Genomic DNA, 141,543 nt, shown 5'->3' on the forward strand with positions numbered 1-141,543 from the left:
TCCCAGCTGGAGGAAGGAGGGGCTGAGGAGCTCCGAGCAGAGTCCCTGTTTGTAAACATCATTAATCAGGGATTAGCAGATGGGCATGCTAATTACACCTGTGGAAGTGAGAGACCTCAAGGTTGATTACATTTACAAACTGGGGATCCCTGGTGCCTGGCCCTGCAGGAGCAAGAAGAGGGATCTAGTTTAGGGCCCCAGGCATGGGGAAGGCTTGACAATGTACTCTCTCTCTCTCTCTCTCTCTCTCTCTATATATATATATATATATATATATATATGAATCCCACTCTTTTACACATCTCAACTTTTCTCTCCCCTGGCCATCCGGACTGGAAAACATAAATACATACATACATACATACATACATATTTGGGGTTCAGCTATTGGGAAAATTCCAAATTAGTTCCCAACCCTCCTGAGACGTTCACATCTTAGCCAGGATGGAGGGAGGGTTCTGGCCAAATGGGAATTCTGTAAATGTTCTTTCAACTATAGCCTTCCGGCAACTCCTCCCAGTATCCCCGGGAAAATCATTGTGTTGCAGCTGAATTGGGGGGGGGGGTCTAGAACCTCTGGGGAAACTAAGGCCAGTATGAAAGATAAGCACATCCCAGTGGTCTGACCTCCAGGCCGATCTTCAGATGCACTAGGGAGCAAACAATAAGTGACCTCCAGATGTGGGGGTGGCCTTTCCTTGTATACTCTTGCATCTGCATCTTACAGACGATAAAAACTAAGGCCTGGAATTTTTCAAGATTTACTTTTATTTTTATTTGTGCAAGTGTTTTGCCTACATGTGTGTCTATGCACCATGTGGGTGCCTGGTGCCAGATCCCCTAAGACTGTAGTTACAGATGGTTGTGAACTGCCAGTGTGCTTAGCTGATGAACTATTTCTCCAGCCCAGTTTGTTTTCGTATACACCCTAGGACCACCTACCTGCCCAGGGGAGGCACTACCCACAAATGGGCTGGGCCCTCCCACATCAATTATTCATCAAGCAAATGCCCACTGACTGGCCTACAGGCAAATCTGATGGAGGCATTTTTTCTCAATTGAGATTTCTCTTTCCAGATCACTCCAGCTAGTGTCAAGCTGACAAAAAAAAGTAAACAGCAGTTTTAGACAATCTTTTAAGGACATTAGTTCTCACAGCGGGAATCCCTGAAGTCTGCCTGGGAACACAGGAGATCTTGGTGCTTTCCCAACCTTCTTAGTGTAAACAGGCCTATTGTGCAGGACAGCTTAATTTCCTTAGAGGTTAGACTGAAGGTAAGCCTATAATGGTATGTCATCATCCTAAGAGCCACTAAGCACCACCCAGGACGAAGGGATAAATGATTTTTTTTTTTTTTAAACAAGGTATTGCTACATAGCCCTGGCTAGTCCGATACCTGCTATGCAAAACAGGCTAGTCTCAAACTCATTAACACTCTGGTGCCTCAGCCTCCTGAGTGCTGGGATTACATGTATGCACCATCATACCTAGCAAACCAGGGATTCTTGAACCAGCCGCATGACACCAATTGGGGACCTTTAAGAAATACTGACCCATTGCACATGGCACACAGAGAGAAACACGAAAACATACACACACAAAAATTAGGGGGCTGGAGAGATGGCTCAGAGGTTAAGAGCACTGACTGCTCTTCTAGAGGCAGTGAGTTCAGTTCCCAGCAACCACATGGTGGCTCACAGCCATCTGTAATGAGATCTGGTGCCCTCTTCTGGCCTGCAGGCATGCATGCAGGCAGAATATTGTATACCTAATAAATAAATAAATCTTTTTTAAAAAATTAAAAAAAAAATTGGGGGTTGTTTGTTTGATATAGTTTCTCTATGTAACGGCCCTCTCTGGAACTTTAGACCAGGCTGGCTTCAAACTCACAGATCTGCCTGCCTCTGCCTTCTAAATGCAAGTGCCACACCACCCAACATTATGACTTTTAAAAAAGAAAGAAGGGCTGGGCGTTGGTGGCGCACGCCTTTAATCCCAGCACTTGAGAGGCAGAGGCAAGTGGATCTCTGTGCCAGCCTGGTCTCCAGAGCGAGTGCCAGGACAGCCTCCAAAACCACAGAGAAAACCTGTCTCGAAAAACCCAAAATAAATAAATAAATATTAAAAAAATAAAAAAGAAAGGAAACAGAGGAGCTGAAAAGATGCTTCAGTATACTGTGCTTGTAGAGCACCTGAGTTAGGTTCCTAGCACCCATGTCCAGCAGCTTACAACCACCTGTAACTGGACTGCCTTCTTCTGGACTCTGAAGTCATATGTACTCTCGTCCACATAACACACACATACAAACACAAGCCAATAAATAAAACACACACAATTAAAAAATAATCTTCAGCCGGGAGTTGGTGGTGCACACCTTTAATCCCAGCACTCGGGAGGCAGAGGCAGGCGGATCTCTGTGAGTTCAAGACCAGCCTGGTCTACAAGAGCTAGTTCCAGGACAGCCTCCAAAGCCACAAAGAAACCCTGTCTCGAAAAACCAAAAATAAAAATAAAAATAAAAATAAATAAATAAAAAATAAAAAATAATCTTCAAAAAAAACAAGCAAGACAGGAATGAATTGGGCCTGGTAACTTAAGCTCGTAATCCTAGATGCTCAGGAGCCTAAGAGGGATTGCAAGTTCAAGGACTACCTGAGCTAGAGGATGAATTCAAGACCAGCCCGGGACCTATTTCAAAAGTAAAAAAATAAAAGAGGGTTGGCAATATAGTTCAGTGGTAGTGTTCACCTAGTAAGAGCGAGGCACTGGCTTCAATCCCCAGAACCACCAGAAGAGAAAGGAAGTGGGCCAGGTCAGGTGGCTCAGTGGGTAAAGGCACTTGCCCTCAGGCCTGATGATGTGAGTTCCATCCCCTGAATCCACGTGGTAGAAGGAAAGAACTGACTCCTTCCAGCAAGTTACCCTCTGATCTTCACGTGTGTGCTGTCATGCACACACACGCCCAACACACATAGACACACCCAACACACACACACCCAACACACACATATGCACATGCAACCCAACACACACACACACCCAACACACACATATACATATGCAACCCAACACACACACACACACATATACACATGCACACCCAACACATACACACACACATGCACACCCAACACACACACATATACACATGCAACCCAATGCACACACATACACATGTACACCCAACACTCACACACATGTGCACATGCACGCCTAACACACACACTCAACACACACACACATACACATGCACACCTAACACACACACACACACACCCAACACACACACACCCAACACACACATATGCACATGCAACCCAACACACACACACACCCAACACACACATATACATATGCAACCCAACACACACACACACATACACATGCACACCTAACACACACACACACACACCCAACACACACACACCCAACACACACATATGCACATGCAACCCAACACACACACACACCCAACACACACATATACATATGCAACCCAACACACACACACATATACACATGCACACCCAACACATACACACACACATGCACACCCAACACACACATACACATGCACACCCAACACTCACACACATGTGCACATGCACGCCTAACACACACACACTCAACACACACACACACACACACATACACATGCACACCTAACACACACACACATGCACATCCAACATACACACACATATACACACACACATATACACATGCACACACACACACACAAGGGAAAGGAAGAAGCAAAGGAAAGCGAGGGGAACACCTGGCTCCTTCCTGGAGGCTGCCTGGGATCCCATGACAGGCCTGCTCTGTCTTAACCCATCCTGACCTGTTCTTTTTCTTTCTTTTCTTTCTTTTTTTTTTTTTTTTTTTTTTTTGGTTTTTCAAGACAGGGTTTCTCTGTGTAGCTTTGGAGCCTATCCTGGCACTCGCTCTGGAGACCAAGCTGGCCTCGAACTCACAGAGATCCGCATGCCTCTGCCTCCCGTGTGCTGGGATTAAAGGCGTGCGCCACCAACGCCCAGCAAAATGTGTAGCCAGGCTGGCCTCTAACTCATGATCCTCATGATCCTCCCGGCGTGCCCCACCACAACCGGCAGAGAATGTTATTTAACTGACCTGGTATTTCTGGGCATTAACAGACAAACCCTACCCCACTGCTCCAAGGCACAAGCAATGTTAAAAATCTATATTTGAATTCATAAAAATGACAAAAGACAAGAACTGAATCCCTGTAGTAGGCTCTTTGGTGAGACAGCACAGCGTCTGTTGGGCCCAAGCTCAGTGGTCTTTGTCAGAGCTCATGTGACAGTTGGGGACACACAGCTCAAGATGGGGATGCTGGTGGGAATGGTGTTGATGAAGGGTTCTCAGTCTTTCTTAGGAAAGCAACTTTACAGTGACTGAGTTCCCTGTGACACTTCATCTTCACTGACCATTTGCCTGAGTTTGGAGTCACCTAGGAGACACACCTCTGGGCATGTCTAAGGGGGTGTTCTCAGAGAGGACTGAGGAAGGACGGCTCTCTCTCTATGGATGTGGTTAACACCACCCCACAGCTGTGTCCTGGACTAAATGAAAAGCAAGCAGAAGGGGAGAGGGAGCTGGGCATGGGCGTCCATTGTCCCACTTCCTGCCTCACCCCTCCTGCTGCTGTCTTCCCTGCTATGATCAAAGTATTTCCTCAAACTTGAGCCAAAAGCACCCTTCCTTTAGGTGCTTTTGTCAGATATTTTCCAACGGCAACAAAAAAAGTAACTACTACGGGCCTTTTGTAAGCAAATTCAAATCTTGCACTAAGTGTGCACTGCTGTTAGGATCCTACTCCAGGGAGATTACAGAGAAAAGGGGACTATTTATTAAGCACCTACTATACACGAGGTACCAAGTTCCCGTTGCTTCTTCATATTCTCTGAGGATATAAAGAAAGTGTGGTTTTCACAAGTCTCACAGCAACCAGAACAGTTCAGGAGTTGTCGCCCTCCCGTCCCACACTCAGAGCTGTCAGTCAGCGATGTCTGGCCATGTGTGGAGACAGTCTGGTTGGAGATGGGGTATAGACCTCCTGGCATCTAGTGGGTACATCTCATCACGCTCAGCACAGTTCCTACAACAAAGGGTTATCCAGCTTAGGGTTCAGATGGAGCTGAGGAGGTAGAGTGCTTGCCTAGCTTCACAAAGCCTTGGGTCTATCCCAGCAACATATAAATTGGGCATAGTGGGCGATGTCTTGAATTCTTGCACTTGGGATGTGCGAGCAGGAGGATCAAAAGTTCAAGGTAATCTTCAGCTAAATTGCAAGCTTTAGAACACTCTAGGTAGACAGTACATGAAACCCCGACTCAAAAAGGGAAAAAGAAAAAAAAAAAAAATCCTACTGCCCAGGGTGCACCCACCCCTTGCAATACCACGTGGTGGTTGCTGTCTTGGGCTTGTTTCTTTAATGTTTATTAGGGGTTCCAATGTGCCACCCAGAGTGAGACCACTGTTTGGCAATATCACTCCTGCTCCATTGTGGAACCCTGGAGGAAGGGACCAAGCCTATTAGGTTTGCATAACAGTGACCCTGACCTTACAACCTCTCAGACTCAAAGGCAAGGGCTCTGGGTCATAGGTTCCTTCCACTAGGCTGGACTGGCCAGTGTGTGTGTGCGCGCCAGAGCTGTTTGCTATTTTCCTGGTCTCTAATTGGCCTGCAGAGAGGGGTCTCCCTGCAAGTAGCTGCAAAACTATGGTGCAAAGAGCAAGACTGCCACCTAATGGATAGATACGGCAGGACAGCTCAGCTGTAAGGCTCTTATTTATTTGATCCTCATCACCCGGAGGGGTGGGCCTGTCCACTCAGCTTCCCTCTGCATCCCCATTCTCACTCCACACACCCTGCACTGGACTGCCTGGTTCTTTCTCGTGCCAAGACAGCCGCTTGACTCCTAGGCAGGATCCAGGACAGAGACCGTCTGTCTTAATCCATCCTGGAAATGAGCAAACTACCCTTTTCCAAAAGGAAATGACCCCACCTCCCAGTCTCCACTACAAACATCTCCTGAATGCAGCCAGCAAACAGGCCCTCACAGGCAGAGAGCCCAGCAACATTCAAGCCTGAGGGTCGATGTACAACTCATTCCGATTCCTACATACAAGCAACTCAAGTCTGTGCCAGCCCACATTTGGCCTGTTTTTCCAACCACAATGACAGTCCTGGGTACTGGGCCTCTCTGAGTCCTTCCGCATAGCTAAAGGTTCTCAAGTGTCTTGGAGAAGTTGTCCTTTCTCCGTCTGTACAGGGAAACTCTTCTTCTGGCTGCAAATGGAGTGTAGAAGAATTCCTAAAGGCAAGGGGGAGACGGAGAGGATCAGGATGCATGCAGGGCACACTCTTGTTTTGCACATACAGCAAGCGGGGCAAAGGGGGAGCAGCCTGTTCAGGATAAATCTGTCAGAAAACAAGGAAGCAGAAGCCACCCCCATGACTCACCTGTGGCCACAGACACATTCAAGGACTCAAGACCAGGAGGCAGGTGACGCCTGGGCAGAATAGTAAGGAGCAGCTGGCAGGAGGCAAGAACCTCCTGGGATAGACCAGAGCCCTCATTGCCTGCAGAACATGGGATAGTGTTAGAGGGCCCCAACCTGATGTCCACATGCTTAGAAAGCAGACATATGAAAACATAAAAGCATCTATAGCCTACCTACCCAGCACAAGGAGAGTAGGCCGGTCCCAGATGAACTCTAGGCAGCTAGTGATGGGGACCTTGGTGGAATGGGAGATTTCAGGACCTGGGCAGCCTACTGTGCCCACCACGAGCCAGCCCTGCTGGGCCTTGGCCTGAAAGAAGGAAGAAAACACCATGTCCCGGCTTACTAAATCATCATCAGAGCCACAGCCAATGAGCCCAGCCTTGCACACACATTCACTGAGAGGTGCCTTCCACTTAGGGTCAGTCAGGTCCTTTAGCTGGCCACCATCTGCTCTGGGCACTGAGGATAGAGCTAAGAACACAACAGACTAAAATCCCAGCTGTGCAGCAGGGTGGCTGTGGAAGTTGTCCTTGTAGTGACGGCAGAGAGCAGATCTGAAGATAACTAATGAATGAATATCTCACAGGCAGTCAGGAAAGGTTCCGGGCAGGGAGACCTGCAAGTGTGGAAACACAAAAAGACCCTGCTCACTCCTCACAGCTGAGGAATGGTAATCTGGCCAGAGGGAAAGTTGTCAAAGAGGCAAAACAATGGCCACACAGAGTAAGGTGTCAAGGGTCACTGGAAACATAGGGCTTTTATTCTGATATCAAAGCTTTGAAAGATTTTATTTTGGTTTGGTTTTTAAGACATGAGCTCACTAAGAACCGAAGGCTGGCCTTGAACCCATGGTGATCTTCCAGTCTTAGTTTCTCAAGTACTGAGACTAGAAGTATGTGCCACTGGACCTGGTGCTATGAACAAAGACATGACTCCGTGGGTCATGTGAGTGTTGGCAGAATCACTGTGCACGCCACACTGAAACCACAGATTGGGGAGATGGGAACTCAGATTAGGGCAGCATTAGAAAGGGTGAGAAATGGGGATGGTATAGCAATAACGCTAAGAAAAAGGCAAAAAGGCCGGGCAGTGGTGGTGCATACCTTTAACCCCAGCACTTGGGAGGCAGAGGCAGGCGGATCTCTGTGAGTTCATTCCAGCCTTGTCTACAAGAGCTAGTTCCAGAACAGCCTCCAAAGTCACAAAGAAACCTACCTCGGAAGCCCCACCCCCCCAAAAAAAAAACACAGTAAAAGGCAAAAAGATTTGGGGACGTGTGATGTAGCTATGAGGACAAGAAGTCAAAGGTGATCTCTGGGCTTTACAACTGTGGGGGTAGACCCTAGGAGAACAGATGGTGAGCCCTGGAGATGGGGAGTTTGAAATGCCCATTGTGGGAGGGAGGGAGGGGAAAAGTGGAGGAGGTAATAAGTCTGGAGCTGGGGTAGGGAGATTAGAGCATCCATTTGGGAGGCAGTCAAATAAAGTGACAGTTTAAGCCCAGTGGTGGTGACACACGCCTTTAAACCCAGCACTGAGGAGGCAGAAGCAGACAGAGCTCTGAGTTTGAGGCCAACCTGGTCTACAGAGTGAGTTCCAGGGCGGCCAGTGCTACACAGAGAAACCCTGTCTCAGGGAAAAACAACAAACCAACAAAGGGTGAATCCCATTTCCCACCAGGCTGCCTTTGAGATGAAGGCAGAAAACGCTTCTAGACTTGTTCTGTTCAATATGAAAACCACTGGGCACACCTGACTACTTCCTAAAGATTCTGACGTTTTCTTCTGTGTACGAGGGTTTATCTGCATGCATGTGTGTGCACCACATGTACCTGATATCTGTAGCGGCCATAAGAGGGGGGGTATAAGATGTCCTGGAACTGGAGTTACCATGTGGGTGTTCGAATCAAACCTGGGTCCTCTGGGAGTGCAGCCAGTACTCTTAACTGTTAAGCCATCTCTCCAGCCCTAGTGACTATTAAGGACATGTGACTATGAAGGACTGAAATATGGCTAGTCCGAATTGAGATGTATTATGTATACATTTTAAAATGGGATTTAATCTGGACATGGTGGCATACACCTATAAGGAGGCTGAGGCAGGAAGATTTCTGTGGATCTGAGGCCAGCCTGGGCTACACAAGCCTCTCTTTTTTTTTCATTAATAATATTTAAAGTGCACGTTTTAACGATATTTTGGGCATATTGAATAAAATTATCTTTCTTTTTACTTTTTTGTTTTTTGGATGTTGTTACTGTTTTGTTTTTTGAGATTGGGTCTCATGTAGCCCAGGATGGCCTTCCCGTCTCCACCTCCTAAGAGCTCAAATTACAGACACCTGGCTCTTTTTCACTCTTCGGCGTAGTTACTAGAAAATCTAAAGTTAGTCACATGGCTTGAATATAAATTTATTAGGCGGCTTTCTTCCCCCTTTTTTCAAGGTTATAGTCTTACCGCGGGGTGGGAGGGGCCGGGACGGACGGAAGTCAGAGGGGCTGCCAAATGAGAGATAATGCTGCCCCCTGGTGCTTATCCAGGAAAATATAGCAGGACGCTAGAGCTTGCCCCTAGCAAAGCCTTGTTCTTGCTCTCAAGTTGAGCTTCTATTCCAGGTACCCACAGCTCCTGTCCACCAGCTCCCGGAACATCGCTGAAGGCCCAAAGGTGTCAGACATTGACTTGGTGATAAAGGTGGCCAAGGCGTGCAGTAAAGGAAATGAGGCGAGAAAATCCCTAACTTCAGACGATTTGTGATTTTAAAGACTCCAGGATCCTTCTCAGTAGGACTTAGGAGGCCGTTAGGAATCAGTGCCCCCGCGTCCCACCCCCCACCCGCCGGCCCCCGCCCATTCACTGCTAGCTGAAAGCGGCTTTAAGAGGCTGAACTAGACTCATCACCTCTCTTCCCCCTCTCGTCCCGCGTTACCTTCAAAAATCCGGCTAAGTCAGACGTGGCGAACACGTCCATCACCTCCACAGCCCCAGCGCTGGCCTTGCTGACCACTGGAGTAAGCGGGCAGCTGCAAAGGTTCCCCACGATCCGCGTTAAACCCCGGCAATCTCAAGGCCCGCGCCCTACACACCCCCGGGCTCCCAAGGGTTTAGGGGTGAGAACTCCCTTCAACCGGGAGACCTGGACGAGGGATTGCCCGGAGGCGCTTAGGAACTCGGCTCCGCCTCCAGACTGGGCGCAAAGGGAACTAAGGGACATCCGTGCCTGTTTCTCCGGCTGGTGATGACTCTGTCTACTCCGAGGAAGTGAGCGGAGCGCAGCACAGCCCCTAGATTCCGGGGATCCTGGAGCCCCTCGAGGACGAGCCACAGCTGCTGAGGGTCGTCGCCCGGGCTCGCCTCTGCCGCCTCATCATCGCAAAGCCGAGGCCGCAGCGGGCTCACCTCCATGCAGACGCCCTGGTGCACCTGGTGGCCGCACAAGGCATCTAGTTTCTGCCGCCTGGGCCTCAGGACAGGGATGCCCCGCGCCTCGGCCACCCGGAGCAGCTCGGCCCGCTCCCCCTGCAGCCCAGCCTTACCGGCCTGGAGCAGGAGCCGGGCCACGCGCCGGCGGGCGGCCCGCAGGGCCAGGAGGCACGGGGACAGGCCGAACAGACGTTCCAGCCGCTGGGTCGGCGGCAGGTCATCCAGAAGCAGGCGGCTCAGCTCCTCCCCGCCAGGGCGCGCCACCGGGGAGAAATGACGGGCAGTCAGGATACCGAAGCACCCGACCGTCCAGAGCAGTCGCATAGCTCCAACTGCGCCCGGGACTCCACTAACAGACGGATGCAGAGGACTCGTTGGTCTCCCACTCCTCGTTCCCCTCGCCTAGGACAAACAGTCCCGAGTTCCCCGCTCAAAGAGTGTCCACAACCTGACACCCAGGCCGAGACAGTCGCCTCCCAGACTCCCACGTGAGTCCCCAGCTTCCGGGTTCCGGAGGCCCGGCCCCCGGCCCGATGACGCACACGCGTGCTTGGCCACAACTATGTCTCCACCGCACCCCCTACAGGAACGGCTCGCACTACCAGCACAGCCACGGGCGAGCTTAGAGGCTATGCTGATGCCTACCGGACCCTACCTCGGTTTGCTCCCAGTGAGGGGAGCTGTCAGGAGGCTGGGCTAGCTGCATTCACTTACTCACCTGCAAAAACCAATTTAAGACGATGGTTTGGCCATCCTGTTCAATCACGTCAGCAGATAAAACAGTCATGACCATGCCTTCTCTCATCACATCTGGGAATTTTCGCCAGAAGCTTATCCTGTCAGACTCTTAGCACCAGCCTGCAGAACCCCAACGATATTTCCCGTCTTGGGACCACTGCAGCGGGTCTCTGTTGACAAGCAACTGATGCTCTTGGCTTATGGTAATGTTGAGATTCCTTTGCTCACTGCCCCTACTAATTCTTTTCAGCCTATCGATTTGCTTTTTTTCTTTTTAAACTTTTTTTTAAAAAGCAACATCTCACTAAGTTGTCCCCATGCATGGCCTAAAACTTGTTATCTAGACCAGGCTGACCACAAACTCAGAGCGATCCCCCTGCTTCAGCTTCTTAAGTGTTGGTATGAAAGGTATGCACCACTATGCCAGGCTCCATTTTATTTTTCAAGTCTTTCATTGTTTATGTGTGTAGGTGTACTGTATGTGTGTATCGCTGTGCACCACATGTGTGCCTGCTGCCCCAGAAGACCAGAAGAGGATGCAGAGTCACCATTTGGGTTCTGGGAATCAAACTTAGTTCCTCCAGAAGAGCAGCCAACATTCTTAACTGCTGAGTCCTCTCCTAGCCCTTATTTACTTACTTACTTACTTACTAACTTATGGGTTTGGTTTTTATTTTTCATTTTTTTTTTTGGAGACATATGTATCCTTGGCTGGCCCTGGCACCAACCATCTCCTGCTCCCAATCCAGAAGTGATGCTCCAAATACAACCACCTCCTTCCCACTTAACCCAGAAGAAATTCTGAGACACAACCACATTGATCACCAAGAAGGAGAAAAAAAATGGAAGACACTTCTGAAACCAGAGTAGGTTGCGATCTTTCTCTTTAATTGTTACAGTGAAATGTAAGCTGGGACAGGCCCTGGTATTCTGTAGCCATGGTCAGAGTGCAGTGGTGACCCCAGGATAAGAGCCAAAATTGGACTGGAGAGGTGGGGGACTGGGAAGGGAGCCTGGAGCCCTGGGTAGAACTATACAGGTAAAAGATGAGGTTCTGTCTCTACCCCAACCCCAAGGGGCAGAGAAAAGGATAGGGTGCAAGAAGATAAACCCCTTTTGGCCACATCCCCTTGCCTAGGTCAAAAGGAAGAGGTTGAGGAGAATAAAGGCTAAGGAGCCCCAAGAGGGGCACTCAGAACAAACACGTCAGCAGATAAAACAGTCATGACCATGCCTTCTCTCCCCAGCCCATTTCTTTTCACATGTATAATGGAAATAATTTGGCAAATTTTCTATCCCTAGTGGAGTGGATAAGGAAAGTAAGATCCAGGGTCCAAAAAATCAACACCTAAAATCCAGAGGCGGGAGGCCAGCCATGAAGGGTGGGAAGGCAGGAGCTCCCCACAGAACACTAGGTCACCTGCTCTGTGGGCCTCATCTGGATGTCTCCAACCTGTGGAAGGCAGAAGGTTTGAGGCAGCCACCCACTAAATGACTCCCTGCTGCCCACTTGTGGGCACCCCTACACTTGCTTCTCCCAGCCAGTGAACAGCTAAGGCCAGACTCACCTGAACATGTGGGGGGGTGCTGAGAACATAGATGACAGCCTCAGCCACATCCTCCGGTTTGAGACACTGAGAGCATCAGGGGGAAAGGGTTGAGACAAGGGCAGAAGTGACCCAAGTTCCTTCCCCCCCTCAGAGGGACTCTAACACCCATATTCCCTCCAGGAGTGACAAGCCAGGCAGATCAGTCTGTGGGGACTTCAGGACTGACTGGCTTTACAAAGCCCAGGAGAAGGCCCCCACCTTTATGTCTTCATAGGTGGCAGCGGCTCTCTCAGGGTCCTTGTCATGGAGTTTGAAGGCAAACCGTGTCTCCACCAAGCCTGGAGAGATACACTGGGCCAACAGAGAGGGCCTGCTCAGCCTGAGCTTTACCAGGCCTTGAGGAGGTTGAGAAAGGATAGAGGCCACAGGGCTCTTGATTCACAATGGCAGCTGCCTCATGCCCTCAACTGTCTTCCTCCTTCCGAAGTCACCACTGACACCTGCAACTGGCACCTCTCACAACACCTCTATACTACATATAGAACCGTTCCTACATGTTTGGTTAATGCTTCACAAGGCGGTGCTGCTTGGTGCTGCTTAAAGCCTCACACCGGGTAAGCATCATACCATTTCACAGATGTGAAGACTGAGGCTTAGGGAGGCTCAGTGATTGACCCCAAGTCATGTATGTGGTCTTCCAGCGAAGAGCCCAGAGTGCTGGTTTCCAGTCATTGTATGTGATTTCCCTTCGTCTCACTCCATGTTCCCTTCAAATCGGCCCCCTCCCACTCAGAGTGTAAGTCTGACCACTGGCTCTGGAGTGAATGAAGTGAGGTGACTGTCCTTGTAAGGAGCAGCAGTGCCCAGGAGCCCAGGATATGTGCACTTGGTTGACCCTTCCTGGGCATGTATGTGCAGGTGGGAGGGCTGGGCCCACGCCATTCCCACCAGGGCTAGACCACAGCCTCACCGTGGCCCGGATATGGGACTGGGCCTCCAGAAGCTCTTGCCTTAGTCCCTCTGTCAGTGCAGTGACGGCATACTTGGTCGCACTATAGAAATGGATGATAGACTGGGGTGGGACTCGGTGGCCACACATGCTGGGTGGAAGAAGGGAAGGGGAGAGATGAGAGAGTGAGAGAGTAAAGTTCCACCGACACTGGCAGTGCTCCTATCATCCTGTCAGCCTGGATACCCAGAGGCTGACAGGGAAGCCTTGCGGGGGAGCGGGGGAGCGGGGGCACACCTCTGATGGCTATCCCTACAGTCCACTGGATGAATCTAGTTTCTTGTCTACACAGCTACCAAAACCTGTTTTGCCTTGAAGCTGTCCTGCTGACTGCATACTCACTTCTGCAGCCAGACAGGTTGACAGGAGCCTCACCATGTTGTCTGTGTGCCCACTTGACAGGGTTCTATTGGGAGATTTCTGAGGTTGTCCAGACCATGCCCCCCCCCCCGCCCCCAACAGACAATGGGCTCATCTATGCTAAAGCCTGCGCAGTCTCATTGGACCACAAGAAAGGTTTATCCCTGGGTCTGAGGAAATGGTACTCAGTCCCTGGAGAGTTCCAGGCATTGGCTATGGAGGGCCAGGGCTAAGTTGTCCACTCTAGATGACCAGAAGCAGGCACTTCCCTTCATCAGGATCATACCACTTGGATATTAAATACCTATCTCACTACCAAAGAAACTGCTGTCTAGAGGTTAAGTGAGCTGCTTCTGGAGGTTAAGCGAGCTGCGGCAGATTGGCCGCCTGGCCTCACCTGTTGATGTTAATGATATGTCCGTCATCCACATTCCGCTCCTTCATGGACTGATAAGCTTCCCGAGTGCAGATGCTGAGGGCCAGTACGTTCACCTGTGGGCCAGGGAAGGCAATGGAGTGTCTCCAGCTTGGGCCCAACTGAACAGGTGATGGAACTGCAGAGCACCAGGGGAAGGGAGTGGTATGCCTTCTCTGTGGAGGGTCCCACTCCTCACAGCTGCCACCCCCACATGACAGCAGAGGCAGCTCTTCCTGGCTGAGTCCCTGTAGGAATAAACTTCCCACCCAAGCCCAGGACACTGCCAGCCATCTCAGCCTCTGTCTCAAGAAACCAGTCACCCTTCTCAGGGACAGTGTCTGGACCTGCTCCCACCTAAACAGATTGAAAACCATCCTGAAATGGCCTAAATCTTTTTCCTCACACATAGAACCCATCTCCTCTCTCTCTGCCCTCCTCAGTCACCCTGCTCCCTGGTAATCCCTATCAATCATGTGTGGAGGGGACTCATTTAACCTATCCCCCAGCACCAAGCCCATGAGTGGGAGAGGTGACCTCTATGAAGTCCCCACCCTTCATAGAGCAGAGGTCTGAGGAGCTATCTGCTATGGATCGTCTGTCTGCTGTCCACTCCACCCATTAGCCTTGCCAGAGAGGCCAGCAGCGATAAAGCTGTCATCGGGCCCTCTTGTCTCTCTCTTATCCAGAGAGGGACAGCTGGCAATTAGCTGATTTGCTTTATCAAGTGTCACCCAGGCATCAGGACAGAATGCCCTCAGTGAAAACCTGCCTCAGTGCTTGTGGTAGCAGTAACACTTGGGTATTAGGATGCAGAAAGGGTGCAGCCTATTTCTGGTCCTCTTAACAGGGTGGGATTTGGGGGCATATGGAAGATAAATGAACAGCTTAGGAGCATGGTGGAAGAAGCCTCCTGGGTCTAGGACCTACTAGGATGGGCCTAATGGATTTAGGTAATATTCAAGACAAGTGGGCCTTGGGGACTTAGGAGCCCCTCATTTTACAGATGGGCAAGCTGAGGTCCAGGTTTAGACATGCGCCTCTGCACAGGAGGGCTGATTCTGATGCAGAAAACTAAGGACAAGTCTGCAATCTCATTGTTCATTGTTTCACTTCCAAATACCTATTAGTACTAAGCTACGGATACCAGATGTAGACAGGGCTGTGACATTGCTTTCAGCCTCTCAAATATTTTCACACCCTAATGTCACCCCATAATGCTGCTCAGAAGTTGGAAACACAGGTCCTCAGCTGTGTTTGGCCTGTACAGTCTCTTATTACATCATTTAGTGTGTGTGTGTGTGTGTGTGTGTGTGTGTGTGTGTGTGTGTGTGTGTGTGTGTGTCGTGCCGCAGTGCTAATGTGGAGGTCAAAGGATGATTTATAGGAGTTGACTCTCTGCTCTGCTCTCACCATATGGATCCTGGATCTTGACAGTAAGCATCTTTGCCCACTGAGCCATCTCACCACCCCTGGCCTGTACATTCTCTAAAGTGTAATTCAGAGTCTCCATTTCTCGAAAAGAAATCAAAGATCTGCCCATGATGCAGTGAATTTGAGCAAGGGCCACCCCTTTACAAGACCATGTGTTCTGTAGACCATACTTGGGGACAGTGGAGGTTGTAATACTGATGATGTAGGTATGTTCATCCCAACTAAATGTGACAGTACTGAAATTCCGAGGCTGTCATCAACTTGCCGGAGTCACACAGGTCCAGGTGTAAACATAACCTCTTATCTCTGTCACTTTTCTTCCCCTAAGACCATGGCCCCAGGTACCCAGAACAGGCAGGGACATTCAACAAACTATAGTTCTCTCTCCCATAATCTTTCTCCCATCACAACCAGTCTAGAGTTTAGAATTACCAGGGACTAAAAAGATGTTTATCCACTCACTATCCTTGTGCTACAGTAGTGAGTGGAAAATCAAAATGCCCCAGTAGGAAACTGATGCTCCCTCTTACTTGAGTCCTGTCCCCAGGAGCCCTCTGCCTTTTCAGCCCTGGTGCCCACTCTCCTCTTATCACCCAGCCTCCTGCCCCAGTTCTGGAACCCTTACATTGAACATGTCCTTCCAACCGCTGGTGCTGCCTGAGAGCAGGGTGTCAGGCCGGGCCATGCCGGCATTGTTGATGCAGATATCCACGCCACTGTGCTGAGAGCGGACAGCCGAGAACATGGAGAGGATGTCCTCCTCATTTGACAGGTCACATCTGTAGGGGATCAAAGTCCCGGGGTAGCCTGCACTCTTACATTCAGCAGCCAGCTCCTATGAAACCCAACAGGGGTCTAACTGGGGTGAGCTGCTCACTCCCACACCTCCTCACCCAGGGTCAGCCTTCCCTCCCATGTCACTACTCAGAACTCTCTAGCGGCCGCAGCCTTTTGGCCGTATGAGAGAGGCTGGGTCTGCCCATCCCCAAAGCTTGATCTGTTTGGTCAAAGTCTAAGGGGTTGGGGACACTCCCTCAGAGGAAAGGAACGGCAGAACAGATCAAGGAGGAATGTCACATACACACTAAAGTCTTCAGCGCTAAAGAGAGAGAAGGGGACAGGGGTCCTGGGAATGGAGGGAGATATCTCTTCTACTCTTTCCCCAATACTGGAAATATATCTATATATACCTTTGGCCCAATATCATTCTTCCATTAGGGCCAAGAGGCCCTGAGCTGGTTACTCTAGAGCCCCAGTTATGTTGTCTTTAGTGTCAGCCAGTCCTCCCAGAAGGGCTCAGCTTTGAACTGCCACCTTCCCTTCACAAAAGGCTCACAGAATTTAAAGGTGAGTCCTATACACACCTTTCGGGGGAACTCAATCAAGTCCCTCTCCTCCCTACAAGCTCTCTAACTCCTGGCTCCCCCTCTACCCCAAGTTTTCCCCACTGCTTAGCTGGTCACCTGCCACTAGATTCTTCCTGTGCATATCCAAGTTCATCAGCATACTGTAGAGCCCTGAAAAAGCAGAGCCACTGAGTGTGGCAGGAGCTGACATTTAGAAGTTGGAAGAAAGCAGGCTGTGGGAGGCCAGTGAAAGACTGGGCACTTGAGCCTTGTGAAGGTGACTGTGTAAGTGTGTGTGGGGGGGGGGATGGGGCGTGCAGGCTGCCCTAGAGGAAGGCCAATTTGGCCAACTGCCCTGGCCTGGAGCCCCTTCCTCCTTCCAAGTGAAGCTAGGAATAAAAGTCTTGATCAGGTGACCAAATAAATTCTTTCCTTCCTTTTTGTTTGTTTGGTTTTGGTTTTGTTTGTTTGAGACAGGGTTTCTCTGTGTAGCCCTGGCCATCCTGGAACTTGTTCTGTAGACCAGGCTGGCCTCGAACTCACAGAGATCCCCCTGCCTCTGCCTCCCTGGTACGCTTTAACTTTATGTGAGTTCAAAAGTCATATCCCTCTGGGACTCAGAAGCCCCCTTCCACCTGATTTTACTGTTCATAACCACCTCAGGGAATAGGATTTCTCCCAGTAGAATGCCAATGCCCAAACTTAGTTTTAATATCATCAAATTAATCAATAAATAAAACAGATAGTGAGTAAGAAACCCAGGAATCCCCCTTCTAGACTCAAAGTCCCCAACAGAAAAGCTGTGTGCGTGTGCGTGTGCATGTGCGTGTGCGTGTGCGGTGTGCGGTGTGTGGTGTGTGTGTGTGTGGTGTGCAGTGTGCGGTGTGTGTGTGTGTGTGTGCGGTGTGTGGTGTGTGTGTGTGGTGTGTGTGTGTGTGTGTGTGTGTGTGTGAGTGTATGTGTGAGTGTGGTGTGCGTGTGGTGTGTGTGGTGTGTGTGTGTGTGTGTGTGTGTATGTGTGAGTGTGGTGTGCGTGTGGTGTGTGTGTGTGTGTGTGTGTGTGTGTGTATGTGTGTAATGTTCTCCGCATCACTGCCTCTCCATGCTTCATCTTTGCCATCTCCATCTACTCTCCAAAATGACCTGAAATCAGGACAGTCCCACACAATAAAGATGTTCTCCCTTAATGACATGGAGCCATCCCCAGGCTAAATAATCTGCCTGGAGATTTCCTTGGGAGTCAGGGCCTCCCTTTCCTGGCTAGTTTAGGGTAGAGAAGTGGAAGAGGAGGCAAGAGTGGCTTCAGAATTAGGGGATCAAAACTAAAAACAGAGGTTTGGAGAGATGGCTCAGTAGTTAAAAGCATTGGCTGCTCTTCCAGAGGACCAGGGTTCAATTCCCATCACCCACATAGCAGCTCACTGCAACTCCAGTTCTAGAGGGTCTGACACCCTCACACAGACATATATTCAGGCAAAACACCAATGCACATAAATTTTTTAAAAAGCCTAGGGGGCTCCAGTTGTCCAATCCCTGGCTGTAATCCCCTAGGCTTCAAAGAGGGGGTTGGGCGTCTCCAGGAAAAGGGAGGGGCAAAGTGGGGCTATAGTGGAGCCAGGTGACCTTGGGATTATCTGGGAGGCCATAAAGTGTACCTTTAGTCAGTAGCTGGGGAGCGGACAGTTCTTCCTGCACACCTTCTCCCTTTGCCTCCACCCAAAGCCTCCTTACCCCTTTTCTACCAGTGGACTTTGAGCCAAGGTGAGGACAGAGCCCAGCAGGGAAGGGCTAGCCCACACACCTGAGGTGGTCCTACCAGGGCAAATAATGGGACACTCTCTCATCTTCCCCCAAATGGCTATCTCCTCCTCATCTTTTCAGAGTTGATGTTACTCATAAGTCTGGGAGCCCCCAAAAGCATGTTAAGAGAAAAACTAGGGAGTTCTGGATCCATCAAGATTTACATATCCAATGCCCTATTTCACCTATTCAGTCCCACCTAGAAAAGTGAATCAGAAAAAAAAAAAAAAGAATCTATAAGTAAATATTCCAGTTACCACTTAGGCTCATGGCATATGAGTGAAGCTTCAGACATGACTGAAAGGAGAGCTCCTCGACACCCCCCTCACTCGCGGGTCAAAACACTCAAGAACTCTAGCCTCTTGCTCATTGGTTGGCTAGCACTTTACCTGGTGTGGCTGGGTGAGGTCTGGGGACAAGAGGAAACTAACCTAGCCACTAAGGCTAGCCAACTTTCTTTCCTTCTCCCTGGCAGCCTAGCTAGTAGGCCCTGACCTCTGGCTTCCCCTTTCCACCTGCTGGTGTAGGAGCAGATGACGGCAGGGATAAGGGAAGAGAATGCCAGGGGTCAGGGATTTGGTACTCTGCAGCACAGGCTACCAGGAGCAAACGGCTCTTTAAAAAAACAGGACTAAGGGAGAAAGTAGGTACTCCCGCTCCTAGACACCCATCACCCCTGCCCTCGAGGCCGTTGCAAATGGCCCTGGGGTAGCAGGTTGGTGAGAGCAGGGTCACAGCCTGGCTACGGCTACTCCCCCTCCCCCACTCGGAGCCCTACCCCGTGAAACGACGTCCCCCAGAGCGTCCCCGCTGCTCAGCGGGGCCTTACCTCGATGTTGCCAACGGTGCGGGCACAACCCACCACCTTCAGTCCCTGCTGGACTAATGCCCGGGTCACGGCCGCGCCTATGCCCCCCGAGGCTCCGGTCACCAGTGCCAGGCGGTCGCGCCACCGCTCCATGCCGGCTCTGGCCATGGTCCCGAGCCGCCCGCCCACCTCGTTCGGCGAGCCAGCCACTGAGATCTGGGAGCTTCGTAAGGGGTCACCGAGGTTCGGCCGCTCCCTGGACACTGATAGGGCGGGCGTGGGCAACCTGCAAACCTCGGAGCTGGGTTTAGACCCACCCCCTTGCGGGCCGGCCTCAGGCCGGGGCTCCGCCCTCGGGACCTCGGCGCTGGGCCACATCCAGCCCGAGGACCGCCGGGGCCTGGCCGCCCTGTCCCCTGAGCGGCCGCGGGGCCGCCCCTTCCGGCCACGCCCCCGCGCGAGCCCGTCCCTCCGGCGGCTGACGGAAACCGCAGGCTTGCGGATGGGGGCCCACCGGCGCGAGAGGGGGCCTGACACCCTGTGGTCTTGCTTTCTTGGTGAGCACCTCCTTTTGTGGTGGAAGAGGAAGAGGATGCACGCACTCAAGGCCTCCTGTGCTCAGTCAGCCCCACTTCCAGAGGCCTGAGGCCAGGACGAGGGACCTGAAGGTTACTCCAGTGCTCTCCCAAACAACAGGTGACTGATAACAAGGATTCAGTCCAGAAAAGCTCAAGTTCTCTGCCGTTAAGACCAGGTGACCTGAGGAAGGGCTTTTATGCACAGTACCTGATCCTTTGGCCTTACTAGCCAAGAAGAACTAAGTAGTAAATACCCAAATATTGTTGGGTTCTATTCCTAAATGGCCCCATGGTCTCCAACTGCCCTTGACGGCATCCCTCTCAGTCCCATATGGGCGCAAATATTATACGATGGACTTTAATGATCGCTGGCAAGAGGTGACAATTTGGACACTATGTAGCAGGCATATTTACACACTTTAAACAACACGCACAATATACCTTATGAGATAGGGATTTTTTGGAGTTTTTGTTTTGTTTTGCTTTCTCGTGCAGGCGACTCAACACGGCCTCACACACACGGAGCTCCGGCTCTACCACAAGGCCTGGTGGCACAAGCCAGTAATAGCACTATGGGAGGTGGAGGCAGATGAATCGGTTCAAGGAAATCCTTTACTACACAGTGAGTTCCAGGCCAGCTTCAACAGGAGACCTTTTCACAAAAAGTAAAGCAATTGTACTGGCACATAGAGGTGTCATGGTGTGACTTGCAGCGTAATCCTAGGACAGCTATCTTTACATCATTCTCCACTATTGGGTTGTCAGTTTTGTTCAGAGTAGAGTTCACTTTATTCTCTGGCCATTCCGGGTTTAAAACTGCCTGTTGTGGTGGTGGTGCTCACCGTTCTGACTTTAATCCCTGCACCAGGAGGCAGAAGCAGGTAGACCTCTTGAGTTAAAGGCCAGCCCGATCTACAGAGGGAGTTCCAGGACAGCCAGGACAACACAGAGAAACCCTGTCTTGAAAAACACACACACAAAAACTGTCTGATGGCTGCGTTCTTCACATACCCATACCTTATGGTTGCTGGAGTTAGACACATAGTTCAAAGGTAAAGCACCTGCCTACCCATTACTCAAGCCATGCCTTTGCACTCCTGTAATCCCAGCACCAGGAGGTTAAGGCGTGTTTGTAAATCTCATTCTGGGCTAATGAGAACCTGATTTAAAAAAAGAAAACAAATTCAGTAGGGGCTGGAGATCTCAGAAAAGGACTGGTTCAACTCCCAGCATCCACCTGGCAGCTCACAACTCTAACTCCAGTTCCAAGGGATCTGGCATCTTCACACAAACATACTTGGAAGTGAAAACACCAATGCACATAAAAGATTTTTTTAAAGACTTTATTATGTATACAACATTCTGCTTGCATGTGTATCTGCACACCAGAAGAGGGCACCAGATCTCATTACGGATGGTTGTGAGCCACCATGTGGTTGCTGGGAATTGAACTCAGGACCTCTGGAAGGGCAGTCAGTGCTCTTAACCTCTGAGCCATCTCTCCAGCCCAAGATTTTTTAAAAATTAAAAAAAGATTACTAGGCGGTAGTGGCATATGCCTTTAAAACAAGTACTCAGGAGGCAGTGAGGCGGGCGGATCTCTGTGAGTTCAAGGCCAACCTGGTCAGGACAGGCAAAGCTGTTACACAGAGAAACCCTCCCTGTCTCAAAAAACAAAAACAATGTTTTAAAAATTTCATTCAACAATCACCTATGTGGCTATTCTTCATATGACCACAGGGGCAATAACTAGAATTATTGCTTTTGGGAATTTCATGTTGTCAGGGGTGTAGCTCAGTTGGCAGAGTGAATATCTAGTAAAGAAAAATTGCTAGCTAACAGTATCTTCCCAGACTTGTTTGGTTATGTTGCTCAGTGACAATTTTAAAGACAACTCAGGTTGACCAAAGTAACACCATTAACTCCTTGGGATACACCATGAAGGAGGCTGAGGTAAGAGAATCATCTCCTGTTCAAGGCCAGTCTGAGCTGCATAGTGAGGCCCCAACAAAGGCTGCCAATGATCAAAACTGGAGCTAAGTATCACTGTTACACACTTGAACTCTAAAGGTAGGAAGCCACTACTATTCAGTCCAGCCCCACTACTCAGACATGATGTCCTACTACTTTCGTCTAGGCGTCACCAAGTATTATCAAAGCTCTATGCATTTTATGGTGCTATTCAACCTAATGTTGTGTGCCAAGTGCATTTGTATGCAAATGAAAGGCGTGCTTGTGTATAGACCAGACAAAATCGGTATGGTTCCTCAGTTAAAACTGTCCACCTTTCTTCATTTATGATAGGTGTGGTGGCACACACTTTTAATCCCAGAACCTGGGAGACACAGGCAGGCAGATCTGAGTTCAAGACCCACCTGGTCTACATGTCAAGTCTCAAAACAAAACCAGTACAGTTACATATTTATTGGTGGGGGCCATGCATACCTCATGTGGTCAGAGGTGACAACTTGTAGGGGTCAGTTCTCTCCACATAGGTCCCACGAATCAGACTCGAGTTGTGAGGCCTGGTGGCAAGCACCTTCTTTGAGACAGGGTCTCTCTTTGCCTGGAGCACAAGTCCAGTAGGTCAGCAAACTATTAAGTCTCAGGGATCTGTCTCTAATGCCCAGCACTGGGCTTTTTCAACTTTTTTTTTTTAATCCAATTTACCAACCCCTCCCCCCGTTTACTTTTTATTCTTTGAGTTTCATAACAGTATATAATGAACTTAGTCCTTTTCTTTTTACCCATTACCCAGTCTCATCCTTTTACCCAGCCTCTCCTCTCTGTGCATGCTATGGGGATAGAACTCGGGCTTTTGTGGGATTTTCTTTTCCCTCATTTTTCAAGACAGGGTTCCTCTGTATAGTCCTGCCTGTCTGGAACTTGGCTCTGTAAACTAGGCTGGCCTCAAACCCAGAGATCTGCCTACCTCTTCCTCCCAAATGCTGGGATTAAAAGCATGCACTACCACCTCCCCACTGGAACTTAGGGTCTTACTGTTATCTCCCCATCACTAATTTGAGCAGCAAAATGCTATTCTTGGGAATCTTTCCCCCCTTCAGTACTCAGCTTATGACAGCAGTAAACTGTAAAGCCATACTGAGTTCATGGTGGAAGACAAATAAGGCTGAGTACGCACTTACACAAACCACATGCATACTTCCATGGTCCCAGTCTTTTTTTTTTTAATTATCATTAAATTTATTTTTATTTTATGTGCATTGGTGTTGTTTTGCCATAGATGTCAGGTCCCCTGGAACTGGAATTACAGTTTGTGAGCTGCCATATTGGTACTAGGAATTGAACCCAGGTCCTCTGGAAGAGCCATCAGTGCTCTTAACCACTGAGCCATCTCTCCAGCCCCCATGGTCTCAGTCTTACAGGCTGAGTAATTATCAAACATTTTGTTTTCATTCTTTTCGGTCAACATGAACCTCTGAATTTAAGGTGTTTCTGTTACCTTTTTGGGAACTGCTAGTACGGCAATTCAAGTCTCATGAGAAAGAAAGATGCTAGCCATTATTTAAAGCCATTTATTCTTTACGAAAAAGACTAGAAACTGCTTCTTGCAGTTGTCAAGTCTCATCAAAGGAAGAATTCTGTCTTGATCAGTCTGCATCTCTATCTTCATATGCTCTTCATGCTCTCTCCATCAATGATGGCCAAGTAAGAAGTTCATGAGTGGCAAACACTGAAGTACCACCACATTGAGTAGAAACATGTACACCACATTCTACTATGCGTATTAATAAATACTCTTTATTTTAAATTTTGCACATTGCCTTTAACATTGCGTCCAGACACTTTGCAAGTGGATGTCTACTGTAAACCATATATCCAGCTCACTGTCATTTCTGTACAGAGGTGTAAGTACAACATTACTTTTGCCACTAAGTTGCTTTAGTAAGTCTCACAGGAAGAGAAACGTTTAATGAAGAGATGGCTTAAATCATAAGCAGGCCTGTGTAGCCACGCAACTAAAGACACAAGCCTGAAGAAAGAACAAACGAATGAGGTTACCTCCACCGTCTCCCAAAACAAGGAATCACATTGATTTAAGATAAAATTTTGCCAGAAGTCACTAAATTAAGAGTTTTTAAAAGAGAAGGCGCAGTAGTCATCTTGAGTGTTTCATTGAAAGACAGAGCTATTTTATTTATTTAATTTGCTCCAGCCGTTGTCAACCAGCCACTACAAATGGGCCTCTTGTGGTCATTTAAGCGGCAGTATTTATTAAATTTCTCCTTCAGATGCTGTCGGTATTGTTCTCTATTGCTGTAGAAAGACTGGTTATTAGCCATAAATGACTGTATTTCATCTTGTGAGATAAAGATTTCCTCATCTGAAGTACATTCAGACTCATCCTGCAAATTAAAGCAGCAGTTAAGATCATGACAAAGAATGCAAAATGCTATGCTTTGTGGGGCAACTACAAATTAAAGCAGGCTAGCTTTTAGTTTCAACCCAGTCACATGATCTCTAATTGGAATGCTTACAGAAAATAAGCACCATGGCATCCCATCTTAGAAACTACTTAGGATAAAATCTAACTCAGCTTGATTTGAACACTCTACCCACAATTACTCCTTATATACCTATGAGCCTACCTATCACCATATCTTCTGCCTTAAAAAAAAACAAAAACAAAAACAAAAAAACAGATGGATGCAACTAATTTAACAAGTATTTAAATGACCAGACATCTCTATAGCTGGTCCTATGTTAAAACTTTTATTTTTTATTTTTTATTTTTTTGAGACAGGGTTTCTCTGTGTAGCTTTGGAGCCTATCCTGGCACTCGCTCTGGAAACCAGGCTGGTCTGGAACTCACAGAGATCCGCCTGTCTCTGCCTCCAAAGTGCTGGGATTAAAGGCATGCGCCACCAACGCCCAGCCTATGTTGAAACTTTTATCTCAACAAATCTGTAGAGATAAAAATCTCTACAAATTAAGTAAAAGATAACTTATTTTACTTAAAAAGTATGTTATATAGAATCAACACTAAACTTTACAACATACACAAAAATGAAACAAGCAACAATAATATCTTTAATATTCCATATGACAGTTCCCCCAGGACTTAAATAATGGAAGGGATAACAATCTTCTCTTACTGTTCTTTCCAAGCACCAACAGACACTATACATTGAAGACTTTTTGTTTGTTTTTGTTTTTTGTTTTTGAGACAGGGTTTCTCTGTGGCTTTGGAGGCTGTCCTGGAACTAGCTCTTATAAACCAGGCTGGTCTCGAACTCACAGAGATCCACCTGCCTCTGCTGTCTAAGTGCTGGGGTTAAAGATGTGCACCACCAACGCCCAGCTCAACTGAAGTCTTAAGAGGTGATACCAATTTTACAGTTCCCCTAAGGCCAATCATATTTTTTTCCTATATGCCACCTGAGGAATTAACTTGGAATGCAAGCTTGCAAGCTTTAGTTCAGGTTCTTTTTCATTATTCTAAGAGGATTTTTTTTTGGGGGGGTGGGGGGTGGGGGGAGATAATGGAGGATTTAAAACAGGATCTCATCCTAGGATGGCTTTCAAACTCCCTCTGTGGCTGACCATGAGTCAAACTCCTGATCCTTCTGCCTCTTCCTCTGAGGTACTCATTCAATATTCTTTACAGGTCTAGAATGGTGGGTACTATACTGCCACTTGGGTAAAAATTGCTTATAGTAAATCAAAGAGGCTGACTCCTAGACATGATGCCACTTCTTACTCTCCCAACTGATCTAACTTTGAGAAAAACAAGAACAAGACAATGTGCTCCAGAACAGTTACAAAAGCCATGAGTAGAAGAACAGAAATGAAGTCACCAAAGAATAATGGAAGGAATACCTTTCATTACTTAGCCTGTCTCTGGTTCCCTACCTGACACCTTCAAATAACTCCCCAAATTCACAGTAAGATATCGTGAACTACTTACAAGAAGTTCAACTAAGCTCTTGGCACCTTTTCCAGAGTCAGGACCAAATGGCATTTCTGTAGGTTCTGTGAACTGTGGTACGTTTTTCCTATGCTCAAACCAAGGCAATGGCTGCCCACCCTTCTCAGTGCTGCAACAACTCTCAGGATGTGCATCTTTGGTCTTGTCACGGTGAAACACTGTGTGCATGGTGTTTCCTGAGGTCTCTCGATTACCTGGATCTGTAATACAGCTTCCAAGTTTTTGGATCTGAAACCAGGGCAAGAGATTTCCCAAGGGGGAAAAAGGGGTGGGGGGCAAAAACAATAGCAATTATTATTCAAAGAAAAACAAAAATTTCCAGATGGCTAGTGAGTTCCAGGTTAGCCTACACTATCCAGAAAAGGCAGGCAACAACAAAACAAAAGAATCTGCAGTTAAGTTTTATGTCTTGAGAAGTAATACTAACAGCAGCAGCTGATTTACAAGACACTAATCCCATTCCAGATGATATGCTAACCTGTTGTATAATCTTACATAGAACCTAAAACAGTCTATTATCCTCATTTTCGCAAACAGAAAAACTAATAAATTTAGTTTTTTAAGATCGTATAACTGGGGCTGGAGAGATGGCTCAGAGGTTAAAGAGCACCAGCTGCTCTTCCAGAGGTCCTGAGTTCAATTCCCAGCAACCACATGGTGGCTCACAACCATCCGTTATGAGATCTGGTGCCCTCTTCTGGTGTGCAGATATACATGGAAGCAGAATGTTGTATACATAATAAATAAATAAAATCTTTAGAAAAAAAAAGATTGTATAACTAATCAAAATGACAGATTCTAGAGAGATGGGTCAGCAGCTTAGAGTACCTACAGAGGATCCAATTCCCACCACCCACATGGTGACACAGAGTCATCCTAACTCTAATTCCCAAGGAACCCTTCATCCTCTTCGATCCTCTGCAGGCATGTGGTGCACAGACACACATGAAGCTAAAACATTCACACATGTAAAGTAAATAAATCTAAAGTAAATTTTATAAATTACAAAGTAAAGTAAAAAGCATTAGACAGATTTATGACTCACTTGGACTTCTGGACAAATAAACACTTCTCCCCCATATCCACACCAACAACATGAATGAACAAGCAATGAAATTACGTAAAATACTTTTTTTTTTTCCTCCTTGAGACAGGGTTTCTCTGGGTAGCCCTGGCTGTCCTGGAATTCACTCTGTGGACCAGACTGGCCTCAAAACTCAAGACATCTGCCTGCCTCTGCCTCCCAAGTACTGGGATTAAATAAGGTCTGCGCCACCACCACCAATTCAAGGAAGATAGGTTGTTTTCAACTATAAGAATTATTAATTGCAAATCACCACACTTACATGTTCATCGCATTTCAACATCTTGCTTTTCTTTTTCTTCTTTTTATTTTTTCCTTTTGTATTATTTTCTTCAGAATTTGCCCAACATTCAACACAACTATCACCATCATCTTCTTTATCTTCACAGTGATGAACACAGGAATCTTCACCTGCAAAAATTAACAACCCTTCCTATTTATGGTGTTTTATCAGCCATATAGTAGATAGTAACTAGGAAGCTTAATCAGAACATACCATGTTCATCATGGTTACAAATCCCCTCAGTGCAGGCAACATCTGAACCTTCTCGAGAACCTGTTTCACTTCCTTCCATGCTAGATGAATATCCACAATCACTACCGTTACAATGTGGAGATACGCCTGAAGATACAACAGACGAAAGTAAAATTCAATTCACGGTCCAGAGAAAAAAATATCAAATTTTATTGCTTATAGAAAGTAATGAAAATATGATTAATATTTACACATTTTGTTTCTTGTAAGAAAAAAACATTTAAGTAATGACTAAATTGTGTAATATTTTTGAGCTGATAAAGCAACTTTAAAATTCTAATTCCACCAAGGTGATGGCAGTGCATACATTTAATCCCAGCACTGGGGAGGCAGAGGCAGGTGGATCTCTGAGTTCCAAGGCCAGACTGGTCTACAGAGTGAGTTCCAGGACAGCCAAGACTACTAAGAAACCTGTCTCCAAAACCAAAACCAAATTCTAATCCCAGAGTTGTCTTAACAGCACTTATATTTAAGAGAAAAATAGACAGCAATGGCTGTCCTTCCAGAGGAGCTAGGTTCTATTTCCAGGATCCACACAACAGCTTACAACTATAACTCCAGTTCCAGAGGATCTAACACCCTCACAGACATATATGCAGGCAAAACATCAATGCACATAATATAAAAATAAATCATTAAAAAAATGGGGGGGGGAATTGACATGTGAAGCAAGCTTGTTCCCAATTTGAACAAAAAAAAAAAAAAATTTTTTCTTGAGATATGGGCTCCTGAGTGCTGTGATTAAAAGCATGCGTCTCTATGCTCAGCAGAAGTTTTTTTTTCCCTTTTGAATTATTTTCTTTTTAATTTTTATTATTTACATATATTACATCCTGAGCACAGTTTCCCCTAACTCCACTCCTCCCAGTCCCAGCTCCACCCCATCCACTCCTCCTCTGCTTCCTCCCTCTCCCCAAAAAAGCAGGTTTCCCAGGGATATCACGGGAACATGGCATAACAAATTACAGTAAGACTAGGAACATACCGTCCTTTCAAGGCTGAACGAGGCTACCCAGTAGATGGAAAAGTGGCCCAAACAAAGGCATAAGAGTCAGAGACACCCTCTACTCCTACTGTTAGGGGTTCCACAAGAACACCAAGCTACTAAACTACACAACCATAATGTCGGTATATGTGAGGACCCAGCTCAGACCCATACAAGGTCCAGCAAGAGTTAGTTTTGAAAAAGATTTACTCACCTTTCTTTATTTTAGGGGACCCCAAAAGATTGCCACCGCTAGGACAGGTACACGATGTGTTTTCGTTGGTAACAATGACTTCTACACAACTATTACCATCTTCAGTGCTGCCACAGGCTTTGCAGCTATTTTCAATGAAGTCTGTTTCCTTTGAGGATGGACATTAAAGGTAATAAAAAGATGTGCTTCCATAATGGCTACACTTTAACTTCTAATTAAGCAAATAGCAGTTATAAGGTTAAAAACTGAAGAGTATTCATATGAAAATAAAAATCACTACAAATAGCAAGAGGCTCATATCTGTAATCCCAGCATTTGAGACAGGAGAACTACTCAAAAGTTTTTGAGAAACAGTTTCTCTTTGTAGCCCTAGCTGCTCTAGAACTGGCTATATAGAAGAGGATGGCCTGGAACTCACAGAGTTCCTTCTGCCTCTGCCTCTCAAGTGCTGAGATTAAAAGCATATACCACCATGCAGCAAGTTTGAGGCTAATCTGAGCTGCAGAGTAGTTCTAGGCTAGCCTAGGCTACAGAGTGAGATTCTATCTCAAAATAAATACATTATTAAAATAAAAAGCAGGGCAGTGGTAACACACACATTCAGGTACAATAGAGCAAGTTCCAGGACAGCTAGGGCTATACAAAGTAACCCTGTCTCTCAGAAAGAAAAAAAGAGAAAATGAAAAGAAAGAAGTACTAAGCTATTTCACTATAAATCATAAGAAAGCCACAGTATCAAAGGGGGAGACAACAAAGCAAATAAATAAATAAATCTTAAAAGAAAAAGTTAACCTAAAGCAAATTAGGTTATCAATGCTCTGTGTTGCTTACCCCAAAGGAGGCACTATAATGCTACTTTTCACTGCTAGTGAGAGACAATGCTAATCTAACAGCAATGGTGCCTTAGAAGCCAAAAGCAGCACAACTGAAATGTACTGTCCTTCACTTGTTAAACATGAAGCAAAAACCCAAGGCACAAGAACTCTCTCAAGTTACCTTTGGCAACTATTTGAGCTACAAGCTGAATTAAGAACTAATTTCACTTCAAAAAATGACTGAAACAAACTATGCATATTCAAACTTGTGTATTTAGCAGGTACTTCCTCAAAAATGAGTAAAGTTGATTTGTCACTTTAAAAAAAAGAAAAAGACTATTTATCATCCATAAATGAAAGGAAAAGAATCCCTTACATTTTAAAACAATAGCCCGAATGTTGAAAACTTACTTTTTTCTGAGATGAGGTCTCACTTATGTTGACATGGTATTTTTTAAATCTTACTTGATTAATATAAAGAGGGATTATGATTTGAATGGTCTATGATTTCTCCAGTTTAATATTTATTACAGTAAATATAGATGAGGTATAACCCACAAAAAATCTACATACTAAAAAGTTGAGAACTGGTGTAGATCATTCACAAAGATAATATTCCACATTTTGACCTTGCTACAGAAAGATAACTACCCAACACACTGCCTTTATAAAACAAATGCATGCATTAAATATTGTAGCTTACACATAATTATAGGTGGGAAAGCCAATACACAATTTACAGGAACTAGTATCTACAAAAGCAGAGTAAAACGCCCAAATCTACAGTCACACACACCTTCTCTTGGCTTACTGCCTTTTCATCTGTTGTGTGTAAGGAAGTAGGAATATCACACACACATTTATTTTTTCGTCTGTTCTTCCGTTTTTGGCGTTTCTTTTCTTGCTTGAGTTCTCTAACTCGCTCTTCCTCTGAAAATTCCTCACAAAGTTGCTCCAAGCGGCTAATACCCTGTACTTTTTCCACAGTCATCTATTGCAAAAACAAAGTTGAATGTGAACATTGGTCATAATTTCCTTTATTTTTCCAAGGGAATTCTCACTTTAAATATCACACACACAACTAGTATCTTATGCAACAATTTCATCAGACAGTCTCCATAAAAATCTTAAATGTTTTGCTTGTTTTCTGAGGCAATATCACTCTACAGCTCAAGTTGGCCTTGAACATGCAGCACTTCTGCAACAATCGTTAAGTGCTGGGATTTTCCATATGAGCCACCATGTCCAGCAAAAATGATTTTTTTTTTTTTTTTGCAGTGCTGACTTCCACATTTTTCAGTATTTTAAATAATGCCTTAAAAATGGACTCAAGAAGTTAATGTATAACTAGTATGTATAAGAAAAAAAAAAAAACCACATTGCTATTCAAGTCAGCAACACCCTAGTTTTACTTATTCATATTGCATACACATACTGAGGACTGAACCCAGGAACACTAAGACACAACCCTAGTTTGTTTTTGTTTTTTGTTGTTGTTTTTTTTTTTTTTTTAAAGTTTATTATCTGGGGCTTACATAACCCCCACAAGCCAGAAGAAAGAATCAGATTTCTGGAATTCGAGTTACAGATGGCTGTAAGTCAACAACATGGGTACTAACACCGAACATGGGTCCTCCGAAATAATAAGCTCTTTTAACCATCTTACCATCTCTCTAGCCCCATGCATGCATTTTCTTTTTAAACTTTATGAATATGGGTGTTTTGTCTGCATGTATGTCTATGTTCCATGCATGCCTGGTCCCATAATCAGATCCCCTGGGACACTGGAGTTACAGAAGGTTGTGAGCCTTCATCTGTGAGCCTAGTATCCATGTGGATACTAGGAATTGAATCAGGTCCTTTGGAAGAGCAGCAAGTGCTCTTAACTACTGATCCATCTTTCCAACACCCCATTTATTATATACCTATTTATTTTTATTATCATCATTATTTGGAAACAGTTTACATAATACTTAAAATCAAGGAACTTGCTATGTAGACCAGGCTATTTGGGAATGCACAGTGTTGAGATTCAAGGTGTGCACCACCATATCCAGCTTTCCATCTCACAAAGATCCACCTGCCTCTCCCTCCCAAGTGCTGGTATTAAAGGGGTGCGCCACCACCTCCTGGCTCCTATTTATTCTAAATTAAAAGACTATATAACTAGATTATCTGATCTCAATGATATAAACATTAAAAACATCTGTTTACCAAGTCAGTATATATTTTCTCAGACTCTTCAGAGTCTAGATGGACAGTTTCATCCTATTTTTAAAAGGACAAGTAACCCAGTTAAAGGGTTACAATCATGGCTTTACATATCTAATAAAACTGTAATTAACCAAATACACACATTCTAGAATATAACTGAAAAAAGATGACCAAATCATAGGGAGTACAAATACAAGTCTCCAATGTTCTTTTTAAAGCAGCCCCCTTTTGTTTTGTGATGGGAATTGAACCCAGGTCCTCATGAACACTAGGCAAACATTCTAGCACTGAGCCATGTCATCAGCCCATAAAACAGCAGTTCTCAACTTGGGGTTCAAACATCTCTTTCACAGGGGTCACCCAAGACCATTGGAAAACACAGATATTTGCATTACAATTCGTAACAGTAGCAAAACTAAAGTTATGAAGTTCAACTAAAATAATTTTATGGTTGGGGGGTCACCACAACATAACGAACTCTACTGAAGGGTTGCAGCATTAGGTAGTTTAGGCAGTGGTTCTCATGTCATGTATGTTATATTTGCTTGATATTTATTCATCATCAGACAAACTGAGACTTGTGCAGGTTTTCTAACAGTAGTTCTACTTCAGAGCAGCAGTATTTTTGGCTTTTTTTCCCTAGGCAGAGTCTCACTATAGAACTGAGACCAACCTTGAACTTTTAATTTTCAATTTGTGGGAAGTGATTCCCTCCTTCTACCATATAATCTCCAGGTTATCAAACTCAGGATGTTGTCAGTCCTGCCAGCAATTGTCTTTACCTGCTGAGCCAGCTCCCCAGCTCCTTAGCAACATCTTTTTTGTTGTTGTTGTTTTTTTTTTTTTTTTTAGAAACATCTTTTTAACCTCGGTTTTCCACTGAAAACCAACACTGCAAGAATAACAGACTAAAAAGGGAAGAAAACCCCACTAACTTCTAAATCCCCCTTCCCTCGGACAAAGTCATGTGTATCAGTGAGCTGCAGCTTTCTGAGGCACCGTGGCTCCAATCCAACCTTTTAACCAGGCATGGCAGTTCATGCCTAGAATTCTAGCACTCAAAGAACAGAGACAGGAGCATCACTGCAGGTTTGAGGTCAGGGCAAGACCATACAGAAAAGACCCTCTTAAAAAAAAAAAAGAAAAAAGGCTGGAGAGATGGCTCAGTGGCTAAGAGCACTGACTGTTCTTCCAAAGGTCCTGAGTTCAATTCCCAGCAACCACATGGTGGCTCACAAGCACCTTGAATGAGATCTAGTGCCCTTTGCTGGCATGCAGGCAGAAGACTGTATAGACTGTATACATAATAAATAAATAAGTCCTTAAAAAAAAAAAAAAAAAGCCAGGTATTGGTGGTGCATACCTTTAATCCCCACACTCGGGAGATAGAAGCAGGTGGATCTCTGAGTTCAAGGCCAGCCTGGTCTACAGAGATAGTTCCAGCGCAGCCAGATCTACACAGAGAAACCCTGACACGAAAAACAAAACAAGAACCCTAAAAGATTAAGCCCATGACTAATAACTCTCAGTCAGAGGTGGTCCACTGCTCTTACCTCAAAGCTTTTACGTAAAGCATCAACACCAAGATAGAAGAGCATCTGCCACGTTTGCTCTTCGGCCCGCAGTTTTTGCCAGATCCGATGCAATCGTTCATAAAGATGAATCCCCAAGCAGGTCAGAACTTCTTCTTGAGCTATATCTATTGTCTTAGCATGCCGTTCTCTTCGCCTATTCAGGAAAATTCAACATTAATTCTTAATGCCTTAACTGAAACAGTAAAACTTGAAAAATCAGATTTTAAACACAGCCAGTCTATCTGACAATTACATCATTCATTCATTCATTCATACATTCTCTCCCTTCTCCAGGATTTTAACCAATGAGAAATATACATGCAAGTAAAATTGTATTCTAATATTGGTAAAAGTAAGATAATTCAGGAACTGGCTCTAAGGAAATGGGTCTTAGGGCCTAGAGAAGTCATAGAAGGGTGTACCGCATAGAAGACATGGTAGGCACCTTTCAACTTCCAGTTATAGCAAAATGACAACTAAATTTTGGGTGATAGTTAAGTTGATATGAGAAAGAATGGGGGAAAAAAAGCAATTCCAAAGTGATTCAATCATAGGTAAGGCCTTCGAGTGCCAGTCTACCGGAAGTATTCACAGCACTATAATGAGTTTCTGCATTTAAAAATTCCTAGCTGAAACTAGCACTCAAAAGAGAGTTGACAAGCTGGAGAGATGGCTCAGCGGTTAAGAGCACTGGCTGCTCTTGTAGAGGACCTGAATTCAATTTCCAGCAACCACATGGTTGAGTGGTTGAGATCTGGTGCCCTCTCCTGGTCTGCAGGGATGCATGAGGAGGAATGATGTATACATAAAAAATAAAAATCTTAAAAAAAAAAAAAAAAAAAAGAGTTGACATAGACCCAAAGGGAAAATGGGTTTGATATAGTCTATGAATAACTTAATTCTAATTTCATTCTCATTACAAACCCAGATATATTAATTTAGGCTCGTCTATCATTGATAATAATTATATAACATATACTGTCCATGAATTACATTCAATAAAGCATTTCTTAGCCCCCGATGTAAAGCCTAACTTCTATGCAAAAACCATCACTGTGAATAAAATCTAAACACGATAAAGCAGGATGCATGAAAAAATATTCATTTCAATCAATTCAAGTAAAAATGATAAACTATAATGAAAGCCTATCTCTTCTCCAGAAATAAGGAGCAGAGGATTAAACCAAACACCAGAACACTTTTCCTATAGTTCCATTCAATTAAGAAAGCATACATAATCTGTACAGCACACCTTAATTTATATATATCTTATGTAGTGAGGCAGAGGTGATAGAAATAAACTTTGAGTAATAAAAAATGAAGCAAAGCGCTAGATAGCCCATTCTAGCAAACTACATACTCATACCCTCCTGCGAACTCTGGCTCAGCACGGCCCAGGAGATGCGCAATGAAGTCTGTTTCACAGCAAACATGTATGTGTCGCTCGTGTGGACAGCACCGCAGCCCCTCATAAAGTGCAGCGCAGTAGCCCTTCTCTTTGCTGCAGTCAAGTTCACCAATGAGGATATTGTACGCTCGGAGAACTTTATTTTTGCAATCAGTGCAAAACCTGTTTAAAAAAAAAACAAAAAACAAAAACACAACAACTTTAAAATTAAGAATGGGGAATGACTCCAGAGGCGGAGGTAGATGGGTCTTTTGTGTTCAAGGCCAGCTGGAACTATAAAGTCTCAAAAATAATAAAAATAAAACAAAAGCATACGTGTTAAATGCAAATTTAAGGATTAAATGGAATGCAGCTTTGTCAACAGGGAATGGTTTTAAATTAGAAAAGGACATGGGCTATGAGTAAGACGGATATATGCTTGTTTCCTAAAATACATGTATTTCTCCTGCCTCAAGACTCCTGAGTGCTCAAAGAATATATATACACCATTATGACCCACAGAACCTGGTTTCTCTAGTTTTGAATCCCAAAACAAGAAAGAACCAGGATAGGCTCTCAAAAGAGAGCTACTGTGATGGAACAAGACAATTTTGACTCTCTGGCTTAAATTTATTTCTCAAATGAATTCTGTAATCACCTGTACCCATGTGCACACATCCATGGCTTTTCATGGCCAAGATCTCTGTTCAAGATTCTATTCTTCTTGCCTGAGGGCTACACCCATAATGTAAAGTAGTGAGACATTGGAGACTCCTACAAGCAATTCCCTAAACTGTGTTCCAAGGAAACGCCATTCTCTTCCTATGTCCTCTATGATCTCAGTTAAGAACATCATCATTCACAGACACTTAGGCTCAACCTCAGTTAATTCCAACTTCTTCCTAGTTCCCTCTATTAAATATGGAGCCAACTAGTATAGCTGACTTTCACTGTCTTTTGTAGACACTTTAATTTCAGTGTCCTCTCCACTGGTTTAAGTTGCCTCAATTATTATTATCATTATTATTGTTTCAAGTATAGTATAGAAGAGAGAGAAAACATTTTAACAACATAAAAGATGGTTCTAGGATACAGAGTGCTTCCTAATCTTTCAGAAGACCTGAATTCAGATCCAGCACCCACACTGGGTAGCTTACAAATGCCTGTAGCTCCAGCTCTAGGAGACCCAATGTTCTCTTCTGGCCTCTGTAAGCATCTGCATTCATGTACATACACCCACACACATACACATAACTAAAAACAAAATAAACCTTAAAAAGAGAGCAAGGGAGATCTAGGAAATGAATCAGTGAGTAAAGTGCTTGCTATGTAACTATGAGGACCCAAGTCTGGATCCCTAGTACCCACATAAAATGATGGGTGTGGGGTCTGGAGAGATGGCTCAGAGGTTAAGAGTGCTGACTGCTTTTCCAGAGGTCCTGAGTTCAATTCCCAGCAACCACATGGTGGCTCACAACCATCTGTAATGAGACCTGGTGCCCTCGGCATGCAGGCATAAATGCAGGCAGAATACTGTATGCATAATAAATAAATAAATCTTAAAAAAAAACAAAAACAAAAACAAAACTCTGCCAGGTGGTGGTGGCGGTGCACACCTTTAATTGCACTCAGGAGGCAGAGGCAAGGAGATCTGAGTTTGAGGCCAGCCCACTCTAAAGAGCAAGTTCCAGGACAGCTCCAAAGCTACAGAGGAACCCTGTCTAGACAAACAAATAAAAACAATAGCAACAACCACAACAAAAACCTTAAAACCTTCTAAGCTGGGCTGGAGAGATGGCTCAGCAATTGAGAATACTTGCTGCCCCTCCAGAGGACTGGGGTTCAGTCCCCAGTACCCACACAGTAGCTCACAATTGTCTCTGACACCAATTCCAAGGGATCTGATGACTCTTCTAACCTCCATGAGGCTCCTGCATACACATAATGCACCCACACTACTAAAATAAATAAATACTAAGAAAAAAAAGAGGAAGCCAGGAAGTGGTGGCGCACACCTTTGATCCCAGCACTTTGAGACAAAGGCAGGCAGGCAAATATCTGTGTTTGAGGCCAGCCTGGTGTACAGAATGAGTTCCAGGACAAACAGAGCCACACAGAGAAATCCTGTAAAGAAAGAAAAAGAGTGAACAGTGGACAAGCAACCACAGAATCAGGGAAAATATGTGAATAAGAATTAATATCCAGAATATAAAGAATTCCTATTAGCTAAACATGGTGATTTACACCTGTAATCCCAACATACAGGAAGCCAAGCCTAAACTACACAGAGATGCTGTATTAACAATACACACACACACACACACACACACACACACACACACACACACACTTATACAGAGAGGGAAATATGGCTACAGATAGATACATATAATAGACAAATATGTTTCTTAAACCAGGCATAGTGGTACATGCCTATAATAATCCTAGCACTCAGGAGTCAGAAGCAGGATTACTCCAAGTCCAAGGCCAGTCTAGTCTACAACTCAAATTAGGCCAAACAGGATACTATGTTCTAAAACAATTCTCAAAAGAATCCCACCTCTTAGCCAGACATAGTGGCACATACCTTTAGTCCCAGTGCTTGTGAGGCAGAGGCAGGTGGATCTCTATGAATTCTAGAACAACCAGAGCTACATAATGAGACACGATCTCGAAAACCAAATAAACAAAACAGAACTACCCCCTCTTCCCAACATTTGAGAAGGGATATCACTATGTAGCCCTGGGTAGCCTGGGACTTGCTGTTTAGAGAAGCAAGATGGGGCCAAACATGCAGAACAGAGTTGCTTCTGTATCCCAAGTGCTGGATTATAGACATGAACTACCATTATGCCAGGCCCTCAACTTAAAAAATGAGATCTGTGGATGCTCACATGGCCCCCAGGTTACATTTCTTCAAAGATGACACACACATGACCAGTAAACATGTGAGAAGATCCTCAGCATCACCAATGAAATGTCAAAACCACAACTAGTGCCCTCATTCCCACTAAGATAGTCACTATTAATAAACCAAAAGTAAGCATAAAAAAACAAAAACAAAACAAACAAACAAACAAAACACCATGGTGGTGCACACCTTTAATCCTAAATACTCAGGAGGCTGAGGTAGGTGAATCTTTGTGAGAGAGAGTAAGTTCCAGGCCTGTCAGGGATACATAGTGAGAACCTATTAAAAAAAAGTTAAAAAAAAAATTTTTTTTCTTAAAAAGACTGAACTAGTGGAAGTCAGTATGGAGAGTCCTCAAAATAAAAACTACAGAGGCAGCTGAGATGGCTCGGTGGGTAAATGTGCTTGCTGCCAAGTCTGGAGACCTGAGTTTAACTTTTGGGACCCACATGGTAGAAGAGAACTAACTTCTAGAAGTTATCCTCTAACCTCTGCATGCACTCTATGGTATGCCTACACCACACCAGTACATATAAAAAGTAATGAAAAAAAAAAAAAACTACCATATGATCGAGAAATCCCACTTCTAGGAATAAATTATGCATATTTTGCAGGACCTCAACAGCCAAGATATGGAACTAATCTAGGTGTTTATCAATGGATGAGTAAAGAAAATGTGTTCTACATGTATCTGGACATTATTCAGCTTTTAAAAAGGAGCTAGGTATATGGTGGTACGTGATTATAGCCCTCTTTACTTGAGAGATTGAAACAAGAGAACACTTGGGCCCAGGAGTTTGATGCCAGCGTAAACAACACAGCAGGGATGCGGGGAGGCGGCCTACAAGATGGCTGGGCAAGTGTCACAGCACATATGTAGAGGTCAGAAAAAAACTTTTGAGAGTCAGGTCTCTCCTTCCTGTGAAGGTTCTGGGTTGTCAGGCTTGCTGATAAGCACAGACAAGAGATAGAAACAGGAGGGAGAGACAGGAAAGAAGGAAGGCAGTATTTAATAAGGCCATTTAGAAATCAACCAAAACAAATTAAACACACCTCAAAAACTGAAAGGAAAACTTAAGAGCCAAGCAGTTATAAGACTCTTCAAACACTCTTGACACTTATTGCACTGTCAAATACCACCCTAAGTAAAATTTCCTATGCTGTCAGTCCTCCCAATTTCATCTAATCCCATCATAAACCCTGTATTAATCCTATAATTATATTTGGAAAGATGGCTCAGGAGTTAAGAACACAAGCTCTTACAGAGGACCCAGGTTTGGTTCTGAGCACCCACATCAGGTGACTAAGGTCTGTTTGTAACTCCAATTCCAGGGAATCCAATGCCCTCTTCTGGCTTCCACAAGCACCTACACACATGTGGTGCACAAACATACATTCAAGTACACACAAATACATATAAAATAAAAAACCTGAGATGACTCAGTGGTAAAGATGCTCTCCCTGAAGCCCTAGTAACTTGAGTTCAAACCCCAGAACCCATGTAACGGTAGGTGGAATAAAGTGAGTGCAAGCTGTCCTCCAACCACCACACAGGAGCTGTGGCATGGGCATCCATGCACAAGTATTAGTATACACACAAAAAAATTATCATAAAATTTTAATGAATAGAACAGATTCTACACATAAAATTATTCTTCTAATCAATTTTTCTTCTCACTCTTAAGATATTTCTAAAATAGACTCTATCTCCTTATTAAAATAAACCAAAACACAGGAAACTTCAGAACATTTATTATATGACCCTAAAGATACCTTGTGGGTAAATTGATAACCAATTCATACTTAAAGAGATAGGACAGACGTTTTATATCTATTTAGTCTCCTCTCCCACTCTCCCAAATCGATATATTGTCTTTTGATAACCAACCAAAAAAAATGATAAAGTTTATACCTAAAAAGGAACCGAGTATGCAGTTCATTAGTTTTTTAAACACTAATTTTGTTAACATGTTTTTATGTTTTATAAAGTGAACCCAAAGTAATTACCCTTTCTAAAGCCAAATGTAGCAAATTCCTAACAACAGAACCCTCCCCAATAGCAACGCCATCACTAGATGGTTCCTTTACCAGTTTCTCTCCTTTCCTATGGGATTCCAAATGCTAATGGCACTTAGTACTCTCAAAAGAAAAACTTCAGGTTACATGAAAAAAATATATATTCTAACTCTATTTAAAGGTTCTGACAAATGATTATAAAAGAAATATTTCGAATTAGGAAATAAAAAGCTTTTTAGGTGGAACCAGGGTCTCTTGTATCTCAGGCGTCAGTGAATTCACAACCATCTTGCCTCTACCTCCCAAGCACTGGATTACATTCTTGTTCAACCATGCCTAGTTTATGCTGGGCTTGGAATCAAACAAAGATAACTCATGCATGCTAGGCAAGTACTTCACCAACTGAGCCACAACTCTAGGCCAAAAAGCTAATTTAATTTTGAGATGATTTTAACACAAAACTCAGGAATATTATTCTTTCTAAAGTGATTAACTCTACTTTCAACAGATTCAATCAACAGATTCAATTTCATGGAAGAACAATCTGGAACAAGCAATAATAATAAGAGAGAGAGAGAGAGAGAGAGAGAGAGAAGGAGAAGGGGGAGAGAGAGAGAGAGAGAGAGAGGGGGGGGGTTTCCATGGTTAAGAACAAGCACTACTCTTACAATACTGGATTTTGATTCCCAGCAACTAGGTCAGATAGCCCACAACGGCCTATAGCTCCAACAACTTTGGCCACTAAACACTGTACACATATGCACACTTAAAAATAAAAAACACTGGGTATGGTAGCCCATGACTGTAATCCCAGCACTCCAGGAGAGCCAGGGCTACACAGAAAGACTACATTATAATAAACCTTTAAACTGCATAATAAACCTTTATAAAGAAATAAGAGCCAGGCTGGAGAGATGGCTCAAAGGTTAAGAGCACTGACTGCTCTTCCAGAGGACCTGAGCTCAATGTAATGAAATCTGGTGCCCTCTTCTGGCATGCAGGCATACATGCAGACAGAACAATGTACACATAAAAAAAATAAAAATCGCCGGGCGGTGGTGGCACCTTTAATCCCAGCACTCAGGAGGCAGTGGCAGATGGATCTCTGTGAGTTCGAGACCAGTCTGGTCTACAAGAGCTAGTTCCAGAACAGGCTCCAAAGCCACAGAGAAACCCTGTCACAAAAAATAAATAGAGCCAAGACAGCTAACATTCAAAGTCACCTCATAAAGAAATTGCCTACCTTGACTTCTAGTACCAGATATTAACAGGAACAATATTGCAATACTATTACACAAAGGAAGCCAGTGATAAGCTACTTTGAATGACTGGCACATAAGACACCCTCCCCACTATATCATAATGACCTTTTTTGTACTTACCTGTGCTTTCGCAGATATGTTTCTAGTGTTTCTAAAAGACAACTGGAGTCAATTAAAACTACTTCATCCCTGCATTCCTGGGACATTAGTTCCCATACATCCATCCAACATCCTCTGTAAAAAGAATAAGTATTAGTGAAAAGGAGGCATACATGAGGTAAAAGGGTTAAAAAGGCAGAATAAAGGATTGCTTGGTTTTACCTGGCTGTTCCCTGGAAAGGTCCATAATGGAAAATGATCCTACACTTGCTGTCCTTCCTGTGGTCTTCACTACTTCTCTTATCTGTACTTAACTTCTCTGAACTGACACTGCTACTGCTCCCTTCACTGCAGTACAGCATGGTACAAAGCTTAGTGACACTGACATAACCTGGAGAAATCATTTCTAAGGTCTATGTTAAAATCATGAATTCTTTAACATATTAAAATATTAGTAAGATAAATCTGCAAATTTAAATAATAGATTATATATTTAATCTTAATACATTGTTATTTAATGTGTTTCACATGTTTATATCAAACACTTGACTATCAAGTTTACCTGATACAATTTAACATTATTTACAGTTATAAAAATAGAAACTGGTATATTGAGTACTTTACAAGCAAATATACTTGAAGTGTTCTTAAGCCAAATGGCATTTTAAGTTATAGTCTTTTCACCTACTAAACATGGATCAATCTTCAACCAACTGAAAATTCTCTATTTAATGTGATCATTAAATGATTATTGTTTAAGGCACTCTTATTTACAGCTAGCTGATGGTAACAAATCTTATCTACCTTCACATTTCCAAGTACCTATGAAAGTCATATATTAATCTAACAAAAATACGTAAGTTTACACTTAATGAAAATAGCATGCTAAGATGCACACTCTATACAGCCTAAGTTAGTAGGAAGTACTACACACATAATTTTTCAAACTTACTGAGAACTTCCCAGACCCTCTTCCCCGACTAGTTTCAGTGTGGTGTTGGCCGTGCATTTTGCTATGTGGGAGATGCACATTCCTACAGAAAAGTCTGTCTATATTCCAGTCAAGGATAGTCTTCTAGATTTTTTTTTTTGTGCTAATTCTGAACAATTGGATCATGCCTGATCTTCTGCAGGTCTCATTACAGTCCTAGAAATTCAACGTCATACTTGCTTTTAAGATGAAAAAACCCAAGTCTTTTCATAGTTAACTAAGTATTTCTCAACTTCCAGCTTAACATAGTTTCATTATACAATTCAGCACTTTAACTCCACTAAGGGGGAAGGGCCAAACAAAGGTATACCTACTCTAACAACATAATGTCAACTCCCGATCTATCTTGCACGTTAAATCCTCTCTCTAAATTCTCATATTTCTCTTTAGTAGTTAAGTTTAAGTGACCTACCACTCAAATCAGATCCAGGCCTTATGCTTCAGGTGATTCAAGACACACTTTCTGAAGAACTATCTTTCAAAGTCACTTCCTCGCTCTACTCCTATACTTTCCATGTGGCTTAACCCACTGCTAACTTGTATTCATTTTCTGTCACTGCAATCAGGACTCTGCTCCCACTCAACCACCAGCCCTGCTCATCATCAGTGTTGTTCAACCAGTGTCCACAGGGGGTCCTCAGTTACTCAGGAACACTCTATACAGCTAACCAGACCAACCTGAAACACCCTTCCTCAATCTCCTATCTTGCCATACCCGGTCAATTTTCTGATTAAAGGCTTCCTATGTACCATTAACCACAATCTCCCAGCATTCTTTGCTCTTGCTCTACTCTTTCTCTACCTGATTTTACATACCATTTTCTTATATTACCCTTAATCACTCTACTGGCCTAAAGTTTGGGCTGGATCTTTCTTTCAGATACCAAACTTACAGACAGAAAATAACTAAGATTTACTTGGATGGCTAAAAGAACACTCTCAGTAAAGTTGACTGAATCACTGCTCTTTATTAAGCCGAAACCCAATGAGTATTCTTTCCTTGGAAAAAAGTTTGGTTAAAAACTACAACAAAAACCTAAGGCTAGGAAACAGAAAAGAACATAAAATGAGGGCTTCCAATAGCAAACAATTGTGCAAGTCTTTAAAGGTACTCTACCTACTCCAGGCATTCTGATTAAACAAACTACAATCACTGACTACCATCTATATACATTGGAGAATAACCAAAACTACCTTAGTTAAGTCACACAATTTAAGATCAACTAGCTCTATTTATGATTAATTTCACATTGAACAGACAATCTTCAAAAAAAAAAAAAATTGACTTTCCATGTAGAGAAGCTGTACCTGAAAGGGAACATGAAGGTTGTGGAGATTATTTTTTATATGTAAGCTACAAGAAGTAACTACTTGTCCATTAGAAGTAGATATCTGACGAAGCAAGTCACTGCAGAACAAGAGTAGAAATTGCAGCAAAACAGGAAGAACTGGTCTTCACAGGAAAATAGCATTGAGAATAGGTATGTAAGATGCTAGGCTATCTACTGCTTTTTATTAGTCCTCAATAAAGTGCGTGCATAAAGAGGCTAAAGTATAACTCAATGGTAGAATACCTGACTAGGACATGTGAGTCCCTGGGTTCAATCCTCAGAACCACAAAAAAGAAGAAACAACAACAAAACCAAAGAGGAGGAGAAAATGAAACTAGAAGGCTGACCCATTTTACTATGTTATATTGCTCAGCTCTGTTTATTTATTTATTTATTTATTGGTTTTTTTTGATACAGGGCTTCTCTGTGAACAGTCCTGGCTGTCCTGGAACTCACTCTGTAGACCAGGATGGCCTCAAACTCAGAGATCCATCTGCCTCTGCCTCCCAAGTGCTGGGATTAAAAGCATACACCACCACCACTCAGCTCAGCTCATTTTCTCGTGGGAAAGTTAAGACTGAAACAAGCATTTAGAGAGGAGTCCTCTAACCAACAACATAGATAAAAACAAGTATTTAAGTGAAGTGCAGTAGTGCCTGCTATCTCAATACTAGGAAGGTACTGACAGGATCAGGAGTGCAAGGTAATCTTCCACCATACAAACTATACAGAAAGTTTAAGGACAGCCAGGGCTACATTAGACCCTGTCTCCAAACAACAACAAAACCCCACAAGTATGTAAAATAATTGTACAGACTTTTGTTGGTTTCACAGTACCCTGTATTTAGATACTATGGAATATATGGCTCTTGTTTAGATCCTACCTCAACAAACCACTGCAAAAAGATACTTTTATGCACAACAAGGGAATCTGAATATCATCTGGGTATTATATTATTATAGTTAACTCTGTTAATACAGTTAATGCCCATTGTGGTCATGAAAATGTTCATCTGTTTTAGAGATGCATGTGAATGCCTGGAACTTTCTTTAAAATATTTTGGCAAAGAAAAAGGCAGATAGATGAATTAAACATATGTTTCAAAGTTTGCTAGTACTAAGTACTAAATCTGAGTAAGGTACACAGGATGGAAGGAGTCCCTGGAGGCTCCATTTGTGCTAAGGAGGATGAGGCTGGTGCATCACTTGATCCTGACTAGCTTAGGCAACAAACTGAGATGCTATCTCAAATAATAAGTTTCTACTTAGTGGTCTTTCTACTTCTCTGTATTTAACAGTTTTCATAATTTTTTGTTTGTTTATTTCTGAGATACAGGCTTTCATTATGAAGCCCTGACTAGGCTAGACCTTGCCATGTAGACCAGGCTAGCCTCGAATTCACAGAGATCCACCTGCCTCTACCTCCCAAATGCTAGGATTAAAGGCTACACCACCACCTGGCCTGATAAAATTTTTTAAAAATGTTTCCTGAGCATAGGAAGACCTGGGTATCTGGATCTTTATGCTAGAAAGGGGAAACGTCTATAGAATGGTTCCAATGACTTTGAGATATTTAACAGTTAACTTAGAACACTGTTTTACATTACATTATTCTCCACCAAACAAAAATTTCTCTAAAACTCCCTTTAAAATCATGCTGACTCTATCCTCCCCAAGTAATTATGAGGGGTAAGCCAACAAACAACTGTGGCACTGTGCCAGGAAATAGGGGCAAACCAGCATTGTACAACCAACCAAGAAAACTGAAAATTATTACACAAATACACACCACCATAACTGATTAAGGCTTTTGTACATCTTTAATAAATTAGAGAAACCTAGAAATAAGACAAAAATAAACATGATGGTTACAGATCAAAGAATATTACTTTAAAAACTTTAAAATCAGTGGCATAAACTTCTCAAAAATTTTAATCTTGTGAAACAATTTAAAAGGAAAAACCTTAAAAAGTCAGTGACCTTACAGTTTCAATGCAGAAAGACCACTAGAAACCAAGAACATGTTTATTTTGACATGTGTCAGAATGTAACTCAATTAACGTTAACTAGCAATATGTTATCCTTTTTTGCTAAATATGACCAACATTTATATGCTGAACATCAATGAAGCATTTTGGTATTCACTTGTACTTACCCCAAAGGTTTAGGTTTGTGTGTATCTAAGGAGTGCAATTGACATCTCTTGTTCTTCTTACTTTTTGGAATAGCATCTATCATATCATTTAGTTTGGACCTAGTAAAAAATAAGCCATTAAAAGTTTGTCATTTCTCTTTCAAATTTTAAAAATCTCTATTAGCTGCCTTTTTGTGAGAAGTATATTTAACAGTATATTACAGAAATATCACCTATCCTGAACACGTCTTCAGTAAACTCCTACACAAAGCAATCTACACTAATTTTCCCCTCTCTGTTTCTAGCCAGTACAGCTGGAAGAGACCTACTTTACTCAGTGCCCTTTTCCTACTACAACTCTTACCCTGGTACCTACACCATGTGTCTGACAAATGTTATATAAATACATATTGCCTTTGAGAGGTCAACCATAGAAATTCTGTATGAATACACAATGTTGGGCAGGCAAGATGGCTCATTGGTAAAGAACTTGCTGCCAAACCTGATGACTTGGGACTCACATGGTAGAACTGACTCCCTGAAGTTGTCCACTAACCTCCACACATGATCTTTTGCATGCGAGCACACACTAATAAATGTAAAACATACAGAGTGAATGTGTATACATAGAATGAATATGTATACGTAATGTGTAATACTACTACACACTACTACTACATACTACCTGTCAACTAACTATTGTAATTTTTATATATATCTACAGTTCTATCATAATCTCCCTTGTGGAACCCACCAATCTCTAGTTAATCAACTACAATCTCCCAAATGGTTCCATACTGCCACCTTAGCCTTTTACACTCTAGACTTCACTTAGCACCAAGAGTAATCCTTTTAAATCATATTATCAGATTATATTATTCCTCTGTTCAAAAACTCTCTAAAGCTTTTTTTTTTTTTTTCCAAAGCAATTAAAATCCAAAGTCCTGCTAAGCTATAGTTCAGAGGTAGAACATGAGGCCCTGGGATCAAGCTGCTGAACTTCAAAAATGAATAAAAATAAATCAAAAGTCTCTACCACCACCTCCAAATAGAAGAGCCTCTGGATTTGGTCTTTCACTCCCCTTCCCTACTGATACTAAGAATAAAGGACACAAATAATGTGGATATCCAATTGAAATGTCAACACATCCAAAAGAATTAAAAAAAACTGTTGCCTAGTCTTGCCCATGACAATAAAAGGAAAACATCTGCTGCTATACTTAATCATTACTAAAGACATCCCTCCCCTATCAATCTATACAAAAAATCATGTTGACTCAGTCCTCAAAATATTTCAGGATCCTATCATTTCTTGGTGTCTTTACCATCTGCAATCCAAGTCACATTTCCCATTTATCATTAAACAACCTCTTTCTCCATTTTTATACCTACCTTGTACTCTCTTCACTTTATTTTCAATACGAAGGTCACTGTAGGCCAAATTTCAAGTCAGACTGTGTTGCTCATCTGCTTAAAACTCTGCAAAGCTTCCCGTCTATGTGGAGTAACCACCTCAGCGTGACCTATAAGGCACTATCATGACTGAACCTTTATTACTCTTCTGATCTCACCTTTTATTACTGTTCTCTTTACTCATCTGGCTCCAGCCAACATGGTCTCCTTGGTGTTCCTCAGACATGTCAAGAAAATTCTAACCTCTGACCCTTTATTCTTGTTGTTCCTTTTGTACCTTTATCCAGACAAATATAGGGCTCCCTTGCTTACTTTATTCATCATTCCCAGATCATACTCTTCATATTAATTTATTCCACTCACATTCTCTTAGTGTTGCCCATCTTACTGTCTTCTTTGTAACTTATACTCAACCATTTATTTACTTATTGCATATCTCCACATGAGAGCAGAAACTAGAAGCTACTCAATAAAACTACTAAATTCAATCTTTGCCCTAGCCAAATTTAGGGGGGAGAAGCCCCACTGTTATCAAGTTGTTTAAAATTAGCTATTTTATTAACAAGTTGTTTCTTAATTAACTATACTTACCCATGTACATAAAATAATGTATAAAGCTTCTTTGCATCAGTCATGCAACTTCGAGTCAGAGATAGTACTCCCTTGGGCCCTACTGTCAGGGGTTCAAGGGCAGGATTTCCAGACTCTACAAGCTGAGAAAAGAGGCGTTCCACACTGCGACGACAACCAACACATGGGACAAGCTGAGAAAGTGCACTCAAGACTTCACGTGATGTTACCACCATGGCAATACTCAGATCTTGTTGCTTAAGCATACTATGTCGCTGAAAGGGAAAAAAAAAATGACTACTCCTTGAAACATAAAATTACTTTTTTCAATTGTTTTTTTTCTACCACAGAAAAAAAAAAAGCCTATGTAGGAGCCTAAAATGAGTAACTATGCTAAAGTACATGAATGTAGTCTGCTGGTTATGACAATGAATGTGAACCACAGCAGTAGAGAAATGGGCAAAACACCGATAAGTAATTTCTACTTAAGGGAATTATCAGCTATGTTACAATTAACACTCCCAGAAAAACAAATAAGAATGTTCAAATTATTCATTTTTACTATTAATTTTTCATTCAAAGTGTCCTTTAACATTAGAGTTCCTGGCTCCAAAGCTACAAAGAAACCCTGTCTCCAAAAAGAGAGAGAGAGAGAGATCTTAAGTAATCTAATTTAATTCCTATTATTTTAATTATATATATATTTTGCTGTTGTTTGCCCCAGACAGAGTTTCTCTGTGTGACAGCTCTGGCTGTCCTAGAATGTGATTTGTATATCAGACTGGCAGCTAACTCGGAGATCTGATGTCTCTGCTTCCCAAGTGCAGGGATTAAAGGCGCACACTACCACTGCTCAAGTTGGTTATATATTATTAAGTATTTGAAAAGTACCTTATTTCTAAAGAAACAAATTAAAATCAGAAAATTCTTATTATAGGATCAACTTAGGAAAAAAACTGTGTGTGTGTGGTGCTAGGGATCAAACCCAGAGCCTTTATACATGGTGGGTAAACATTCTGGCACCAAGAGATGTCCCTGGCCCAACAAGTTCTTAATAAAATGTTGCAAACCCTCTTATAAAAACTAGGAAAGATGGCCTGTTAAAATCAAGGACTTTTTGAACCTATAAAATGTGAATGAAACCCAATTCTTTCACACGATTAATCTATAAATCAAATAACTATATTTACAAGAGTAAAAAATGAAATCAACACATGGGCGGTGGTGGCACACGCTTTTAACCCCAGCACTTGGGAGGCAGAGGCAGGTGGATCTCAGTGAGTTTTAGACCAGCTTGATCTACAAGAGCTAGTTCCAAGACAGGCTCCAAAGCCACAGAGAAACCCTGTCGGGGGGGTGGGGGGGTGGGGGGGGGGAAGAAAAAGAAATCACCTTAATCACCTCAGTGCACTATTAATTTCTAGGGAGAAGCTACTGTGTGGTGGTACAAGCCTTTGCAGATATCTGTGAATTCAATGCCAGCCTATTCTACACAGAAAGCACCACTAAACAGTGAGATCTGGTCTCAAAAACACACACATACACAAAAAATAATAAGCTAGAAGTTATAGCTAAATAGTTAAATGACTTAAAATATACACAACTAAAAACAATGATTTTAAAACTTTACCTGAATAAACTGCTTTAGTTGTGCACCATTATTCTGATGTCCATCAAGATTTAGAACATTGTCAGGAAATTCCATCACCATCTTAAAGGCAAACAGAACAGAAATTACTCATGCTATCCCTTAGACACATTCTATAGCATACTTTGTAAACTATTAGGCAGAAACATATATAAAACTAGACTGTCTCCTAAAAAGGGGGGCCTAATAATCAATGTACAAATTTTCTTATTTTTTAAATTTAGTTGTGTGTGTGTGCGCGCGCGCGTGCGCACGCACGCACGCACGCGCACACACACACACACACACACACACACACACACACGCACACTCACACACACTCACTCACTCACTCACTCAGAGGTGAGGGAATACCTTTGCAGGAGTCAGCTCTTTAATTCTACCAAATGGACCTTGGGGATCAAATTCAATTTTCCAGTCTTGGTAGACAGTACCTATACCCACTGAGCTACCTTCCTGGCCTAAAGTATACAAATTTCTAAAGCTAGACACAGTGTGGCCACTAGAACATAGTATCGAGCATTTAGTAAAGGTTTGTGCTATGTACAATGAAAAAGGATGCACTGAGGAATTTATGAGTTATAAAAACCCACTATCAGGGGCTGGAGAGATGGCTCAGAGGTTAAGAGCACTGAGTGCTCTTCCAGAGGTCATGAGTTCAATTCCCAGCAACCACATGGTGGCTCACAACCATCTGTCACAAAATCTGGTGCTCTCTTCTGGTGTGCACATGGAAGCAGGAAGTTGTATACATAATAAATAAACTCTAAAAAAAAAAAAAAGATTAAAAAAACCCCACTATCAGAGGAATTTAGGAGGCTTCGATGTGTGATGATGGAAATTAGCAATTTCACTGATCTATGACATTACAGATTTTTAAATCCATTAAGTGGAGAGAGGGCTAGAGACGGCTCAGTGGTTAGGAGCACAAAATGCTCTTCCAGGTGACCTTTACATTTCCAGCACCAACATCAAGCTACTCAAATGCCTACAACTACAACTTCAAGGTAATCCAATGCCTCTTATTCTGCTGGCATCACACTCATGTACACACACACACACACACACACACACACACACACACACACACACACACAAATACTTTTTCTCTTTTTCTTTCTGTCTTTTTTTTTTTTTTTGGTTTTTCGAGACAGGGTTTCTCTGTGCAGCTTTGGAGCCTATCCTGGCACTTACTCTGGAGACCAGGCTAGCCTCGAACTCACAGAAATCTGCCTGCCTCTGCCTCCTGAGTGCTGGGATTAAAGGCTTGCACCACCAACGCCTAGCTACACAATACTTTTCTTAATCCATAAAGTTATATATGACCAAGGAAAAGAGCTTAACTGTAAGACATAGTTAAGTGTCACAATTTCAAAGATGTGAAAATGTATGCCTTCAAAAACAGTAATACAAGCACAGGACTGGAGAGATGGCTAGGCAGTTAAGGAAACCTGTTCTCACAAAGAACCTCAATTCCATTCTAGCACCCACATGATGGTTCACAACTGTCTGTAACTCCAATTCCAGGCAATCCAACACCCTCTTCTAACCTCTGAGGGCACCAGGCACACATGTGGTACACAGATACATGTGAACAAAGCACACACACACACACACATTTCATGCCTGTCTTAACTGAAACAATGTAAAAAATTATCAAACATAATATACAAGAACAAGCTATTTCCAGATAACAAGGGCCTCAGATTCCTCTATACCCAAAAAAATGGAGTCCAGATTTTGTCAAGTCAAGATAAAGAGAACCCAATCGAGGCAAAAACAAGAATAACAAATTCCATTTCCTTGAATGCTCCTTAAAAAGATCCGGGGGGGGGGGGGGGGCGACAGAGTAGTAAAGTAGGTATGTGCTTGCCTACATGCACAGAGCCCTGGGTTGAATCTCCAGCACAGCATAAGCCTATAATCCTAGAATTCAAAGCAGGAAAAATCAGGAGCTCAAGGTCATCTTCAGATGAAGGAGACAAGCTACTTGAGACTCTGCCTAAAAAACCCTCTCCTCCAACAACCACCATGACGATCTGCTTCTTTAACAGAAGGAACTATTATTTTCTTCTCTTCACATTAAGAAAGATTGAAAACAGCTGGGCTTTGGTGCTGCAAACCTTTAATCCCAGCACTCGGGAGGCAGAGGCAGGCAGATCTCTGTGAGTTCCAGTCCAGCCTGGTCTCCAGAGTGAGTGCAGGGCCAGGCTCCAAAGCTATAGAGAAACCCTGTCTTGAAAAAAACAAAAAAGAAAAAAGATTGAAAACATGCTTGGAGGTCTCAGTAGCAAAAGAAAACATAACCAGTTGTTTTATTTTTTAATTTGATAAAAGAATACTGTTATGTGAAACAATAGAAATGGATATTAGATAGACTAACCATCCAAAGGATTTCGGTTTCACAGATTCAAAACTGCAGACAACTTTGCATATATACAGCTTATCATCCAGGAAAAAAAAGTTGGTGTATGTATAACAAATGACATTTTCCTTACATGTCCATATCTATTCCAAATTTATATGTTTTATATATTTGTTTCAGTCAACATAGGGTCTCATGTAACCAAAACTGGCCTTGGAACTCCTGATCCTTCTACGTCTACCTCACAAGTGCTGAGATTACAGCCATTAGCCACTGTGTGGGTTTCTTTACCAAGCATATTATAATGCACATATATTACTTATTATCAAGAGGAAGTCAGTGTTCCCTGCCTCCAATTCTACAATAATTGTATCACCTTGCAAGACATGCTTCCATTTCAACAGTTTTTACTGTCTGCAAAGTTTCTTCTTCCATAAGCATATATAAAATGCCCATATCTCACTCTTTGAAGGCTCAATTACCCAATTTTCTGGCTTCTCAATCACAGTATATTATTTCTATTTTATCTTTTTAGTAGTCTCTTTACTACCCCCAATTCATGGTGGTAACAACACTTTCTGCAGCTTCAACACTTACTAGGTATGCGATAAGCACCAATGTCACCTTTAAGTGCAACTGCAGTCACTCATTGAAGCTGTAGCACTAAATAATCTGTTGAGAATCACGTTATATCTAATAATGTATGTTATCCACCGTATTTACGGTAGCCAAACTTATTCAAATTTTAAAGAATAAATAATAATAAATAATCCTGGTATTAGAAATCTTGGTCCAAGGGGAGGGAGAGGGAACTGGGATTGGCATGTATAACGATCTTGTTTCTAATTCAAATAAAAAAAGAAAAGAAAAGAAATCTTAGTCCAAGAAGGTGGTGGTGTCGCACATCTTTAATTCCAGCACTTGGAAGGCAGAGGCAGATGGATCTCTGAGTTTGAGGTCAGCCTGGTATACTAAGAGAGTTCCAAGACAGCTAAGACTGTTACACAGAGAAACCCTGTCTTGAAAATGGAAGGGAGGGAGGGAGGGAGGGAAGGAGGGAGGGAAGGAGAGAGGGAGGGAAACCTTGGTCCAAAATAGACACGATGGCACATGCTTATAAATAAATCCCATCACACACAAGGCTGAGGCAAGAAAATCAGCCTGGGCTACATACAAAAACCTACATTATGCCCCTACTCCATGACCACCATCACTCAGAAACCCAGGTCCTGAAAACTAAAACTACAAACAATTAATAGGCTAGGGATGGCTCTTGCCTACCATGACCAAAGCCCTAGGATTGACCCCTAGCACTGAAAACAGTTCAATTAACTCATGTTTTTCAGAATCACCTCACAGGGTTTAAATACTAAACAACTATTAAGCTAGACTTAAGAGTCTGCAGTGCAGCACTTGTCTAGTATGAATGCTCCTGGGTTCAGGCTCCAGAGCACAACAAAAGAAAATAAAAGTACGTGAAAGTCAGAGAAATTAACATTAAGACCTATCAGCTGACCTTTTTAAAATTACAATTATTCAGAGGCTTGAGAGGCTAAAGGAAAAGGATCAAAAGTTCAGCTCTGGGGCTGGAGAAATGGCTCAGAGGTTAAGAGCACTGACTGCTCTTCCAGAGGTCCTGAGTTCAATTCCCAGCAACCACATGGTGGCTCACAACCATCAGTTGTAAGATCTGGTGCCCTCTTCTGGTGTACAGATAGACATAGAAGCAGAATGTTGTATACATAATAAATAAAAATCTTTAAAAAAAAAAAGTTCAGCTGGGCGTTGGTGGCGCATGCCTTTAATCCCAGCACTAGGGAGGCAGAGGCAGGCGGGTCTCTGTGAGTTTGAGACCAGCTTGGTCTACAGAGCGAGTGCCAGGACAGCCTCCAAAGCAATACAGAGAAACCCTGTCTTGAAAAACCAAAAAAAAAAAAAAAAAAAAAAAGTTCAGCCAAGGCCAGCAAGCCAAGATAGCACAACAGGTTAAATAAAACACTTGCTGCCAAGACTGATGACCCAAGTTTAATCCCTAGGACAACTCCCCCAAGTTGTTCTCTGACCTCCACAAATATGGGAATAGAGTGGGATACACATGCTCATACACATAGACACATGAACAAATAAATATATGCAGTTTTTCAAAAAAGGTTTAGCCTGGCCATCTTATTGAAACCACATCTTAAAATTTACAGGTGTGGGGAGGGTGGCAATTGAAAGATGGCTCAGCAGTTAGGAGCTGCTCTTTCCAGGGGACTCAGTTCGATTCCCAACATCCACACAGTGGCTCACAAATATCTGTAACTACAGTTCTAAGGGATCAGACCCCTCTTCTGGCTGACGAGAGCACCAGCCATACACATGGTGCGCAGACATACATGTAGGCAAAACAACCACTCATACAAATAACAACTTTCTTTTAAAGGGATGGGGATGCTCACTCCAGTAGTAGAACATTTGCTCAGCATATGGGAGACACTGGGATCAAACACCAGTAAAACATACACACATATGCTACCCATACAAAGGAAAAGAAAAAGAACAAATACACTCTCTAGTAAACAGCATAAATGTCAAAATCAAATCCATTATAGAGTCCTTCCTGAATTGGATGCTTTCTATTTTCTCTTGAACATCTGTTTTGTTTGTTTGCTTTTTTTTTTGGGGGGGGGGTTTCGAGACAGGGTAGCTTTGGAGCTTGTCCTGGAACTTGCTCTGTAGACTAAACTGGCCTTGAACTCACAGAGATCTGCCTGCATCTGCCTCCTGCGTGCTGGAACTAAAGGTGTGCATCACCACTGCCCAGCTGAACATCCATTTTAACCATAGACTCTACCCCAAATACCTTATCCTTGCTTTCAAACATTTAAGATAATGGCTTTTTATTTTATTGTTTTTTAGTCAACTAGTATATTATCACTTAATGTTTTAAGAGAACAGTAAGAAAAGGGGAAAGCAAAGAGGCCACTATCACTATTGTCTCCATTCTTTCAAACCACTTACTTGGCTTAATCTTAGATACTAGGTTACCTAAAGGAAGACAACCCCATAAAGTACTTGAGGTGTGGTTTCACAGAGGACTCATTAGTGTTCAGCTGCATGATGAGGATGCCTATCCAGAGCCATCCAAAAATAGAACAAGTCATTGCGCAGCAATTACTGCTTTGTAAAGTTTATTGCATACATTACTGACTTTCACTCTGTCCCAGTTTTACCTGACCACACAAACACACACACAAAATTGGTTTCAGACCATTTTCATGAGCTCTAACCAACAAAATTAAGTTTGTATTTATCAAAATTTACATCACCTTGGTTTTACCCTTCTGTGTCATTATTCACCTTTAAAATTAAAACTAATTTTAATATGCATCACTCCTAGGAAAGTTAAGTGTTAAAGAGCTAAAAGAAAACACTAAATACTAAACTTGTAGCAAATGCTAAATTCCTAATTCCCCAGCATTACCATGTTCTTCCTTTTGGGCTCAGACAGTTAAAAACGGCTATCAAAAAACAAAACAACAACAAAAACCCTATCAATTTCTAGTCCATTTATTATTTTGTATGGGGGAGCACATATGCATGCCAAAGATGCTTGTTTAGAGGTCAGAGGACAACTTCCAAGAGTCAGTACTTCCCTTCCGTCATGTGTGTCCCAAGGATGGAACCCACATCACACTAGGCAGCGACAACCCTTAATCCACTAAGCCATTTTTGTCACTCCAGTGTATAGTCCATTTGGATCAATTTGAATTAAAAGGGCTGTCTTCTAGAAATGTTGTAATAAAAATTCGGACAACATGAATCAAGAAACTTGTAAAATGTTCTAATCCTTCAGTAAGTATATTTTCAAAAGCCCACGGGAGGAAAATGAATGGCTCAATGCATTGTCCATATTTCTACAGTATAACAAAAATTAGAAGTCAAACTTCATGGGAGGATATTACAGAATATCACACAACTTATACAACCATTAAAAACATTTTAAAATGACAAAAGCAGTGGTACACATCTTCAGTCCTAGGATTTGAGAGGCTGAGACAGGAGGATCATTTAAGCCCAGGAATTTGAGATCATCAAGACCCCATCTTAAAAAAGATGAGAGGGCCATCAAAACGGCTTAGTGAATAAAGGTGCTTGCTGTGAAGCCTGACAACCTGTCTTCCCACAGTGGAAAAAAAACTGACTCCCATACACTGTCCTCTGACTTCCACATATGTACTATGGCATACATACCTACACACAATGAATAAATGTATATACATCTATTTTTTTTTTAAGTAGAGTATAAAATGTTCCAGACAGTGTATGTAGCTCAACTCTGCCTGTGTGTCCTGATAACTCTAATGCTGCTTCTCTCTGAGGCATACAGTTAGAGTAATTTGTTTTGTATTAAGATTTGATAAGAGGGGCTGGAGAGATGGCTCAGAGCTTAAGAGTACTGGCTGCTCTTCCAGAGGTCCTGAGTTCAATTCCCAACAACCACATGGTGGCTCACAACCATCTGTTATGAGATCTGGTGCCCTCTTCTGGTGTGCAGATACACATGGAAGCAGAATGTTGTATATATAATAAATAAAATCTTTTAAAAAAAGATTTGATAAGAGGAAGGAGGAGAGATGGTTCAGCAGTTAGGAGTATGCATGGTCTTGCAGAGAACTACAGTTCCTGGGGGATTCAATGCCTCTTCTGACCTTCTCAAGGGTCCTGCCCACACATGGTGCACATACTTATAGTCAGGTGCACACACACACAAAATAAAAATATTTTTTAATCTTGCTGAAAGAAACTAATTCCTCAAATAAAATCTGCATCCTTTCTGTTAGCTATTTTATACTTCTATAATACTATGGCTACACAACCTGATACTTGCCTAAGCAATCTATCAATTGATAAGTTTATTTACTTAGGACTCATCTCAACTACACCTGTATAGTAATGTATTCATGTGTTCAAAACCACTGAAGTACCATAGGGACCCTTTAAATGTGAATACAAAATGGAACAAAAGAAGCTTCTAAGATGGGCTGTGGTGGCTGACAACTTTAATACTAGCACTCAGGAGGCAGAGGCAGGCATATCTGAGTTTTCCTGGTCTATAGAGCGAGTTCCAGGACAGCCAGGACTGTCAAGAAACCCTGTCTCGAAAGAAAGAAGGAAAGAAAGAAAGAAAAAGAAAGAAAGAAAGAAGGAAGGAAGGAAGGAAGGAAGGAAGGAAGGAAGGAAGGAAGGAAGGAAAGGGAAGGCAGGCAGGCAGGCAGGCAGGCTTCTTCACATACAAATATCTTAATTTCACTTTATTAACCTAAGTTAAAAATCACCAGTTAACTAAGGCTAAAATTTTTACTATCTCTGCTGAAATGATAAAGCTGTGTAAACTGTAAACATTGTAACCAGACTACCATCTATCTGCAAACAAGATTCTAAAACCATTTACTCAGCGGATCACAAAGTTCCCCTCTGGGTGCCTAAGAACAAAGATCAAACCAAGGTAACTTCAGGCACACATTGCCATCCAATATCAATGGACCAAAACACACACCTCTGCCTCTTCTTCCCACTTCCCTCCCTTTAACTGGGATTGGGAAAAATGATCTTGGAAGGAAGCCTGAGTCCCTAAATATGACATAGCTTTAAGTGAATTTTCACTAACACTCATTCATTAACAGCATTCAATGATGTGCCCAAGTTTCCAAGACAAACTAATCAAATTCAATTCTTAATGGCAAAAATCCATTCCTAAGCAAGGAAAAAGTTATACCCTATTATTTTGAGTTATTTAAATAAGATTAAATTTTGTCTTTGTAACAAGTCTCTAATACAATAAAAGCAAAATTCAGACACCCAGTACAAGGCAAAAGCAGTATGACATTAAACCACCATGTAAGTTTATCTATGAAATAACTTGGAAATTCACATCATTGTTAAGACTGTAACACATATTGCTCACTTTAAAATGCTTTACAATGTATTGACTACATGTGCTGTGTTTATATTAAAGGCACTTAGGCCAACATTAAATTGTCTTAAAATTTTTAATACACAAAATAAGCATTGGTGTTCCCTGTTTTCATATTATATATTCAAAAGTAATATCCAAACCTCAGGATTAAGGAAAAACAATGCACTTGGGAACACAAAAGGTTGATATCAAACTGTTTTAGAAGGTTGTATGCTGAAGGGGGACAGAAAGTAATAATAAATGAACTATGATCAAACGTTGTCACATTGAGAAAGAAATCATTTAATTGGTCAGTGCTCTAGTTTTTTTTTAAACTATTTTAAATACAAGTCCATTACAATTGTAATTCGAGAAAATTAGAAACCACAACCAGTACATACAAGTAATTTCTAAATCAACATAAATTCTAGTCAAATCAAATTCTACCATGTCTCATTAAAAAAAAGAAAAGAAAGAAAAAGAAAAACATGTTTTCACTTGCAAAGTTCTATGGAAGTGAATCGGTCAATAGGTCTGCTAATCCTTTACAAATACTGCAGCTCTTAATTGAGACTGGCAAAAAGACACTGACTGACATCTCTACAATGACTTGCATTTTATATAAAATGTTAAAACCTCCTAGATACCTGCAAAACTATTTTTCAGGGAGATAAGGGATCTACCCTCGAACGGCAAAAAAGCCAAAGGCTAGAAGACGAAGAGACATATACATCAGATCACAACTGGTGAGTGTATAATCCAAAAGCGTTAGCATCAAAATGCAGGCTTCAAAACTTATTCGGAAAGGGTTCATTTCATTTCTTAAACCGTGACAAGCAACTGCACTCATTTCCTGCTCAGAATCAACTCAAATTTCTACCATTTCCTTCTAAAGGAAATAGGACTGCAACACAGGGTAAAGGGCCGGCTATGGCATACCAACACCAAGTCTTAAAACAACGATCTTCCCACGTTTGTGTCTTTACATTCGCAACGAGCAGTGGCTTTTCACACTACTTTCACACATTCCATAATTTGGTCTTTTAAAAACGGCTACCTGTAAACTAAACAATGCCAAGAAGGCCCATTTTGAAGAGTCATGGCTTAACACAATCATTTCCAGAATTATAATACACTAGGCAATACGAGACGTATAAGGAAGTCAAATCATTTTAGTGGAATCTTCACCGTGCAAGAAGAGCATGTCACTCTGCCCTCAGTAATTACGCTTATGTAGTGACAGCTATAGTGTTAAAATAGAACACACACAGGTAGCAATGCTGCTGCGACATTTCCAGATAATTAAGCCTCCCGGAGGGTAAGTGGTTTCTGTAGGGGGTAGGCCCTAGACGCCCCAGCTCCTTCAAGCCTTCCTCTCCCAGGCGCGTGCTTAGGCAAAGCAGCGTCTCAAAGGAAGGGGGTAAAGGCCTAGGGTTATGAAAGGGGTGTGGGGGGGGGGCGGGGAGAGACCTAGGAAAAGGGACCTCAAAGTGCGTTCGGGGCGCCGGGCTTGGGGCCCGCCAAGGGGACCCCCGAGGGGCTCACTGCAAAAGGCAGGTTGGTGGGGCCTGTCGGAAAGAAGGCGGCCTCGCCTAGGAGTTGCAACACACTCTTTCTCCAGTGCGCAGCGCTCGGCCTGGGGGAGGGGGAGGAGGGGAAACAGCTGCCAGGAGAGCAGCGAGCCCAGCCCGGCCCGGCCCGGCCCGCTCACCGTGAGGGTGTCGTCTATGTAGAGGGGAATCTGCCTCCTCTCGAAGGGGAACTCCTCCTCCCCGTCCCTGCACACTGCCACCAGTCGCGCCATCGTCCCCGACGCTGCCGTTGCCACCGTCACCACCTCCTCCCAGCTGCCGCCGCTGCTGCCGCCGCCGCCGCCGCTGCTCCTGCCGCTGCCGCCTCCTCCCAGCTCCTGCCTGCAACAGCCAAACCCCGCGAGCGTAAGCACCCGCCACCTCGCAGCACATTCGCCACGGGGGAAAGAGGGGGGGCGCGGAGCAAGAGAGGACGGGAGAGCCGCGCTGCGTTTCCCATCACCCGATTCCACACGCGCTCAGCCAATCAGTGCCCCGCAGCGCCGGGACCCGCCCCTCGCGCCGCCTGCCTCCCACCCCCACCCCCCAGCCCGCCCGCCCGCCCGCCGCCGCTGGCCTCCAGTCAGGGTCCAAAGGAGAGGCGGAAAGGACCTGCTGGCCCCGGGACGTCCCCGCCCAGCTCGGGAGTCGGGGCTCCAGGAGCTCATCCCCGCCTCCGCTCCACAGCCCATGCCGCTGACCCCTTCTCCCCGCTCCGAGCGCCCCGCCCAGGCGGGACCCTGGGCTGCAGTTGCCCGGCGCCACCCCGCCCCTGGGAGGGGTCGACCCCGCCTCGGCTCTGCAGAGTTCGGGGGGTACGGGCAAGCTCAGAGCCGGTCCTCACCCAGGTCGGAGGAGGGCTCTTGGTTCTGACCTTCACTGACTTCGTGGACGCCTCCCTGACCCCCACCTCTGCTCCCCGTTACCGGCTGACGAGGCCCGCGTCAGGGCCGGCCTGGGCGGGAGCGCGGCTGCGGATGCCGTTTCCTCTCCAGGCTCAGTCAGCCGCTCGCGCCACGGGGAGTGTGGGAGGGAGGGCGGGGGACGTGGGGAGGTGGGGCCGGGAGGGGCCGCGAACTCCGGGCGGGGCCTGCCTCTTCTCGCGAGACCGCGGCCGCCTCTCTCGGGTCCCGACTTTCGAAATCTGCGTGTGATGGTGGTGGTGGTGGTGGGGGGAGCTCCCTGTGCGATCGCGCGGGCTGACCCGCCCGGTGCCCCGGATTTACCGAAATGAGCGTGAAACAGAGCCAGTAGGGGGGCTGAGCACGGGCTAGCCCTGGGGCTCTGTCCGTGCCCAGCTAGGATCTGTTCTCCCGAGGGCGGAGGGGTGAACTGCGCCCTGCCTGGGTGGAAGGCATGGGTCCGGGCCCAGATGGGACTTAGGTCAGCGGTGAGGAGCTGAGGCTGTCGAGGTCAATGAGAACGGGCAGTGGAAAGACATCTGGCCATGGTTTCCAGGATTTGACAGTAGGACATCCACCCCTGGAAGACTGGAGAGCAGGCTCTGCTACCCTGATTGACCCAGAGCCGGCCGCCTTACGGGGACTGCGTCAAGATCTCCCAGATGGATACGTGCAGAATTTTATTAGAGACAAAACTGAACAGTAGTCTGTGTACGTTCCGACCAGAGGAACTTCTTGAGTTAATATTAACTTAGGGACTCCCTTGGGCAAAGTACTGGTAGTGGCCAAAGGCCCTTGCGTCTGACCATCTTCCGAGAACCAAAGCTGCTGTAAAGACAATTCCTCTGCACTCTGCCCGCTGCCACGTTCTCGGGTCCTACTCTTGAGGAGGTCCGTTGTGAAGCCCGAAGGATGGGAATGGTTTCCTCTTGGCTGTTGTAACGATAAATCCATTCGCTGCTGGTACAACTGCCTGATCTTAAGGATAAATCAAATATTTCGTGGTAAAATAGGCTAAAGCTGTTGTTACTGGCCTTTAGAAAGTATTTTGATCATCACATGAAGGCTTTGAAAGTCAACAACAACAACAACACAAAAAACTCCATCCTTAGCCATGTTGACTTGTGACATTATGTGGTCACTGTTAGGGTAGGTGACATAACAAACTGGAAGAACCACTGTGTGTTCCCAAAGGTGTGATTATCTAGTAAATATGTCTTTGGGCCATACTAAAAGCAGAACAGTATGATCCTTAGCTTAAATCCAGTAAGCACATGAGGTTTGCATGCACCTGACGGACGGGTTAAGGCACACAGTAAAAATTCGGACATTTTTAGAGAATCTTGTGTTTTATGTCTACTATAATCCATGTACCTGCTTTAGATCATTTTAATTTTAGGTTATGCTTGGTAACTAATATTGAGCTACTAACTTTAATTTTCACTACTAAATACACATCAGGTTCTAGCAAAGAACCAAGCTATGAAGAAATGGCAGTAGAATACGTTCTGTTTTCACTATAATTATAGGCTATATTATTTGATATGGCAGTAAAATCAGTGGCAGAATGTTATTTAAATTAGTATGTCTCAGAATCTGTAAGTTGGATTTTCCTTTTCATGATCTGACAGCAGGATTCTGTTTTAGCAATTAAAAATAGAAACACAAGCCCAGTGTTGTAGCACAAACCTGCACAATTCCAGCCCTTGAGAGGCTAAGGCAGGGAGTTTACCATAAATCCAAACCCAGCATGGACTGCAGAGGGCCTATCTCAATAATAAACAAATATATTAGGTATTTTTTTAAATAAATGTAAGTTAAAATGTAAGCTCCTTAAAGTCAGAGACTTTGTATTCCTAGCATCTCTACCTGACATCTTAGAGCTCAGTAAAACATTGTTAAGTCATCTTTCTATTCTGAAAAACAGCAGTCAAATCACAGGGAGTTTTGCCAACTAATTCTGATTTTATGAATTCATTAGCCTTCCTTTAGGACCTTGGAAATTAAAGATGGAAAAACTATGTACTTGTCCTTTTTAGTTAATACCTGTAACTGTCAAAGATACAAACTTAGTGAGACTACAAAAGTATGAAGGGCTGAGGGGATAGTGGTAGAACACTTGGCCCAGCAGGCTCAAAGCCCAAGGCTCCGTCTCCAGTACCACAAAAATAAGTAAATAAATACCATAAAAATAAATAGAACAAAATAAAGTGTCAGGTGGATCAGAGGATCCCAGAATCCTCTCTTGGGATTAAAGGAGGGCACCACCACCGCCTGTCTGTGACACCCCATCTTAAAAACAAAATTTACAAAAACCAACAGACCAAATGAGACGACGAGTTCATTAGGTCATAGGGTAGCTACTTTCTCTAAATGAAGTAGTGACTGAGCTACTCTGCCTTCTTCTGACTGCTCCAACAGATAAACTGTGGGGTAATGGTACTGTGACACAGCAGAAAAATCAATCAACTTTCCTAGTCAGGCTTAATTTACATAGTATAATCTTACTGGTTAAATTTCAAAAGTCCTACTTTTAATTGAAAATATAATGTGATGTGATTGTAGTCAGCAAATACAAAGTCATCTTAACACAGAATTAGCCATCAAGAAGTTGAAATAAACAAAACAACTTACAACTAGTATATTTACATTTAAAAAAAAAATACAGAGCTAAGTGTGTGGCTCAGTACAATGCTCACCTAGTGAATTTGAAGTTCTGGTTCAATCCCCACAAAAAAGAGTCTGCAATCTGAAAACAACTAGTTTAAACAGCAAACCTATACCAGGAGGCTCCACTTGTTCTAAACTATACAAATAATTTACATTGCTAGTAAATACCAAATTAAATACCCTGGCTAGCAGCCATTTCTGATTTGTCCTTGAAACCAGAAAAGCAAAATTTCATTGATTCTCATCCCCTAAAACCACACATACAGGTCTAGCCTGGCCTCAAACTTATATGGAGCTGAGACTGGCCTTTAACTCTTGATTCTCCCACCTCCATCTTCCAAGTCCTAGGATGACATGTTTGTTGTCACCACAGCTGACCAGTATTACACTTGCCTTAAAATATATATATTAGCCAAGCATGGTGGCACCCACCATTAATTCCAGCACTTTGGAAGCAGATGGATCTCCATGAGTTTTGAGTCCAGAATAGCCTGCATAGTTCAGACATAGACTATCTCAAATTAAACAAACACACACACTGACCATCAGAACTGGAAACTAAAGACCTTGTGATTTTTAATCTTTAGATTTAACAGCTGATTCAAAGATCTGCTTAAAAACTGTAAATAATTCCACTTCTCAGCAGACTGTTAAATTTTAATGTAACCGTATTTTTATTAGACTATGTGCTTGAAGATTTCACTTCTCAGTGATGTTCTTGATTCTCTTTCCCATAGCTGAAGCTGCCTTATCTGGTCCCTTCCTGTTTCTCCAGTTTACAGCCCACACTCCTTGTTCCCTCACAACTTACAAATTTTGCTGACAGATTCATCATACATTGAATACCCTCAGCTGTCTACCCTTCTATCCCCAGATACTTGTATCACACATTAGCATTGCCTCAAAAAGATCCGTCTATGGGGAAAACTTGTTTCCTTTCTGGATTGGTTCTTGGTTTTACACTTAATCCATAGTGTTTTCTTTTTCCTATGACTCAATATTTATATTAGTTTAATGTATCTCCTTTCACTAAACTGAAAGCTCCAAGATATTAGAAATTTGTTTTTATCTTTTGAGACAGGATCTATGTAACCCAGGCTAGCCTTGAGCTCTAGTTCCTGCCACAGCCTCCTGAGTGCTATGATCACAGGATCCACACCTTAGTTGTGCTTTATTACTGTGTACTAAACACAGAGTAGGCTACAATGAATGAGGATGCACACTCACAATCCTAGCACTTGAGAAACTGAGGCCGGATGATCATAAATTCCAGACCAGTTTGAGCTACAGGCAGAGTTCAAAGCTAGTGTGGACTACACAGTAATATCCTGTATCAAAATGTCTTTGAGGAAAAAAAAATAAAATGTGTCAGGTACCTGAAAATAACTTTTAAGTATTATATATATATCATCCAATTCAATCATTATTTATTGAATTTACCTTTTTTCTGGCTTCAAATGTATCTGATTTTGAACACTTGCTTTTTAGTATTAGACTTTATTAAAAGATAAAAGTTAAGTACAAAAGAGGTATTGAAGGAGCAGGAGAAATGGCTCAAATGCTTAAGAGCACTTAATTACTCCTGTAGAGGATCCAGGTTCTATTCCCAGTGCCCACATGGTCGTTTACAACCATCCATGACTTGTTTCCAGGTACTAATCCTTTCAGGCACTAAGTATGCCTGTGCTACACATACACACATGCAGGGAAAACACATAAATAAGAAGGAATAAACCTAATAAAAAGAAAACTTAAAAAAGATGTATTGAAAATCTCCAGCCCAAAGGTATCTAACCCCCTCTTCTGATCTCTATGGGCATTGTACACCTATGAAATACACACATGCAGGCAAAATACACACACATAAAAAAATTTTAAATGACAATTCATAAATATCTTAATGTAAACATCATGTAATACAAACATTATAATCATACAATTATATATTCATATAGACAACCACAAATACAATGGCATAATGACATATAGAAAGTAAAAAAATCCCACCATCCATCTTCCAGTGTCAAAACTACCAACAAGTTGGGTGTGGTGACTCATGCCTGAAACCCCAGTGCTGAGGCTGAGGTACAAATATCACAGTGAGTTCCAGACAAAATGAAATCCTGTGAACAAGTTCTTTAAAATACTGGCATTTTATAAGTTCCAATAAGTCACAATAATTTGACTTTTTTTTTTTTTTTGCCTCCTGAGGGGGTCTCTACACAACCCTGGCTGTCCTGAAACTCAATAGGCATATCAGTCTGGTCTTGAACTGAGAGACCCACAGAGACCTGCCTGCCTCTGCCTCCCATGCTCTGAGTCTAAAGCCTTGTGAGACTTGTGTTTTACATAATGTCAAAATGTATTACACATCCAGATACAGTGGCAAGAGTCTTCCAGAAAAAAAAAAGTAAAGTTTAATTTCTGTCTTAGAGGGTTGAAACTCCATAATTAAATATGATTAAGATAGATTGCTAAGAGCACATTTCCTTCACCCTTACTCTCCTCCACTAAAATAATGCTGCTCAAATATATATAGCCTCCTCACTCATCACCAAAGCTTTATGGTTTTACCTTGTAAGTCAAGTACATATATAACTAAACAATTGGTAAACATATAAGTACACAGTACAACTAAGGTCCATGAGGCACCACTGTGTAATGTATCTACAGTCAGGTTAATCAGACCAGTTGTTATATTTGACAGTAAGAAAAAAAACAGCTGGTTTCTGTTCAGGGCTGTGATTAAACAAAGACTGGGATCTTCTTTTTCAGTTTCCAAGATTAGAGATTCGGAATGTTTTTTGTTTGTAGCAGGCAACTGTATAAGTTTCCAAGAACATGGTACTAGAGCCCCTTTAATTAGAAATTTGGCAAAACTCAAAATTATATCACTCAGTAACAGACAGCTAAGAAGCATCAGGCTAGAAGCAACCACCCACATACAAAAGGCTAAATTGGCCATTCTTCGAGATACGGCTTCTATATTTACTTGAACTATATGAAGAGAAATGAAGAAGCTGACAGCCACTAAGAGAATACAACAAGTAACTTTTATCCAGTCTCTGATATGTGTTCTGACCTTAAGCACATACAACCCTGTTTGCACACCAGCCATGTGTATTGTCACGTACCCCAAAGTGGAAATTATTCCTTCTCGGTTGGCATTTAATAAACCAACCCTTGTGCCACTACCATCAGTGCCGTACAAAATTACCCCCTTGAGTGGAGTAAAGTCAAGAGCTAGTTGGTATAACACAGTAATGCTGACAGCCACAACCCAAGACTTATTTAAAGGAAAAATAGTCAAAAGAAGGGATGTTACTAATTTCACAACTATGATGGTGAAGAAAAAGTTCCAGTGAACTCCATACTCAGTTAAATGTTCCTGATAGCCTATGGATTTTATAACGACTAACCGTCCCATTCCTAAGAAGACTAGAGGCCAAACAGAATACAGTGATTTTCTAAGATAATTAAATCTGGACCCTACTATACATTTCCTTCTAACCTCTGGACAAACCATTGCAGCCCCAAAAATAAAGCCACCTACTCCATAATCCATGGCCCCTGTCCCATAAAGCTCAGTTTTGGCAAATCTTCTAGGGAAAAGTGGGAAGTCCACAGCCAAAATGGCAATAGCAGTAAATATACTGTTAATGACCCGGTAACCGGTGATGGCTGGATTGTACTCTGATTCTAGGCTGATTTTCAAGAAGTTTGCAAAGACTTTCTGGGCAGGCACTTTGGCATAGCAAGTCCTCCTCTGGTATATCTGATACAACAGCCATGCCACACAGACAGTTACCATGAGATTCTCAAGGAGGATAAACGAAGACAATATAGTCAAAGTGATCACCAGGGGGACTATGAGGACAACAAAGTCCATTAGGAACCATGTGCTCCAGTTGTGTGAGAAAGAACACAAGTGCTGTGAGAAAATGATCAAAAGGCCTCTGCACAGGATACAGAATGCAGGAAAGCACAAGCCCTGGGTTATTTCCAGCACGCTGGTTCCATTGAGGTTACTGACAAAAGCTTCCTTCATCTGCTTTTGAGACATTTTTTTTTTCTTCCTGTGAAAACAAGACAAAAGAAGGGATTTGAGGGAAACAATATTACTGCAAAGTCAATAAATATCTACATACCAGCCAGGCATTGGTGGCTCATGCCTTTAATCTCAGCACTCAGGAGGCAGAGGCAAGCAGATCTCTGTGAGTTCAAGGCCAGCCTGATCTATAGTGCGAGTTCCAGGACAGGCTCCAAAGTAATACAGAGAAACCCTGTCTGGAAAAAAAAAAAAAAAAAAAAAAAAAAAAAAAAAAAAAAAAAACCCTACATACTTCACTTGAATTTATGTATTTCTCAGTTTCAGAACAGAAGTTTAGGGGCTAGAGGGATGGTTCAGCAGTTAAAAACACTGTTGCTCTTCCAGAGGATCCAGGTTCAATTCCCACCACCCACATGGCAGCTCACAACTGTCTGTAACTCCAGTTTTAGGGGATCCAATACCCTCACACAAGCATACATGTAGACAGAACAGAAGTTTAGGCCCACCAAGCAATGGTGGTGCACGCCTTTATTCCCAGCACTCAGGAGGCAAAGTTAGGTAGTTCTCTGCGAGTTCAAGGCCTGCCTGGTCTACAGAGAGTTCCAAGATAGCCAGAGCTACACAGGGAAACCCTGTCTCAACCACCGCGCCCCCCCAAAAGTAGTCATTTAAGCCCTAGTGATTTCAATTCGGGGCAGAATTTCTGACTCTGCTACATCCTAAGATTATAAGGAAAAGTCAACACTGACACATTAAGAGTATGAAATTTCTAGTACAAAGTTGTAACTTCATTATAAGGCAAACTCAAAATGAAAGTAAATTTGGAAGCTGGGTGTGGTAAAGCATACATACAATCCCATCACTTAAGATGACTCAAGGGGGCTAGAGAGATGGCTCAGAGGTTAAGAACACTGCTCTTCCAAAGGTCCTGAGTTCAATTCCCAGCAATCACATGGTGGCTCACAACCATCTATAATGTGATCTGGTGCCCTCTTCTGGTGTAGGTGTACAAGAAGACAGAACACTGAATACATACATAAATAAGTTTAAAAAGACTCAAGATCGTCCTTGCTAACAGTAAGAGTTCCCAGCCAACCTGGCTACCTTTTATTTATTTATTTATTTTTTGAGACAGAGGCTCACTGTGTAGCCTGGAACTCAGTATGTAGATTAGACTGACCTTGAACTCAAGCGATCCTCCCCCCACTATCAAATACTTAAAGGCATTGCTACCATTTCCAGCCAGACCTGATCTTTTAGACGGTAAATTTAGGATATGAAACCAAAAAGGGATCACCAGTCAGGAATTTCTATTGCAAGCATAATTCATTCTCTCTCTCTCTCTCTCTCTCTCTCTCTCTCTCTCTCTCCTCCCCTCTCTCTCTCTCTGTGTGTGTACACTTAAATACATATATAACTATACATATAGGTAGTTATATATCATTATGTATACTGATATGTTATGAAAACCTTCAAGAAAGCTGCATATGCATTTCTAAGAACTTTAAAATAAAACTTCAGGAAGAGAAATTGTAAGTGTATTTTAGAGTCAGGGTACTTGGTTTCTGTTCAGAGCCCTCAGAACCTACTACAACACGGGGCACATACAGATGAATGCATGAGTCAGGTTGTTCTTTTCCTCATACACACAGGCCATATTTTCAGATCAAGGAGCAGGAGCAGGCGGATAAATGTACGTACCAGAGCTAGTGGCTTTTTTTTTTCTTTTATGCACCCTAAAACAACCTCTGCCACATACTAATGCCTGAAAAGTCGCACGCTGAGAGAACACACCCGTGGGCCAGATGTGAAACATAAGAGTATAATGCCCCTGAAGGTAGTACACATTATTGTCCCTTATGGTCCATTTGGGCCCTGCATCAGCATCATCTCACCACAAGTGGCTCTGCTCTTTTGTCCTTCAAGTCCTTTTCCTGAGAGACCTCACCACAACCACGCCCTGCCCCCGACCGGTCTTCAGCGTTCACACAACAGGCTCCCACCGCACCTGCCGGCGGCTCCCTCCGCTTCCGGCTCGCGAGCAACGCTTCCGGCCGGCGGGCGCAACCTGTTCTTCCGGGCCCGCAGATTCCGCTCGCCCCCGCCAGGGATGGCGACCGTCCCCGCCCTGCCGGCTCCCCACGCCCTTCAGTGTGTTGGGGTGGGTTCATCCCGATCGTCTCGAGACAGCCGTGCGGCGGTCCGAGGGAGGGACGCCTCACCTCGGACCCTCCGAGGAGCCCGCGTCAGGCTCGGCCACGGCGACCTGAAGTAAACCAGTCCCCGGGCCCCCGGGAGCCGCGCTTGCCCACCGCGGACTCGGGAGGCCACAGGAACACCACACCTTACCCCAGAGTCGCAAAACACCTCACCTCAAGCGTAGCCAGCCCGCCAGAGCCTGTGGCCCGGGACGGAGCACGTGCGTCCAGCGCCGCGAGTGCGCGCCCCGCCCCGGAGGAGGAGCCGGCGGACTCCCGGCCACTTAGCCGGAGCTGCTGCGGGCAGCGGGCGACCCGGCGTTCCCGGCTTTCTTCCCAGCTGCTCCCGCTCACTCTGCTCCCTTCCTTTCCCGGACTCTTCCGGCCGCCTCACCCTGCCCACCGGCCCGGGTCGGGACTACACGCTGGGTGCCCAGGCCGTGGGACCGGTGAGTGCCACTCCCCGCCTAGATCCGAAGCCCTTCACGGCCCGAGGAGTTAGAGAGGCCAGTGTCCTGCTCAGAGCTAAAGTAGAAGCAGGCACCTCACCTTCTAATTGAACATTTCTCTCTCTACCCTCTTGTGACCCAGGAGGAGGTAACACAGCTTTTGCCCAGGACAAGGACCTTCACGGTCACTTTCCAGCCCTCCAGCAGGGGGCCACAAAGGGGTGTTTCTGGCCCATCGGGGCTGGACGTCTGTCCCTTTCCTTGTCCTACCCAGGGACGGAGAGAGAGGCATAAGGAAACTGCGCCCTTGACTAGGGTCACATCCACCTTCCCGGGAAGGACGTATTCTCTCAGTACCAGGTGCTTCCGGAGTGGCATCTCAGCCCTGGGCACTGCGAGCGCGTTGCCAGTGCTAGAAGTGCTGGTTCCCGCCAGGAATCTGGAGCAAACATGGCTGGATCCCCAAGACCCTTACACAGCTATTTCCCCTCATAGCCCTCCGGCTGTCCTTCCTGCCAAAAAAGAAACCGAAGCAGGGGCTGAGGAAGAGGGGGTTGTGATCTGGTTGGTTTGACTTGGTCTTTTACCTATTCATTACTCCCTTCTGTCTACTGTGGTCACACCCTTTCCAGAAATTCTTAGTGGTAACCGCGAGAGGAGGGAACAGAAGCCAGGCAAACTGGAGAAAACTGCTCTGATCTGACTTGGCTTCAACCAGGAGCTGACGCTGCATAGTAATAACCAGCTTTTACTAAGCTCTCTCACAGGTACTTGTCCATACGAGCCTTAATTTTGCACTTTGTGGTGTGGTATTATACCATTGACAATTGTGTGAAAATGAGGCTCCATCGATGTGTTCTAGGAGGGCTGTGAGCTTTGGATTCTAGCTTAGCACTGTTGTGGTCTCCTGGTTGGCCTTCTTCTCAAAATGAACATGTAGCCAAGTCTCCAGAAACCCTCAGATGATGGGGTACAGTGTACAGAATGATACCCTTTTCTGCTTGAATTTTCCTCTCCCTGTTTCCATGCAAGTCTCTGGGTCCTGATTCTTTTTTTTTTTTTTTGGTCCTCATTCTTTAAGGGACTAGGTGTGTTCAGAGCCTCAAAAGGTCTGTATCAGAATTAATCCATCAACCCATTATAGATGTCCCTCATTGCTAGGCAGGGATTGAGGCCTGGGAAATTCCAAATCTGAGTGAGGCTCACATTTTTCAGACCCTGCCCTCACACCACCCCTCGTCTCAGATGGATTCCTGTCCCCTGGTCTCACCTTGTTTGTTTGAGACAAGGTCTTACAGTGTAGTCCAGACAGGCTTCAAACTGAGATCCTCCTGCCTCAGCCTCCTGAGTGTTGAGATTACCAGCACATGATACCAATCTCAGTCTCGCCTTTTGTGCAGTGAGCCTTTCCCCACCTGATTAGTGTCCTCAAATGAGTTATCACTCCATAGGTAACGCTAATATTCATGCTCAGTACATTCAGTACTGTGCCTTCAAACGTTGACCCCATTGACCTTCATAGCTTCTGGAAGTCAGGTACATTTAACTAACCCTATTCTCCAGGATTTGGGGTGATAGCTTTCCCTGGGGTCACATATCCATCTAGTGACTGATTCCCTTCTTATACAACAGCTTCCCAAGAACAGCAGGAATTGACTCCAGGCCCATTCTCCATCAGCTGCTGGCTACACTTACATAAGGTGTTTCTGTCTAGTGGTGACCATAGGGCCAAGCTCTACCCAGTGTCTTCATTCTCTATGGTACACTGACCCAGAAGATTTTGCAACCCTGGCCCATCACTTACTTACCTTGAAACGGCCCTTGGCCATTTTTTGTAAGAGAAATGTCAGAAAGCATCCCAGGTAATCTCTGGAGGCTCTCATCAAAGCTTCCTTACTTCCTAATTGGCAAGGGAAAGTACAGACTCTCACTCTCTGCCCAGGCCTGCCTGGTTGTCGTTTGGGTTCCTCCTGCTTGGTGGGAGGAGTAGGAATGAGTCACCCCAGAGAAGCCCTCACCTGTGTGGCCCTTGTCTTCTGTCTCACACTACAGGTTCTGATATTCCGACACACCTGGGTCTTCTGCTGGAGCGATGACCTCATGACCAGGTTGATAGACAGTGCTGCTTGTGTCTGTGACACAGAGCTTTGGCTGCTCATACTGAAGCACGATGCTCCAGCAGGTAAACCCTCAAACCAAGCACCAGAGACACTTTCTTGTTTATATGTCTGAATGATGACCACAGTACTTGTAGCTGGAAGGATGGGAAAGACCCTTTCTTCAGATAGTCATTCCAGTGTTCTTTCTGATACCTAGCTTGTGGTTTTGTGGCTCTTTTCTTTGGAGTGGATAAGATGAGATAGGCAGAGGAATCCAGGTTATTTTGAAGTCCCTGCCAGCTGTTTTATTGAGTCACAGTGGAAGCTTGGGCTTCCAAGAATATTTATTGAAGCTTAGCCTTTAAAAATGATAAATTAGCTGGGCATGGTGGCACATGCCTTTATCCCCAGCATTTGGGAAACAAAGGCTGGCAAATCTCTATGAGTTCTAGGACAACTGGGGCCATAGGGAGAGATAAACCCTGTCTCAAAAAAAAAAAAAAAAAAAAAAAATTGACCAAGTGGAGAAGGAACATAAGCAGTCTAGACAAAAGAGGTCTGCCTTGTGAGAGTCCAGTATTCTGCCTCTGAATAGGTTAGTATCCCTGGCCTGCAAGGTGGGACCACCCTTCACTGTGGAGCTCTATCTCATACACGTAGCATCCTTTGTAAGTAGCTCAGATCCAGAGAGCACAATGGTATGTATTGGCTGGAATTTGATTTTCCTAAATTTTGTCCCACACTAAGGGCTTGAGGAGTTTGTTCTCTGGTGAACTCCAGAAGGATAACTAAGGTAGGACTTACCAGACTCAAGAAAGCCATGACAGATGCTACTGGATCATCTGACTGTTTTCCAAGAGATGGACTTGAAGGCTATAGAAAAGTGGGCAGGACAGTTATCTGCTCTGAATTGTTGTATTTTCTTTCTTTCCCTCCTTTTTCTTTTTCCAAAAGCAATCATTTTTACTAGAGCCATACTAGTGACTGCCCTATGCTCAGTCCTTGTTATATAGTAGTGACTGTCCTGTGCTCAGCCCTTGTCATATACTAGTGACTGCCCTATGCTCAGCCCTTGTTATATAGTAGTGACTGCCCTGTGCTCAGCCCTTGTCATATACTAGTGACTGCCCTGTGCTCAGCCCTTGTCATATACTAGTGACTGCCCTGTGCTCAGCCCTTGTTATACAATAGGCACTACTTTTGAGTATTTTGTTTCATCTTCACACTGCAGTGACAAAATGGTAGTATGTACTATACAGTGCTGTTGTGTCCCCATTCTGGAGCTAAGGCTCAGACAAGTTAAATGCCTCACTCAAGGTCACATTCATTATCAGGAATTTGGAGAAATAAGAAAAGCAATCAAAAAGGACATTAAGGTTGTCTAGGCATACTATCCAAACACAACATTTTAAAAAACATTTAGACTTTTTTGCCCTGATTTTTATTTTTCTATTCTTTTCTCTTTTATGGTTTTTCTGGACAAGGTTTCTCTTTGTAGCCCTGGCTGTCCTGAAACTAGCTTTGTAGACAAGAGATTCACCTGGCTCTGCCTCTGAGAGCTGGGATTAAAGTCATGCTCCACCACTGCTCAGAATAATCTAGCTTTTTAACTCAAGCTCTTGATCACTATATTCAACTCCCGGTTGAATCAAAACTGTTCCTAAATTGCAGCTGGTTTTGTATTCCCTTCCTCTTTTCTTTTCTTCTCCTCCTCCCTTCCCCGTCTCTTTCCTTCCTTTCTTTCCCTCTGTCCTTGTCCTTCCATAGATTCAGCTGTAGGCTGTAGCAGTTGCCCTTAGCAACAAGTGCCTGTTCTGAACATTATGATGGGCCTGAGACTCACAATCTTTAAGAAAAACACATTACAGTGCTGCTTCCTTGGCTTGTTTCTCAGGGACGTAAGCATTGAGGGCTCACCAGTCTCTTTAGAAACACAAGCTATACCAAGACTTCAGCCTCCTGATTCCAGCCAGGTGCCTGTCTTCTCTCCCCACTCCATCCTGTACTTTCCGGACAGCAGCTCTGTAAGGCTGTTCGGCTGTAGCCTAAAAGCTGCCTTAGCTGGAGCTCACAGCAGAGGAGACAGGAGGGCATTGATTATTAATACATACTGTCAAGGCCTTGACTAAGTGCTCTGTGTGTTTCTTTGGGTTTATCCCCCCACCCCAAAGAAACCATGGCTCATAGAGGTGATTTGCCCAGGCTGTCACACTAATAAGTAGCAGAGCTGAAACATGAGCCACCTGGATCTTGTGGAAACCTGTTCTTTCTCATATGCAGGCTCCACCCTCATTAGCTGCCAACAGGTCTGAGATTCGGGTCTCATGGCTCTTGTGTTGATCCCCTCCAGGTGAATGGCCACAGTTCAGGCACTGATGCCGAAGGCAAGGCATCCCTCAAGGGAGACCTACAGCAGTTCCTGGATGGGGAGGCCCCACTCCACCAGCTGGATGACCTCACCAAGGTGAATCCTGTGACACTGGAAACAGGTATGGGCTTTCCTCTCCTCCAGACTGCTGTTCCAAAAGAATAGAGATGTAGCAAGGGTCTTCAGCACTGTTTCCCCAGTTCAGACCAAGCAGTGAGACTCCTGACCTGGCCTCTGCCCCAGGGAACTTGGCACTGCACCTGGGCTCCCCAGGGCAGGCTTTGCTCTAGGTTTGGGACTCTTCTTAATTAGATCTTATATCTATTCATCAGGGAGCTACAGGGTTCTAATGGCACTTAGCTAATTACAGAGGGAAGGCTGCTTAGCAGATGTGTGTCTGAGGTTCTGTCTGCATTTGAGCCAGACTTTGCTAACAGCATCTTTGCCTCAGTCCTGAGGTGCTTGCAGGCCCGGTACACAGAAGACATATTCTATACCAATGCTGGCTGTACCCTGGTAGCTCTGAACCCCTTCAAGCCCATCCCTCAACTCTATGCACCAGAGCTGATGCAAGAGTACCATGCTGCGCCTCAGCCTCAGGTAAGGATCTCTGGCTTCTGCCTCAGCCTCCCTGTGGCTTCACCATCCTTCTTCATTTATCCCCCCGTGATACAATCATTCAAAGCCTGCTGGTGCCATGTCCCTGCCTAACAGGAGCTCTCAGAATTTGGACACATAACTAAGGTACAATATGGATGATAAATATGTAACTGAGCCGGGTGGTGGTGGCACAGGCCTTTAATCCCAGCACTCAGGAGGCAGGTAGATCTCTGGAAGTTTGAGACCAGCCTGGTCTACAAGAGCTAGTTCCAGGGCTGGAGAGATGGCTCAGAGGTTAAGAGCACTGACTGCTCTTCCAGAAGTCCTGAGTTCAATTCCCAGCAACCACATGGTGGCTCACAACCATCCGTTATGAGACCTGGTGCCCTCTTCTGGTGTGCAGATGTACATGGAAGCAGAATGTTGTATACATAATAAATAAAATCTTTAAAAAAAAAAAAAAGAGTTTGAAAAAAAAGAGCTAGTTCCAGGATAGGCTTCAAAGCTACACAGAGAAACCCTGTCTCAAAGGGGGAAAAAAAAATTAACTGAGATTGAAACCTAAGACATAAAAACATAGAACAAATGTTGTATTATTGTTGTTTGTAATTATGAGAAAGGATTTACAGATATAGTTGTATCTGTATCTTTTTAAAAAATAATAAACATGGGTGCAGTAGGGATTGTCCTAGAGCAGTCAGCACATGTTCTTCTGTCCTGAAAATAAATTGCACTACAAAGACGATGATAAATTGTTTGAGGGATGTAAGGGGAGTAATGCAGGCTGGAAACATGTGTTGAGGGAGAGGCAAGAACAAGCTGTCTAACAGGAGAAAGCCTGGGTCTAGAGGTGGTGGGTAAGGGGCTGAAGATGAGCACATCTGGGCAGAAGTCCCACGGGGGGCAGGCAGATTTACTCCATATGGAAGTAGGCCTTTGAACAGAGTCTGCAAGAGGAAGGATGAATGTGAAAGAAACAGAGAGAATGTTTGAGGCTTTTCAACAGTGCAGTTACTCGGTAGCTGCAGCAAGGACTGGTAGAGAAAGACAGACAGCTCTCAGGAGCTATAAGTGATCATTTCTGGCTAGGCTAGTGAGGCATGGTGTAGATGGCATTGCCCTAAAGTTTATATAATGAAAAGTATCAAGTGGAGTCCAAAGAAGTCAATCCTGAGAGCCCACCTGGCCTGATACACTTATCTGCCTGATAGTCAAAGGCAAAAAAAGTCAGGCCATGGTCCCATCTCTTTCCCACAGTGCCCAACTATTCATCACATATGTCAGCACACTGAAGACAGTGTCTGATAAAAGAAGAGTGACTTTAGAATTAGATCGCTCAGGCGAACTGACTTGTTGAGGGCCTTGGCAGTTTATTATTATTTCCTTTGAACCTCACATAGCTCATTGTTGAGGTTAGCCATCTAACTAACGCGCAGACTTCTTAGGTAGTGTGCTTGCTAGTTCTATGTCAACCTGGCACAAGCAGCTGAAGTCGTCTCATAGGTAGGAACCTCAATTAAGAAAATGCCGCTGGGGCAGGCGGATCTCTGTGAGTTCAAGGCCAGCCTGGTCTACAGATCGAGTCCCAGGACAACCTCCAAAGCAATACAGAGAAACCCTGTCTCGAAAAACCAAAGAAAAAGAGAATGCCTCCATGGGCTGGGGAAATGGCTCAGTGGTTAAGAGCACTGGCTGCTCTTCTAGAGGACCCGGGATCAATTCCCACAACACCCACATGGCAGCTCATAACTGTAACTCCAATTCCAGGGGATCTGATACTCATACAGACACATACAGGTAAAACCACCAATGCACATGAAATAAAATAAAAAGAAAGAGAAGAAGAAAATGCTTCCATAAGATTGTGCTGTTGGAGCCGGACAGTGGTAGCACATGCCTTTAATCCCAGCACTCGGGAGGCAGAGGCAGACAGATCTCTGTGAGTTTGAGACCAGCCTGGTCTACAAGCGCTAGTTCCAGGACAGCCTGCAAAGCCACAGAGAAACCCTGCCTTGAAAAAAAAAAAAAAAAAACAGAAAAGAAAAAAAAGATTGTGCTGTTGGTAGGCTCAAGAGATGGCTCAGAGGTTAAGGGCACTGCCTGCTCTTCAGAGATCTTGAGTTCAATTCCCACATGGTGGCTCACAACCATCTATAGTGGGATCTGCTATCCTCTGGCATGCAGCTGTACCTGCAGAACAATCATACATAAAATACAAATTTTTAAAAAATTAACAAAATGAAGATTGTGCTGTGGGCAAACCTGTAGAGTACTATAAGGTATTTTCTTAACTAGTGGTTGATTAGGAGGGCTCAGCCCATTGTAGGTAGTGCCACCCCTAGGCTGGTGGTCATGAGTACTATTAAGAAAGCAGTGTGAGCGAGCCGGGCATTGGTGGCGCACGCCTTTAATCTCAGCATTCGGGAGGCAGAGGCAGGCGGATCTCTGTGAGTTCGAGGCCAGCCTGGTCACCAGAGCCAGTGCCAAGATAGGCTCCAAAGCTACACAGAGAAATCCTGTCTCGAAAAACCAAAAAAGAAAAAAAAAAAAAAGCAGTATGAGCGAGCCAGTAAGTAGCACTCCTCCAAGGCCTCTGCATCAGCTTCTTCCTTGGGGTTTTTAAGTTCCTGCTCTGACTGCCTTTGGTGATGAACCATGATATGGAAGTGTGAGCAAAACAAACCCTTTCCTCCCCAGGCTGCTTTTGTTCATGGTGTTTGTCACAGCAATGGAAACCCTAACTAAGACAGTAACTTAAGAAGAAATTTTTCTTCCAGATTATAAAGTACAATAAAATAAGCAGCAGAATCAGACTATTAAAGAAAAATGTAGCGGCAGCTCAGTTGGCCAAGTGCTTACATAGCATGCATCGATCTGAGTTCCAGCCCCAGAACTGCATAAACCAGATGTAGTGGCAGAAGGAACAGAAGTTCAGTATCATCATCCTCAGCTACATAGCAAGTTCTAGACCAACCTGGGCTACAGGAAAGCTGGGGGGGGGGGGCTGAGGGGGTACAAAGAGAGATAGCAGACTTGAAAGAGGTTACAGAGATAGTTCAGTGGTTAAGTGCACTTTCTGATCTTCCAGAAAACAAGGATCCAATTCCTACCACCAATATGATGGCTCACAGCCATCTTTAACTGCAGTTGCAGGGAATCTGATGTCCTGTTTGGCCTCCAAGCGCACTGTATACGTGGTACACACATACAAGCAAGCAAACACACGCTCTGCTGACCAGGCTGGCCTCGAACTCACAGAGATCCGCCTGCCTCTACTTCCCGAGTGCTGGGATTAATGGCGTGTGCCACCAACGCCCAGCAATAATAATTATTTTTAACTTAAATAAAATCAGATGAGAGCATAAAGTATTAAGGTCATAGAGTGCTAGAAGCTAGCTGTATCCATGCTGAGAGAACCTCAGTGATAAACCAACCGTAGGAGTTTTACAGTAGGGACAGGCTGTGGCATCCAGGCAAGGTTTTTTTGGAGGAAGCATGTTAGCATCACTTCTGGTAGTCTCCCAGTCTAGACTGTTATTGGGTCAGGTGCTCACATGACCATCACTCTTCGATATTTCAGAAACTGAAACCCCACATCTTCACAGTGGGTGAACAGACCTACAGGAATGTCAAGAGCCTGATTAAGCCAATCAACCAATCCATTGTGGTCAGTGGAGAAAGTGGAGCTGGAAAGGTAGGAGTGCCACTTTCTTATCCTGTCCCTGTGAGCAGAAAGACAAGGGCCATTGCCTGTGGCATCATTGGCTGCCTAGTCATTCACAGATAGGCTGCCTGAACCAGGATGTCTGTGTTGCGGTCAACAAGCACCACACCGGAAGTCAGAAGACAGGGCTCCAGTGCAGCCCCCACTGCTGGCTCTGCTGCCACCCTGGGGAGACACTTTTCCCCTTGTACCTTTACTTTCTCACTGAAGGTGCTTCTGGGATCTCTAGAAACAGCAGTCAGATGTTGGGGAACCCAGCATAATGAACATCAGGTAGAATACCTCAGAGAAGCTCCAACTTTGCAGGCCTCAGTCATTTCACTTGTGAAATGGAAGGGAATAGAAGGTCAGCATCTGGGGCTGGAGAGATGGCTCAGAGGTTAAGAGCACTGGCTGTTCTTCCAGAGGTCCTGAGTTCAATTCCCAGTAACCACATGGTGGCTCACAACCATCTGTAATGAGATATGGTGCCCTCTTCTGGCATGCAGGCATATATGGAGGCAGAATGTTGCATATGTAATAAATAAATAAATCTTTAAAAAAAAAAAAAGTCAGCATCTGCATGGGACTTCTGTGTGAGCATAAAGGAGCCTGTGTTGCTTGACATGATGACACACACTTGTAATCCCAGGATTTAGGAGGCGATGTAGGAGGATCACAAGCCAGCCTGGACTACATAGTGAGACTATTATCTATAAATAAATGAAGTAAACATAATATAAAATAGGAACCAGTGCACATAAGGCATTTGGCAGCATGCCTGGCACATGGCAGTGCTCCTCCAAAAGTAGCTGGTTTTACTGTGGGGAAAAAGATTGGAAGAGATCAAACCCTGCTGGGGTTGAAGCTGGAGAAACAGTTGAGCTGTTTAAGAGCACTTGTTGCATTTATAGAGGATCAAGTTCAATTTCCAGCAACCAAGGTTAATAACCACCTGACATGAGTTCCAGGAGATTCAGTGCCCTCTTGTGATCTCTGTGGACACTGCACACATGTGATACAGACATATATTCAGGCAAACATCCATACACCCATAATAATAAATATTTTTTAAAATATTAAAACCCTATTGGGGTTGACAGTAATAGCAAGGGCAGTGTATGAGAAGCTCCAGGTATAGCCAGAGGGCCTTATAGATAGCAGGACCTCAGCAGGTGAGACAAGTGTTGCATAAACAAGGACTCCACCACTAATGAAAGGAAGCCTCACTCAAGCCTCACCCAGCTGCCTCTCCCTTTCCATAGAGTAATATGAGGGATTCATTGGACTATAAACCCCTTTTGCCTACACTCATCTATCAGAGAGTTACTGAATATTAAGTACCTCCCGGGCTTTAGATGCAGGGTGGACATAGACAAATCTTATGGGAAGAAGTACAGGTGAGAAATGCAGTATTAGCTTTGACCTTAGTCTCTGAGCAAACAAAGGAAGACAGTAAGTTGGGTAGAGAGGCCATAGCTCAGCAAAGTGCCTGAAAACTCAGCTCCTGGACAAAGAGAATTGCCCACCAGAATACTCTGGGGACTGGGGCAGAACCTGGCTTAAGACCAACACAAGCAGAGCTCCATAACCTTTCACTGAGTAGCCATTATGACCATTGACTAGGCCTGCTTTTTATTTTTTTAACCTTTAATTAGTTAGTTGCAGGTGGGGCAGCACTTGTACACAGTGCATGTTTAGAGGTCAGAGGGCAACCCTTGAGAGCCAGTTCTCTTCCCCCACGTGGATCCTAGAGGTAGAACTCAGATCATCAGGCTTGGCAGTGAGAACCTTTACCTGTTGAGCAATCTTGTTGCCCTGCCCCCACCCCCGTTTTGTTTATTTTGGCGGGGGAAGTTTGCATTTTTTCTGTATTAGGGATTAAACCCAGAGCCCTGAATGTGCTGTGCAGGCATGCTACCAAGGAACTATAATACATCCCCAGTCCTTATTTAATTTTTAATTTTGAGACAAGGTCTCAGTAAGTTGACCAGAATGGCCTTGAACTCATTTACATAGTTCAGCCCTCTTCTTGCTTCCATGGGCACCAGACATAGCTGCAACCAAAACACATATATACATAATAAAATTAAATATAACTTTAAAAAAGACCTACTTCTCTGCAGACAGGATATAAAATAAATAAATTTATTTAGGGGGGAAAAAAGACCTACTTCCAGGTGTAGTCAGGACTGGGAAGAGGGTCATTTCTCCCCCTCTCCCACATATTAATTGGGTGAAATATTTCAGCCCACAGTAAACCTTAAATAAAAGGGAAAACTAAGTTGCCTGGGTTCAGTCCCAGCACTGGAAACTCAAATTGCTTGCATATTGGGCTGGGGTATGGCTGAGTGGTGGACTGGAATTCACAAGGCCCTGGGTTCAGTTCTTAGCACCACCAAAGTTAAGTAATTAATAAACCCAAGTCAGCAGAAAAAAGTCATAGTGAAAATAGTAAAACAGAAACCAGAATAATAGAAAAAAAATGAGTGACTTCCAAGGATTTTGTTGTTGTTGAGGTGAGGGGATTGAGCTGCAAGGCAAATGTTCTACCACTGACCCACATTCCCAGCAAACACAACTTTTTTATAAAGGTGATTGAAGTCTACACCCACATATGTATATGTGTACATACATAAAATTAGATAAGCTAAAGCTTTTAAAAAGGGTAAAATTTATAGTGTTCTTGAAATGGAAGTGCCAGGCCCAAATAGCTTCACTTATAAATTCTATCAAACATTAGAAGAAGAAATATTACAAATTCTCAGTGTCTGACAGACAATAGAAATGAGTGAACACTTCCAACTTAATGAATTTGTTAAGAAAAAGAGGTGGGGCGGGTGCTAGGAATGCAGCTGAGCTGTAAAGTGATTACCTAACATGCAGGAGATATAAATGAAGTGTATATGGTGGCCCATACCTGTAATCCTAGCACTGGGGAGGTGGAGACAGGAAGAGCAGAAGTTCAAGGTTGTCCTCAACTTCATAGTAAGTTCAAGGCCAGCCTGAACTACTTGAGACATTGTCTCAAAGAAAAAGAAGGGGGGGGCGGTGGCTGTAGAGTGATAGGACACAAAGTCCCATTGTAAAGATCCAGTTGTGTTCTTTTGATGTTATGGTGCACATTTATAATCCCTAATGAGACTAAAGACAGAGATATGAGTTCAAGGCCCACCAGGGTTACATAACTACACCCTGTCTCAAAAAAGAATAGGGAAAGGCATAATGGAGAGTTTAAATGGGAGAAATGATGTGATATAGAGGCAAGGGATCTCTTGAGTTCAAGGCCAGCCTGTACTACAGAGTGAGTTCCAGGATAGCCAGGGCTACATAGAGAAACCTTGTGTTGGTGGTGGACAGTGGGGGGGTGGGGAGGGTACGCTGTAGAGATAGATGTAGCTGGGCATGGCGATGTAAGTCTTTTGGTTTCTCTGTGTAACAGCTCTGGCTGTCCTAGAACTTACTCTGTTCTACACAGAGAAGCCCTATCTTAAAAATAAATAAATAAATAAAGATTAAAAATAGATATATAAACCAGACATGATAAGGAAATAGAAACAGTAATAAACCCTGCATCTCCAGGGTTTGTAAGAAAATGTACAGAAAGCCTACTCTAGGATAATTAGTTACAGCAGCAAGGCCTCAGAGATGCGGAGTCACCTGTCAAGTCTGGACTTAGGGTGTGGGGAGGGTGTTCCTCCTATACTCCAGCCTCTTTCTTTAGTGCATCTTCTGAGCTAAGAGAAACAGAGGTGTGCACTCCTCCTTCACAGATGGGACATGCCTGGCCCAAGGCCACAGCTAAATTCAGCATTCCTCACACATTTGGGTGGGCAGCAACACGTGAGGGAGAAAATCACTCTAGTGGACATCTCTCGGTTCTGTAGTGGGAGGGAATGAGGGACACTATCCACATGGCTGGAGGGAACGAGGAGGACACTGTCCACATGGCTGTTTTTGCTACAGACATGGACATCCCGCTGCCTGATGAAGTTCTATGCTGTGGTAGCTTCCTCATCTGCTTCCTGTGAGAACCACAAGATGGCAGAGAGGATTGAACAGCGGATCCTGAACTCCAACCCTGTTATGGAAGCATTTGGTGAGCTTGGTGTCCTCTGCGCTGTACCCCAGTCCTATTTCCTCTGGGATTCACTCCCTTCCAGGAGAGAGGGAGTGCTTTAAGACCGCTCTCTGGGCTGGAGAATGACTGTCCTTCACTACCTAGGGACCAACCTTTTCCAGATTTCCTCAGCTTCCTTCCATTAAAGGTGCTATCATATGGGGATATAGCTCATTGGTAGAGCCACTGCCAGATAGAGCTGGTGCCATTTGGCTCATATAAAACAGTTGGACAGAGTGTCTTGGGTTCATCTAGTCCAATCTTTTTTTTTTTTTTAAGATTTTATTTATTATGTATACAGTTATCTGCATGTATGCTTGCACACCAGAAGAGGGCACCAGATCTCATTACAGATGGTTGTGAGCCACCATGTGGTTGCTGGGAATTGAACTCAGGACCTCTGGAAGAACAGTCAGCGCTCTTAACCACTGAGCCATTTCTCCAGCCCCATCTAGTCCAATCTTAATCCTCTGTTCAGTTTCCTAATGTTCCAAATAGGAAATTTGTCAAAGCTTTTCTTTTTTGGGGGGGGGTATTTAATTTTTGTTTTGTTTATTTGTTTTTGAGACAGAATCTTGATATGTAGCCCTGGCTGTCCTGGATCTCACTATGTAGACCAGGCTGGCCTGAGTTCAGTTCCCAGCACCCACATGGTGACTCAAAACCATCCTATAACTCCAGTTCCAAAAGATCAACCACCTCTTCTGACCTCTTGCAAGCACCAGACATATACCTGGTATACATACATGAATGCAGACAGAACACTCATACACATACATATAAAAGAAAAAACAAGCCGGGCATTGGTGGGTGTACGCCTTTAATCCCAGCACTCGGAAGGCAGAGGCAGGTGGATCGCTGTGAGTTTGAGGCCAGCCTGGTCTCCAGAGCGAGTGCCAGGATAGGCTCCAAAGCTACACAGAGAAACCCTGTCTTGAAAAACCAAAAGAAAAAAAAGAAAAGAAAAAACAGCCCCTCACTGCCTAGGCTTGCTCATTCCTGTTCCTGGTTGGGAGACACTTCTAAATCTCTTAAACCCCATTTGCCAAAGCCCAAGCGCCCATTCCTCAATCCTGATCCCATGACATGGAAATCAGCAGAGAGGCCTTTAGGTGACTAGAGACAGGAACATAGCCATGGCAGCTCATGAGAATTCTGCAAACCTGGGGGAGTGAGTATAAACACAGGTGTGATCTCTAGGGAACGCGTGCACACTGAGGAATAACAACAGCAGTCGCTTTGGGAAGTTCATCCAGCTCCAGCTGAACAGGTAATAGCTACTGCCATCCAACACATGGGACAGCAGAGGTGGGGATTGGAGCAGCTGGGGCAGTCACCAACTTGGGTCATCCTCATGGGCAAAACTCTGCTCATAGCTTGTATGTTATATGTGTGGGTTTCTTGAGCACAGTGAACTCAGGTGGTATCCTTTTCAAACCTAGAAAGCCATAGCTACTATGATCTTGAGCTAGTGCTTTTATGGCCTGTGTGTTCATGCTAGCTTCTCTTGCTCAGAAATTTCTTGTTAAAATGTCTCTTTGGGATATAACCCTGAGCCTGAAGCTACATTGAGTTCCTACATTGAGATGGGCCAAAATGATAATGCAGAGATATTGCCATGCCTACCTGAGCTACATATAAGAGAATATCCCAGAACACTCAAAGACATTTTGAGTTTTGTTGTTTGAGACAAAGTCTCAAAGAACCTAGGTTAACCTTGAGCTCCTGCTCTTCCTGGCTACTATACCTGGCTTCCCAAGGACATTCTGAATGTTCCCAACCCAAGAAGAGCTTGGAAGGGATTTGGTAGGTGGCAGTCTGTTGTACAGCTAGAGCTAGTAAATGGCTATGGAATAAAGGGATAATAATGGGCTCTGCCTCTGTGTGCCAGAGCCCAGCAGATGACGGGAGCTGCGGTCCAGACCTACCTCCTGGAGAAAACGCGTGTGGCTTGTCAGGCCTCCAATGAGAGGAACTTCCACATCTTCTACCAGGTCTGTGCCGGGTGGCATGCACTGTGCCACCAGCAGGGCCGGGTGGCTTGTCCCTTCTCCCCAGCATGCTGCACATCTGGCCCCTTGGCTTGCTCTCAAGCAGAGCTGCTCAGACAGTTTGGACCTAGAGGTGTAATTTTCTGCCTCTTTCAGATCAGAAGGTCCTCTAGGCAGGGACTCTTGTTTTCTAAGTGGAAGCTGTATCACCTGCATTAGACTGAGGACCCTTCAGAGATGAAAACTATTTCCCACATCAGCGTGAGAGCTGCTCTGGGATTGTGTTCCTTCCTGGTCTGGACTTCCCCAGGGCTTTGGGGCTTTGGTAGGGCTTCTTGCACCCAGACTAGGAGCATCTTTAGGTAAGGGGATGTGCCTCTCTACTTGAGACAAGGACTCCCCAGCAAGAGTCATGCATTCTGTATCAGACCGCCAGGAAGATATGTTTGTATCCATCAGGCTGGAGACATCCTGGACAGTGGTGTTTTCTTTTACCCCATGCCCTGTGCTTACTTTGGAGGACCTCTCAGCTTTGCAGTATTGTACCATTTCTCACTCCTGATTTTAACCCCAGGCCTGAAGGCCCTCCCACCCAAGCTGAGCCTCCTGTACAACCCTCCCCACAGATTTGCAAAGGAGCCACCAAGGATGAAAGGCTCCAGTGGTACCTCCCTGAGGGAGCTGCCTTCTCCTGGCTACCCAATCCAGAAAACAACTTGGAAGGTAGGCGGAGCCTCCTTAGTACCCTAGACTGCCCCAAAGCCCTACCCATTCTGCCCAGGGCCTATCTCCCCTCCCCAATGACCCTGCTGACCACTGGGCTGTGACATGAATTCTTTTCAGAGGATTGTTTCGAGTTGACCAGAGAGGCCATGCTCCATTTGGGCATCGACACCCCCACCCAGAACAACATCTTTAAGGTCAGAAGAAAAGCCATGCTACTTACACTTAGAGGTGATGGTAGCCCTTTTCATGGATTGTCCCTCAACTTGGGACTCTCTCTCCTGGAGTGTCTAGGACTTCAAGCCTCACAGGACCATATCCAAGGAGCTGGCCATCACTGTAAGGAGCCTGGAGACAGGTGCTAGACTGGGCCATAGGGTCAGCGACACACCATATAGTACTGAGTAATGAACATGGCACAGTGACTCACACACCCAGAGCACAAGGACCTTAGGGCAGGTTTTATTACAGTGACAAGAATAGAGAAATAATCTTTCCCTGTTTGTCTAACACTTTAAAACTTAGAAATTATCTTCACACCTCTTAGGTCACTTGATTTTTATCAACAGTCTCTTGTGCATGGAGATTATTTCCATTTTATACCTGAGAAATTCAGAGGTAAGGAAACCTACCCAAGGGGTGGAGAGATGGTTCAGAGGTTAAGAGCACTGGCAGCTCTTCCAAGGGTCCTCGATTCAATTCCCAGCAACCGCATGGTGGCTAACAACCATCTGTATGAGATCTGGTGCCCTCTTCTAGCCTGCAGGCATACATGCAGACAGAACACTGTATACATACTAAATAAATAAATCTTAAAAAAAAAAAAGCCAGGCATTGGTGGCACATGACTTTACTGCCAGCACTCAGGAGGCAGAGGCAGGCAGATCTCTGTGAGTTCAAGACCAGTCTGGTCTACAAGAGCTAGTTCCAGGACAGCCTCCAAAGCCACAGAGAAACCCTGTCTCGAAAAACCAAAAAAAATAAGAAACAAAACCTAGGACACCACTAAGTAATAAAGTTGGTTCCAGGCGTTGTCATTCCAAATGCCCACCTCTTCTTCCACTCTGTCCTCTGTCTCTCCCTCTGGGAGCCCAGTGAGCTAGCCTTCTCATCCTTACCGTCTTTCTGCCTTTGCTGAAGGCCAACTGCTCCCCTCACTTCCTTATCTCCTAGAGCAACAGGATGCAATGCATAGGGTAGGCTGGGGACAGAGGCAGGGAAGCCACTGCAGGAAGATGGGGATATTGATGGCCTCCACATGGTGTTTGAGAAGGTAAGGTGTCACATCCAGTATGAACACTGCCAGCAAGAGTTTGTGCAGAAGCACAGTACATAGAGACAAGCTAGAGGGAGTGAATGATAACACTAGGAGTCTGGGCATGAGTGCTGGTTTGAAGGTGTTACGACATACTTATCTGGCAGGAAAGACACCATGATCAGGAAGGTGGTTTTCCCAGGGCAAGACTCATCCATTCCACTGAAAGTGTTATGACCCTATGCCACAGCCATGCTGCCCACTGGGCACAGGTGCCCTCTCCTGGGGTAGTTTGGGGCCAGAAGACTAGTAGCATATGGAGATTATCTGTCTGAAACCAGACAACAATAGCCAGAGAGGCTCTGCTCTCTTAATATGAGGTCCAAAGTTTCTAAACTTACTGGGTCTACTAAGTGTTCTCTTTGCCATTATAACTTCTGGAAGTTACCTTTATAGATCATTAAAGGCAAAGGCAAAAGGGTAGTACCTACTGTAGAGACCAAGATCACAGTTCCTCCCCTAGGCTGGACTATCACAGCCCAGTAATACTGAGAAAGGGTCCAGGAAGCCATGGCCAGGCCCCATCAGGCAGAAATGACCCTGGCCCATAACTAAGGGAGTGGCACTTCCACATGGACTGTTCCTGAAGAGTGACGGATGGAGGTAGGACCTATTGACTGCTCTGGGAGGCAGCTGGTCTCACTGCCTAGACTCTAATCTTGCCTTTCTCATGTATTCCTCATTAACCTCTCCCATCTCTGTTATGGGCATCACCATGGCATGTGCCTCATGGGATGTGGAAGAGATAGTCTTGGGATGCTCTAATGTGTATGAAATCTTGTCTGAGAGAGGTAGACAACGGGACAATGATCAGGAGCTCCCTTCGTCCTCTGTTTTGACATCAGCCTAAGGACTCATCTTCAACTCCTACTTTCTGACCATCCCTTCCACCCCTCAGGTCCTAGCTGGACTACTGCACCTTGGCAATGTCCATTTTACTGACTCAGAAGATGAAGCCCAGCCCTGCCAACTAATGGATGGTACCAAGGGTGAGAGACAAGGATTAGGGAATGTTCCTGGCAGGAAAGTGACTAGTGTTGTTGAGGTATGGTGGGAAATTGAAGGGTGAACTTTTCAGTCTGGCACTTGATTAACCATCTACTGTAGAGCCTGCCATGGATAATTTACCTCTCAGCCTCTGGTGAAACCAACACTGTTGTCTCCATCTTACAATGAGAAGGTGGTTTAGAATGTAATTTGTCCAGTTGTAATACTGTGGCTTTAAGTCCTACCTCTGCCACATAAGGAGGCCTGTGACAAGCCTCCTCACCCATCAGAATCTCAGGTTTGCCCTGGGTTCCCTCCATCCACTCCGTTCCAATGGAGGGTGATGGCTTAAGGAGGACTCTTCTCCCAGTCTCTGTCAGGACATCAGCCTCACTGCTGCACCTCCAAGAGGACTTGCTGCTGGAGACTATGCAGATTCGAACCATCAAGGCAGGCAAGCAGCAGCAGGTATTCCGGAAGCCCTGCTCCCGAGCTGAGTGTGACACCCGCAGAGACTGTCTGGCCAAACTGATCTATGCACGGTGAGCAATTTACTCTGGGCCTTCACATCCCCATGGGTTCTCAGCCTGTCTGAGCTTGGACTAAACACTGTCAGGCAATAGATGGGAGGCTCAAGACCGAGGGTGCAGAATAAAGCAGACCGGTTGCTGGGACTCCAGGAGGTGGCAGGGCTTTGCCACCTAAACACTGCCTTTGGTCTCTGTGTGCATGTTAAATGGAGAAGTTGCCACATTCCTGACCTAGATTCAGTGATCTTGGCAATAGGTGAGGAAAGCCTGCTCAGCTTTCCATTGGCAAAGCAAGGCCCAAAGGTGATCTCCGCCTTTACAGCTGCAGGTTCAGACTGTTGAATAGTGGATAGGCTCCTCTGTCTCCTGTATCCTGGTTCCTAAGGTCATTCATCAGGGGAGTTGGAGAGAGAGCAGTGGAGCCAGAAGCTCAGCTCAGAGTCAGTGCCAGCAAAAGACTCAGCAGCCAGGAGCAGCATAGCAGGGAAGGTGGGTCCTGGCCTTTCTTGGGACATGACATAGGCACCTCCATCCTCTGGACCATATGGTCAAGGATTATTTCATCTTGAGTTCTGAGAACCTTCAGAGTAATTTGTAGAGACTCTCAGGGGCTCAGAATCCCCTGAGTGACCACTGTAAATGTGTGTGCATGTGAGATCTTGGACAGCCCTGTTCAGAGCCAAGAATCTGAGGTCTGCCAGAGCCTGCCAGAGACAAAGATACTACTGCTTCAAAGTAAGTTTTAGGTAAAAAAAATTGAGAGATTTTTGCTTTGGGGTTATTTTGAGATAGGGTCTCACTATGTAGCTCTGGCTTGCCTGGAACTCACTATCAATGCTGTGATTAAAGGTATGTGCTACTATACCCAGCAATCAAAAGATTTCTACTCCTTTGTCCACAAGTTACTGCAAAATGAAGAGTTGCAGATAGCATGAGCTTCTAGCTGTAGAACATTTTACACATGTTACACTAGTTCATTTTAATATCTTGCATGAGTCTTTGAACCCCTGTTGCCCCACCCCCAACCCCAAAAAAAGTCTATTGAATTAAACTGATTACAGAGTAATTACTTAAAGAGAAACTGAGGTGTGATGGCCACCTGAAACCCCAGCACTTTTTAGGCTGAAGCAGGGGTTGCTGGTACCATTCCAGAACTGGGGTAGGAGGAGGCAATGTGTAGAACAGAAGTCCCTGAACAGTGTCATGCTTGGTGCCACCTTGTATAGAAGTTTCATTTTCTATGGGCTAGTGACAGTTCCAGAGAAGGCCATTATTCTTGTGACTTGGGAACACTTGTTTGGGATTGAATAGGATGTCGCTGCTCCTTAAGCTTTTTTCAGGGGAATTCAATGCACTCAGCTACTTACTAACCCAACTAGGACCTGCCAGTAGCTTCTTGTAGTCACAGCATCAGTTGGTAATGGGCTATGACCAATGCAGACCCAGGACCCTCTGCTATCTCCTGTGCTGTCTTCCTATGAGGACAGGTCAGATCTGTGTATACCTGGAAATGTATATGCCCAGAGCGTGCCTCTGCAGTAGGTCAAGATTGCATAAACCAGAACAAGAGGATTTAGCCTTTGGCCTGGTAGGTACAGAACACAGGGCCTTTTAGCATGTAACATCCTTCCTGGGAGAGCAGCTTCACCATATCCCACTCTTTCTCATCAACAGGCTTTTCAACTGGCTGGTATCAGTGATCAACAGCAGCATCTGTGCAGACTCCAGCTCGTGGACTGCCTTCATAGGTAGCGAGGCTCATCCTGCTAGGAGCCCTCCAGAAAATAGGCAGTTGGACTCTGGGTGGAGGGAAGGTTACCTGGGTCACCTGTGTGTCTCTGAACAGCTCCTTTTCCCTCTCATCTAGTGTCCTCGCCCATCCATCCAAGAGTTTGGTGATACTCTACATTTGATTGCTCACATATGACATGTCTCTGGTTCTCCAGACAGACCAGTTTATGTCTTATCCCAATGGTCCTTTTTCTCCTAGAGACTTAGCTCCAATCCTGGAAGTGTAGTCAGAGCTTGATGAGGAGACACAGTTGAGATCAGCATTGTTGTGACCTTAGGTTGGGTGAGCTGAGTAGGGGAAGGAAGTAAAGCCTAGGGATGCCAACATAGTTTGCTTAAAGAGAGATCAAGGTCCTCTGAATTCAGTTTTTTTCTGAGAACATTTCCTGATAGCACACAAAAAATTGGGACCTGATATCGAGGAGGAGCCCATTGAGGCCAAAGGACTCAGACTCAAAATTGTGCTGGTGCCTGGGCTGCCCTTCATTCAGATTTTTGGTTTTCTGCCTGCTCTTACGTGGTATGGGGCAGGGGAAGAGGTCCTGGGTCCTACCCTAGGTGGGTGGTGGGAGCAGGAGACAGCGATCATTCAACCTTATCCCAAGGCTTCTAAGAATGAGGCCTCAGCAAGGGTCCAGCCACTTGAGCTCCTGAAGCTGTCATCTCTACCCCCCTGTGGTAGCTCGATGGTTCTCTCCTGTCTTCAAAGGTCTGCTAGATGTGTATGGGTTTGAGTCATTCCCTGACAACAGTCTGGAACAGTTGTGCATCAACTATGCCAATGAGAAGCTACAGCAGCACTTTGTGGCTCACTACCTCAAGGCCCAGCAGGTAAGGTGTGGGGCAAGGCAGGTCATCGTTCTGGATCCTCTGCCTCTTCCTAGCCCCCAGCCCTGTCATGACTAGGCACCTTTGTTCCTTGTCTTGTTGATAAGTAATAACTATGTAAGAAAGTGTTTTAATATAGTTTTGTTCCTTCCTTAATGCTATTCTGGAACTTGCTTTCTCCCACCACGCCCCTGCTCCAGGAGGAATATGCAGTTGAGGGACTGGAGTGGTCATTTGTCAACTACCAAGACAACCAGACCTGTTTAGATCTCCTGGAGGGGAGCCCCATCAGCATCTGTTCCCTCATAAATGAGGTAGGGAGGTTTAGCCAGTGAGCCAAGCAGCAGAGTTGGTTTCTGGGCTTTTCTGGTGCCTTGGTGACTGTTTTGTGTGCTCTTTTGTCCATCTCTCTCCCCCATCTGCAAATAAGTGTACTAATTCCTACCCCTCCCAACCCCCCGTCCGGAGTTGCTATAATGCCGGTGTTACCACTCCGCTCCCATGGGTAGCAGACACTGAGGATGGTGAAGATTGTGGTAAGACTTCATCATTGTGACTGCTCACTCCCGCCCCACAGGAATGCCGCCTCAATCGGCCGAGCAGTGCAGCACAACTACAGTCACGCATCGAGAGTGCTCTGGCAGGCAAGCCCTGCCTCGGCCATAATAAGCTCAGCCGGGAGCCCAGCTTTGTGGTTGTGCATTTTGCAGGACCTGTACGGTACCACACGGAAGGCCTGGTGGAAAAGAACAAGGTGGGCCTGGGACATAGCATATGGGTCCTGGGGAAGAAAGCATGAATCATGCTGGGCAGTGATGGCGCACGCCTTTAATCCCAGCACTCGGGAGGCAGAGGCAGGCAGATCTCTGTGAGTTCGAGACCAGTCTGGTCTACAAGAGCTAGTTCCAGGAAAACCTCCAAAGCCACAGAACACCCCTCCCCCCCCCCCCAAAAAAAAAGATAAGAAAGGAAGGAAAAGGAAGGAAGGAAGGAAGGAAGGAAGGAAAGAAGGAAGCTGAATCACTGCTACATACAGAATAGGTCCTAACTAGCATCCTCTTCCTCATGAGTGACCTCTCCTCAAAATCCAGGCTACCCTCTTGAGCCCTGTCCAAGAAGTTTGTTTATCCATTCTGATCTGCCTGCCTGGAAGTGGCCTCTGTCTCTTGGCTGGCAGACCCACTCTGCTTGGAACTCCAGCCCTGACTTCCCAGGAAGCCCCATGCTTGGGTAGGGTGCCAGAGCAGTGGCCAGCAGTAGGAAGCAGCTCACCTGCCCGCCACCCTCACCCTTTCCTAATAGGACCCTGTTCCCCCTGAACTGACTGGACTCCTGCAGCAGTCCCAAGACCCTCTGCTCATGATGCTATTTCCTGATAACCCTGAAGAGAAGACCCAGGAGGAGCTGTCTGGCCAGAGCAGGGTTCCTGCATTGACTGTGGTGTCCAAGTTCAAGGTGGGTCTGATAGTGCTGCCCTGAAGTGCTCGGTTCACTCTCATAATTGTTACTGAGCACCCCTCAGGATTGGGGCTGTTTACTAGGGAGCAGTAATGTGTCATGCAGAAGTGGTCCTGGTCCCTTCAAGTTTATCCTCCAGTGTCTTTTACATAGGAAACCAACAAGACACTACGGGATATAAGACTATGACAGGGACTGGGGCTCTCACCTCTGCTAATGGGGAAGTCAGAGAAGAGTAGCACTTTATATGGAGCTGTGACTGCCCTGTTCAAACCCTGTGCTGGGCTGGACCAGACTACCGCTTCCCTTGGTGTTGTCTGCTTCCATTCTGCTGTGTGAAACTTGCATGGGCTGCTCACCTCCCTGGGATCTCTTGACCACTGCCCTCCAACTTGTTCACCCACCCTGCCACTTTTTCTGTCTGTTCCTGTTCTGTCTGTTCCTCAAACCTAGTTTGAGGGTACCCTGGGAAACCCAGGTTTATTGTCTGAGAAGCATGCTACCGCCACAGCATCAAACACTACTGACAAGACCTGCACAGCATGTGTGTCATTAGGCTGGCTGTGATATAAGTAGACTGTGGGTCACACCCCTGTGACACAGGGCACAGGGTAGAACAGCAGGGCTGGTGTGAAGCTGTTCTCCTGTAAGAAAGAATTGGGGAAGAGAGGAAAGGGACAAGCAGCAGACCAGAGGATCAATCGATGAGAGCCACTGGTCAGAAGTGTCCCTGGATAAAAAGGGTGACAAGTAATGGGTGGTTAAACTGTGCTTTGCACAGGTTCTTTAAGAACTTCCAAACCTATGAGAGTGAGAAGGGAAGAAAAGGAAGGAAGCAGAGGTCATGAGGAAGCAGAAATTTTGAGTCAGGTGTAGATTAGAAGAAAGGACATATGATAGGTAGGATTTTAGTTGGGGGGGTGGTAGAAGGGAGGGAGAAGGGAACTGGGATCGTCATGTAATTCAATCTTGTTTGTAATTCAAATATATATATATATATATATATATATATATATATATATATATATAATAAACCTGGGGAAAAAAAAGAACTTCCAAACCAGGTATGGTGGCTCATGTCTTTAATCCCAGCACTTGGGAGGCAGGTGGATCTCTGAGCTTGAGGCAAGCCTGGTCTACAATGCAAGTTGTAGGATAGCCAGGACTGTTAACACAAAGAAACCCTATCAGGTGGGAAGGGGGATTCCAGTAGTCCCCAGGGCATGCAGGTCCTGATCTCAAGGCTGGGAGGGCCACCAAGGACATAATGTATTCACATTTATGACCCTCAGCTGCCCCAATCTGCCTTACCCCAGATTTCTCTGTCTGCAGGCCTCACTGGAACAGCTCCTGCAGGTCCTACATAGCACAACACCCCACTACATTCGCTGTATCAAGCCCAACAGCCAGAGTAAGCCACAGACCTTCCTCCAGAAAGAGGTAACTAACCCTGAGCAACAGCTGCCTAGCATCAAACCCCATCTGGCCAGGCCTAGAAAACTAAAGGGAGACCATCTCCAGATGGATTGATCACAGACAGTCAGTCTCTCAGGCTGGACATTAAGGGTTGCTTATTTCGCTGCTCTGGCAGGGCAGTCATGTGTAGTTGTATGTCCTGTACACTGCACCAAGGCCTAGCCAAGGTGGCACGTAGGGACTCCAGAACATCTTGCTCCTTGCTCACCTAACCTAACTCTGACAATAGGCTGAATCTGCTCAGGGAAGTGGCTGTTTTGTGATTTGTTCAACATCTGCAGTCCATGCAGTTCGGCTATCTCTGACTATTAATCTCATTTTCTAATTTACATAGAATCACTCCTCAGGGTTTCAGGGTCTGAGCGGGTATAGAGGATGTGTGAGTGCTGAACAGCACTGAGGAATGTCCAACAGTCACCTGGTAAATGTAGCTCTGTAGCCAAGCCGGGGGGTGGTAGCGCACGCCTTTAATCCCAGCACTTGGGAGGCAGAGGCAGGTGAATCGCTGTGAGTTGGAGGCCAGCCTGGGCTCCAGAGGAGTGCCAGGATAGGCTCCAAAGCTACACAGAGAAACCCTGTCTCAAACAAAAACAAAAAACAAAAAACAAAAAAAAAGAATCTTCACAGTATAACCTTCCTTGCTTGAGCAACCTGGAGAGGTGAGAGACAGCCAGGACCATTGCAGACCTTAGCTATATCAGGAGCCAGGTACCAGACAGGGCATTTGTGGGTCTACCAGGACCTCTTCTAGCAGGGAGTGGCTCCCTTAGTTTCTCATGGACCCACAGAGACAGATATCTCCATCAGCCAATCCTGCCTGTCACTGAAGGTCAGGACCAGAGATATGCAAAAGAAATGGCATTACTGGCCTGCAGGTACTTGCTCTGTCTCCCCACCCTTGCAGGTCCTGAGCCAGTTGGAGGCCTGTGGCCTTGTGGAGACCATCCACATCAGTGCTGCTGGCTTTCCCATCCGGTAAGTGAGCCACATTGCTGTGGGACCAAAGCATTTAGAACATGGGCCAGACAGAGGGAGGTAGGAATGAGGAGAATGGCAGGTCTGTGGCGATCCACCTGGAAGGCAAAGGGGTGGCACCTGTGCATCTGTTCAGTCACTCATTGTGGAATCTCTGCCCTTGTAGGGCCTACATTCCTGTGGAAGCTAGAAAATTAGGTGTGAGCCAGACACAGCCACACCTATGACCCCAGCACTTGAAATGCTGAGACAGGAAGATCAACACAAGTCTAAGGCGAGCCTGGGCTATGTAGTGAGTTTGACTCCAGACTGTGACACTGTTTGAAAAATCAACAAAAGGGCTGGGTGGGTGCTAGAGAAATGGATAACTCTGAGGTTAAGAGTACATACCACTCTTCCAGAGGACCCATATTTGGTTCCCAGCATCCACAACCTAAGGCAGATCACAACTGTCTGTAAACCCAGCTCCAAGACAACCCAACCCCTCTGCCTTAATGGATGCCTGCAACTACAGGCACATATGCACACACGCTCACCCACCCACTCCACACACAGACACAATTAAATATAATACTCAATCTCCCCCCCCCTTCTTTTAGGAAGGGTCTGGGGCTGGAAAAATGGTTCAGGGTTAATAGCACTGGCTGCTCTCCAGAAGACAGGGGTTCAATGCCAGCTCACAGCCATCTATAACTCCAGTTCCAGGGGATATGAAGCCCTCCCCTGGCCTCCACAGGTACCAGGCATACACATGGTACACAGACAAACATACAGGCAAAACACTCATACACATAAAATTTTTTTAAATTTACAAATAAAGCAGAGTGTGGTGCCTCTCAGCTCTCGGGAGGCAGAGGTGGGCAGATCTCTGTGAGTTCAAGCCCAGCCTGTTATACAAAATGAGTTCCAGGACAGCCAGGGCTACACAGAGAAATCTTGCTAGGGGGGTGAAGAGGGAAGAGGAGGGCTAAATATTTTTAAAAATCAATAAACAAAAATAAGTGCTTGCTGAGGACCAAGTTGGGATGTCCAGCACCCCTGTTAAAAGCTGGGTATAGTGGAGCTAGAGAGATGGCTCTACTGTTTAGAGCACTGACTGCTCTTCCAGAGGAGCCAGGTTCAATTCTCAGCACCCACATGGCAGCTACAGACATGGAGCTGTCTGTAGGTCTAGTTCTAGGGGATCTGGCACCATCACAGACATACATGCAGGCAAAACAATGCATATAAAATAAAAATAAAAATCTTTTTTAAAAAAAGAAAAAGCTAGGAATGTCAACAGGCATGTGTAATCCCAGCACTGGGGGATGAACACAGGGTTCCCTGGGCTTGCTGCAGCTAGTTTAACCAGTCAGCAAGCTCCAGGTTCAATGAGAGACTATCTCAAAAACTAAGGTGGAGAGCTATAGAAGGTTTCCAGTGTTAAAATTAAGGCCTCCACGTGTGCAAGCACACACATACTTCCACAGAAAAGACACACAAGTACAACTAGTGCTAAGAAAGAAACAGAATTTATTGCTGCAGGGAAAATCTGTGGTCTGGTTATCAGTGCAGGCCCAGAGAAAAGGAAAGGGCCAGGCTGGGAGGGCTTAGAACAGAGAACAACCACAATACTGTCAGGAAGTGAGACACCAAGGGACTGGGCCACAGAGAAGCAGCAACAGGGAATGTAAGAGAACAGGAGCCAGACACAGCTGGCCATGAAAAGCCTTGACCGTTTGCCCTGAGTGCAGTGGAGGCTGCTGGGGTGGGAAGGGAACGGCAGTGTCTCATATTCTCAGAGAATTCTTGTGCTGCTCACTGGAGGTTAGATGCAGGGTTAGGACAGAAGATGATGAGTGATGTTGCAGGTGTCTAGGAGGAGGATTAGCTGTGAAATCTGGGAAGCAATAGAGCAACCTGGGATATATAGTTCATAATATGTAGCTCACAGTGAAGAGAACGGGATGGTTTACAGGGTCAGGTGAGGAACAGTCAGCTTCCAGGCTGTAGAAATGAGTGCTGTCTTCTGGGGCAGATGGTTGAATCAAGACAGTTTACCAAAATGGGCTAGTCTAGGGGAGGCCAGAGTTGGAGTATGAAGGAAAAGGGAAGTGAGAGTCAGGAATTCTGTCAGATTTGAGAGGTTTCTGAGGACAAGCCTCAGAGTTTTAAGAACTGTGCAGGTACATGCTGTCCATCTTCCATGAGTTTGAGCACCCCACTACCAGCAAGGAGATGTACCACACCACATGAAGTCAGAGGACGACTAGGCAAGTCAATTCTCTCCTTCCACCATATGGGTCTTGAGGATTGTCAGACTTCACAACAGGCACTTTTATCTGCTGAGCCATCTTGCCAGCCATAGGCTCAATTTTAAATGGTGTCTGCAAGCTTCCCACTGAGTGGCCTGGGCATCTCTAGAACACACCTCCTCCATTCAGTGGGGATGGTCAGGGAGCCCTGGCTTTGAGCCCCAGGCAGGCACCTGTGGCTTTTGGAGCCTGTCCTGGAACTTGATCTGTAGACCAGGCTGGCCTCGAATTCAGAGATCCACCAGCCTCTGCCTCCCGAGTGCTGGTACTGAAAGCGTGTGCCACCACCACGCAGCTTACAAAGTCATTTTTGCCTGCTTTGGCTTCCAGGGTATCTCACCAGAACTTTGTGGAACGATATAAACTGCTGAGAAGGCTCCGACCTCGCACGTCCTCTGGCCTCCAGGGCCTGTGTCCTGCCAGAGGGCCCTCTGGTGAGTGGGGTCCATTTTTTGTCGTTTGTTCATCCATAGGTTACTGAGGACTTAGCTGTACCTCCTCTGAGATGAGGATCCAGAGACTAATGGTTGTTGGTACAATGTGGGGAACAAACCCCAGCTGACAACGGTGTAGAAAGGCAGAGAACTAACTCTGACACCAGGAAAAGTGGACATGAGAAAGCATTCTGGAGCAGGTGGTATGTGGGCATAAACTGGATTAGCCAGGTAACAACCACTAAACAGGACAAAGATATCTGAACAAAAGCTTCCAGGCATGAGACAGTAGATGGGCCCTAATCAAGAAACATGGACTTTATTTCCTGAGTAGATGAGGGATTCCTTCAGGGAAGAGAGCCAGTGCTCTATTCACCTCATGCTCTCGTCCACTCTAGGGTCTTGGGGATGAGGCTGTGAAGCCACCCAAGGAGAAGCCAGAGCTGTGGGCAGCTGAGTAACAAGTGGGAAAAACTGGTCAGTGTTGATAGGCGCAGCTCCATACAGATACAGAGGTAGACAAGAACAGAGGGTGAACTCTGCCTGCCAGCAGGCAGAAGGGAAATCTGAGGAATCTGGACCGGCCCTACAAGGCCAGCTTGAGTTCCAGGTCCCAGGAGGCATCAAAGGAGATGTGTGTGTACAAAGCACTCGGGCAAAAGGCTAGCCAGTAGCTGTGACTGAGAGATTGTTGGCACAGTGTGGCTGTCCATAACCAAGAATGTGGGAGTGTTAAAGCTCGGGGACAAGTGGAGGGACAGACACAAGGACTAAGACAAATCTCAGCCCAGCCACAGCTGCTCTTTCTCCTGGGAGTTTATCACTCTCCTTTCCCTCTCCTTTCTTTTTCCTCTCTCCATGGCTTGCCTTCCTGTCTGTCTTACCAACAAGCCCCTCTGGGCCCTGATCTCATCTCCTGCATCTGCTTTGATGGCCTCTGTCTCCAGTGAGGCGCTGGGCTGCTAACTGCGGTCAGAGCCCTCAGGTAAATCCTCCCACACAGGAGGAGCTTGGGAGGGTTTTCCCACAGCTGGGTATGTTCTTTCTTTTCCGTAAAGGTAAGGAGTAAGAGGTGGAGCTGAGGCAGTGGCCAAGCAGCCTGGGATTCCTTCCAGGCTTCCAGTCTTTCTTGCCCTGCCCATCCACGAGACATGGGGCAGTAGAGGCTTCAGCATACTCCCAAATAGCCAGGATTGTGAGGGACTTAAGGGCTCCCTCTACCCACAAAAGGGTGGGAAAATGACTAGATCCAGAACAGCAGCAAGAAAGAGGCTTAGTGAGCTCTAGGGAGACCAGTCAGTCTCTTCAGGCTACAGAAGCGTGTGACAATGAGCAGGCACTGACGAAGCCTTTCTCCCACCCCCCAGAGCAGCCTCTGTGTGCCAAGGATGCCACGCTGCAACCCCCACTACAGGACATTCTCCATGCTCTGCCAGCTTTAATTCAGACAGCAACCACTCCCAGTGACCCAGCTGAGACCACACAAGTCCCACTGTACTGTGGCAGGACAAAGATTTTCATGACTGACTCCATGGTAAACTGGCTGGGGTGTGAGATTATAGGTACCAGCTGCAAGTGTAGGCCATCCTTGGGGCAGGGGCAGGAGAGGCCAAGGACATCAATGGATTCCTCTTCTCTCAGCTAGAGCTTCTGGAATGTGGGCGTGCCCAAATGTTGGAGCAGTGTGCCCGCTGCATCCAGTGTGGCTGGAGGCGGCACCAGCTCCAAAAGCAGAAGAAACAGAGGCAGGCCGCAGTGCTCATTCAGGCAGGTAGGTGGAACCCAGTCACCTATTAGTGAGGCTGATTCCATATGATGGGTGTGACTAACACAGCCCTGACAGACTTTTTGAAAAATGAAAATAATTTGTCTTTTTGCAGTGCCATGAGTTAGACTCAGGGTTTCACTCATGCTAGGCAAGTGCTATACCATGGAGCTATGTGCCCACATAAGCCACACACACACACACAAAAAAAAATTTTAAAGGCTCAGATAACCTAGATCCCTCTTGTTCCTTGGGCACTGCTGAAGACTGAGTGAGATCTGTGGCAGTCTGGGAATTTGCCAGTTAGACTCCCAGGTGGCTCTTCAATGTGTGGCTATCTGCAGGGTTGTGGGCAGTATAACGTAAGATTTATTGTGTGAGTCTATGCATGTGTACCATGTGTGTGCAGGTATCTTTAAGAACAGGACATCAGATCTTCTGGAACTGGAGTCAAAAGAGGTTGTGAATCACCATGTGGGTGCTGGGAACCAAATCTGGGTGCCCAGCAAGAGCAGTGACTGCTCTTCACCACTGAGCCACCTGCCGAGGAGTGACTTCTGTTTGTTGCTTTTGTTTTGTTTTGTTTTTTGTTTTTGTTTTTCAAGACAGGGTTTCTCTGTGTAGCCCTAGCTGTACTGGAACTAGCTCTGTAGACGAGGCTGGCCTCGAATTCACAGAGTGCTGGAGTTAAAGGCATGCAACACCATTACCCAGCCCAGGAGTGACTTTTAAGCCCCATTTTGCCTTATGTAATGACGTAGTATACCACTGAAAAAATAGATTTCACACTTTCACATCAGCCCTGGTACTGGCCACATGACTAACATCTCTAATAATGGTTTTGATGTCTTCTGCTGTTTCTTTAGCTATTCGGTCCTGGTTAACTCGGAAACACATCCAAAGGTTACACATAGCTGCCACAGTCATCAAGCGTGCATGGCATAAGTGGAGAGTGAGTATGACTGGAGGCCAGGGTGGACAGTACTTGGAGACTGGGCTTCAGACAGGCCTGAGAGGGAAATGTCTCTGCCATTGTGATGTGGGCGTGCCAGCAGGCCATGCAGCCTCTCTGCCTTGTGTCCCCCTGTATGGTGAGATGGCTACAGACAGCTCCAATACAGGGTGGCTGTGAAAGTAGAGTGGCAGGGCTGGAGAGATGGTGCAGCGGTTAAGGGTTAAGGGATCTGGGTTCAATTCCCAGCACTTGGGAGGCAAAGGCAGGTGGATCTCTGTGAGTTCGAGGCCAGCGTGGTCAGAGCAAGTTCCAGGACAGGCTCCACAAGCTACAGAGAAACCTTGTCTGGGGGGGGGGGGGGGAGTGCTGAAAAGAGCTAGTAAGATGGCTCAACAGGTAAAGGTGCTTGCTGCCACACCTGACCAAATGAATTTGAGTCCAGGGACCCTCGTGGTACGAACAAACTCTGCCTGTCTCTGCCTCCCTATCACTGGGATTAAAAGCATGCACCACCACTACCTAGCTATTTAATTTTTTTAAAGAAGGCTAAATCTTGACTACCCAATATCAATCCCTAGGATGCCCAAGTTCTCTGACTTTAGTGTGTTCACTATAGCATACCTCCATGTCAAGTAAATGAATGCAAAGGTAAATTCTTTTCGGAAGAAGGCTGGACAAACCTAAAGCTATAAAGCAATGTTTTCTCTTTAAGATCAGAATGGCCTGTCTTGCCGCTAAAGAACTGGATGGTATGGAGGAGAAACCCATGACTCAAACTCCCAGTTCCCTGAGTTCCTCGCTGCCCCCAGCACACACTAACCTACTGGGGGCAATAATCCACCTCTGGCCCCTGGGACTGGTGCTAGCCAACTCAGCTGTGGGTGTGCGGGGCTTTCAGAGGAAACTGGTGGCCTATGCCTGCCTCCGGCTTCCCTCGAGCAGCCCCAGCAACAACATCCAGACAGCACAAGATCAGGCTGGAATCACATCCATAAGAGCACTGCCTCAGGTATGTTCTCGTTCTGTGAGATGGTAGGTAGTCCTTCCCACAGTTCCAAGTTGTTCACTGAGAAAGGCAGTGAGCAAAGCTTGCCCATATGTGGGAGTGAGGGATAGTACAAAACTCCTTAATCCAGCTAAATAAGCCAAAATCTATAGGTGTGGATTACTGCCATTTTTTTTTTTTTTTTTTGAAAAAAAAAAAACAGGACTCTTCAGAGTCCTTCAAAAAGTGCTTCTAAGTATTTTGCCTGTGAATGTTTGGCTCTTTCTCTGCAATGTTGTGAACCTTGGTTAGACATGTGTCTACCAGATGGACACAACCAACACCCTAGAGGGTAACTATAAGGAATTAAAGAGTAGGATAGTTAACTCTAGAACATTAGTCCCACTTCTAAGAAATGAGTGGCCATAATTTATCACCTCAAATGACACTGCATTTGGCAGTTTCTTCAAATTTTATCCCTTGGTTACTGGCTGTCACTTTCTCAACTAGAAATAATAACTGTATGGCCTGGTTCTATGTGTTGTGCCACCTGTTTCACTTGAAAGTGGACCCTCGCAGCCTGGTCTCAGCTCAGCCCCTTCCCTGGATAACCTTGGTGATAGCACATCATCTTGGAACCTCTGTAAGAGGGGGTTAATACCCAGCCTGGCACAAGGGACCAGAGGAAAGAAATCAAGTCACTAAGATGCTATATAATCTGTACAAAATCTCCCTGAAATTGACGAGGGATAAACAGAAGTGTTGTGATCTTCCAGCTGTAAGTAGACATGGGATGACAGATAGCACCCTTAAATAGACTCCTTCCCAGTATTTCCTGACATGCTCAATGGATGCAGGGTTTTATTCCTGAGTTTCTCTCTCTGAGATGTCTCTGGGCCCTGCCACTAACAGCATGCACCTCTGTTTCCCTAGGGCTCCATTAAGTTTCACTGCAGAAAGTCTCCACTTCAGTATGCTGACATCTGCCCTGAACCTTCAGCCTCTAGTGTTTCTGGTTTTAATCAGATTCTGCTAGAAAGAAACAGGCCAGTCCAAGTGTGATTCTTCTACCCCCACCTGCCTACGTGATCTTTAGTGCCTTTGTTTCTACAAGGCCATTTCCTGCCAGCTGCCTTGCCAAAGACATCTGATCAACACACAACTGCCAAGCTATTCCCACAGCGACTCTGACTGCACGCGCAAGCAACAGTTCCTGTCTGTGAGCCAGGGCTTGGCGGTCAGAGGACCAGCCAGCCAGGACTATGGTTTTAGTACTGGCAGGATCTGGGGGGTGACAGTTAACAAACCAGGATTGGGGCCACAACGTCCCAGCTTACTGTATTCAGGCTCAGCAGATGTGGCTGTCCATCCAGAATGTTGTCACAACAGCAAGATGGACACTAAGAGATAGATACTAAGTCATCCACAAGCACTTTAAAGGGGCCAAATCACCCTACAATTGGCTCTAATTTTGGCTGGGGAAGAACTTACATATAGTTCATTAAGGAACAATACTATTTAATAAACTGATTTATTTAATGTAACCAAGAACAATATCTTAAATTTATTTAGTAACAGTATCAGTTTTTAATTCAAATGGATAAACTTGGTTATTTATGATGTAACTCTAAACTGTACTGGAAATAAATTTAAAACCACCATGTAAATATAAATAAATAGCTTTTTTTTTTTTTTTTTGGTGAGTTTTGCTTATGGCTGTGGACCACATGCTTACAGTACCTTCTGAGGCCAGAAAAGGGTGTCAGATCCCCTGGAACTGTAATTACAATTGTTGGCAGTCATGTGGGTGCTGAAGATTGGTCCTTTGGAAGAGCTGAGCCATCACTCCAGGTTTCTTCTTCATATAGGCTCTGCACTTTGAGTATCCTCCACTTGTCTGAAGCAAGCTGAGTGATGATGAAGACCTACATGTTGTACAGCAGCCTTGCAAACAACCTCCTCCTAGGAGGAGTAGTGGGCAGCTTGAGCAAAGAGCACATCCAGTTTCAAGAATCCCTTTTCTGGGATGGTTCCACGATTCTTAAACAACAGTCTGCAAACTCCACAAACAAAGGCTCCTGCATGCAGGCTTTCATCAGCTTTGCTTTGTTGTCACCCTGATCAAGGTTAACCATCAGCTGTCTCAGGTGTGGGTTGAGCAGTAAACTTCTTAAAGTTGCAGATTCACCTTAAAAACCAATGCCAGCTTTAAGTTCAAGAGGAACCCAGGGCAGTGGCTGAAAACTAAGTTTCCAGTGTAATCAACTATGAAGGGCTTCTATCTCCTTAACTATTATGCTGTCACCACCCCAAGTCCTAAGGTTGTACAACCAACCAGACATGTAAACCATTCAACAAATGCCTTTAATCCCAGCACTTGGGAGGCAGAGTCAGGGGGATCTCTGTGAGTTGAGGCCAGCCTGGTCTACAAAGAGTTCCAGGACAGCCTCCAAAGCTACAGAGAAACCCTGTCTCAAAAAAACAAACAAACAAAGGACTATGGAGAGAAGGATGGGGACTCTCAATGCCTCCTCTAGCCTGTGTGCACATACATACACAAATGAGATTAGCACCAATAACAGAATTCTTACAAGCACCAAAGAAGCAATGCTACAAAAATGTGCATTGAGCTGGACAGATGGCTCTTTAAGAGGACTCATGCTCAATCCTCAGCACCCAAGGCAGGTGGCCTACAACCACCTGTACTCCAGCTCCAGGAGGATCTGACTCCTCTGGCTTCTGTGCACCTGCACTCATGTGCACATACCCACAGACACATGCACATAATTAAAATGTGGTGGACACCATCCTCTCCCTGCTGATTACCCAGTCTATTTTTGACTGGACTGCAAACAGCACATAACACAGGATTGCCCCACAGGCTGCTGTAAGAGGCAAATCACTACCCTCAAATGTGACTATAGTAATAAATCACTAGTAAGTCCAAGCCACCAAGGGAAGCTAGAAAAGTGCCTAATCTGAGCCTGAAGATTGAGAAAGACTTAAGTAAGCAAAGAAAATGAACTGCATTTTTAAAGCAAAATTATGCCAACCTGCACACACCATAGTACTAGAGAGGCAGAGGCAGGCAGATCTGAGTTTGAGACCAGCTTGGTCTACATGCAAATTCCAAGCCAGCCAGAACTACATGATGAGACCATCTCAAATAAATCCCATTTTATGCATCTCATGTACACATGGAGGTCAGAGGTCACACTAAGTGTCTTCCTCAACTGAAACTGTTCTCCACTCCCCACCCCCGACCCCCAGACAAGGTCTCTCACTACGTTCCTGGGGCTGAGAGTGCTGGGATTAAAGGTTCATGCTATCACACTCAGCTTCCACCTCATTTTTTTCAGACAGGGTGCCTTACCAATTCACATAGACCAGCTGGTCAACAAGACACTGGGATCCTCCTACCACTACCTCCCTAGTGCTAGGACTACAGCACCCAGATTGTTCTCTTGTTTTACATACAGAGATGCTGGAGACTAGTCAATACTTGGGACAAAAGTTGTCCTCTGACTTTTATGTATGCCTGCCGAGGAGGGGTAAAGGGGTGCACTGATGGAGTGAAGGCTCAGTAGTTACATACATTTGCTGCTCTTGTAGGATCTTCATCCAGTTCCCATGTCCATATTTAGCAACTCACAACCACCTATAACTACAGCTCCAGGGGCTCCAGCGCCCTCTTCTGACTCCTACCAACCCCTGTACTCAGGTACAGAGATACATACAATTTAAAAGTAAATCTTTAAAGACAGAAAAGGGCAAGTGAGGTGGCTTAGCAGGTATAAGCACCAGCTATGCAAGCCTGGTGGCCTGAGTTTGAGCCCCAGAAACCACAGGCAAAGGAGAGAAATTACTCCAGAAAAGTTGTCCTTGGAATTGCACTCAAGCCCACACACACTCACACACTTCATACAAAAGAGTAGCAACAATTCTGAGTATACATGCAGCATCAGGAGGTAGAAACAGGAGGGTGGCACCAAGTCTGAGGCTAGTGTAGTTTATAGTGAGTTCGAGGCCAGCCAAGGCTACACAGTCTGATGTACTCTGTCTCATCAAAAAGAAAAAATAAGGGAAATGCAGTGCTGAGCAGAACACTTGCCTCAGACGCCTCCAAAACAATTCAGAGACCCACCCACATTCCACACAAAGGAAATGGTATTGGAACTATCACAAAATGGGAATTCTGAGTGCTTGTGACACAAGAGTTTTGTGACCTCAAATATATGGAGCTGTTCTTGGAATGTGCTTTCATGCCCCTCCCAGGTGTGGTGGACTGGAGTGACTTCATTTCAGGTACTCATTACAACTGGCTAGTGCTATTTCTTTATATGTCTCTATGGAAAAACATGCTTCTGCCTCATGCAGCTTGTCTCTGTGACTGTACGGTTTACCCAGGTGACTATTCTCAACCCTCAGGATATAAATTGTCTGATACTTTGAATAAAGTTGGCTATTGCATGAGACTGTGGTCAACCTCATTTTTAGGCTCCATTCTCCCAGGTTCCACTGCCTTTACAGCAGTAAACAAAATCAATGAATGAAAAGCAAGCCCAGAAAAGACTTACCTAAACTCTTTAAATTCTGCAGAGACACTCTGTCTTCTTCCTCGTCACTGTTGAGGAAGTCAGCTATAGAGGAGTCATCATCTGAGGAGTGCAGAACACAACCAATTGGTCAGGTATCAGAACGCCAGGACAGCCATGCTGACAACATATGCACATATGTGTGTGATAGTGAGGGGCATACCAGTAGTCACAACCACATAAAATGAGCAGCTTGCTTCTCTGATTTCATCCCCTCTTACAAGAAAGGGAAGGTGGCAGAATGGTGACTGTGCTTAACAAATGTGTGGTTCATACTTCCTGTGATCTGCTGGCAAGAAGTCTGGTTTTTCAGGGTGGGGGGTTATTTTTTGTTTTTTTTTTCGAGACAGGGTTTCTCTTGTAGCTTTGGAGTCTATGCTGGAACTAGCTCTATAGACCAGGCTGGCCTCGAACTCACAGACATCCTCCTGCCTCTGCCTCTGCCTCCCGAGTGCTGGGATTAAAGGCATGCGCCGCCACCACCGGGCTTTTTTCTGTGAATCTGAAGGACCGCTTTGTGATACAAAAGGAGCTGCTTGCAGAGCCATGACACTCAGGAGGCATTATGGATAGATGAATACATGGATGCATGAAACACGAGTGGAATGAAAGCCCATTACCGCTCTAAACTCTAAGAAGACTCTAGCAGTTAAAAAGAAGCCTCCCTCATGGGCCTACCAGGGCCCAGGGCCCAGGGCCCCTACGCCCTTCATGGAACCATGTTTCAGGATGCTGGCAGCACCACCTGTGACAACCTCTGACCCACCCTGAGACTAGAGCTGCTGCTACCTTCTGCACCCTGCCCACCCATCTCCTCTCTCCTTCCCACTGTCTTTGAAATCCCTTGCAGGCTGCTCATTTAAAGTTGACCAACTTACCTTTGCTTTCCTCAGACCCTATATTCACCGGAGCCACTGTTCTTCTGTTCTCAGCAGGACGGGTTTCCGGGTTGCACTGCTCTGAGAGAGACACAAATTTCAGGCATACACAAACACAACCTCTCCATGCCAGCAGCAAGGCTGCAACTTCCCATCAAGTCAGGGAGAAGCATGTGTACAGAGTAGAGACGGAGACGGGGGTCAGGTCAAATGGAGCAATGGGCCAAAGAAAACCATGAGTAATTCTGACTCTAACTCAGTGGAAATTGACTGCGCTCAGGTGGCCGTGTGCCCCCACCCGAATTTCACTGGGATTAATGGCCTTGACGTCTACAAGCATCACATGTTTTCTCAGCAGTTTCAGATCTCACATGTATGTACCATGTGCAATTAGGAACACAGATGTGGGAGTTGTCACTCCACGTTGAAGGGTTTAGTCACAGAAGACACTACAGAGATGGATAAGGTAAGAAGGTTCTGGGCTGAGTCCAGGAAATCCAGAGACTTAGAGGAGAAGCTTTGGCAGGCAGAGTTCTGTGCCTGGATAAGAGAAAACAGGAGAGACAGAGTAACAGAGACAGAAAGAATATTCTACAAGTGTGCCAGTGCCTGTGGAGGCCAGAAGAGAGAGTCAGAGTCCCTAAAGCGGGGTTACAGGTGTCTGGGAACCACTGGACATGGGTCTGGGAGCCAAACTCAGGTCCTTTGGAAGAGTGCCAAGCACATAAGTGCTCAACCATCCCTCCAGTCCTAGAACTTCTTTTTTTATTACAAACAAAATAGACCTCCACAAAAGAAAAAAAAAAAAATGTTGAGAGTTCCAGGATGGCCAGGACCTCAGAGAAAAACCCTATCTCAAAAAAAGAGAGAAAGAGGCTTGGGCATTGGTGGCACACACCTTTAATCCCAGCACTTGGGAGGCAGAGGCAGGCGGATCTCTGAGTTCGAGGCCAGCCTGGTCTCCAGATCCAGTGCCAGAGCATAGGCTCCAAAGCTACACAGAGAAACCCTGTCTAGAAAAACCAAAAAAAAAAAAAAAAAGAGAGAGAGAGAGAGAGTGTGTGTGCTCACATCATACACAAAACTTACCAGGAGATTTGGTCTTTCTCAACAGTCTCAGTATGGAGCCAAGCTGGCCTGAAACTTGTAGGGATCTTCCTGCCTCAGCCTCCCCCATGCTGGAGTTACAATCACAAGTCTGCACCATCACTCCCAAATCCCCCCCACCCCATTTTAAAGGTTTTGTTTTTAGCTGTGGGGGTGACACACGCCTTTAATCCCAGCAGAAGCAGGCATGTATCTCTGATTTCGAGGCCAGCCTGATCTACAGAGTGAGTTCTAGGACAGCCAGGGCTACACAGAGAAACCCATCTCGAAAAACAAAAAAACAAAAAAAAAAAGGTTTTGTTTTTATTTGTGTGTATATGCCACAGTGTGCAGGTGCCTGTTGAGGCCAGGAGGGGCGTCAGATCCCCTGGTAATGGACATATAGGTTGCCTACAGTAGGTGGGTGCTGGGAACCAAACTCAGATCTTCTAGAAAAGCAACAACAGGCACTCAGCAGAGCCCTTTCTCCATCGACAGTTTTTTTCTCAATACATCAGTTACTTTTCTTAGCCAGACCTGGTAGTATGGACCCGTATTCCTATAACCGTAGCATTTGGCGTACAGAAAGCAGGATCATGATATGTTTGAGGGCAGTCTGGACTATATAAAAAAGAACCTGCCTCAAAATACTACACACAGAAATAGAAAACTTCTCTTTCTATTGTAAACAACAAACAACCGGTATTTTAAAGACAGAAACGCTGCTGGTTAATTCAAGGATAGTGAGGGGCTACGCTAGAATGCTAAGACGAATAAACAGCTAGGACTGACTTTTTCCAGTAAAGCAGTTGGTTTGCTTTTGTCTGGGGCAGGACCTCAGTCTAGAGCCCAGGCTGGCCTTGAACTCGTGGGAATCCTCCAGCTTCGGGCTCCTGAGTGCTGGGATTGCCGGCCATGGGACCTATCGAGTGCAAGGAAGGGCCAAGGGCTGCGACGGCGGTCCGGGGTCTTACCTTTGTGCTTCTGGAAACAAGTGACAGAGCAGCTGTAACAAGAAAGACAGGCCCCGTCAGCTCGAGCGGCCGCCGCACGCGCCTCTTGCCCGCAGCCCCCGCCCGCAGCCCGGCCTCCCTCTCTCCCTCCCTCCCTCCCTCCCGGCCCGGCGCTCGCGCTCCCCAGCCCCCACGAGCCCCCGGCTCACTAGGGCACGCGGCAGGCCGGGCAGCGGTATTTGGGCTTCTCCAGACAGATCACGCAGACCACAGTTTCACTGTTGAGCGACGCCATGACTTCCCAGAGGACCCCTCGCCGCCACCGCGGGCGCTCCCTTTTGCCTAAGCAAGGACCAATCACAGCGCAGCACGCTTACTGGCAGTCCAAACCAGTGGCTTGATCCTGCTCACTGTTCCAGGCATCATAAGTGGAGTGCCGATACAATCGATACCCGTTGAGGCTGCGGCCTCCGGGTTTTCTCTGATTAGATCAAGCCGCGGAGCTCAGGAACTTTCTCACTCTGCATCCCTGGAGCTGCCGTCACCGGTGGGCACCACCATGCCCAGTCAAATATATTCTTTTTTAGTTATGTATGCGTGTGCGCCTGTGTCGGGTAAGGGTCAGAAAAGGATGCCAGATCCTCTGGAGCTAAATAAAGATGGGCAGTTTTGAGTCACCTACTGTGGGCGCTGGGAACTGAACACAGATCCTCTGGAATGGCAGCAAGCGCTCCTTACCCCAAGTCATTTATTCCTCCCAGCACAAAAGACATTTTGTTTTGTTTTGTTTTGTTTTTGTTTTTCAGGACAGGGTTTCTCTGTGTAGCTTTGTAGACCAGGCTGGCCTTGAACTCGCATAGAGCCGCCTGCCTCTGCCTGCCAGGAGCATCTGAGCTTGCTGAGATGATCTCCTAAAACCTGGGAGTCCTGACTCATGCTCCCTGAGTCTTAACGGGCTTGGTTGCCGCCTCGGAGGCCTTTCATCAACTAGAGTGGATACCCAGGCCTAAATTCTTGAGCTATTGAAAGACAAAGGGAAAGCATACATAAAAGGTTTTGTAATCTGTAGCTGGAAGAGAGCTGTCTCTATGATGTTTGGAAGGATTCTAATCTCCTGGATTTCTGCTAAATCTTGGGTGCAAAGCTCAAGACAGTCCACAACAATTCTATGTCTGTCTCAGTAGGAAGTGCAGGAAATGAGAGAGAATCCGTTGGTACGACTTTAATCCCAGCACTCAGGAGGCAGAGGCAGGTGGATCTCTGTGAGTTCGAAGCCAGCCTGGTCTACAAAGCAAGTTCCAGGACGGGCAGATCTACACAGCTACACAGAGAAACCCTGTCTCGAAAAAACAAAAACAAGAGAGAGAGAGAGAGAGAGAGAGAGAGAGAGAGAGAGAGAGAGAGAGAGAGAGAGAGAGAGAGAGAGAGAGAGAGAGAGGAGAGAGAGAGAGAGAGAGAGAGAGAGAGAGAGAGAGGAGAGAGAGAGAGAATCCAATATGCATCCACACAGATCCACTAACCCTTAACATTATTTATTTATTTGGTTTTGGTTTTGGGCACTCGCTCTGTAGACCAGGCTGGCCTCAAATTTACGGAGACCCGCCAGCCTCTGCCTCCCGAGTGCTGGGATTAAAGGCGTGAGACACCACTGGCGTTCCTTTTCTTGAACATTGGACCCGCTCTGGTTTGAACGTGAATCTCCCAGGAGGTCCAAATTAATGTGGGAAACCAGAAAAATCCAGCAGCTCATCCATGACCACATTTGAGTCTGTGTCCTGTGTGGCAAGGGTAGAAAATTGTCACTGACCACTCCAGATTTCCACTGTGCGTTGTACGTAAGGGCTAAAGCTGGGAATCTCTCCTATGCACACTTCGTGTTGTGGAGATGCTGCTCCCTCTATTCTGGAGTCTACTAGCTTCAGGGGTCGCTGTCAGTCTTTCTTCAGGGTCCAAGACAGGAAAGGAAGTGTGATGGGGACTAGGTTGGGGGTTACTGAGAGAAGGAGCTGTATCACTCCAGACCCATCATCTGGGTGTCCACACTTGCGGTCCCAAAGAGAGCAAGCACCCAGGCTCTCTATGCACTCCTGTCAGACCTGTCTGAGATGCCACCTACTCCTAGGCACGAGGCTGAAGCGCAGTGAGAAACCTTGGAGACAAGCAAGATAGCCAAGAAGGGTTTCCTGACTCCGGCACCCAATAGGCACCGCCCCAGCGGCGGCCGGGAGACGCTCGTGGTGTTGCGGGTCAGCAACAGGCACCGCCAGGGGGCGCTGCAGATCGCCTTTGTAACTGGTGTAGCGAGGCCTCTTAGAGCCCAGCTCACAACCCCACTTTTAGCAGCTTAAACTGGCAGCATAGAAAAATGCTAGACCAGGAGCTACCCGGTGAGGCGGTGAAAAGTGTCTCCTGGGGAAAAAAAATCAGGCCACGCGCCAAATGCTGAAAGCTGCCCAAGGCCAGTTCTCCGTGCCTCTTAGCTACGAGCTCATGTACAACTCCAAGATCTGTAATATTAGCCTAACGAAAATTTAGCTGTACTTCGGGCATGTCAGAGTTACTCACTATAGTAGTGTTCAAAGAACTCTTTCACAGGGGTCACGTAAATTACCACCAGAAAACACAGATATTTATATTACAATTCGTAACAGTAGCAAAATTACAGTTGTGAAGAGTAATGAAAATTTTATGGCGGGGCAGGGCGGGGCAGGGGGTTACCACAACATGAAGAACTGTGTTAAAGGGTTGCAGCGTTAGGAAGTTTGAGGCCCACACACTAGAGCATGACCCATTGCCGTGTACATTTCTTCGTTGTCCTGGCAGGGTCGGCAGATTGCTCTATTCTTGTGGGCTGGGGATATAGTTTCATTGGCTAAACATGCAGGAGGTCCTGGGTTCAAGCCTCAGCAATGCACAAATCTAGAATAGTGAAGCATGCCTGTAATCCCAGAACTGGAGGTGGAGGCAAGAGGATCAGGAATTGAAGGCTGAATGGAAAGTTTGGGATACTGAGAGTCTATCTCAGTATATGTTCTCCTCATATGTACCACATATGCTCTTACCAGAGGCCTCGAGTTAATAAAGCTGTGCTTTGCCACATTCAGCTCCTATCTGCAACTTTAACATATCCATTCCATCCCAGCACTGGAAAATGGCTACCATTGGTTCTCAGAGACTATCTCCACTACTCTCACCTGCATCCATTTCTATTCTGGGACATAAGAGAGGGTAGGACCCATGAAATGGCTCAGCAGGTAGAGGTGTCAAACCTAAAGACCTGGGCTCCGTCTTCAAGACTCTCTGGCCAGTTATCCTCTGACTGCACCCATGTGCCTCCCTTCTACACACAATAAGCAAATAAACAAATGTTCTCATGTTAAGATGAGGGAGGGTGCCCCCTCAATGTGGGGGCATTTGTTGCTTGTTTATTTAAAGCAGGGTCTCAAGACGAACCGTGGTGACACAGGCCTTTAAATCCAGCACTCAGGAAGGCAGAGGCAGGTGGATCTCTTCGAGTTCCAGGCCAGCCTGGTCTACAAAGTGAGTTCCAGGACAGCCAGACTGTTACACAGAGAAGCTGTGTCTCAAAAAACAAAACAGGGTCTCATAGAGTCCAAGTTGGCCTCAAATTCACTATATAGCAAAGAGTGATCTTAAATGTCTGATCGTGGGGGCTGGAGAGATGGTTCAGAGGTTAAGAACACCGACTGCTCTTCCAGAGGTCCTGAGTTCAATTCCCAGCAACCACATGGTGGCTCTCAACCACCCCTTATGAGATCTGGTGCCCTCTTCTGGTGTGCAGATATACATGGAAGCAGAATGTTGTATACATAATAAATAAATAAATAAATAAATAAATACTTCTGATTGGCCTGCCCCCACCTCCTAAATACTGGGATTGTACGCACATGCCACCACATCAGGTTTGCGTAGTGCAAGCAGCCCCTGTGGACCTGAAAATTCACAGCAAAGGGGATGGACCTCTGTCCTTTGAGAAACTTCTAGAGTCAGCCCTTGAGGGGGTTCTGTTGAGCAAGTTTTTACAGAACCTAATTCACTGGCCCATCTACAGGGCTGGAGACTGACGTGTGAATGAGTCAGAAGGAATATTGTACAATTCAGGCTCCAATCCCAAGGACGAGTGGAAACACAGTGTTCAAACTCTAGTCATCAAACAACTGTCATTTCCTTTTCCTTTCCCCGAAAAGTAGAGTCTGGATTTCTCCACATCAGCAACTGGCTACATTTAATTTGCTGTGCCAAGTATGACTCTTTTTTTTTTTCCAGTGCTCAGAACCAAACTGAAGCTGTGTTAGTGCTTCTCTGATATGCTAAACCCTCAGCCTGTAATAGCTATCAAACATGCGTGCCAGTCAAGCTAACCTAGACATCCTGAGCACTCAGCCTTCCAGGCAAGCCCTCCTGTTCATGCCAGGATTTCATCTCTTACTTTCTTGCCCAATCCGATCTTCCAGGAATTCCTTGTTTCCTCATTGGGGCAGTACATTTCTGTCCCTCCTTTAATTCTCAGTAAATGTTCCAAATACTTGCTATTCCAAATACTTGCTAATCCATACCACTCTGAATTTTACAGTCATTCACGTCTGCCCCCTACTAGCTATACCTCATCCCCTTTATACCTCCTCGCTGGTATTCATCTCAGCTGAGATCTGCAAGTAGGGACTTGGACATTTTTTTAGGGAAGACAACTTTTTTCCTTCCTTCCTTTCTTTCTTCCTTTCTTTCTTTCCTTCTATTTTGAGACAGGCTTTCTCTGTGTAGCTTTGTAGACCAGGCTGGCCTTGAACTCACACAGATCCACCTGCCTCTGCCTCCTGAGTGCTGAGATTAAAGGCATGTGCCACCACTGCCTGGTTTGCCTTTTTTTTTTTTTTTTTTTTGTGGTCTTCTTGAACTCATGGTCCTGTCTCTAATTGCTGAGTCTACAGGAATGTACCACCACATCCAGCTTTGAATTGGATGGTAATACTGCTTAACCTACTTATAGATTATTTGATAACGGTGCTGCTATTTTCCACATACTCAATGGGCTGACGTAGGTTATAAAAATGAGCATGATTTCATGAATTGAGAAAGCCCATAAAGATGAACATGATTTCCATGGAAATGAGACAGTTTATAAAAAATGAGCATGAAGTCATGGAAACAGGAACAGCTTTGCCCTGGATCCTGCCTGATAGTGATTGCTCATAGACAAAGTGGACATTAAGCTGTAAGAGTAGAGTGGCTTACACAATGTCACTACATTGGTGTGCATCACCAATGCCCGGCAGTAAATCCTTTTTAAAGCAAAAATATACAGTGAGAGGTGACCCTACCTCAGAGTCACCCCCACTCCGTCTCAGGGGTTTTCTTCACTTACCCTTAATATATCTACATTCTTGCCAGATGTGGTGGTGCACCCCTTTAATTCCAGCAGCACTCAGGAGGCAGAGGCAGGCAGATTTCTGTGAGTTCAAGGCCAACCTGGTCTACATAGTGAATTCCAGCCCAACGAGAGCTAGACAGAGAGAGTTCTCTCAAACAAAACAAAACACTGCATTCACTCAACTTAAGCAAAAATATTATTAAAATAGTGAGAGGGTTTTAGCATTTTTGTAAATTAGATAACTGTATAAATACTGCTATTTGTTATCATCAGCTCAGTCTGAGGTAGAGACACTGAACCTGGTCACTAAATCCCAAGGACCCTCCTGTCCCAACTTTCAGCATTTGGAACACAGGCACATGCCATCATGCCTAGAGTTTTTGGTTTTTGTTATTGTTTTGCTGTTTGTTTGTTTGTTTGTTCTCCTGAACAGACTTATTTATCACAATTAATTTTTTTCATTTTATTTATTTATTTTGGTTTTTCAAGACAGGGTTTCTCTGTGTAGCTTTAGAGCCTATCCTGAAATGTACTCTGCAGTCCAGGATGGCCTCTGCCTCCTGGAATTAAAGGCATGTACCACAACCACCTGGCAAGAACATCTGTTCTTTTTCGAGACAGGGTTTCCCTGTGACTTTGGAGGCTGTCCTGGAACTAGCTCTTGTAGACCAGGCTGGTCTCGAACTCACAGAGATCCACCTGCCTCTGCCTCCCAAGTGCTGGGATTAAAGGCGTGTGCCACCACTGCGCGGCGAACATCTGTTCTTGTAAAGGACCTGGGTTCAATTCTCAGCACCCATATCATATCTCATAGTAGTCTGTAAGCCTGGGGAGTTCTAGGGGATGCAAACCCTTCTTCTCACCTCCAAGGACACCAGATACTACATATATACATGCAGGAAAATGCTCATACACATAAAAATAAACTATATTTTAAAGAGAAAAAGAGGAAGACATTAAAGTAGGCACGGTGAGTGGTGTACACTTTTAATCTCAGCACTCAGGAGTTTAAGGCAGGAGAATCACTAATTAGAGGTAAGACCATGTCTTGAGGGGGCTGGAGAGATGGCTCAGAGGTTAAGAGCACTGAATGCTCTTCCAGAGGACCTGAGTTTAATTCCCAGCAACCACATGGTGGCTCACAACCATCCATAATGACATGTGGTGCCCTCTTCTGGTGTGCAGATATACACAGAAGCAGAATGTTATATACATAATAAATAAATAAAATCTTTTATTTTATTTTATTTTATTAGTTCTAGTTAGGGAAGAAGCTTATTTCAAGTCCCTTCTCCCTCTCCCTCCCCTCACCCCCAACCCTCCTCCCCCACCCCCAGCCCACCCCCCACCCCATCCACCCACCACTCCCCAGGCAGGGTAGGGCCCTCAACGGGGGCTCTGCAAAGTCCACCAAGTCTTCCTATGCTGGTCCTGGGCCCTTCCCCATGTGTCCAGGGCCAGAGTGTAACCCTTCATATGGGATGGGCTCTCAAAGTCCCTTCTTGCACCAGGGAAAAATACCAATCCACCACCAGAGGCTCCCTGGAGTGCAGAGGCCTCCTCATTGACATCCATGTTCAGGGGTCTGGATCAGTCTTGTACAGGCCTCCTGGACAGCATCTGGGGTCGATGTGCTCTCCCTTGTTCAGGTCACCTGTTCCTGTGGGTTTCTCCAACCTAGTACAGACCCCTTCGTTCTTCATTCCTCCTTCTCTTCAACTAAATTCCCGATTTCGGCTCATTGTATATCTGTGGATGTCTATCTCTGTTTCCATCCGCCACTGGATGAGGGCTCTAGGATGGCATAAAGAGAAGTCATCAATCTCATTTTAGGGGGAGGGTTTTTAGGTTATCCTCTCCACCGTTGCCTGGATTGTCAGATCGTGTCATCCTTGTAGGTCTCTGGAGATCTCCCTGGTTCCAGATCCCTTCTCGGGCCTATAGTGGCTCCCTCTGATATCGTATCTCTCATCTTGATCTCTTTCCTCTATTCTTCCCCCAACTCAATGTTTCTGCCCCTCCATTTCCTCTCCTCTTCTCCTCTTCTCTTGCTCTTATTGTAGCAGCTCCTTTCCCCCCCTAAATAAAATCTTAAAAAAAAAAGACCATGCCTTGAAAAGAAGGGGAGATGCAAAATGGCTCATGAGGTGAAGGCACTTACCACCAAGCCTGATGAACCGAGTTCAATCCCTGGGACCCACATGATGGGAAGAGAAAACTGACTCCAGAAAGCACACACACACATACACACACACACACACACACACACACACACACACACACACACTATCATTTTGGTTTTAGAAGCATTTGTAAACAAATTGCATGATTCTTGCCTACAGTGGGCTTTGAAGGAGCCACATCCTTGGGTATTTCTGGAGGGCCACAGCTCAGCAGTAAGCCTCTGAGGTGGGGAGACAGTTAATGAGGTCAGGGGAGCTTGCTGGAGTAGCAGGATCTATAAATACTGAAGGAAGCCCTTACATACTTTGTTCATTCATGGGGATTTGGAGGGGACAGATATGGTGAGGAGCAAAGCTCCTGCCCCTTAGCTGACTGCTTAGCCACAAAAAAACTCTAGGATGAGGTCCAAAACCTAGACAGGCTCCAGGACCTTCCTAAGCAAACATGGGATACCACGGTGTAGGACTGAGTAGGCCCAACAGATAAGACCAAGCCAGAAAACTCCTCTCTTCTCCTTCTTTACTTTCTTTCTTTGTTTTGTTTTTAACAGAGTCTTACTATGTATTTCTGGCTACCCTGGAACTATGTAGACCAGGCTGGCCTAGAACTCAGATCCACATGCCTCTGCCTCCCGAGTGCTGGGGTTAAAGGTGTGCACCACCACCATCCGGCTGCTTTTTGTTCTTTATTCTTTCTTTTCTCCACCCGTTTCTGCTGTTATAATGTGAAGCACAGCTCTCACCTTAAAGGGAAAAAGAGGCCATTTATTCTGGAGCCAAGCATGAGTAAGCATGAGCCAGGGACAGATTCCAGTTACTGTGTTCCAACATGGTCATAGTTTCATGACACTTCTATATTTACAGAACAATAAAGCATTCTTCAAATAGTTTTTGGGGAATACTGCTGGGAAAACATGTAGGCAGGTTATAACAGGCAGGGCAAACTGTGCCACAGGACTCAGGTGTGGCCTGGCATGGAAGCCTTGGATGTGAAGTTAGAAGCTAGTGCCCTATTAAAGTATACAACCCAAAGGTCTCATGTAATAGTCACAAGGGTGTCAGGCCAGACATGGAAGTGGGCAGCTGTGAGGGGTCAGAGACAGCCCAGATAATTTGTATCTGCCACATTCAAAGTCTCTGCAATCAGTCAATCAGGCTGATAGAATCTTTATCAGATGTGGCTTTCTTTCAGAGAACCTTAGTTGACACTTCCTGTAAAGCCAGCCCAGTTAACTGGGGCAACTTTCCTAAATCTTTAGATAAGGTGTCACCCAGTGCATCAATCACTAATGAAAAGCCAATGAAAAAGCTGAGTATGGCCTTTTTTCCCTCTATATAACAACACTGTCTGTCCTGAAACTTGCTTTGTAGACCAGGCTGGACTTGAGCTCACAGAGATCCACCTGCTGGAGTTTGAGGTGAGGGGTGACTTCAGCCTGTTTACACACAGGATCAGGTCCTTTTGTCTTCCTTGCCCATTGTGACCATTTTTGCTGAGGAAAGAAAGGCAGGGCTGGTCCTCTGATGACTATGGAGGTTGCTTTAACAGCCTGCAGCATTGAGCAGGAGCTGGGACCTCTGGTGGGGGGATTTGGGAAAGTAAGCAGGATGTAGACCTGCTGGCCTCTGCACCAAGCACCCCCACAACACACACACTGCTGAGCCCTCCCAGAAAGTTTGGGGTCCTGGGGCTTTAGGACATGTCCCCAGATGAAACCAAGCCTATAGGGTGTACCCGGTCAAGGCAGTCTGGGTTCAGGAGCTGGAAGGTGTGTAGATGGTGTCAATTTCTAACAGGAACCCTACATCCCATGCTCACCTCAAGCCAGCCTTTAAGGGTTCCTAGGTCTTGCTGGACCACAAACCACTATGCTTTCCAAATTCCTACTGTTGGCCAGCCTGAGCACCACTCAGACAGGGCACCTGACAGTCCTCCCTCCCATGCCATAGTTCTCCCCACACCCAGCACTCTTTGTGAGAAGTTTTGGCTAGGGAATGAGCACAGCCCATGAAGGTGCTGTCCAGCCCAGGGTGCTTAAAAAGACCAGAGAAATGCACCTGCCTTCAGCCACCTCTATAAACTCAGACTACTCCAGACTGCTACCTCACAGATCAGAGATGATCTGCCCCACAGATTTAAAACTGAACTCATCTTGGATATTTGAGAAAGGACAGGGAGGGCAAAACCTGTCTGGAGGACAAGCAGCTTGGAAGGCTAAATGATGTTTGTACTCGACCTAAAAGCCACAGGCATTTGCACAATGGACCTACCAGTCCTGGACTGTCCTACGACCTTCCATGATCTCAAGTCTTCCTCCCAGCTGCCAAATGGCAGGTACTGTTACCTCTGGGATAGGTGTGGCAAAGTCATGATGCCTTGACTGTCCCATGAACATACCAGACAGTGAGCCCCCCTCTCTCCTCTCTCTCTCTCTCTCTCTCTCTCTCTCTCTCAGCTGCCTCTCTCTGAGTTATAGGATAGAAAGCTGAGTTCCAAACAGAACAAGTGTAGACAGAAGTTTCTGCTCCACCTGGTCCCGCAGCTGTTCAGTCCCAAATAAACACACAGAAGCTTATATTAATTATAAACTGTTTGACCAATGACTCAGGCTTTTTTGTTTTGTTTTGTTTTTCAAGACAGGGTTTCTCATGGCTTTGGAGGCTGTCCTGGAACTAGCTCTTGTAGATCAGGCTAATCTTGAACTCACAGAGATCTGCCTGCTTCTGCCTCCCAAGTGCTGGGATTAAAGGCTCGCACCACCACCACCTGGCTGGCTCAGGCTTCTTATTGGCTAGCTCTCTCTTAACTATTAATACATTTCTATTAATCTATTTTTTCCACATTGTCTTGGCTTACCAGTGATGACCGGGCCTCTTGCTCCCTAGGCAGCTACATGGTGTCTCCCTCTTCTCCCGTTTTCTCCTTGTCTGTTATCCCTACCTATACCTCCTGCCTGGCTACATTCTGCCTGTCCATTGGCTGAAACAGCTTTATTCATCAACCAATAAGAGAAACATATATTCACAGCATACAGAAGGACCCATCAAGCAGGTGCCCCCTAAGTAGCTGGCGTGGGAGGGGGTGGGCTGGGATCCCAAACCTGATCTACTCCACTCCGGTGCTCCTACAAGACCATTCTTATGCCTCCAACCAACTTTGTCTCTAGAACTTACCCTAACGTTCTCTGATCACAAAAACACACGGTGATCTTCAGGTACCCTCAGTACCTACTGAGAGAAGGCCTAGTCAGTCTTGAGTCTCATAATTGGGAGGGGAGCCAGGCAAATTTCCCAACTTGCCAGGGCCTGAAATAGTTGCAGCTCCTCCCTTTTCCTCTCACACCCAGCTTACTGTCCTCCTTAGACAGGCTGAGTAGTTGTGGGAAGCCTTGGGGATCAAGAGTAGGGACAAGAGTTCATGGGTGTGATTATGATGGCAGGATGGACAAGGAAGGCTACCTTTAATATTTTGTGGTAGCAACATGTTTAGGGCAAAAGGCCTTGTACACACAGATAAGCACTGAGAAGCCAGGAAAGTTAAACACACAGCTTGTGTGTCAATGGAATCAGGTGCTCAGCTGTTCTACCTGGAATGCTAGGAATGATGCCAAAGTTTTACAACCTGGTGATCCTTTGCAGCCTGATGAGGCAGGCTCTAGAGAATTTCCCAGAATTTACTTATCCAAGACCTTTTCCCCTGAATCTTGAGCATTGTTTTTAGACCATTAACCCCATTCTTATGAGTGATGTCAGCCTAAGTGACTTCTATGTTATCTTTGGGCCAGATTCTAGAAGTCCTGGTCCAGCACCTGTTACAATAAAATCTGGCTGAGCAAAGTTTCATTCTTGTCTCTTCATGGACTGTAGTCCCACCCCCGACCCCCGCCCCGCCTACTGTAAAGCCTGTAGGGGAATCACCACAGCAACAAAGTGCATAAAAATCCTTGAAATGAGAGTCCTCTTCTGGCCATGCCCTCCTCCCCTATCCAAGTGTCCTACTAAAGAAAGCAAGACTTCTGGGCAGTGGTGGCTCATGCCTTTAATCCCAGCACTCAGAAGGCAGAGGCAGGCAGGAGGATCTCTGTGAGTTCAAGACCAGCCTAGTCTACAAGTTCCAGGACAGCCTCCAAAGCCACAGAGAAACCCTGTCTCTAAAAACCAAAAAAAAAAAAAAAAAAAAAGGAAGCAGGACTCCAGCATCAGGAGGCTGGGATAACCGCTTCTTGGGACCCTCCCAGAGTGTTTGCTTACATTCCTGTGGGCCCCAAGGGTCTGGCTGATCTTCCCAGGGTTATCAGAGAAGGAACAAAAGCAGAGACCAGTCCCTGACATCCAGAATGGACCTAATTCTCATTTTGTCCTCGTATTGGACATAAACAACCTCAGAAAAGGCCCAGACCATGACATAAGATGACAAAATAAAGCCAAAGCCACTGCTGCCACCCATAAGATGCCAACAGACCCTCTCTGGTTAAGATGAATGATTGTTGCCGGCCAGTGACAGTCTGTGAACTCACTCTGTGAGTTTGAGACCAGCCTGCTCTACAGAGTGAATTCCAGGATAAGCTCCAACTCTACAGAGAAACCCTATCTTAAAAAACAAACAAACAAAGATGAATGACTGTCTTTAGCAACTATATTGAGGGACTGGAGAGATGACTCATCAGTTAAGAGCACTGACCATTCTGGCCACTCTTCCAAAGGATTCTGGTTCAATTCCCAGCACCCACAGGGCAATTCACAACTATTGGTGACTCCAGTTCCAGGGGATGTGACATCCTCACACAGACACACATGCAGGCAAAACCCCAATGTACACAAAAAAAAAAAAAAAAACTTTATTGAGATATAAGTCACACACCAAATAATTCACTACTTTCCAGGTTGGTTGGCTGTGGTATCTGTTTGTTTAGTTTTTGAGGCAGAGTCTCATGTAGGCCAGGCTGGCCTCAAACTCACCATGTAGCTGAGGATGGCCCTGAACTCTTGATCCTCTTACCTATACCTCCTCACTGCTGGGACCACAGGAATAGGCCACCACTAATGCAAAACTCAGTTCTCCCTCAGAGGAAATGAGAGATCATTTTATCCTGCAGCCAAATATGACCATATGTGACCAAATGTAACCATGGCTTAGGAACATAGATTTAAGTTGCCCTAAATACCATGTTTCATCGTAATAAGGACTTCACAACGTGCTTTTTTAAAATTTTTTTTAAAGATTTATTATATATACAGTATTCTGCCTTCGTGTATGCATGCAGGCCAGAAGAGGGCACCAGATCTCATTATAGATGGTTGTGAGCCACCATGTGGTTGCTGAGAATTGAATTCTGGAAGAGCAGTCAGTGCTCTTAGCCTCTGAGCCATCTCTCCAGTCCAAAGGTTTTTTGTTTTTGTTTTTAAATAGTAACAATACAATAAGAATCATAAGTCAAGGTCCTTTAAAAATACTATTATGTGCCGGGCGTTGGTGGCACACCCCTTTAATCCCAGCACTCGGGAGGCAGAGGCAGGCGGATCTCTGTGAGTTTGAGGCCAGCCTGGTCTCTAAAGAGACTGCCAGGATAGGCTCCAAAGCTACACAAAGAAACCCTGTCTCGAAAAAACAAACAAACAAAAAATACTATTATGTCTATGTGGAGAGATACTTTGCTCAATCTAGACACAGGGGTTGGGGGGTGCCTTGGTCCTGCCTCAACCAGATGATGGGACAGACTTAGCAGACTTCCTAGGGGAGGCCTTAAGCTCTCCAAGGAGCAGATGGGAGGTGGGGTGGAGGGGAAGTGGGGGGAGCAGGAGGAGAGGAGAGAGGGGGAACTGGGATTGGAATGCAAAGAATAAATTAATAAATTAAAAAGAAATAATATGGGGGTTGGTGGGGAACAAGGGAGGATGGATATGTAAATATGAGTAGTAATTAAAGAATTTAAATGAATAAAAAAAAGAAATACTACGATGAACACTGGGCAGTGGTGACACCTGCCTTTAATCCCGTCACTCAGGAGGCAGAAGCAGGCAGATCTTTGTGAATCTGAGGCCAGCCTGGCCTACAGAGTGAGTTCCAGGACAGCCAAGGCTGCATAGAGAAACCCTGTTTAGAAAAAATAAAAATACATTGATGGGGAGGGGCTGGTGACATGGCTCAGGAGGTAAAGGCACTTGCCATGAAAACCAGACACAGAGTTCAATCTCTGGAGCCATGTATTCTAGTCTGATTTTCTGCTGCTTATTTGACTTGCAAGTCACAGGCTATATAGTCCATCATGGAAGGAGGCCAAAGCAGGAATTCTATGTAGCCATGCCTGGCTTGAAATTTGCTCTGTAGATCAGGCTGGCCTCCAACTCACAGAGATCCTCCTGTCTCTGCCTCTCCAAGTGCTGGGATTAAAGGTGTGTACCACCACTTAGGCTCAGCTACCTTTCTTTCTTGGGGGGGGGGGGTAATCGTTGTTGTTTTGTTTTTCGAGACAGGGTTTCTCTGTATAGCTTTGGAGCATGTCCTGGCACTTGCGCTGTAGACCAGGCTGGCCTCAAACTTAGAAAGATCCACCTGTCTCTGCCTTCTGAGTTCTGGCATTAAGGGCATGTGCCACCACTGCCTAGCTCAGCTACCTTTCTTATACACAGCCTAGGCCTAGGTGCCCAGACATCCTGCATCAATTAACAATCAGTAAAATGCTCCACAGACATATTCACAGGCCAATCTGATGGAGGCAATTCTTCAAATGAGGTTCCCTTTTCCCAGGTATGTCAAGTTGACAACCAAGATTAGCTTTCACACCAAATGAAGGTGGAAGGGCAGAACCAACTCCACCAAGTTGTCCTCTGACCTTACTGGTGGAAATATCCTATCAGTGGTTACAGCAAGGCAAGGACATGTCTGCTATAGACCTCAGATGTTTTAACAGCTTTAGCCTTTAGGTTGGTGGAAACTAGACATATGCTTGTAAATTCCAAACTAATGTACCTAGTAGTACCAAGGATGTCAGGTCACACCCAGATGGTGTGGGCACTAACTGGCTGTTAGCTGCTATAGATAGTCCAAGGCGATTTCCTTCCCAATCTGTAACATTCCAGATATCTACAGTCACTGGAGTTTTAATCAGTCAGTCAGGATCATAAAATGGTTATCAGATGTGTGACTCCCATCACCCTGGGAACCTAAGTTCTCACCATCTTGCCTGATAGTTTTTTGCTGTTGCAGTTGTCTTTTGAGATAGGATTCCACCATGAGGACCTGACAGGCCTGGATTTCACTATGTAGATCAGGTTGACCTCATATATTCTCTTGCCTCTACCTCCCAAGTGCTTCAATTAAAGGTAGGTACCACCACCCTGCCTCCTACTCTCTTAACACATGACTTTGGTCATTAACTTCTATATTCATTCAAGGGACAAATCACCTTCAAATCCCAGCACCATGTCAAATATAGAGCAAAGACACCCTGACACCCCACTCACCACTTCAAAAATCCTCCCACCCTCTCAGCCAAGGGAACTACTAAGTTACTCTCTGCCTCTGTCATTGCCTCTACATGTCTTAAACATTTCCTGTAAATGAAATCAAATAGTATGTGGTCCCTCGTGAAGTGTAGCCTTCCTTCACTTAGCACAATGCCTTCAAGTTTCATGTAGTAGTAACTCACTTCTGAGAAGGCTGGTTTTCAAGACAGGGTTTCCCTGTGTAGCCCTGGCTGTCCTGGAACTCACTCTGTAGACCAGGGTGGCCTCGAACTCACAGAGATCTACTTGTCTCTGCCTCCTGAGTGTGGGATTAAAGGCATGCGCCACCACTGTCCCACAAAAAGGCTGGTTTGTGTGTTACCCTGAGTCACAGAGTCAGTTAGAAGAGGGAAGATTCCCTAGCACAAGAGTTACTGACAATTATGAGCTACCATGTGGGTGCTGGGAACCGAACCCAGGTCCTCTGCCAGAGCTGCCTGTGCTCTTAATCACTGAGCCCAACCTTTCGGTTGTTGTTTTTTTTGGGGGGGAGGGGAGTTGTTTGTTTAGGTTTTATGCTGTTGAGGTTTTGTTTTTGTTCTGTTTACTTGAAACAAGGTCTCATGCAGCTCAAGATGGCCTTGAACTCCTGTTACTCCAGCCTCTACCTCCAAGTGCCAAGATTAGAGGTATAAATACAAGTTACAGTTCGTTCTCAACCCAAAGAAAATAATAATGTTCATTCTGGAGCCAAAGACTGGCCTCAAATTGGATATAATGCTAAAGTTGGCCTTGAACGCCTAATACACCAGCTTCCAACTCCCAAGAGCTGGTATGACAGACAGGTGTCAATACAAAATACAGTTCTCATGTCAAAGGCAATAAGCAAGTTGATTCTGGAGTCAAATATGAATGGCCTTAATAACCCAGGTACATGGGTTCAGGTTGCTCCAAATAACATGTCATCTTGGCAGCAGATGCTTGATGTTTTTATCAGTGCAGAGCAAAAGTAGGTCATAGATCAAAGGCACTTTCAAACACCAGGAGGCGGTGGCGCACACCTTCAATTCCAGCACGCAGGAGGCAGAGACAGGAGGATCTCTGTGAGTTCAAGGCCAGCCTGGTCTACAGAGTGAGTTCCAGGACAACCAAAGCTGTTACACAGAGAAACCCTGTCTTGAAAAACCAAAAATCAAATAAAATGAATCCATCTATCCAAGTCCCTTAGGTGTATCCGGCCTGCAATCCCAGGATCAACCCCTGCCTCTTCCATCTGATGTCTGTCTTTCTGGCCATATGCTCTGAAGCTTTGCAGACGGGAACATGCAGTCCAGCCAGGCTCTTCCCCAGCCTAGATGCCATCACTATGGAAACCGAAGCATTAGAAAAAAGAAAACCTGGGTCTGTTCATAGGGAAATTTTACTGTGCTCTTGTTATCTGGCACTGGGCCAGCACTGGGTGAAACAGGCATGGTCCTTGTACCCCCAATGAAGAGCTTTGTTTTTCCAATACTCACACTGGTTGCTGTGTGGACCTATGGTGCCTTCTGTTCCTATATCTCACCAACAACCCCAGGTCTGTATCTACATGGGCTTCCTTTGAACTGGACTGCCAGCTCAGCTACTGGCTCTCTCCCACAAAATCCACATGTATAGACAAGAGACAAGAGGAGGGTGGGAAACAAGAGAGGGCATAGTGGACTGGGTGATGGTGGCACATGCCTTTAATCCCAGCACTTAGGAGGCAGAGGCAGCCTGATCTCTGTGAGCCTGGTCTACAAAGCTACTTCCAGGACAGCCACAGCTGTTACACAGAGAAACCCTGTCTTGGAAAAAAAAAGTGGTGAGGGGGTAAGAGAAAAACCCAGGAGGGTGGCCTAGGCCCCAGGCCGTGGGCTGCACACCCAAAGAGTAGAATATCCCTGCCATACATATAGGTGGATTTAGGGATGGAATGGGGGGAGTGGGGTGTTTAAAATGAAATGTGGGGGGCTGAGGATGCAGCTCAGTTGGTAGACTGCTTGCCTAGCATGTGTAAAGCCCTGAATTGGCTCCTGGGCACTGCATAAGACTAAGCATGGTAGTGTATCCCTGTGGGAACACGGGAGGGAGAAGAAGGATCAGAAGTTCAAGGGTATCCTTGGGCTCATGGTGAGTGTGAGACTAGCCTGGGTTACATGAGAAAGTCGCAAAAAGCAAAACAAAAAATGAAATATGATGAAGCCAACAAAACCATCAGCTGAGTGTGTTGATATCTTTTTGTTTTGGTTTGCTTTTTTTGTTTGTTTGTTTGTTTTTTTCGAGACATGGTTTCTCTGTGGCTTTGGAGGCTGTCCTGGAACTAGCTCTTGTAGACCAGGCTGGTCTTGAACTCACAGAGATCTGCCTGCCTCTGCCTCCCGAGTGCTGGGATTAAAGGAGTGTGCCACCACAGCCTGACCTGATATCTTTTTTTTTTTTCCCCTTTTTTTCCGACGTGATACCTTGTTTGTACAAATAACATGTGTCTGAAGATCAGAGCGTGGAGATCGTCACGAGCTAACCATAGAGGTCTAAAGGTCTGTACAGACAGAGGAAGTGAGATGCTGGGTGGAAAAAGGAATATAGGTGGGAGGACACAGGAACTCGGTCTCTTTTCCACTGGGAGCGCAGTGAAGTAAAGGTGACTTTGGCTTGCTCCTCCTTCTCTCTGATTCTCAACATTTTCCTCTATATCTGACTCCGGGCTTTTATTATTAATACCTATTGGATCTGTGTTACAGCTGAGGTCTGTCCTTCCCGTCTGCTCCTTGCACCTCACAGAATGGGAAGACAGTACATGCCTTGCCTCTGGGCTCTGGGCTGTCTGCTGTCTTCCTGGCAATCAATGGGACTTGGGGCTAGGTTCTCCCAAGAAGGAAATGTCTATCTACTATTGGTGAGGAATGTAGTCCCCACTGATCCCTAGAGAACTGGGCCCTCTAGGATGTATCCTGCTAATCCCAGGAAGCTTGGTGTGCCCCCACCCACTCTCCAGGGATAACAGAGTTTCACCTTGCTCTCACCCAGGCTGAAGTCCAAAAGAGTGTCCTGGGTGTGACTTGTCCTTGAAGGGAAAACTTCCTCAAGTTACATAAACAAACTATGGAAGAAGTCCAGGAGCCTGTGCCCAACGCCTCATTCTAGCCTACCCTGTGCCTATCCCTTAGAGTCAGATTCAGGAGACTCAAAAGACATAAATTGCCTGCCACTATCCTCAAGTATACCCTGTCTTTGACCACCCAGTCTCAGGATCTCAGGGCCACACTGTGATGTCACTGTAGACTTCTTAGTTGTCTGACACACTGCTAGAGAGGTGGGCACCACTGATCCTGGGGAGGCAGGCACTACTGAAGGACAGAAGTGGCAGAGGTGGAGTGTGCTGGATTCCATCCTGCCCTTAGCTCCTCTGACTGTCTCAGGTGAAGCTGCTGGCCATGCATCCTGTGATCCCCTGTGGACTGCAGGCCTACATCTCCCAGCTCTGTGATTCTCAGAGGAGAGATTTATGGAAGGAGGACTGTCAGCTTAACCCTGCAGAGGACCTTTTGCCGGGCTCTCAGGGAACTGGACCAGCTAGCAGGTCTGCTCTGCCTTGACCTGCTCAAACAGCCCTCTGCATTCCTACTTTACCTTCCTGTGACTTTTCAACCTAGAGCCAGAGATTAGAGTTGAGCTTGCTGGCCTGAACTTGTAGGAGCCCGAGGGTCCAAGGCGTTTTCGCTGTAAATTCCAAAAGAATCAGAAAGCCGCTGCGGGTGCTTAACCAGCATTCCACCAGCAGCTCCCCATCCCTCACTCCCACCCCGAGGCTCTCCCTGGAACTTGCCCCTCTCCCCACTTCTTGCACTCTTTATCCCTGATGCCTGAGCACACCTCTAGAACCCACACAGCCTTTGGTCCTGAAGCCTGCGCGTGATAGCTTTTCTCAGGGATAAACCTGTGTGAAAGAGGGGGAGGGAGGAGCCGACTGCTGACTCCGCAACAGCTTTCCCAGTAGCTGCAGGGTGCTGTCCACCCTGTGGTGCTGAAACGCCTCTGCCCCTTCTAAAACGTGCTACGAGTCACTCAGCTTCCCACAAGGAGTTAAACGCATGCATCATCAAGGGTACAAAAGGCCGTTGGTTTGATCTGGAATTGGTAGACAGGAAGTTTGCCTGAGGAAGGCCACCCAGAGTGCACACCTCGCACAGGATCCAGGCAGCCCCTGATCATGGCCTTCTGCCCCAGAGTGGCATAAGGTGGGTCATGTGGCATCCAAGCTGGGCAGTCACAGCTATCGGCCAGGCAGGAGTAAAAAGCCCTGGAACTCTCTCCCTCTCCTCCTCCCTCCACGTGTTCACCTATCCCTTCCTTCCCTTTTTTCCTTTCTTTTTTTTTGGGGGGGGGGAAGGGCTGAAACAAGGTCTCACTCTGTAGTTCTGACTATTCTGGGATTCATCACATAGTCTAGGTTTTCCTCAAACCCACAGAGCAGTCCTCCTGACTCAGGCTTTCAAGCGCTGGAATTACAGGAGGAGGCCACTACCTCTGTCTCTCCCATATATCTTTTAGAAATGGCTTCTGTGCACCTCAAGGAACTGCCCTTTGCCTCACAACTCCTGGACTGGGAATGAGGTTCAGCATTTCTAAGAAAAGGTCTGCAACTTTTGGGGCAGCTTTTTACCCTGAAGAGGGATGCAGAAAATAAGGTTGCCTAGCATGACATTAATGACAGATGTGCCAAGAAGTAAAACTCTGAAAGGAAACTACTTGGGAAAGGGGGCCCAAAGACACAAGAAAAGCCAAAAGGCATTGCTTGTGCTCAACCCTGCAGGGAGGGTGGAGCCTGTCTTCACTGTAACCTGTCCCTGGTGTGTCCCTGTGCCTCCTCTGACCTTCTTGTCCCCAGCAGCCCTGGTCATCCTGGGATATCAGATCTAGATGCTGCAAGCTGAAATCAGGCTGGTAGGCAACATCCTCCACATTCCAGAGCTCAACCTTTAGCAAGCACAGAATAGGGGTCGGTGACCATGCTGGGGCTCTGCAGCAAGTGACAGTATGGCCGAGGTCACCTGCACAGGAACAAACTTTGAGAGCTAGGCTTTCAGAGGTACAGCCCTGGAGCCATGAGGTAAGGTGGATGGTGAGCAGAAAGTGCCCAGGCATGTTCAGTGAGAAAGCAGGCACTCCAACAGGGGGCTGCTGTTCAAATTTTCCCAGATGCCCTTTGACAGTTCTTGCCAGGTCAAGCTTCATCCAGAAGGCAGCCATGCTCTAGCCCCACTCTGAGAAATGATACCCAAGTGAATACGTGGAGCCTAGCAGGGCAGTGGTGGTGCACACCTTTAATCTCAGCACTTGGGAGGCCACCCTGGTCTACAAAACTAGTTCCAGGACAGCCAGAGCTAAACAGTGAAACCCTGTCTTGAAAAACAAAAAAAGAAAAAGAAAAATGTGGAGCCCATTGTTCAAAAACCAAACATTTCACAAAGGAAAGAGTAGAGCATTAAACATGTGCAGATTCCACCTACGTGCAGCCTTTGGCCACTACACAAGGCCTGAACCAATGAAGTCAGCCTGCTCCCACCCATCCCATGTAAGTGTGTCATTAAACTTTAACTACGCTTCTGGGAACTTCCCAGTTACTTGTTATGAAAGAGCTTCTTCCTCAGTGAACACAATAAGGAAGGAGCCAATGTCAATCCATCTGGCCAGCTTGCACATTCTCGTGCTGGGCCCTCTCCAACACACAAGTGAACGCCTCAGCTGCCTGCCTGTGCCTCAGCTCCTTCCTGCAGCTGTCATGGATGCCTCTATCCCTTCCCAGTGCTCCAGGTAGCCAGGACCACACCTGGAGAAGGAAATAAGCAGGCATGCGTGGTCTTCAGGAAACACTTTCTTATTCTCCACTACTTACCTCAGTTTCCCCTCTGGTATTAGAGAGGAGAGTTTAGAATAAGGTGGTACATAGTAGTAGTATTTGGGATCTCTCTCTCTTTAAGATTTAAAAAAAAATTTATGTTTTTACAAGTGAGTTTGGGTACACAAAGAGGCCAGAAGAAGGCATCAGATCCCCTGGAGCTGGAGTCATAGGCAGTTGTGAGCTGGGAACTGAACTCAGGACCTATGCAAGAGCAGCAAGTGCTATTTGCTGCTGAGTCATCTCTCCAGCCTCTGGGATAGCTCTCTCTCTCTCTCTCTCTCTCTCTCTCTCTCTCTCTCTCTTTCTGTATTGCTTTGGAGCCTGTCCTGGAACTCGCTCTGGAGACCTGGCTGGCTTCAAACTCACAGAGATCCTCCTATCTCTGCCTCCCGAGTGCTGGGATTAAAGGCGTGAGCCACTAACACCCGGCTTGGGATAGCTCTTAAAGGAGGCTAAAGTTCTGGGTACCAGGGATGGGGAAAGCCTAAAGAACTGTTTTCCTGCCAGGCATTAATGGCGCACTCCTTTAATCCCAGCACTTGGGAGGCAGAGGCAGGCGGATCTCTGTAAGTTTGAGGCCAGCCTGGTATACAGAATGAGTGTCAGGACAGCCTCCAAAGCCACAGAGAAACCCTGTCTCAAAAATCCAAAAAAACAAAAAAACCAAAAAAAAAAAAACCAAAAAAACAAAAACAAAAACAAAAAACAAAAAAACAAAACTGTTTTCCAACTTCCTGAATGCTATCTCATCATTAAGTGATGTTCTGCCTGCACCTAGAAAAGAAACTAGAGCCCTGCAAAGTGCTACAGCTGTCATCCTGGCTACTGGGAGCCTGAAGCAGGAACTGGAGGCCAACCTGGCAAGTTATTGGGAGCTGGGGGAGGGGGGGAATCTCAGGAGTGCAGCTCAGTGTGGAGTGCTTGCCCAGCAAAAGCCAGATCCTGGATTCAGTCAGCACTATGGAAGAAAGAGATGGAAGGAAAAAGAGGGAGGAGGAAAAAAGACAATGAGGAAGCAACAGTTAGGAGGGTACCTTCCGAACTAAAAAGGCCTCGAGCTGTCGGAAGATCAGAGGCAGCAGAGGGCGCCCATGTGCAGACTCACTCAGGGGAGGAACCTACAAGGACATACCCCAGCCACCTAAGCCTCACCACACACGAGCACGCACGCACGCGCGCACACACACACACACACACACACACACACACACACACACACACACACACACACACACACACACACACACACACACAACACACACACACACACACTTCCTACCTTACAGGCAGCTTCGAGATCGGAGAGTTTGGTTTTGGGGTTCAGATTCTCCAGGTGGCCTGGGGAGGAGGGACCCCTTATAAACGGTTCACCTTAAATGTCTCACCTCCAACTATTTTCATGAACTTAGGTTCTCTGTTCAATGAAAAACTGTGAGTCCAGACTGTGTAGACACTGTGGCCTCACCCTCCTATGGTGCAGAGGATTGCTTCGAATTTTATAGCGGACAGTGAGCCGAGGGCACACCTGGGAACACTGTGGAGGCTATCCTGCAATGCCAGTTCCATTTACACTGCGGTTGTGAAGGCTGAAAAGCAGAACATCATTAACTCTGTCAACAGTATCCACATATAGTGAAGGACTGAAAGGAAACATTGAAAATTAAACAAGAGTTGGGCGCTGAGGTGGCACACGCCTTTAATTCCAGAATTCAGAAGGCAGAGGCAGGAGGATCTCTGAATTTAAGTTCAGCCTGGTCTACAACGGGAGTTCCAGGACAGCTAGGGCTACACAGAGAAATCCTGTCAAAAACAACAACAACAACAACAACAACAACAACAAAAAACAACCAACAACCAAAAAAAACCTCTCAGAGATCCACCTGTCTCTACCTCCAAGAGTGCTGGGATAAAAGGTATGTGCCGCCATACCCAAGCTCTTTCTTCCTTATTTATTTTGAGATAGCGCCTCATGTAGCCCAGGTTGGCCTCAAAGTCATTATGTCCCTGAGGATAGCCCTGAACTTGCACTCTTCTTGTCTCTGCCTCCCAGAACAGGCATGCACCACGCCACCTGGTTTCTGTGGTGCTGGGGACCAATCCCAGGCCCAGGTGTGCTAGGCAAGCACTCTACCAACTAAGTTCCAGTTCCTGTTTACAGTCTTTTGTTTTTGTTTTTGTTTTTTTTTCTGAAACAGGGTTTCTCTGTGTAGCTCTATGGGTCGCTCTTTAGATCAGGCTGATCTCAAACTCAGAGCTGGGCCTGCCTGTGCCTACTGAGAGTGCTGGCATTAAAGAATGCGCCACCATGCCTGGCTAATAGTCTGTTCTCTTAATTTGCCTTTTTCCTACCCAGGCTGCCAGTACTGCTCAACCTCCCCCACCACCCCTCTTTTAGGGATCCTTCCACAGCAAACTCTGAATGTCAATGAACACAGTTGGAAAAATCCAATGACACCCCAATCCCTACCTCCTGCTAGCCTGTGAGCCTGGCTTCTGAGGTGGAACCAAGTGAGGTGGGGACAGGGACAATCATTGGTTTTCTCCTAAACTTTTTGTGGGGCAAGAACAGAACATATGTTGTCCCCATTGCTGGATTTTTCCACACATCCTGTTGCTGTTATTTCAAAATGTTTGGGGGCAGAAGGCTCTGCCGGTTTCTCAAGAGAAGCTGGTGAGGGTGTGATCCGTTCTCTGGCCCACTTCTCTCTACCTTCTAGGTTTCTCTTCCACAGTTGGAAAAACAGGGTGGATGGGATGGCCGCCTGCCTGCACGGAGCTGACAAAAGCACAGCACTCTTGGCTCTGTCGGAACATGGCGGAGTTCCAGGTTGGGGAGTGGTGAAGCCAAGCTATTGATTAAACCTTGCTGGGCCTGTGGATTTAATCTCAACATCCAGGAATACAAAAGCTGGAATCTCTCTAAGCCTTCCCTGGATCCTCGCTAATTAACTCTGGGGGGTTGCAGAAAACAAGGCCAGATGGAAGTGAGGTCCCAGTGGGAAGGAAATGTAAGTGAGCTGGGGGAAGGGAGACTGCATGCTGAGGCCAGGGAAGAGGGAGGGAGACTTGAGTGCAGAGCTCACCTCTGCTCTTTCCTTGTTGGACAATTGAGGCAAGTCATTGTCCTCTCGGAGCCTCGCTTCCTTTCTTGTAAGTCAAAAAAAGTAATTTAGGATTCCCCCTCCAGGATTGTGAGCTTCTTTGGGTTTGTGCTGGCCTAGAAAATACACCAAAAGAAATATCAGTTCTTTTTTCTTTTTTCTTTTCTTTCTTTCTTTTTTTTTTTTTCCTAGATGGGTCTGGCAGTGGAACTCCAGTGATGCTGGTTGATAAGTGGGCAGCCTACTGCTGAGTCAAACCCCAGATTTCCTTTAAAGACTCAGTTCAGGTCTCAAGCCCAGGACACATTCCTAGTCTCCCAGCCACCGGCTACTTCAGGTGACCTTTTCTGGGTTCCTGGAATATTGTGACTACAAAGCCATTATTAGCCTTAATTTAAGGATTCAGTAGATGGCTCGGCCAGTAAGGTGCCTGCCTCTCAAGTGTGAGGACCTGAGTTCTGGTCCCCACCACCCAAATAAAAACCAAGTGTGATGGTGTGCGTGCTTCTGTAGCCCCAGTGCCAGAGACACACCCAAATTGGTGAGCTCGGGGTTCAGTAAGAAACCCCTATCTGAAAAGGATGAGTTGGAGAGAATGAAGAGGACTCCCGATATTGACCTCTGGCTTCCATCTATGTGTACACACATAATGCACATGTACACACACACCACACACACAGGCACATTGTACACCAGTTATTTACTATAGCCTGTCAATGTGAAAACACCGCTCTCACTTCAAAGGGGGTAGGAATAGGCAGTTTATTCTGAAGCCAGAGATGAGTGGCTGTGGCCCAGAAACTCAGATTTAGGTTGTCCCAAATCCCATGTTCCATTGTGGGAGCAGTTTTATGAAGATTTTTTTATATAGTAACAGAACAAAGAAAGTCATAAATCAAGACATTTTTAAAATCTACTGGTGGTAGCACTAGAGAGCTCTCCCCAGCCAAATTCGGAGAACGCTGCTACAGGCCTAAGATGCTGTCTAAGTGGTTTTAGCCCTTTGATTGTAGGACTAGAGTTTGTTACTACATTCCAAAAGGGTTAACTGATACCTCTGTCTTTAAGCTGTGAGAAAGGCTTGGTAGCTCAAAAGATCAAAAAGTGAAACTGGTTATGTTTCCTTTTTTCAGTTAGATAGCTGAGAGGGAGATGCCGTTAGTGATGACGATGGATTTCTAGGTATTACTTTAGGCCAAAACTTGTGTTTGTATCTAAAAGAAAAATGAAAGGAAAGAGATAAAAGAAGTATAGATTTTTGCATCAGGCATCATCTACTGGCCCAGTGCCAATCTGGGATATGGTTGCCTTCCCAGATATGGTAGAGTCTTCTGCCTCTTAGATTAAGCAATACAGGCTTGTCCTACATAGACATTTGCCCAGCATTTGGCCATCACTAATGCCCAGGTGACTCCTTTAAAACACTAACAATGGAGCTCAGAGGTTAAGAACACCCTCTGCTCTTCCAGAGGTCCTGAGTTCAATTCCCAGCAACCACATGATGGCTCACAACCATCCGTTATGAGATCTGGTGCCCTCTTCTGGTGTGCAGATATACATGGAAGCAGAATGTTGTATACATAATAAATAAATAAAATCTTAAAAAAAAAAAACACTAACAATGTTGGGTGGTAGTGGGCATGCCTTTAATCCCAGCACTCGGGAGGCAGAGGCAGGTGGATCTCTGTAAGTTCGAGGCCAGCCTGGTCTACAGAGCTAGTTCCAGGATAGCCAGGACTACACAGAGAAACCCTGTCTGGAAAAAAACAACAAAACCCTCTCATAAAGTGAGAACAAATGGAGTTCATTTATTTTAAGCCAGGTATGGTGGTGCATGCCTTTAAGCCCTGCACTTGAGGCAGAGGCAGAGGTCAGAGGCCAGAGGCCAGAGGCCAGGGGCAGAGGGCAGAGGGCAGAGGCAGAGGCAGAGGCAGAGGCAGAGGCAGGCAGATCTCTGTGAGTTTGAGGCAAGGCTCTATAGTGAGACCTTGCCTCAAAAATAAATAAATAACAATTTCAGATTAGGAGAAAGTCTAGGAGTGATTCCTAATGTGCTTCTGCTTTCAGGCCCTGGCTTCTCCATGCTGTGTCTCGGGTTGCTCTCCTGAGTGTGACAGGCTGAGGACATCTAGGGCATCAGTTCATAGGACCTTCCTCCAGAAAAGCCATGCATTATTCTCTCTGACCCAGGGACAGAGTTTTGATTTCCATTTTTGGTGCCAGTGGCACTTAACAAACACGACTGAACTGCAAATGAGACCTCCTATGAAAAGTGGCTCGCTGCCGCAGCACCGTGACTGTCCAATCAAACACACAGCTCTCACCGCAAAGGGCAGAAGAGGTAGTTTATTCTGAAGCTGAATATGCATTACCAAGGCCTAGGAAGTCAGATTTATGTTGCTCCCAATCCCATGTTAAACTGTGGAAGCCTTTTTTTTTTTTTAAAGATTTTATTTATTTATTATGTATACAACATTCTGCTTCCATGTACATCTGCACACCAGCAGAGGGCACCAGATCTCATAACAGATGGTTGTGAGCCACCATGTGGTTGCTGGGAATTGAACTCAGGACCTCCAGAAGAGCAGTCAGTGCTCTTAACCTCTGAGACTCTGAGACATCTCTCCAGCCCCGGAAGCCGTTTTACAAAGGCGTTTTTATAGAAACAGAACAAAGACTGTCATAAATGAAGACACTACTCAAATGCACTTGTGGGAGCACCAGAGAGGCAGTTTACAGCCAAATGGGGAGAACCTTTGCTATGAGCCTGAGCGCTCTGAACCCTTTGGTTGGTGGAGCTATAGTTTGTTAACATATTGCAAAAGGTTTTTTTAACCTGATAGTCCCAGGATATTAGGTCTAAATGTATCTGCTAAGTCACAGGATGTGAAGTCCCAACTCTGTGTCACACCCTAAAGTTTCTTGAACCCTTAGCTCTTATTACTAAGTGCCCAGAACTCTCTGAGGCCATCCCCACAATCACCTAGTTGGAATCTCAAACCATAACCATGTGACAGTCAGATCTGAGTCTGATCAAGGTAAGTGTGTGTACCTGGTGGGAGGAGATGGTAACCCAAGGCAATGAAGCCCCAAAGTCTGTTCTGATCTGTGCCCAACGCCATCTCAGGACATAAGGCATGATGGTTTTTTGCTTAGTTACTTGAATTTGGCCTCCTTTCAGCTAGGAGTCCCTGGGGGTAAAGGGTCTTAACTACCTGGTACTCTTGTTATTGCCTCGAAACGAAATCCAAATCTCACATTGTGGTCAATACATTTGAGGTTCCCTAAACCTATATTCAGTGATGGATTCAGCTAGTAACCCAGCAGGCCCCAGGTTAGTCCTGTCTCAGCTTTCCTGGAGCTGGAATTATGAGTACATACAGCCAGCCTCGCCTATCTTTTACAAGGGGACTAGGGATCCAGGCACAGGTCCTCATGTTTGTACTTCATGCATCCAGATCATCTCTGAAGCCTCTCCCACCCCGAAAATTTACATCTTAAAGACCAAAGCCTAACCTGGTTGTTGAGACAGCTCAAGATCCAAGCAGGTGTGCAGTAAAACACAAAGGTCAAAACAGCAAGCTCTCTGGGAGCCAAGTAGCAGAGAAGGAGCTGTCCTAGGAGTTGGAATTTCTTTCCCTCAACATTGCTTAGGCCAAGGTCTCATCACTCTGATTTCCAATGAGGTTAAGCCATGCTTCCCATGCTTACTTGTGTATCTAAAAGAAAGTTTTGTTTTTAAAGGAGAAAGTTAAAAGGAGCATAGGGATACCCACGCTGAGTTCCCTACCTGGATCAAGCATTACTGGCCTGTCCCTTATAGCCATTTCCCTAACATTGGGCTTCCTTGCAGTTCTGCAGTCTCTGGTTTTCCCTCCAGGGAGCTCTGAGCTCTCTAAGCACACATTATTGTGCTTTGTACATTACTGTTTAAATTAGTTCACAGACAGATACACAGAACACTTGGGGTTTTGTGAGAATGGGTGGCATTCAGATTCATTTGTTTGGCCTTTAGAGTTATAGAGACCTCTTCCTCAAAACACCGTTTAGTGAGAATCTAGAAATAAAGATAAAGGAGAAAAATCCTCTGTCGCTGGCAATATAAGACTGCAAAGGCCTAGAAAGACTTCCCCTTAATTGAGACCATAAAACAAACAGGTAAAACTGCCTTGAGGAAGCAGTCTTCTCTTTGCCTAAGGCTATCAGCTTTACAAACAATTTCTAAAAGAGCCTCAGCAAGCACCTTTGGAAGGCAGGTAAGACTACAGAGTGTCCTTAAGACCAGGGTCAAGAGGGCTGGGGGAATAGTTCACTTGGTAAAATACTTGCCAAACAAGCTTGCAGATCCGGAGTTTGACACCAGCATCCATATAAAAAGATGGCATGGTGACAAGCTCTTGTCACCCCTGTGCTGAGAAAGCAGGGCCAGGCTAATCCCTCAGTGAGTGATAGGTCTCAGTGAGAGAGTTTTTTTTTTTAACCTCTGTAAACAAACTGGGGACTGCTGAGTCTCCTCAGTCACTAAACTGAGGAGGAGAGCTCAGTCCCCAGAACCCATTGTGAAAGGCTCCTGAAAGTTGTCCTCTGATTTCCATATGTATGTGCTGTGATGTGCATCATACACAACATCTCTCTCTCTCTCTCTCTCTCTCTCTCTCTCTCTCTCTCTCTCTCTCACACACACACACACACACACACACACACACACCATTACATACAAAAGATTTCAGAATCAAAAAATTATAGAAGTAGCCATTCTTTTATAATTATTATTTTATGTGTATAGGGTTTTTATCTACATGGAAGTCTGAGCACAGCAAGTATGCCTTGTACTGGTTGAGGCCAGGAGGAGTCAAATCCCAGGGACTAGAGCTACTAGGGTTGTAAGCCATCATGTGGGTGCTGAGAATCAAACCTGGGTCCTCTGGAAGAGCAGTCTGCTAAGTCACCTCTAAGTGCCCCAGAGGTGGCCATTCTTAATGTATTTGAATCCAACATGTGGAAGTATCTCAAGGCATCGTGGTCTGCTCTCCTGGAGGCAAGAGAGAGGCCTAGGACATCAATGGATCAATCTCCATGGTGGTGTCCTCTCAGAGGAATGTGAACTGTTTCACCTGACTCAGCAGTTGAGTGTGAATGACTCCAGGGAATTTCTGTGTTTGGTGCTAGCTGTTAAACACTACCTTGGGGGCCAGTGAGATGGCTCAGTGAGTAAAGGTGCTTTGCTGCTAAGCCTGATGATCTGAGTTTGATCCCAGAGAGAATTAGCTCTTGAAAATTGTCACTGACCTCCACATGCATATTGTATAACATATGTGTCTATGTGTGTAACCTTCACACACACACACATATACACACAAAAAAATAATCCTTAAAAACAGTATAAAAATAAAATAAACACAGGCTGGGTGTTGGAGGCGCAAACCTTTAATCTCAGCACTCAGGAAGCAGAGGCAGGAGGGTCTCTGTGAGTTTGAGGCCAGCCTGGTCTACAGAACAAGTGCCAGGATAGGCTCCAAAGCTACACAGAGAAACCCTATCTCAAAAAAAACCAAAAAAATAAAAAATAAACACTATGTGATTTATCATCAGGAAGCAGAAGCAAAGAAACCAAGGAAACATTTAAACCAACTAAAACAGTCCAGCTAAGCAATGGTCAGGGGAACTCATCAACAGTATTCATGACAGATCCCAGAAATATCCTCCAAAGATGTCAGTGGTGACAGGGACCCAGGCAGAGTTCACACAAGGCAACCAAAAAGATTCATTTAATCTTTTAAAAAGCTGGATTCAAGCAAACCTAGGATTTGCATCCTTGACACAAAAAAGAATTTCATAAATAGCTGGTATGACAAAGAGCTGGGCATTTACTAAAAATACAAAGAAATGCATCCAAGAGAAGAATAAAAATATACCCCAAAGGAGAGTCACTTTAAACCATGGGGGTGAGAGGGTGTCAAGAGAAAGAAACACTCAGGATAAGAACATGGCATATCCAAGTGTGGGTGTGAGCTTCCTTAGGGGAGTCACAATTAACTATCATAGCATTACCTACATTTGGTGGCTCTCAAGAGGTCACTAAGAAATCTTTATTTCCCCCTTCTTTCTCCTAGTGTGTGTGTGTGTGTGTGTGTGTGTGTGTGTGTGTGTGTGTGTGTGTGTGTGTGTGTTTGTGGAGGTCAGAGGACACTTGCAAAAGTTGATTCTCTCTTTCCACTCTGTGGGGCCTGGAATGGATGGAACTCTGGCTTGCCAGCATGTGCTTTTGCCCACTGGGCCATTTCACAGGCCTTTCTATCTCTCTTTGATAAGGGAGATTATCAGGTGTCTCTAGAGGTGACATCTAATTAGGTAAAACCAGAAACCACTTGGTGGCACAAAAGAATCCTTTTACTCTACAAAGGGGGTTTCTGGTGAGATTCCTAAACTGCAGATTTGCACATAGAGGAAAAGGCAAATGTCAATTGGGTTGGAATTCTTGAGGCGGGAACAGGCTGCAACCAGACCCTGGGTTAAAGGATTCCTTTCCCTTCTCATATCCCTATAATCTGTCCTGTCTTTTTCTTCTCCTTCAGTTTTACCTCAGATTGAGCCCACAGCCTCCCCTGTTACAGACAGGGCCACACAAGTAAAAGCCCATGGACAAGGACTGTGACTCATCTTTGTATACCCATGGGCCAGCAGTCACACCCAGGCCCTAGCAAACTTAGTCCTGAAAGCATGCCTATACAGAGTTGGTTCCCAGTAACTGTTTATTGGTGAAGGTCATGGGGGCAAGATTATTACTCTGTCATCTTCCTTCCACCCCCCTTTATAGAGGAGGAAGTTGCAATCAGAGGGAGAGGAAAATTGCCCAAGGTCATCCCTGAGTCAGAGGTAGAGCAAAGACTTGAACTCAGAACCTTGAGTTCTTGGCTTGGGGACGGGACTTAGGCTGAGTAAGAAACTGCTTCAGGGCATGGGCACTGGGCAGGGCTTTCCTGTCCCAGTTGCTTGGGATGGCAGCTTTATGGTCCTTCACATTCCTGGGACATGTTAGAGCCCATGTCTCTCCTCTAATCATCCCAAACCAGGCTTGGTTCCTTCTACAGGAAGCTGGGCTCCAGATGTTTGCACAATGTGACAGGTAATTGGTTTATGGCAGGCCAGGACTGGGGTTAGGGCTGGGAGATAGGGCTGGAAATGATAATACAGGGGGACCTGGAGGTTGGGCTTGCGGGTAGGATGTGACAGCCAGGGTACCTGGGAAGTCATGGAATTGGAAATGTCAGATAGAAAACCGATAACCACTTCAAGTGCCCTAGTCATATTCTGAGGTACTGTAATTAGTGTGTGTCCCCAGAAATACCTTCCTCAGAGGGGCTGCCCTGCAGCCTGGGCTAAACACACCCTAGCCTCCCACACTCTTCTCTTCAGGGGCTCCTTCTCACTGTTTTTTAAAAATGAATACAGAAACCACTAATCAATAGTAGTCTGTTCAAGCTATCAATCTCTCCCCTGCTTGACAAGGGGCTGGTCTAGGTCCCAGGGACATCCAGAACCCTTAATTCTTCCCCTTCCATTCCTAAAAGAGACATTTTCAGCCCCACAAACACAAGTCCACTCTCCAGATAAGGCTCAAAGAGAGTGGAATGTCATGCTCCCAGGTTAGAGGTTAAATTCCAGAGCGGAGCAGACAATAAGACCCTGAGCCTGATGGGGAGGCCCCTCCCCCACCCCTGGTTCTCTGTAGGATCAAAGCTGCCCGAGTAGACTGTGTGATCCTAGGCCAGAGAGAGCAGGCCAGTCCCTGACAAGGGAGGAAGCCCCTTTGCTTGGATTGTCCTCATGAAGCCGTTCCTCTTCAGAGGTTCAAAGGCTGGTACCGAGGCAGGGAGAGGAGAACCAGAATTTGGCAACGGATGGGGAAGTAGCTGGACCAGAAAAATGGGGCTTCTTGTTGATGGAGGAGTCCAGGTGACTGCCTGATTCCTCAGCCTTCCCAACTCCGTCCCAGATTCCTGAGCTACCACGGATGCACGGATTCCCCATGAGACGTAGGGAACCACCGCAGAGACGATGTTAAGAAGCGCTTGACATCGATGCTAGATCGGTTTCTCTGGATATAGGAGACAGACAGTTTCCTCAAATAATCTTTCTTTGCTGCGGACTCATCCTGATTGATGGGAGAACCTGGGGTACACTGAGACCTTCCTAAGGCCAGGGGATCTTAATATCAACCAGCCCTTTCCCCTATGACACCATGGAGTTTCCTAGTAAGCCACTTTACAAATCAACTTTCTATTGTGCCCACCCCTCCCCCACTCTTCACCTTCCCATCATCCCCTTAATTCCATACCCTTCCCGGCCCTCCAACTCTCCTCTCCTCCCCATCTCCTTGGCTTAGCACAAAAACACCAGGAACAGAAGTTCAGGGAGCTTGGCTCAAGGCTGGAAGAAGGGTCATGATTTCCTTAGAGTTCAGTTTGGATGTAGCTCAGTGGTAGAGTGCTTGCCTAGCACGAGAAACAGGGAAAGAAAAGGAAACGCGCGCGCGCGCGCGATGGGGTGGGGGCGGGGCGGGGTGGGGTGTTCGTCAGTACCGAGAAACAAAACCCAAAATCAAAATCAAGTTTGCAACAGCCTGAGAGGAAAATGATGAGACTCGAGAAACAGCTACAGCTACCCGAAAGAGCCTCTTGCGGGGCATCTCTTCAACAAACACCATTGCAAAGCTTTCAGCTCTCCTAACTCTCGGTTTCCTCGAGGCCTTTTACTTCCACCCTGCCCCAAATCAAGTTCGTTCCAAGGAGGCACTAGGAGACCCAGCACAATGGTTGGCGATGACAACGTGATGGAAACCAGGAATCTGGGAAGACATCCCCGTGGGTCAGGGACCTCAGGACAGCCCAGGTCTGTTCCCGGATCAGTGACCAGGAATAGGACGGGGGAAGGTTGAGAAGACTACACTTTCCAAACGCTGACGAATCGGGGTAAGCGAGGGGTCTTGACACCGCGGATTAAGGTAGCCGGGGAGGCGGAGAGAGGATTCTTTGAGACCTGAGACTGGACGAGGCAAGGGGAGGCTCCGCCAGGAGGAGGAGTTGCCTCCCACGTCCTGCTGTCGGGGCTCCCTCCCGTCGTGGCGCTGCTATAAAGCCTCTACCGGCATGATCGCGACGCCTCCTGTGGCTTCCTCGGTGCCTGACCCCGCGCTGGGCAGCGGCTTTGTCCTCAAGCACCATGCAGCTGCTTCGTGCTCTGTTGGCGCTGGCTTACGCAGTCAGCTATACCGCAGGTACCCTCGGGTGACCCTCTGCGCCCCCAGCCCCGCTCCCC

General features: G+C 45.5%; 7 protein-coding genes across 22 annotated transcripts in view; 2 read left to right on the forward strand and 5 right to left on the reverse strand.

The window, feature by feature from the left end:
• Positions 1-5,799: 5,799 nt before the first annotated feature.
• Mrm1 (mitochondrial rRNA methyltransferase 1) lies at positions 5,800-10,450 on the reverse strand. Its single transcript, XM_027426412.2, has 5 exons — positions 9,754-10,450; positions 9,463-9,556; positions 6,711-6,843; positions 6,493-6,612; positions 5,800-6,343 (listed from the first exon to the last, which is right to left on the reverse strand). The coding sequence occupies exons 1-5, from the start codon at positions 10,278-10,280 to the stop codon at positions 6,261-6,263; spliced, it is 957 nt and encodes a 318-aa protein (XP_027282213.1). The 5' UTR covers positions 10,281-10,450; the 3' UTR covers positions 5,800-6,260.
• A 1,111-nt stretch (positions 10,451-11,561) lies between these two features.
• Dhrs11 (dehydrogenase/reductase 11) lies at positions 11,562-19,801 on the reverse strand. 2 transcript variants are annotated; one of them, XM_027426411.2, is made up of 7 exons: positions 19,438-19,782; positions 16,088-16,297; positions 14,011-14,105; positions 13,215-13,344; positions 12,503-12,595; positions 12,263-12,328; positions 11,562-12,147 (listed from the first exon to the last, which is right to left on the reverse strand). In XM_027426411.2, the coding sequence occupies exons 1-7, from the start codon at positions 19,582-19,584 to the stop codon at positions 12,106-12,108; spliced, it is 783 nt and encodes a 260-aa protein (XP_027282212.2). In that variant the 5' UTR covers positions 19,585-19,782; the 3' UTR covers positions 11,562-12,105. The 2 variants fall into 2 exon arrangements, 1 of the variants encoding a protein (XP_027282212.2); XR_004770764.1 differs by lacking the exon at positions 13,215-13,344 and having other exon boundaries at positions 19,438-19,801.
• Positions 19,802-23,734: 3,933 nt separating this feature from the next.
• Ggnbp2 (gametogenetin binding protein 2) lies at positions 23,735-60,014 on the reverse strand. Of its 6 annotated transcripts, none has more exons than XM_027426405.2 (15): positions 59,879-60,014; positions 59,145-59,346; positions 49,110-49,190; positions 47,501-47,754; positions 45,518-45,616; positions 41,263-41,388; positions 41,062-41,175; positions 34,726-34,935; positions 33,345-33,519; positions 30,374-30,568; positions 28,763-28,910; positions 27,525-27,650; positions 27,291-27,439; positions 25,924-26,172; positions 23,735-24,361 (listed from the first exon to the last, which is right to left on the reverse strand). In XM_027426405.2, exons 2-15 carry the CDS (start codon positions 59,235-59,237, stop codon positions 24,158-24,160), a joined length of 2,223 nt encoding a protein of 740 aa, XP_027282206.1. In that variant the 5' UTR covers positions 59,238-59,346; positions 59,879-60,014; the 3' UTR covers positions 23,735-24,157. The 6 variants fall into 6 exon arrangements, with proteins under 6 accessions (XP_027282206.1, XP_027282205.1, XP_035303537.1 ...); XM_027426404.2 differs by having other exon boundaries at positions 59,849-59,987; XM_035447646.1 differs by lacking the exon at positions 59,879-60,014 and having other exon boundaries at positions 34,732-34,935.
• Positions 60,015-60,573: 559 nt separating this feature from the next.
• Pigw (phosphatidylinositol glycan anchor biosynthesis class W) lies at positions 60,574-69,122 on the reverse strand. Of its 4 annotated transcripts, none has more exons than XM_027426406.2 (2): positions 69,000-69,122; positions 60,574-66,652 (listed from the first exon to the last, which is right to left on the reverse strand). In XM_027426406.2, the coding sequence occupies exon 2, from the start codon at positions 66,637-66,639 to the stop codon at positions 65,128-65,130; it is 1,512 nt and encodes a 503-aa protein (XP_027282207.1). In that variant the 5' UTR covers positions 66,640-66,652; positions 69,000-69,122; the 3' UTR covers positions 60,574-65,127. The 4 variants fall into 4 exon arrangements, with proteins under 4 accessions (XP_027282207.1, XP_027282210.1, XP_027282208.1 ...); XM_027426409.2 differs by lacking the exon at positions 69,000-69,122 and adding an exon at positions 68,636-68,756; XM_027426407.2 differs by lacking the exon at positions 69,000-69,122 and adding an exon at positions 68,523-68,654.
• A 12-nt stretch (positions 69,123-69,134) lies between these two features.
• On the forward strand, positions 69,135-102,219 carry Myo19 (myosin XIX). Of its 7 annotated transcripts, XM_027426395.2 has the most exons (28): positions 69,135-69,274; positions 69,907-70,041; positions 70,907-71,136; positions 71,327-71,456; positions 73,724-73,862; positions 74,193-74,341; positions 77,922-78,035; positions 82,011-82,143; positions 83,365-83,434; positions 84,056-84,158; positions 84,782-84,878; positions 84,999-85,075; positions 85,173-85,217; positions 87,092-87,182; positions 87,551-87,722; positions 89,385-89,458; positions 90,211-90,332; positions 90,530-90,643; positions 90,907-91,083; positions 91,632-91,784; positions 93,120-93,227; positions 94,168-94,238; positions 96,863-96,966; positions 98,334-98,500; positions 98,608-98,737; positions 99,598-99,683; positions 100,399-100,695; positions 101,605-102,219. In XM_027426395.2, the coding sequence occupies exons 4-28, from the start codon at positions 71,445-71,447 to the stop codon at positions 101,731-101,733; spliced, it is 2,934 nt and encodes a 977-aa protein (XP_027282196.1). In that variant the 5' UTR covers positions 69,135-69,274; positions 69,907-70,041; positions 70,907-71,136; positions 71,327-71,444; the 3' UTR covers positions 101,734-102,219. The 7 variants fall into 7 exon arrangements, 5 of the variants coding, with proteins under 5 accessions (XP_027282196.1, XP_027282195.1, XP_027282198.1 ...); XM_027426394.2 differs by lacking the exon at positions 70,907-71,136; XM_027426397.2 differs by lacking the exons at positions 70,907-71,136; positions 85,173-85,217.
• Positions 102,220-102,352: 133 nt separating this feature from the next.
• Znhit3 (zinc finger HIT-type containing 3) lies at positions 102,353-108,530 on the reverse strand. Its single transcript, XM_027426410.2, has 5 exons — positions 108,393-108,530; positions 108,205-108,236; positions 106,145-106,225; positions 105,249-105,329; positions 102,353-102,859 (listed from the first exon to the last, which is right to left on the reverse strand). Exons 1-5 carry the CDS (start codon positions 108,476-108,478, stop codon positions 102,678-102,680), a joined length of 462 nt encoding a protein of 153 aa, XP_027282211.1. The 5' UTR covers positions 108,479-108,530; the 3' UTR covers positions 102,353-102,677.
• A 32,844-nt stretch (positions 108,531-141,374) lies between these two features.
• Positions 141,375-141,543, forward strand: part of Ca4 (carbonic anhydrase 4) — an 8,167-nt gene continuing 7,998 nt past the window's right edge. The window contains exon 1 of the mRNA XM_035448140.1: positions 141,375-141,543. This exon is cut by the window's right edge and continues 41 nt beyond it. Within this exon, the coding sequence (XP_035304031.1) occupies positions 141,375-141,543 (169 nt within the window).

This window comes from Cricetulus griseus, chromosome 7 (genome assembly GCF_003668045.3).
Source record: "Cricetulus griseus strain 17A/GY chromosome 7, alternate assembly CriGri-PICRH-1.0, whole genome shotgun sequence".
In the NCBI taxonomy this organism is placed as follows: domain Eukaryota; kingdom Metazoa; phylum Chordata; class Mammalia; order Rodentia; family Cricetidae; genus Cricetulus; species Cricetulus griseus.

Excerpts from the sequence above, each read along its gene's own strand:
- Mrm1 (XM_027426412.2), bottom strand. The coding sequence starts at position 10,280 with ATGCGACTGCTCTGGACGGTCGGGTGCTTCGGTATCCTGACTGCCCGT. Across the intron at positions 6,613-6,710 it reads GCCTACTCTCCTTGTGCTGG|GCAATGAGGGCTCTGGTCTA; the intron begins GTAGGTAGGCTA and ends CATGTTCTGCAG. Across the intron at positions 6,344-6,492 it reads GAATGTGTCTGTGGCCACAG|GAATTCTTCTACACTCCATT; the intron begins GTGAGTCATGGG and ends CCTTGCCTTTAG.
- Dhrs11 (XM_027426411.2), bottom strand. The coding sequence starts at position 19,584 with ATGGCCAGAGCCGGCATGGAGCGGTGGCGCGACCGCCTGGCACTGGTG. Across the intron at positions 14,106-16,087 it reads GTTGGAAGGACATGTTCAAT|GTGAACGTACTGGCCCTCAG; the intron begins GTAAGGGTTCCA and ends CCTGGCCCACAG. Across the intron at positions 13,345-14,010 it reads CATATCATTAACATCAACAG|CATGTGTGGCCACCGAGTCC; the intron begins GTGAGGCCAGGC and ends TCTTCCACCCAG.
- Ggnbp2 (XM_027426405.2), bottom strand. The coding sequence starts at position 59,237 with ATGGCGCGACTGGTGGCAGTGTGCAGGGACGGGGAGGAGGAGTTCCCC. Across the intron at positions 33,520-34,725 it reads GAGTTCGCAGGAGGGTATGA|GCGAAGAGAACGGCATGCTA; the intron begins GTATGTAGTTTG and ends TTTCCTGAATAG. Across the intron at positions 24,362-25,923 it reads AGAGCTTAGTTGAACTTCTT|GATGAGTCTGAATGTACTTC; the intron begins GTAAGTAGTTCA and ends TTTAATTTGCAG.
- Pigw (XM_027426406.2), bottom strand. The coding sequence starts at position 66,639 with ATGTCTCAAAAGCAGATGAAGGAAGCTTTTGTCAGTAACCTCAATGGA.
- Myo19 (XM_027426395.2), top strand. Across the intron at positions 87,183-87,550 it reads ACTAATGGATGGTACCAAGG|TCTCTGTCAGGACATCAGCC; the intron begins GTGAGAGACAAG and ends CTCTTCTCCCAG. Across the intron at positions 98,501-98,607 it reads TTTTCATGACTGACTCCATG|CTAGAGCTTCTGGAATGTGG; the intron begins GTAAACTGGCTG and ends CTCTTCTCTCAG.
- Znhit3 (XM_027426410.2), bottom strand. The coding sequence starts at position 108,478 with ATGGCGTCGCTCAACAGTGAAACTGTGGTCTGCGTGATCTGTCTGGAG. Across the intron at positions 105,330-106,144 it reads AGGGTCTGAGGAAAGCAAAG|ATGATGACTCCTCTATAGCT; the intron begins GTAAGTTGGTCA and ends TGCACTCCTCAG. Across the intron at positions 102,860-105,248 it reads GCAGAATTTAAAGAGTTTAG|GTGAATCTGCAACTTTAAGA; the intron begins GTAAGTCTTTTC and ends TTGGTTTTTAAG.